Genomic DNA, 113,423 nt, shown 5'->3' on the forward strand with positions numbered 1-113,423 from the left:
GTTATTTTGTAACAACCCTAGGTTCGTTGCATACTAACTAGGGAGGTTGCAACGACCCTAGTTTCGTTACAACGTCCCGGAACGAGCAGTTATTTTGTAACGTCCCTAGGGTCGTTGCAAACAAACTGATCGTTCAGGGAGGTTACAACCACCCTAGGGTCGTTGCAAACTAACTGAAATCGCATACTCCCTGTAACATAGTCATAAATAACCTTCAAACGGTCTATCTGGCTAAGTGCAGACTCTGAAGAATCAGTCTTCAGGGAGAAAGAAAAACAGCGAATCAGACACCACCAGGGCCGTCAGTATCAAAATCCTCGACCTGCCCTCCCTAGACTTCTAGTTTTTGGATCCATCTATGGCAGATATAACCAGAAAACAGTGGAAATATCTGGCAGAGCTGAAAATGGGCAATAGGAGCCTTTTCAGTCCGCCTAATGAGTCAGGGAGTCCATGGTGCTGTTCAACACGTGCTCAGGCGGGCTGATTCGTGCCGGTGAGAGAGGGGGTAACTTCAAGCACAAGTAAAATACACGATGGACGTTCCTTCACATCGTGTCTGCATGAAATCAAAATGTCCCAGAATGCTCGTCATCCTGGTATATAATTTTGCAACATATATTTGCATTTTAACGCCACTAGACCTCATTACTTTTTAACAAGTAAAAAAAATCACCCTGTAGATTCACATGACGTCATCTGAGACAGGCGTGACGTCAGCAATATCAGCTGAGCGAGAGCAGTCGTCTACTAACAGCTGTATAACTCCCACGAAAAGCTTCCTGAAACTCTCGTCATAAGAGAGACATCACAACCAATTTACTCCAACACACCGACATTAACTGAATCAATTGGTGGGGGTGTGAAAATAACAACCACGTTCAAATTGAAGGCAGTTAAGTGAAGAATGATGACCGTGTGTATGTTTGGATCGCCACTGAAGATTGTGTAGTTATTATCGGGGATAATTGCGAAGAAAGTTGGTGATATTAGCCACCGGTGAAACACAAACTCACCAATTAACGTGAGAATCTTCCCGTGAGGTAATCAGAGGTAAGCAGGCAGTCACTGTCCAAATGAAAAAGAAAGGAGTACAGGTGCAAGCTTCTTATCAATAGCTTACTTTGTGGTAAGCGTAGGCACTTCTTATGATTATTTTTATTACAGTTAACAGCCTAACAGTTAACTATAATCTAAGGGCAAAAAAAACATATTTGTTTGGTCCACTTGTACCCTCTGGATACTCTTACCTAGCGCTGCATGTCATACTTATTCGTCCCCATTGACCCGTTTATAGCCAGACCGTTCTAAATATACGACATCTTGCCAAACCTTTATCGTTATTTCTGTTCAATACGCCCACTCATACCAGACCCGACACTCTACAGCCTTTAGCGCGCGTGTAACTGGGCCAGCGAGCAGCCTAACATGCAGATATGATCTGCAGATTTCAATGAATGTCAAGACACGTCCGATTGCACGACATGGCTGTTAGCCTTTTATAGTGACCCCAGTCATGGCCGCCGACTAGTCGATCTTGTTTGGAATCAGACCCCCTAGCCCCCCCCCCCCACACACACACACCAACCCCTTCCACCCCAGGCTCCTGAAACATCGCATGCGAGAACGCGACACATTCGGTATGACTTGAATTACCGTTTAATTCAGCGAATGCCAGTGAAAGCGTAAAATGCAAAACTGCACACGACATCCGGTATATTTACATCGAGCTGGCACGGAGCAGGCGCGGACTTCCATGCCTGAACATTGCATTAGCAGGAGCATGAACTGGCAGTACAAGTTACAACCTCTGACAAAACGTGCTTCCATAATTAATTTCACTACCAGAAAGGGTTGCATAAAACTAAACCAAGGTTTAGCACAATATTGGCTTTCATTCAAACCAAACATCCCACTATAGGGCTTTGATACGGACACTGGAGACTGCGTCTTATCACAGAAGCATAACCAAGAAAGGCACGAAAGGGTTAACCGCAACCGCATAACAATTTGAAACAAAGGCGCCACAATATTGTTCCGCTTCAATCTGGTCATCACTGGGAACCCATCTCAACACCACAACTCCTTTCTCTCTCCTCCTATCCTGACCTATCCCTGATACCACTCGGACAGCCTACTCCCCTCCTCTCCCCCTCCCCTGACCTCCCCACCCCGCCACCCGTCGCCGAACTCACCGAACCAGTCGTTCACAACCAGTTGGACCTACACCGTGTCTGTACCGATTGGGGAGGGGGAGGGCGTGTCACGTGGGAGAAAGCCGGTGACTAGATCTGGAACGGTGGCATCTAGGAGGCGAGGGGGTCGAACTGTTCATCAGCAAGCTGACATGACAGCAAGGTGGTAGAGAGAGGAGGGCTTACCCGTGCTCTTGACTAATTGAGCATATGCTAATTGACAGGATGGAATGCAGGACACTTCAATTAGACCAAAGATCATTATCAGCAAAATGATCAAGTTTAATGGATGATGGTAGCATTTTACATGAAGCAGGAAGTATCTTGTGTCTTGCAATTGAAACAAGTACTTTTTGCAGGGCAAGTCGAAGCAGTCGCTCCCATTTCTACACTTCATTCGAACTCCATTCGTGCACAAAACGGCCCAGCAGACAAGGCTTTTCGTACACGTTTTCTGATAGATTGAGGTCGTCTCAGCAAACTGCATTCCTTGTGCACGCGTCTGCGTGCTTCTGTGCACAGCCTACTCTGGAATTGCACTCTGCTCGTGGCAGCGGTGGCTTTTGAAGTGATAACTCACGTGCGTAGGACTGGTATTCGAATGGTCAAAGACCGGTATTGGTGCTGGAGCAATGAGCAGCGCGAGCGAATTTTTTGTAAAGCCGAGATTATAAGAAGCAGTTAGGAGTTAGTTGTTATAAGTGCCGAACTGGAGAAGCTTCTAATAAAAATGGTGTGCCGTGTGTGTGCTTCATTTATCCCTCTAGAATACCCCTTTACCTTATAATTTGTTCTAGCTCAATCATTCACATCTCACTACCTGGATCCGCTCACATCATCAAAACATCCAATATCCCACCCAATAAGCCACTGCACTGTAAGAGTTACATAAGATAAGAGTTACGCCACATCCAATGAATCTCCCTGTAGTCCCTTTCGTTACCGTCAATCAGCATTCACCGGCGTCCACCGCCGTCCACATTCCACCTATCCAGTGGACAGTCCACCTAATGACGGGATCACTCCACGGCGGCTAATTTGCCGATAACTGTGACGAAACGTCCCACACGACGCACACAATGGGTAGCGAAAGTCGCTGCACCCGGCTCCGTCCATTGTTGGGCGCGGGAGGCAGCTGTGCCGTCGAAACGAGCAGGGTCCATGGGTCGTTTGGGGGTCGGCTACTCACTGATTGAAGCATACAGATGGTCTAACGTAATAATGGTTGAATGAGATCAGATTCAGCCTGAAATGCATTATTAGATAAATTGTTCCGTCATCAGGCATGAAGGTAGTGAATCATAGCATTGTGGAATGCTTTCGGTCGACAAGCAAATAAAGCGTAACAGCATGGATAATTTATGTTTTCTTGGGTGGTTTACTTTTGTTTGATCAACTATTCTTTTAAACTGTCATTCCCCATTTGATACCTGAATAACGAATATTTAGGTGGCGTTTACATGTTTCAGTAGCACTGTCTCAGCTAGTTATACGCTACAAGTAGGTAGACCACCCAGGTAGCTGGTATGCCTGCGGCTGCGTGACATCACAAATCATAACAGCAAGCATCCTTGTCACTATACAGTAGCCACACCATCCCAGCCACTTTCTACATACACACGCGCGCACGTGGAGTCTGAAGAGCAGCGAGCGACAGAGCATCTCTTGACCAAAGGTGGAGCCTAATCTACCCAAGTCACGTAGTAGCCAGGAGCCACGGAGGTTCAGAACGCACGCGCTTCTGCGGTGAACGGAAAGGAAAATCATGGCTAATGTCCCCGCAGTTCACTTGGTGGTCACTCACCAATTTCACTAGATACACGATTTCTTGGCTAAATAAATCCGCAAGTTTTTTATTACCGCATTCGAAAGCGACACGACACGACACTTGATAGAATTGGTTCCCATTGTTCATTATAAAACCACTCAAGATCGTGGCTAGACAAGTCACGTGACTAGGGTTTCTGGGTTGTATTGAGGTCACGTGACTAGCGGTTTTAGTCTGTAGAAAAGTCACGTGCCTTCAACGGGCAGGCATTGTAGAATTTCGGTCACTGATGCAAATAGCGGAGTCATGTTTACAAAAAGGGCAGGGCTGCTCTCTAAGCAGACCGAAGCAGACACAAGTGTGACATATTTGGCCCATTGCTACTCTCGACAGCTTACTTTGCTGATTTAGCCGTTTTAGGATAAATGATAACAATAACAAGTCAAATGTAAATTTAGAATTACTTGTTATTGTTATCATTTATCCTAACTGTCGTGGATAATTTACATTAGCCGTTTTACTTGTTGTGCAACTGAAGCTCCCAGCTCAGCAACTAGAATCCTCGTCAGTTCCAAAGTTGCTGACCTGTCAGTTTGGTCCACCCATACCGTAAGCTGTGGTCTACTGTCGGCACGTCTGGTTGGACCAGATCCAAAGTAGCCGGCCATAAAAGGCGAGAAAACTGCTGGCATTATGAACCAGTCATAATTAATGCTAACTGGCCAGCGACCTTTTCCAGCACAACACCGCGCCGGTTTCAGATGTTATCTAACTCGCTCCCGAATTTCACCACCCAAAGACGGCCCGTGAAGATTCATCTCATCTGACAATGCTCTAGATTCTGGTGACCTCAGCACATCACCAAACATGAGATAGCACTGAGTTCGTGTGACCCAGCTATGCCAAAGCTCCTTCGTTGGATGAATCCAGAATCGGAGACAATAAACCGTGCTCGAAAACACACGAAGAGACACACGGGGAGATACCAAGAGACACGAAGAGAGACACGATGACGGAAGTAAGTCTAACCAGAGCGGAACGGCGCGGGAACGGCCAAAGCACGCCACTCTAACAGGCGTGCTATGCCGTGCCCGAGCAAGGAGAGACGAAAGACCCCAGTTTATGGGTCTCGGATGCTCAGCTTCACGATAGTTCACAAGTTTCACCTATGCATAGATCCAGCTTGGCCCGGTGAGCCAGCACTTTTCGTCGGCGTTTTCCTCATCACGAGGTCTGTGCTTCTGCAGCGCACGTGATCGTTTTATTAGCCCGCAGAAAAATTGTGAAATGTAGCACAAGCTAAATCGTGCTGTTATTGGCACGGTTCTTCAAAGAGGAAAAGTGTGGCGATAATTATTCCCTCCCGATTGCATATAGCTGCTCAGCGTAGAACTGGCCGCGCACCAAGCGAAAATAATTGGCATATCTATTTCTACCAGCTAAGGGAAAGGCCGTGAATAATTACCGATAGTTTACTAAGGTTTGTTGAATAACACGCATGATATGGCAGATGCTGTGCCTGTTGTGTTGCTCAATTCTTTACACATATTAAATTGGTAAATGCACCACGGGTAGCGTTACATAACGATAAATTTGTGCCGCTAGCCAGCATACGAATTTCCTCAACGGAGTACAAAGCTCACTTTCGTGATTCTCCAAGTCCCGTGTTTGCATGTAAGGGTGCATACTACTGCACTTTTAACTGTGTCATAGTAATAAGCGACCCAGGAAGTCTGTTGAACGCGGCGTGCCCTCAGCACATTAGCACACCAGAGCGGAAAATAGAGCGTGCAAAAATCGGAAAGTGAAAACATCCCGGAATACAGGAAACATGACGAATGGGTCATCAGAGTGCGTGGAAAGCAAAGAGGAAAGTGTAATATAGCAATTGTCATTTCATTTGGAAGCGTAAACCTTCATGTCCTCAGGGCATCCACTGAAGGCTATGAGCAGTACCTATAGGCTATATACTTGACATCCGGCGGCTGACCCGTTGTGTTGAAAATGACGATACGTGCAAATATGGAACATGGAATAAGTGGTAATAGCTAATGCCAACTGCCAAGTAGGTAAGCTTTCTCAAGAATTCTTTCAAAATAAACTGACTGGATGCAATGCTAACAAATCAACAATGTTCTCGTACATCAGCTGGCATCTAGTAATGACAATCAAGCATTATCATTGCATGGTCCAAATAGTTGCGTTAGGCGCAACGCTCCTACCCAAACCATAGGTACCCCTCCTCCGGTGTAGGTATGTAGACATGTAACAGCTCTGATTATAATCAATATCCATGTCCCCAGTAGCGCATCCCAATCGCTCATAATTCACGTGATGATACAACCATGGCCTTTCGGACTGCAGCTATTTGGGTCAACTGCTTCTCTGACGAGACAGCCATGTCTTCTATGACATTTATGTCATCTATGTTATGTGTGTCACTGTCATAAGACAGCGGGAATTCAAAAACATTGAATTGGGTAACTATTGCTGTGAATTATCGACGACATTGCACGTCTTTTTTATCAGCAAGTGATACTTATCTTTAATTTCATTATATAAAGCAAGATTCGGTTGGAAGTTGATAATTGGTTTCTTTCACTTTCACCTATATTATTAATTGTTTTCCTAATATTCTGAACAGTGTACGTTTAGCTATAGAGAAAGCGCTTCAGTTAAATCTAGCACCGCTCATATATTTTATCTTCGTATTCTAGTTATAGCTCATCCACTAAGCTCGTTTTCAACCGCATCAAACGATCATTATTCATCGACATTGGTAGATGACAGCACCCGTGGCTTAGCCAACGGACGAGCGCTTGTTATCTCAACATACATGATTTATTATAAACCACATTCGTTCTAGGCGAGCGATAGTTGAAAATTATTGAATCACATTCGTATCGTTAAACTGAAATAAGCCGTTCTCGAAAAGCAAATATCTATGAAAAAGTACCGGTAGGATATCGAATGCTGCACCACTCAACATACGTTTCCCCCTTCTATCACCACATTTTGAGCTCACTAGCTTCGGCCTTCGGTTTACCGCCCCTCTAATCAAGGACGGTACACCTATGCTGGTATTTTCCAACAAAGAAACACTTTTCACACAACTCTCAGTAGCGGCGGAACACCTTCAATTAAGGGGGGATGGCACTGCCGACTTTTGGTCCCATTCTTTCCATGCAACGCTCATAGGGCTAATGTTAAAATGCCGAAATCAAAGGGGGCACGGTGTCCCGGTGCCCCCCCCCCCCCGTTCCGCCGCCTATGACAACTCTACGTCAGCGTCTCTCAACAGGCACTCTTCGCCTCGTGACCTCGATTTTCGTGAGCGTGCGGGCTCGGCGCGTGCACAATGCGTGCACACCTTGCACACTGCACACTATACTCACCCACGGAAGGCCAGAGATGCGTGACGGAATGTCACGAGCGTCACTCACACTCGATGCTCCTTTGAAGGAATGGCTTACCTAGTTATTGTGGAAATAAAAAATGCACCGAAATACTTTGGGAATGTACCTAAAAAGTGAAGCAATTTTATGCAATAGCGATGGTGTGAGCCATAGTTTTGCTTACCTTATCTACAAATAAATGTTGAATATTGGATTTGTTTTCAAACAAAACGACAAAAAGGATGTTTAGTGAGGGTGGTCACTTACTATTTGAACGCTGTAGGAATTTTATGAAGACCCAGAACGTGATGCAGGGGTTCTGATCAAATCCAGACATACGAGCTTCTAAGATCCATTTTTACCTCGTTAAACAGTATAACGTAATGTGGAATCCCGGATTAATTCCATTATGAGGACCTGTTTAATCGTTACGATCTAATTAGTTAATTCACTAAAATCCATCTCGCTGCCAGGATCCAGCACGATAACAACAGAACTATTGAAGGTCATCAGATGCAGTCTTTTTTACGTGCGTACTGATACACACTTCTCAGAAACTATCAATACTAAAACCAATTTGTGTGTAATTCAACAAGCGAAATTCAACTGTCATAAATCACTGAAGCTGGTTTTCACATTGATTCTAGTTCACATGGCCGTGAACTCCCGATATTCAAGATTCTGACGTTTCATGCTACTCGGCCGTGGTAAATCCTGCAGCAGGATCCTGCAGTATAGTGTCCTTCATGGTGACATTCAATGGAATGCGGATTACTTAGAAAAATTCAGCCCTGCGACACATGAACACAGCTTCAGCCAGATAAGGAGCAATACAAATAACTGAAACATTGTTGTTCAATACCCAGCATCCTGAAACTGTCGGCAGCCTTGATAAATCGGGCAGGTGACCTTCTGATTTTGGCCAGATTTCCTGCAGAGGTCCTCTCGGCTAGCACGCAGGCTGTGATAACGCTAAAATAGCCATTGTGATAGCCGTTTGACAAAAGTTCAATAACTTCACCCTCACTTGTCACCGGCACGGCATATTGGGCTTCTGTGATCAGAAATGTCCTCTGACCAAATGAGGCTGAGTTGCAAGGCCCATGGTGTTCGTCAACAATTACATGAGTTGCATGCTGCGTTTCAGTGAGAGAATGCAGAAAATGCTGTGGATAATGGCTTGTTGAACCATGCACTTCAATAGGCTTGTGTAACGCCCAAGAAACAATGGCATACAAAGGACGGATTTAGTCCCTGGTACGAGCAGGACCAAAAATTTTGACGACATTGCGCTACGTCACAAACTCAAGGTAAATGCTTCCCAGCCCCTTGAACAATCGTGAAGAAGTCCTGAACTTTTACCCATCCGCAAATCGTGTAGAAGCTTCTCGTTCACAAAACGCATTAAGACGGTGACACCATGCAGTACCAGCCAACTCATTCAGAATAAAACAATCAAAACATGCAACAAAATGTCCCCAAGAATAGTAAAAACATTGTTTTCAGATACGCATTAATTAAAAGCAAGTATCGTGCTGTTCCTCATTTTCTATTTGCCGGATAATGATACCACGGAAAACGTATGCATGTGCGTTTCCTCATTGCATGAGTGGATGTTTTCATAGTAAGGCTAAGTATTACAACCGTGCGGCGTGCACCGGAAAAGACAAAAGGAAAACGGCCAGGGAAGATCAAATTCATAATCCTCTCGAGTCTCGATGCTAATTCGATCAGATTAATTAATAAGTTGTATGTTACTGAGACTTTGGTAGTGAGCAAAGCTGTCAGCAAGTTCCTCATTCTCATGATTCTAATATAGGTGTGCCTTGTTTAGCCAACATTTTCATATTCAGTGCTTTTGAGCAGGATTCTTCATTGTTACGAGGCCAGGAATCAACTGACGTTAAATGTGGTGACATGCTGATCTGCGTTTATGTGGCATCATTGAATTTAGGATAAAAAATGTACGATCAAAGTGGTTATTTTAATTCCATCGGCAATTTGTACCTGCACTCTGAGAAAATAAATCTGCAAAATAATGTCCATAGACTAAACAGAGCACATCACCTCCCTACTATATCGCGACTCCTCGAGCTGTGCATGGGACTCACCTGTCTTGGGATTGATCCTTACTCCAGTCGTCTCCACTCCAGCTCTGCACTATTATTCTCCGTTCACAGTTCGCACACTCGCGAGTTTGCACTTCCCACTCCACTTGTCGAGTGACACTACCTCAAACTCTGGCCACAGGTACTGGTGACACACACTTCTCAAAGCCCTGACACCATTTACCGACACTCCTTGGCTGTCCTCGCCCTCTTCACACACTCTCCGAGCCCCTTCTGTGAGCACCTCTCACACCGTCTCAGAGCGGAACTCACGCCCCACGAGGTCTCTCACACGCCCTCGTAGGTCTTCTCACGCCTTGCAATCCTTCCGCAGTCACAGCGAGCACGGAACTCCGAGTTACTTCCGCGGTGTGACACGACCAGGTTTTCTCACAGTGACACGTCGCAACCGGAAGATGTCTGCAGATCAATTATGAAACCGTCACAGATGCGAAATTGTTGTTGATGTCTTCTGTGATGTGCTCGTAAGTCTTATAGGACGTGATTTTATTGCTTAATAACTCCGCTTAAGAAGAAGTGGTTAACTTAGTGGTTCAGTTTCCACAATAGCTAAGAACTCAGCTCAGCTCAGCTCAGCTCAGCTCCGGAGCTAATCCTCAGCTCTCCCAGCGGTAGCTAACAGCCGTCCTCACCTGCCCGCCACCAGAGACCGGGTAGTTTCACGTGGAGCCAGCGGCGGATGACCACACCTCACAGGACCTGAGAGGCTGGACCGGGTCCACTCTCAGTTTCACCGAGACGAGCCCCAGGCTGCGGCGGCTGCTTCCGGCACGTGGGAGAGGGCCTTGGAGATGGAGACCTCGAGGGAAGTGCAGGTGGAGATGTCGTAAAACCACACCCAAGTTCACTTCAATGCCGTCTTATCTTTTTTTACGGACAGCACTACAACCATTCAAGACTATACGCACCGTGTGGTTCACTTTATAATCCAGAACCCGCTGGGTTCTTGACTTACTTGGCTATTGGCTCAGCTCCTTAGCTCGCATTAGAATTTAGAACTGACAGATATTTTGGTGTTTTGATCATTCGTCACACGTAGAATATCCGTTGTCACTTGCCAGGTGATTAGCTCACTTTTCACTCGGTGAATGTCACTTCTTTAGCTCACATAATCAATCACGATTCACGAGTGTCACTTCTCTCAGCTCACTTTGTCACCAATCGCCGAGTGACAGACACTGGGTCATCACCGCACCTCACTCCGTAATACGGGCTCCCCGATCCGACCCGTACCGAGGCCGGTACGATAGTGAACACGGGAGCCGGGCGGCTGCCGGCTGGACCGGCTCGTACCGATAGTCAGCCGGCGCGGCCGTCAGCTGACGCGCAGTCGCGGGGGTACTAACTGCGATGGCCAGTCAGATGCTCTAAAATTCGATCGGGTTTGCTCAATGTGGAAGGCTTTTGATGGTAATTCCTCTTTAAAAGGAAGCAGAAGCGGTGGTTCCCTTAGCAAATGTTCTATTTAGTTACACTTCTTACATAAAACAAAAAATGAAGAAAAGGAAACGGGGCTGACACATTCGATACTTTACGAATGGTCCAATTTCAAGGATCTGTCTTTCAGCTAACAAAGCAAATGGATGCATGAGTCATTTGGAGTCATTGATCCCACATATCCAACATAGCCAGCTGAACAATTCAGCTTAATGAGTCACATGTAGGTACTTGCGAGTACAAACCGCACCATTCTAGCAATTCTCCCACCATCAAGCGGCTACCTCGGTAACCCAGACATCCCCACAGCTCCCGTGTTTTGGGTCGGTCAGGCGGCGGAAGTGGCCGACAAGGGTCCAGGTGCGTTGGGGAGGGGAGGGGAGGGGAGGGAGGGGAGGCCTCCCCTGAGCCCCACAGGAAGCGAGTAGCGACCCCCGACCCGTATACCAACGGACAACGGAAAACACCCGGCCCGGGTAGGCCCGGTGGGAAGATGATGAGTCATAGTTCAAATATGTATTGAATGGTCGGTTTTGCCATGATCAAATAATTAAATATGGTGATGAAATTGACCAGTAACATGGCAGTAAGATGTATTTTTAAATAACAAAATGAGGCCGAAAATATAGAACGAGCTTTCGTCTTACGACATCATCGGGTTCTGGCTTAGCCGAGGCAATCACATTTGAAAAATTGGAACAGAACCAAATATTCACACGTGCACATTGGCCCAGATGGCTTTTGGAGGTCATGTAGCGATACGTATTGCGCAAGAGACGTACACTTAAAAAGACCAATGCAAATATCGGATACAAATCGATACAATTAAACAAGAGCAGACCGCAGCACGCTCGCCGTCACATTCAACTGCATCACACACTGTACCAATATTTAACCATACATGTATGTGGTCATGTAGGCTATACAAGTAGTATCCTTACAATAGTTACAGTACCCCAAATCGTATACAAGTGGTCATATAAACTACACAAGTGTGTGTGGGGGGGGGGGGCTGTGTGTTTGTGTTGGGTGCTCGTGCGCTAGAGCCTAGTGTGTTAAAGGCCACGAGCTTTGCATTGTGTTCAGGCTAGGCCGAAGGTTTCTGATGTGGATTGATTCCATTATTTTTACTTCCGCGCAATCTTTACCTGTATCTAGAATTTCTATGCGGAAGGAGTTGTTAATGTCACTATTGGAAAGGTCGTTGTGAGAGTGCAAGATATGCTCGCCTAGTGGTGTGTCTAGCTTTCTTAGACGTGCGTTACTCAGATGTTCGTTGAATCTGTAGCGAACTGGTCTCGTGCATTCTCCTATGTAGGTTTCCGCACGTTCTGCTGTCTCGCATGGCTTACACGTGATTTTGTACACTGCGTTTCTCGTACTGCATTTTTTGTCGAGTCCATTGGTACAGGCATGACAATGTCTGTTGCCGGCGGGACAGGGAGGACGGGTGAGTGCTGATGAGATCAATTTCCTTTGAAGTGAGTTGTTGTTCGTCCATACCGGTTTAATAGGGGCTTTAGCCCCACGAAGGATGCCGTTGACGCGGCGGACTATTGATTTGTATCGATTTGTATCCGATATTTGCATTGGTCTTTTTAAGTGTACGTCTCTTGCGCAATACGTATCGCTACATGACCTCCAAAAGCCATCTGGGCCAATGTGCACGTGTGAATATTTGGTTCTGTTCCAATTTTTCAAATGTGATTGCCTCGGCTAAGCCAGAACCCGATGATGTCGTAAGACGAAAGCTCGTTCTATATTTTCGGCCTCATTTTGTTATTTAAAAATACATCTTACTGCCATGTTACTGGTCAATTTCATCACCATATTTAATAGTTCAAATACGGAGGACGCGGGGGTCGGGAACGGATGGGTGGCACAAAGGTGGGAAAATGGACTGCTCAAGAATGACCCTTCGGTCTAAGGGATGATTCACATTAGAAAGAACTGTGATACATTGCTCCTGAAGGTGTATATTATATTTTTTTTTATTTCACTTCAACCACTGAATTATTTACCTATAAAAAACGTTAAAACGGCGATTAAAATGCCTAGAAATTCAGCTGACATTTCCCTGTTCGGTGGGGTGTGGGGGGGGGGGGAAGGGGATCATACAGGTAACCCGAACTCACTCACATTTCACGATCGCCTAATCAACAATCACCCAAACACGATACTTTCATCACATAATATATCACGAGCACCACACCAATATCCTCATTAGTGTGTAATTACCCGATTACCCGCGTGAACAGCGTCGTTACGCAATTTTGACACCGATTTGTTAGCGACGTGAAAGTTACTCGTGTTAATCATGGTATCATCGCTCGTGAAACATAGTTCTGGTGTTCCCCCAGGCGAGGAATGTGCTTAACCCGCGCCCCGTAGGGCTACCGGCGGACCCTACCACCCGTAGGGGGGGGGGCCGTTTCGGCCCCCCCCCTAAGATCTCGGAAAGTTACCGGCCGATTTTCAAAATTCAAACGGCGTTCGATAGCCCCACCCGGGAACTACCTTGTGACCAAATTTCATTGACCTAGGTCAAACCGATGACGTCACAGGTCAGGTCAAAGGTCAGATTTTCACCGTTCACAGGCAATTCAAGAAATGTGCTGTGAAAGCGAGTAAATTGGTAATTTATTGAAAACCATCGATGGTACATTGTTCGTCAAACACATACTTTGCTATATGAGGTCACTGATACCAGGTCAGGTCACAGCGAGGTCAGGTCACCGGGGGTCACAATATGAATGTGTCGTGTGATACATGTTTTATGGTCCATTTTACATGACAAATGCGATTATGTGGTTTAGGCAGCCTTTGGGACCAGCCTAGGTCACGTTTTTGTGAAGGTCAGGTCAAGGTCAGGTCAAATTAGGTCAAATTTCAAAGTTGATATTTTTGCATAAAATGGGTATCGATTCGATGCAGCTCGTCACGGAGAGTCTAATGGTGGTCTTCGTTTTGCTCTACGAGTTCTAGAATTGCCAAAAATTGAGTTTGAAAATTTGAAGTCATCATTTCTGAACAGTTTTTTCGCTATAACTTGGCCAAAAAACGAGGTATCGATCTGAAATTTGGTATGTAGATAGAAGACGGTAGGCACTATCACATATATTCCGGTTTTTTCGAAACTCAAAAAAAAATTGGATTTTTTGGCGAATATATCCAAAAAAGTGCTTTTTTGATTTTTGGGGGTCAAAACTCCAAAATTTCAAAAATTCGAGATAGCAGTTTTGTAGCCCTGTTAATTCTACACCTTTTATATCTTGATCATTTTTCTGTATCTTCAAAGCTGTAGTCCTGACAGGTCTTCTCACGAAGGTCTTTTTCGGCCGAAAATGACAGAACATGACGTCACTCTGACGTCATTTGTGGCCAACCTATCATAGCCTCTGGAAAAATTTTTGGTCACAATGTGTAAAATTGATGCCCGGAGGGGTCCTGAAAGTTTGGTGGCGATATCTCCAGCCGTTTAGGAGATATCGACCGAAAAGGACAGGGGGGCCGTTTCGGCCCCCCCTACGGGGCGCGGGTTAAAACGGAGCATGTTTGATGGAAAAGGACACGTGTTACATTACAACGCTCGTCGCATTTGGTGTCTGAACTGAGTGTTTCGGTGTGAAGAGAGAGAGAGTGAGAGAGAGAGAGAGAGAGAGAGAGAGAGAGAGAGAGAGAGAGAGAGAGAGAGAGAGAGAGAGAGAGAGAGAGAAAGAAAGAGAGAGACAGAGAGAGAGACAGAGACAGAGACAGAGACAGAGAGAGAGAGAGAGAGAGAGAGAGAGAGAGAGAGAGAGAGAGAGAGAGGGAGAGAGAGAGAGAGAAAGGGAGGGAGAGAGAGAGAGAGAGCGAGAGCGAGAGGGAAAGAGGAAAGACGTGGAAACAAAAGACAAAAGACAAATTACACTGACGCTGCTAGACCCAGACCATGACCGCATGAAACTCCGGACCCATTGTGTTCCATCGTAGCAATTTCAACAGTTGCTCCCTCCTCGTGGCCTGACCTTGTGCGCGTTAATGGGTTAATTACTGGGTTCATTACCGGTCCTCTGACGGGGCATTTTTCGTCAGGAGCTGCCAGCTTTAAGTCACGATCCTACAGCGCGCCCAAGGACGGTTACAAAGCTCGAGGGCTGGGAAAATGGATGTGACATGAACAGGCGCATTGTCGAGCAAAAATGGATGGGAAGGGAACAGTCGGGCTTGTTGTGGTCAAGACTGGCCTACTGCCTAACTGGCCTACTGCCTAAGCTACGAGTTAAAGAACCAATATCGTTTTTATACAAGTTACGAGTGATCTTGTATTTATTTTATCCTTAGTTCACCGAGTATGTCTTTGGCCCTGACACCCTTTCTTTTAGCCCCTGCCTTATTCTAAGCATTTATACAATCATTAGGGTAAGATGCCTCATTAGCGACCCCCTTACTTTGAACCGTCACTGGTCACGCTTTATGGGTGCCACTGTAAAACTCGGAATTGATTTTCGGAGTGATCGTTCATTTTCCCATCAGGATCTATGCATTTTCTGCCCCGATATCCACAAATTTATTTATAGTGAGTATTTTGGCAAACCATTGCAAAAAAAAAAAACGCTTATAGGGAACATGTTCAAATTAGCGACCGGTGAGAGTCGCTAATAGGTCTACGGGTTTCACCATGGGTAGTACAGATGGCAAAAAAATGTTACGCTCGAAAACAGGAAATAAAATACTTAGACATAGCATATACGTCAATGGAACAGGAGCATTTAGCCAGCGTTTGTGGAAGCTGATCACGTAATGCACCAAAGGCGAAAATAAGGCGAAAAACCATTTTTGGATCTAATCCCGCATTGTACCTATTCGAGGACCGCGCTGGATTCGGCTCCTCTGCAGTCAACCATGACATTTGGTATCACCCGCCACACATCGCAAGCTTCAGCAACGCAACCCCTCATTTTCCCTTCTCTTTTCCCATTCACTTCCCTTCTTGAGCTATTTTCGACCAGTGTCGGGCGCAAATAGGAAATATGGGCTGTGACACATTTTTAACAACCATGCAGTGCACAGTCAAGAGTTCACTACGGGAAGGCTGCAATCAATGAAAAAATGATTGTCGATTCAAAGTAAAAAAGGTGCATCATCTACACGTGCATCGCTTTCATCAGACATGGCACAAAAATACACGGTTTGGATAAGAAAATGGGCATTTTTATTTAATTGGGTAGCTAGTAAGCAACCTTACCCTACATATCTTTGTATTTGTATTGTCCACATCAGACCGGTAGATCTCGTTTCCAACAGCAACAGCGACAACGCAGCAATCTGGCAAGTCTTTATTTGTTCTTTGTTGCAGATTCTGTCCTATTGTGTAATGTGTGTTGGGTAGCCTACGTGAATGCGTTTTTATGTTATAAATTTCGAATATGTTTGTAAATGAGTTCACAGTCAAGCACATTTTAGGTAAATGACGCTCTTGGCGAGCAGGTGTTGCAGTCTTAACGTATAGACAATTTCGTTGGTGTTTTTCTACATTGCCATTCCGCCTTTTATTCGCTAGCTTTTAGTTTGTTTTCATTATCTTTTAGCAATTAAGGAAAAAAGTTTATCTTAGTTGGTTCTGACCAAATATAATAAAAGCTACCTTTCGGGGGTGAGTGCAGTACACGAGCTGAAGGGCCAATCCCTCCGACCTTATTTCGATTTCGATTGCCTTCCCTTTTCATCCCAATAGAACAGCAGCAATAAAAAATCGACCTCCAGCTGAAGAATATCACGTTTCGCATATCAAAGCGGCACGCCAGTCAACAGTAAACACACAATATCGAATTATTAGATTGTATTTATACAGCACAAATGACGACCAACAGAGGCCATCGACGACTAAAATTAATGTACTTGAACAGCCTTGTCCGTGACATGTTTATATGAAAAACGGAAAGGAATACCAGATAAGTCACACATCGAAACGAGCGAGTGGTTTACTGAAAATATTACATAGGCATTACACGATTTTCGTAAGATATTTTAGACGGGCGTTGAACATACGAGAACATACTTGTATACTCATGAGAGCCGCTTTTCACCATTCGACATAACAAATAGTCTATCAAGACAGTGGCTTGTATGAGACAAATTGATAATGATGTGTGCATCTCGAATCCGCCGTTCCAACCAACCAGCGAGGCGAAGATTCACAAATGTGACTGCCTAGTGTTAGGAATATTGGATACAAAAGATCCGCAGCGCAGGAAGGAAAGAGTAGTTTAGGCCAAATTATGACGCCACGTTTTTGAGGAGGAACTCTTTTTTCAGAATGATTATTTTCTTATTTATTTATTTTTTTGACAGAAGAATGTCCTACACAGAATAGCACAATAGTTCGAAAGAAGAGACACCACTGCAATATAACCGATCCTTGTCGATACAATCTTCCGATCTTTAGAGTTCACACACCTCGCTCGTTGCGGTTAAAAGATCAAATAGTCGACTCTCATGACACATTAGTACTAAACATAAACATGACATGGCACAGTTATCCACTAAATCTATATCGATATTACCTTGTCGACTACACACTCAGTCGATAGGGTCTGACAAAGGGTTTGGCACAAACCTGGTACCTCCTTACCCCATCCCATTACCCCCTCCCCCCCCCATCTACCACCTCCCCCAGTGTCTCCCAACAGCTGACTACCAGCTAGGGAGTCGCAAAAACGAAGCAGGAGGGTGGTAATACCGGCTTAATTTTGATTTAAAACATTGATCAAACATTAGCGAATACGCTAAGTGGCACACAACGGAACAAATGCGACGGGATTCGACTCGCGAGGGTCGCAATTGAACGCAACACTCGTCACTGCTAAAAATAAAGTCCTAAAGACGGAGCTAATCAGTCCTCTAAAACATCAGCAAAGAAGACAGCGTTCTTATCTCGTCTCATCAGACCAATCTAGAAGACGTGAAGTGACCGTGACACTGCTGACCACGGGCTTACATACATCCTCACGTCCAAATCCATTTCCACCAATAGATAGCAGCGCCATCTGTGCTGCTCCGTGTTCGCTCTTTCCTAGCACCCATCATGGTCTTGTTGGACAATAAGTACACTCACGACGCATCTTGCGTCTCCGATTCTTTCACGTGCGATGGATACAGGACTTTTCGGCGATACCACAAGCGACCGACAGAGGGCAGCTTGGTGTTTACAGAGTCCAGCATTGAGGGTTTCACGCAAAAGAACTTCCAAGCGTCCTCCCGCGTTCCGGAACAGCGTCGCTTTTTTCAAACCAGTGACGTCATCGGAGACTTCAATCACATGGCATCACTAAAACATCAATCCAGTGACGTAATCAAAACACCGAACTTATGATGTCATCGTTGCCAGCTCGGTTCCAACTCAAACCTCAATCAGATTTCCAAGTTATTCCAAAACCTCAGTTGTATACCATCATGACAACAACACATCACATGTCAGAATGCGCATTCCAGCAAATCCCAGCACTACTTCTCCAAGCCAAGTCCTCAGTGTTTCTTGCTGCCCTCCAGATCTGGTCTCTGGTAGGCGTCGATTATCTCGTAGGAAGCCGAGAATCCTTTAGCGTTCATCGTGTCGTCCGTTTTGAAAATCACACGTAACACCTCATCGGTGGACACGATCGGAGGTGGAATCTGGGGAAGAAAGAAAACCGGGGGGCGGTGAGACAAAAAGGAGGTGAGATGGTGAGACAAGCTGCGAAAAGGCGTAACGAATGAAAGATTAGTGAGAGTTCATTGAACGGAGTGCGCTGGATATATTCGAGACATAGTTACCAGTATAACGCCTTTTGGGGCGACTAACGGAGCGAGCGAGAGGGTGGGCCTTGCACGTGCGAAATTTCGAGGGGGTACCTCCAACTGACTTGTGCACGGCACCTTACTAACCGGTCTCTGGCGATGTGCCAAATTTGAGCACAATCGGCCCAGCCGTTCTCGAGATTTGGAAGCGGCACCCTGCACGTGCGCACGTGCAAAATGGGTCCCAACTGACTTGTGCACGGCACCCTACTAACTGGTCCCTAACCGTGTACCAAATTTGAGCGCAATCGGTCCAGCCGTTCTCGAGATCTGGAAACGACCCCTGCACGTGCGCACGTGCAGCAGCACCCCAACTCTGGCACATGGATATGCATTGCCTAGTGGATGCCTACCTACATGCCAACTTTCAGCGCAATCGGCCCAGTAGTTACCGAGATATTGCAACTATTACAAAAGTGACACCTCTTTGTTTTGCACGTGGCGCGTGCATAAGGGGTCACCCACATGCATCGGGAATAGTCCAATACTTGGTAGAAGGAATGAAGCTACCCTACAAAAATTACCGCATGTATGTAAATCGGTCAAGTGGTTGCTGAGATATAAGCGTCGCAGAATCGTGACCACGGCCGGCCGGCCGGCCGGCCGCTCATACTCAGAAATTTCCGTTATTCTACGTAAGACTCCGCTCGCTTCGCTCGCTCCGTAAAAAAAGCTTAAGGATTCCTGCAGTAAAAGTACAAATTATACCTATATTACTAACTTTTCTGAACTTTTAGCCCCCAACAACCCCTTCCTCTATTTACATCCCTCTCCTACCCTCCTCTCCCTCCCACCCTTCTCTCTCCATCCTTGATATCATCCTCTGTCTTTCCTTCCATCCCCTGCAGCTCCCTCCCTCTCCCAGTTTCCTCCCGCCTTCTCCTTCCCCAACTCGCATTACCCTATGACGTCATATTTACCTCGTTACCACAGTACTTGTGCGGCATATGAGCCGTCTCGTCAAAACCGTCCACCACTTTGACGTTATCGTATCCACAATCCTGTTCATGCTCCAGCTCGAACGTCAGGAACCTGTCACAAAACCAAATGTAACGTTAATGTAACGCATGACTATGCAAGCGCTTAAGTAGCGTATGCACACGTTACTTTAACGCATACGTTAAAGTAACGTATGCGACGTTACGTGAAGCCTACAAGGAAGACATGGTAAAAAATGCCAGCTATTGAGAGAAGAAAAAGCATTGGTGAAAAACGGCGAAGGGGCAATCTTCGGCAAGGTATCTGCACTTGATCAACCAGTGCACCCTGTCTATGAGCTGAAACTTCAGAAAAAAACTCCAATGTAAATGCTTAGCTTTTCGGGGAAAACAGTTGAGAAAATCACAAGCAATAAAAAAACAATGATAAAACATTACATAGATGTTCAATATTTATTGACATCCCAATTGTATTCGGTGGCTTGCTGTTAAGTGAGGGTCAGGGAAAGGTCAGGGAAAGCTCAGATCAGGGTCAGGTCATGTCAGGGTAGGGCTATACCAGGATCAGGTCAAGGTAAGATCGATTTAGATCCGGTTCAGGTCAGGCTCCAGTCAGGTCAGGGTCAGGGTCAGGGTCACTGGTCACTGGTCAGGATCAGGTCGGGTCATTGTTATCGTACCTGAGTCGCACATAGTAGCCCACTGGCGCCTCTATGGTCCAGGTACACTCTGCCCGATTGCCGTAGTTTTCATCGCCGTACTTTGCGTGAGAGTAGAGATGTTGTACCTCGTGTTCAGCAAACAGGTACCCGCCGCACACTGCGGTACACGGGGGTACACAGTGGTCAGTAGAAGTACAGGTACCCGGTACACAGGGGTACACAGTGGTCAGTAGAAGTACAGGTACCCGGTACACAGGGGTACACAGTGGTACACAGTGGTCAGTGGAAATACAGGTACCCGGTACACAGGGGTACACAGTGGTCAGTAGAAGTACAGGTACCCGCCGTGGTACACAGGGGTACACAGTGGTCAGTGGAAATACAGGTACCCGGTACACAGGGGTACACAGTGGTCAGTAGAAGTACAGGTACCCGGTACACAGGGGTACACAGTGGTCAGTAAAAATACAGGTACCCGGTACACAGGGGTACACAGTGGTCAGTAAAAATACAGGTACCCGGTACACAGGGGTACTCATTGGTCAGTAGAAATACAGGTACCCGGTACACAGGGGTACACAGTGGTCAGTAGAAGTACAGGTACCCGCCGTGGTATACAGGGGTACACAGGGGTACACAGTGGTCAGTAGAAATACAGGTACCTGCCGCACACTGCGGTACACGGGGGTACTCAGTGGTCAGTAGAAGTACAGGTATCCGCCGCACAAAACCTTATTTCGAGGTTATTTATTCATCGGCCAAAATTATGGCACAATCCGCGCTAGCAGACTTCATAAGCATTGCCTCTACACCATTTTCGATGCATTTTAAGACAAATGAAGTCCAATTTAAAACAGTTGATTTCTGAATTAAAACAATTGACAGGCGGGTTAAAACACGTGACATTCATCTTAAAACAACTGACATGCGATTTAAAATAAATGAAAAGCAAATTAATATAAATGACATGCAATTTAATCATACAAATATAGGTACGTAAAGCTATGCTGAATAATTATGCTTTGCTGCAAATGAAAAAAATGTGTCCGACTACATGATTATTTGTAGGGAGAAAAGTGAAAGACGCCTCTTTTGGACGAAAGCCACTCTAATCACTTTCAAACACCGAATTACAAGTAACGTTGACAGTTGACCCAATGAACATAAAAATACACAGCACCCGTGACCCTTGTTTATGCCCATGAGGTCATGTCAGGTCACGAAGGGTATCTAGCAGGTTTTAGCAAATAACTTTGGATAGAGGTATGTTAGAGCGATGAAAACGCCTTAGAGTTGCTCCACGATACGGATCGGCTGATACGCAGCATGACCCTATCCGGTCAGGTCAAGACCTTGGCCTGAGGTTATTTTTTCAATTTGACCTTTCAAGGTCAAATTATACTTCATTCGATGCGTCTTGACGAGAGGAACACGATGCAGGTAAAGTTTAGCTCGTGTAAGGCTTGAGTCAAAAGTTAGTGCAAAAAAACTGTCCGCAAAAATCGTCCATTTTGGCAGTTTTTGCCACCTGCACTAGAACGTTGACGTTAGATCAAATATGCAGGGAGAAATATTCAAAGAGAGCGTTAAGTGGGCTATCAAATGCGCTTTTTCTCGGCGCTGTAGCTCTCTTGGTTCCCGAGTTATGTGTCGGCTTCTTAAAATTGTTGACATTTGGCCTGAAAATCTGCAACATTTGGCCTTCAATGACCTCTGGTGACCTGACCTTGACCTGAGCAAAAAGTGACTGAAGTAGTTCCGTCATTTTGTTTGTCACTCTTTCGCACACTGCCTGCCGCGTATCGCTGCGTGGCCCAGGAGGAGTTAGAAGGGGAAGGGTGTTCAAACACCCCCCCCCCCCCAGCAGGGCGTGGAAATCCAGGACCCCCAGCGGGATGCGGGTTAAGAAGGAGAAGGACAGTGTAGTGTAGGATTCAATGTCATCATATGGAAGCTCTAACGCCAGTCACTTTGAATTTTTAATCCAATGAAGCAGGCTATGTTAAAGTTCTACGAACTGTCACAATTCCAAATATGTATGTAGTCGAACACATTGTTTATTTTATCTGCACTAAAATGTAATTATTCAGCAGAGCTTCAAGTAACTATAATTTTATGATTAAATTTCATGTCATTTATATTAATTTGCTGGTCATTTATTTTAAATAGCATGTCAGTTGTTTTAAGTTGAATGTCACGTGTTTTAACCCGCCTGTCAATTGTTTTAATTAAGAAATCAACTGTTTTAAATTGGACTTCATTTGTCTTAAAATGCATCGAAAATGGTGTAGAAGGTGACACATTAGGCCAAGGAAGGTGATACGAAGGTTAACGACTAACGTACATAGCGTGTGTTTCCACGGACTAGCAAAAGTAAAGTCAACCATACAAATTTCCCTAGCTACCAAACACATTTTTAAACATATTCATAGGTCATTTGTTGCTAATATTACATAAACAGACACATAACCATGCGCTGCAGAATGCAGTCACCATGCCCTGTCCAGGTCTTCGACCAGTGACCACTACCTGAGCTGCGGATGCCTGTTCTGTCTAACATAACGTTACCTGTACTGTGTGTGCCAATGAATCCCTTCCGCTGCACGCTGGCATCCGATGTGAAGGTCATGTACATCTCATTTCGGGAGGCGATCACTGGGTGGGGCGTCTTGGCGCCGCAGAACCTGGCAATGACACAGAAAGACAGTGAGATAGACCCTGGCAGTGACAGTCAATGGCAATGAGACAAAACCTTACAGACAATCGGTTATAATGAGACAGAAACTGACAGTTGCCGTGGATACATGAACAAGAAAATGCACATTACCCGGTGAGAGCAGATAAAAGAGATAATCTGACAAGACTAGACAAAAAAATGAAGATCGCACACCAAACATATCATAGAATGATACGCGTCAATAACCCTGCCCCTCCTTCACTGAGTGAACGCATACAAACACGGTGCAAAAAGGGCTCGTTCAGCCCTCTTTCTGTATGAGGTGCTCTCTCCCAGCTCAGAGTAGATGTTACTCACGTGCCCAGTACGGTAGAGTTCTCGGAGTCGCCGTCGTAGACTGTCACGTGGTCATAGGTACACTCCTGGTGATGCTCCAGGTCAAACTCGTTGAACACCTGACCGGAAAACAGAAATGACGTCATTCGGTGACAACTTTTTTGAAACAAGTCAGCTTTTAGGCTCCCTTTGAGGCTTTCGAGCTGCGATTCTTTTCCAGTTTTTTTTTCTTCGCATTTTTGGTCGAACTACGAAAAAATAATATTTCCACACTGCACTGGTATGATCCAGTACGTACCAGTCTGATCCGGTGTCCGGGGGTGGTACTGAAATGCCACACGCAGTCCTTCTTGCTCGGATATGTCTCCGGATACTCCGGACTGGATACCTCGCCAGACGGCGTGTCGATTTCGTGCTTACACCTGGCGGCGAAAAGGAGAACTAATAATTACAGATGTCGTCACCTATCCAGAGTCAGGCTTGGGTCAGGCATTGTAGAGCAGATTGGATAATGGATACCACAAAAAACGTCTAGCACATGAAACCAATTGAATAGCGAACCATCTACAACTTCATCACTTCAGGTCATTCGTCATCTTCCTCTTAGCTGTTTCTCAGTTTCATCAGCATATCCTTCAAAAGCCCTTCAAATCAATGCAGCTACAGCCACACAACATAACATACACACCAATAAACAGCCACCGCCGTAAAGCACGGTTCACGCCGACTCACCCGCCCTCCTTGCAGTCCTTGCCGTTCTCGTGCAGCATAAAGCCGTTGTCACATGCGCACATGAACGAGCCGATTGTGTTGATACAGCGGTGCTGGCAGCCTCCGTTGTCGTCCCAGCATTCGTCCTTATCTGTGGAGGGAACAGAGCTTTAGTAAGCTGGGAGACTAAAAGATGTAGTGTGAACGGGCTTTGGTAGAAATGCAAGTAGATGTAATGGGGGATTAATGGGCGACTTTGAAGTGGGAGTGATGCATTGCTAATCGCATTCATGCAAGATTATTCTACATTCACAAGCCTTTGAAGATAACTTTATACAAAAGTAAATCAAGTTCATGTAATCATAATAACTAGTTGTGCAGCTTTTGTTTCTTGAACATTATAAGGCCTTCTACAAAACATTGATAAGAATTTCAAGCAAGAGGGAACATCACTTATTTTTCTCCTCTCTTCCTTCCCTTCCCTTTCCCCTCACTGCCCTCCCGGCTCCCACCCTCTCATACCAGTAATGAAAACTCCGGCGAATCCCGTCTTCTCCACGGAGCTGTCAGTGAGGAAGGTCAGCTGCAGTTTGTTTGTCTCGCTGGAGATGGCTGGGGGAATGTTACTACCGCAGAACGTGCCGTGTGGACGCAGCTTACCGCCAGGGAGGACGCTGGACACCTCCAGACGGTCGTAGTCGCACTCTTGCTATAAACGACAAAGGGGATACATTTAGAGGGTGCTTGGTGCGTACTCTGCGTAGCTTCGTTCGGTTATAACCTAGTTACAGCAATTCAAACATTGATGTCGTCTTTCATAGCAAGTTTCTTGCTTTACATTTCCTACTGAAAACGCATTTATGGGTTACAAAACAGCGATGTTGGGACAAGTTGAGCATCTAAATTGTAATGAACGAAACGGAGATTCCTTTGCTATTCCCGTCAAAAATGCGTACTCGACGACATGCTCATAAACTTACACAAGCAGCAAAAGCTGAAGGGTGGAGATTACTAGAAGTGAAGGGTGAGTGTACAAATGAAGTATGACTGACAAGAGAAGCCTTAGCCAGCAATCTGACATCAAACCTCGCCATGTTTGTTGACATCATGACACCTATTTCATCCCATGTCCAACTAATTCCTACCACGTCGACCAACAACTCACGTGACTGACGTTGCTACCCTCCAGGTCAAAGTGCGTCAGGTTGAGTGTGATCCGGTGGTTGGGGGCGGCAATCAGCTCCCAGATGCAGTACTTGTTCCGTGGGTAGAGGTCAGGGAAGGAGGGCGATGTCACCGTGCCGTTGTCAGCTTCGATCGTACCGCCGCACGCCTCTGTGGGAGGGAGGGTTGAAAAAGGTCTGAGGTTGCAGTGCTCATACACTAAATCTCTGTTCGAAGGAAACGGTGTAGTAGGGTTACATTGTGCACAGACTAAAATAGATGACAGTGTCAAATGCACTACACAGTTTGAATCTGACCTTTGACTTTTCGAAATTGTCATTAAACAGGTGAATTATAAGTTCGTGAGCTACGAATGAACAAGTGGCTACTGTAAGCTTGTGACGTAAGAAATTGAGTTTGCATATAAGTGAGTCAAGAATGTACAAAAAAAAAAATGAAAGCCAGACTTCACTTACAGACTCAATGCGTCCTTATATGTCAAGTAACTTACACAGGGAATCTAGTTGCTTCCTGTGCTGTACAATTGCATTATGTCAAATGACTATCAAGCATCTGACTACCCAGTCTTCTGCACTACATACTCATCAAAGTTTGTCATACCTTCGCAGCGTTTTCCATCCGAGTGGAGCTCGTACCCGATGCGGCACGAGCAGCGGAAACTGCCGCGCGTGTTGACGCAGTTGTGCTCACAGCCGTGGTTCGGGCCCGAACACTCGTCCAGCTCTGTGGAAAATGCGGGAGCGGTGTCAAAGCCCTGTGGTCGGTGGTCGGTATTGCATTGATGAGATGATAGACGGATCCTTTTTCCACTTCTGCAATATGCACGATAATCCTCCAGACCCTTGCAAAAAAGTTTACGAGCGAACTGTCATCCCATACAAACCTGGAGTTTGCATCTGCCTATCCCGTTTTGCCCTTTCCACCCCATTCTGACCCATCATGGCCCTGTTCATGAACCCTGCGGCCGCTGCGGCCGGCCGCAGGCTCTAAGCTCCGCCTATTTTTGAAACGTCATCACCCACTCGACCGCAATCAGCGTTCCATGAACACGTCTGCTGCCGAAATAGTTTCCGATAATTGCGCGCTTGAGACGATTACTAATCAATAGTTTCCACGCGCTTCTTTTATCTGTGTATTCCATTCCTGTGATGAATTGGGCGTTTCTCAAGGCCGTCTGGTGTTTCTGTATTTTTGTAAGTGGGTCACATAAATGATTTGGTATTTTTTCATTAAATCGTAGCACAAATAACTTAAGTCTAAAATTAAATCTCATATTAAAGCATTAATCTAATTTTTAGGTATCATGGCATGCAAAACCGGACGGAATGAATTTGTTTACAACATCGTCTCCATGGCAACACAGCCTTCACTTTGACTTCAGTGCGCCAAGTTCAATGCAATTACTTTCTTGCGGCTCGGCGGTCGCTGGATTGCGGCCGCAGAGATCGCAGCGGCCGCAGCAAGGTGACGTCATACATTCGTCATACTACATGAGCCCCGCCCCTTTTTGTGACGTAACAACCCGGCTGGCCGCAGCGACCGCCGGGGTTCATGAACAGGGCCCATGTCCCACGCCTTCCAGCCCTATCTCGACCCATTTTCACATCCCGGCACGTCTCAATCCATCATATCCCGTTGCCACCCCATCGCCATTCCATCCCATCCCATTGTGTCTCATCCCATCCCACTTCATCCACCCCATCCCATTCCTTACCATCCTACTCATCCCATCTCGTCCTCACCTGTCATAAAGTGCGCCGCGAATCCCGGCTTGGGGACACTGCCATCCGACACAAACCGTACCCACAGGTGGTTACCAGAACTAGTAATCGCCTCGGGTACCTGGTAACTGCGGGGGATAAAACAAATGACGTCACTGGAGGCAAAATGGCGGCACGGCGGAGCGAGACTTGTGTTATCGGGTTACGAATCGTTGGCTTGTTTAAAACGGCGATATTTTTTTGGTATGAAAATTTATTTGCCCTCTTGGTGTTTGTTTCTAGATTTGTGTGCGCATGTTAGCATACACATTACACATGCATAGACCTCTGTATACCGGTATACAGAGGTCTATGACACATGCCATATCGAAATATATGTCTATTAGCGATATTATCAACGCGTGTATATTTAAAGTTTGGAAGCTCTGAACAGCCCAAAATGTTTCAGTAGTCCTTGGTTATCATATTCCTACATCCTCTTGTCTTTCTTATGTTGATCGCAAGCTCGTCACAACCGCATACAAAGGCACAAATAAACAGTAAATGTGTACCAACAGCAGAATGAACCACGAACAAACTTCTAAGTGAACGATGAAATTCTAACAAAGAACGAATAACGATCGACCAAACAGCAGAACCAGAGAGAAGTCGTGGGCATTTAGAGATGCAGTCTTACCCGCAGTATTTGCCCACGAGCGGTGAGTCGCTCGTTGGTCCGTTTCGCACCTCCACATAATCGTACAGGCAGGTGTCATGGTTTTCCACCTGTGTGGGGACAATAGGCGCTGTCAGAGGGTGTAAAGGTTGGTGTTAGGTATGTCAGAGACAGTACACATTCAGTATGTAGAGTTGACATTAAGATTCCATAGTTCGATTTCTTCTAGTGAGTAGTGATAATCTGGTGATAATTTAAGGAGGAATGCAAGTCTTATTCAATGGAAGATTTGATTGAACCACGGCATGGTAACTGACAATATTTATAGTCTTTTTTTTTGCCAATCAACATATCACGAATGCCCTATGAACGGCCTACGAAATCTGAATAAAATCTGCATGCATTCATGAACAATAGCACGGACGAGCTCATAACCATGCAAGCGTCGGAAAAACGTCAGTTCTGACTATAATACAGGACACTCGGTTAAATAATACCACAGACAGAGACTCAAAACATGCATCAAGCAACGCGGTTTTCGGTCATTATGTAGATTGCAGCATCACAGCATGAACCACCAACTCTAATAAGCAAGGCTTACTTGGAATCCACTTCATTGCAAACATCCACGCAAAAACTCATCAGATATTCGCAAAAAGTCAGAGAGATCACTCATTCAGTCTCTGTCACCGTTAACCAAATGACACCCATCCCGCATAAAAACCTATTCATTCCATGCTTTTCTACAAACTCTACGGTTTCCACACTTTCATCAGTTTCCCACCTACCGTTCTGCGAGCATCCACCTCGAAGGCAATGCACTCATCACTAAACAAGCAAACTCCGTGCACTTCTCAACTTTCAACTCCCACACTTTCATCAGTCTTCCACCTACCGTTATGCGGGCACCCACCTCAAAGGCGGTAAACTCGAAGGCCACCTGATGTCCCTCCTCGACTGTGATCAGCCACACGCAGTCCTGGTTTGGCCGGTAGTAGTCCGGATAGTTGGGGGACTCGAGAACGCCCTCACGGAGCTTCAGCTCGCCGCCGCATACGGCTGAAAAAAAAATGACGACATAGGGTCAGATTATCAAAAAAAAAGTTGAACTCCATGACTGGTAGATATTTGTGACGAAACAATTCAATACTATGAAGCAAGGTTGATAAGAGTGTTGCCGTTTTGTTCACAAAGAGTCAATGAGCGGAATCATCAACAGAAAGAACAAACATGGATAAAAGTGTTCCACCACTCACAGACTTAGGGGCTAGAGCCTTGAGCAAATAATTAGATATTCACAACGGTAGAGGCTATTTGATTGCCACGGACACTCAACACCTGCCAGTTGAAAAGAGCCTTAAAAAAAAACGATAAAAGCCAGCAATTACATACAATACAATTAGACACCTACAACCGTAACGCACACAATCACTGTATAGTTTGCAGAGAATCTCTGTCGTTCTGCCCACCTATCTGTGATTAGACAATACCACACAATTTCCACCATACCTGTATAGTTGGCGGTGAACCCCTGTCGCTCTGCCGACCTCTCCGTGACTACATAGGTGACCAGCAGACGGCGGCCGGTAGAGACGACCAGTTCAGGGACGGAGCCCGAGCCGCAGAATCGACCTGAGGGGGTAAGAGTTGGGTGGTCAGGTCAGAGAGGGTCGAATTAGGGAGTGGGGAGGGTCTAACAGGCACATCACTCTGGATGCATGGTGCAGTCCTAAGGATTTAGAAGGGGAGAAGGACTAGCACGAATAAGAACGCATGCAGATGGAAAAGGCGAGCTGCACCATATCTTATAAACAAGAATGCAGAGCATTTAAAGAAATCGAGTAACGTAAATTGAAAATAGAACAGCGGATTAGCAATGACAAAAGCAATCACAGCACAAAATAAATATACGACGACAGTAGCAATAATATCCAACATTGACCCAGCATAGACACTGGACAGCCATTGTGTTACAGCGACCAGCTGACTGACAGCGCTGAAAGCGATGCGCTTTGAATGAACAACTTTGATCCACATGTGCTACACCTGAGGTCATTAACGCTAAATTACTGACGATTGATTCAATTGTACAGGCATGATACCTATACAAGTAACAGCCAGAAGGAAGTACGACGTTGGTACGACGCATATCGTCAAGTTATTCAATCTACTGAAAATTAGAAACATTGAACGGCTATTCTTCGGCAATGGAGTCGTTCGGAAGGTTTATTCTTCTACCGCTAGATGGCAGGACTATTAGCGCCTGCAGGTAGACTGTGCCGCAGAGCTTACAACCTTGCCGCTAGGTGGCAGGCAGTGACGGCGCCTGAAGGTATGCTGTACCGCATTGCCTATAGGCTTATTGCGTATGTTTCTCGACAGCCATCGGCTAGTCAGGGGGATGGCATAATGGCTCATGTTTGGTGTCATGAACAATAGCTCTTAAAATGATGAATTATCAAGCGAAAAACGTAATGAGTGGGCTTCGACACGGTACTGCAAGGAAATAAGAGATAAAAAACAAGCACACATTGTACGAAATAAATAGGTGGAAACGTGCGAATACCTTACCTACTTTTTTAAACAAAACACGCCTTTGCTTCGACATAGTAACTTTATAGAATGAGCGAATGATGAAAAAAGTTGTGTAACTGCTTTCAAAACATCTCGGTCTTTTCTCTCGCTCGTTGTATAACCGCTCTCTGCCGTTGTATAACCCTGCTCCCACTGCCGTCTGCTCGTCCACACAGCTGTTTCTCTTTGACCGGCTGTGTACGGCCTAATGCGCCTCTAATGGTAGTCACAGAGGTGATAAAGGGCCACTCGGACCGAGCCTGGCTGTGTGTCAGTACGGTGAGCGCGGCGGTGGGTGACTCGGGTCGAAGGGAACGGGATGAGGCGTACACGGTGAGAGTATGATGATCAGTCTTTAGGAGGTGGTAGGTAAAGAGATAAGAGAAGCCGTGCTCCAAATGAGTAAGAGAATCGTACGCACTGCGCATTTGTTGGCTATTCTTCAATTGATTACTGGAATATATAATAGTGAAAAAGGATTACGCTTTTCCTGCGCCGTGGATTGTTACAATACAACTGCTAACTTTTTCATTTCCATCACAAAATATAGTCCGCTGACCAAAAAAAAAACTAACTGAAAAGATAGATTTGAAGACAACGTCTAACCTGGAGGTAAAAAGCAGCGTTGTGATAATATCGTATCATCACCATTTAGCTGTCCGTGTCCCACCTCAAAATTTTTACCATACCCCCCCCCCCCCCCAGAATATTCTCACAAACATTTTACATTCCAGCTGTATAAGCCACAGCGGCAGCCCTCGTTTGGAGGACCACCACGGCGCCACCATGGGTCAGTCGGTGTCTCTGACGGACTTCGACTGGCAGCTGGACAGCGACGAACCGCACGCCGTCCGACGCAGAGAGATCCTCAGTGAGTGTCGGAGATTCAGTGAGAGATTTTAAGTTTCTAGACAAATTTAGAGAATAAATTCTAACATATCCAGAAACTAGACTCTCTAGAAGTAGAATCTTCTATAAGCTAGGACGGTGAACACTGGACGGCCAATATGGTTGGCCTGAATGGACTGTTAAAGAACTATCTGCCAAGCAACGTAACACATGATCGCATTTTTCGAGGGCTTGATTTACGTTCCTTGCGCATTCCATTTCCATATCAACGACAATACGACTCTTCGGTAAAAAAGAAAGAAAAAATTATGCAACGGAAAATGACGCGAAAATTTCATCAGATAATATCTATTAGCTTTAACCCGGCAGTTGCTGGGGTATTTCGCCACCCACCGTTTGCTGGGGGGGGGGGGGGGGGGCGTTAAACGCCCCCAGCCGATAACTCGAGAACCAATAGGCGCAGCGAAACGCACGAGGCGGCAAACGAAAGAACGCGACGAGACGCTTCAGATGAGTACTTTAAAGTTGAATTTTGAGGTCACATGTCAGGTCAAGGTCAGGTCAAACACCTGAAATCGGGCTTTCAGTAGCATGGAATTCAGGACTTCGCAATGGGCGCCTCTCGTCATAAACTCTGTCAAAACGGTGCACAATCCATCATATATGGCCTACAAGAGTGTCAGCTCCATATAGGGGTCAGTCAAGCATAGGTCAGGGTCAAGGTCAGGTCAACCGGGCAGGCACATATCCCCGAAAATCAAAACTGATATTCGCAGCCTGTGACATGTGTTTTATAGGTAATTTGGGGCGTAGAACACGATGGTGACATTGATGTTACCATATGTGTACGTGTTTGGCTAAAAAAGTTCAATTTAAGAAATGCATGTATCATGGTCGTGAAGTAGTCACGAGAAATTGCCAAGATTCAGTTCAAGATTTTGGAAAATGCGGAACGATAATCAACAATCGAAGATAGCCATTTGATTGTTCATGGTATTGGCAGTCTAATGGCGTTTACGGCATGTCTGTATGTCTATTCTGTGATTTTATATGATTTTTTGAACATATGCCGTTTTTGGTCGAAAACTCAGAAATCATGACGTCACTAAAACCTCGATATCTAAAAAAAAATTCCGACTGATTTTTTTGAATCTTTGTCACAATAAACTTCAATCAATTCCCTACAGGTACCCAAAATTTGCGCGCCGTTTTTATGCTATGGCCCGGCGAAAAAAGTGGGGGCGTTTAACGCCCCCCCCCCCCCCCCCCCCAGCAACTCGCGGGTTAACCATTGTTACATTGCGCTTAAAAATGTCAGCGCCGTTCAAGCGTAGAAACCCTTTCTGACTCTGCCTCCCCGCAGAGAAACACCCCGAGATCAAGTCACTGATGGCCAAGACGGACTACAAGATGGTGGTGATGACGTACGTGTGCGTCATCGCCCAGCTGGTCACCGCCTACATGGTCAAGGACTCCAGCTGGTTCAACGTGGTGTTGCTCGCCTACACGTTCGGCGGCTGCATGACGCACCTGCTCTGGTCCAGTAAGGAGGAAATGAGAGTTTCGACGGCGATTTAGATGGGCGATTTTATTATGAAAGTAGTCAAATTATGTCTTATGTCCCTATAATAAGACCTAGAATGTGTTTTACTCGGACAGTGTGCTTATTTCGGAATGATAGCAGACTAACTAACTTTCGTGCTAACTCGCTTGAAATGTTACCGACTTCTTAGCTTATCCTTCGTGTCGGTTAAATTTATTGTCCCATTCAAGTTTTTTTCTCATCCACCACCTGTGCGCGAGGCATCCCACTGGACCTTATTTAGTCCCTCATTGACCCATTAGTCTTCCAAAACCTTGTTAGTCCCACAGTGATCATTTTTACTACCTCACTGACCCTTTTCAGTCCCCCACTGACCCTTTTTCTCGCACCCAGTCGTGCACGAGGCGTCTCACCGCACCCTGTTCGGCCGGAGTCGCCCGATGGCCAACACTCTGACCGCCATGGTGGCCAACACCCCCGTGGGATTTCCCATGGCCGTCACCTTCAAACGCTACCACATGCTCCACCATAGGGTGAGTGAGAGAGAACGATGAACGTATGTTGTCCAACAAACAGAGATGGTAGAACATCAGAAGAAAAATGGCAAAGCAACAAATATTTCTGTTAAGTATTTATTACTTATAATTCCATGAGCTTCCACGAGCTTCCGTGAGCTCGAGCTCGTAATGCTTCCATGAGCTCGAAGTTGGTATCATTATTATTATTTTCACCCTTGATAAATTATTTAGACAGAATTTCAAAATAAACCTAAAGGAAGTTGAATGACTTGAATATACACTTCCAAAATGTGTAAGCATTGCTAACCCGCGCCCTGCTGGGGGGGGGGGGTGTTTGAACACCCCCCTTTGTGGGTTTTCGCGAATATCTCAAAAACGGCGGCGCGGAGCGCCGCCGTTTTTGGTACACCTTATCATACATCAATTCTACACAAGTTGTGAAAATTTCAGACCAAGGTCATTCAAGGTCAGGTCACCAGGTCACTTGAAGTGACCTCACCTCATAAAAAGTTTCAATGTCTGTCAAAGCTACACCGAGTGACCGATCGCTTTGAAACTTTCAGCGATTGCTAAGAGCAATAGCATGTACAAAATGTATATCTCAGAATTTTGATATCGATGACCTAAGGTCAGGTCAATTTTGCGACCTCCCCATTATAAGTCAATGGGAGAAAATTGAAATGCGCCTCTTTTTGACGAAGGACATTATAAACACTCCCAAACACTGAATTACAAGTGGTTTAGACACACTGAACATGAAAATGGTGTCCGTGACCCCTGTTTATGCCCTGAGGTCATCTTAGGTCACGAATGGTATCTAACAGTTTTTCGCAAATAACTTTTGATAGAGGCATGCTAGAGCGATGAAAACGCCTTAGATGTGTTCAGCTCGACGATACGGATCGACTGATATGCAACATGACCCTTTCCGGTCAGGTCATGACCTTGACCTGAGGTCAAATTTTCAAGTTGACCTTTCAAGGTCAAGTTATAGTTCATTCGACGCGTCTTGACGAGAGGAACACGATGCCGGTAAAAGTAAGCTCGTACAAGGCTTGGGTCAAAAGATATTGCAGAAAAACTGTTTCCGAAAAAATCGGCTATTTTTGCAGTTTTTGCCCCCTGCAGGCAAAACCGTTGACGTTAGGTCAAATCTGAGGGAATTTCCAGAAAGGGCGTTAATAGGGCTATCGAATGCGCTTTTCCGCGGCGCTGTAGCTCTATTGGTTCCCGAGTTATGCGCTGGCTTCTTGGAAATTGTCGACATTCGACCTGGAAATCGGCGAAATTTTGCCTTCAATGACCTCTGGTGACCTGACCTTTGACCTGACCAAAAAATTGACCGAAGTGATTTCTTCATTATTTTTGACGCTCTTTCGAACGCCGCCTTCGGCGTATCGCTACGTGGCCCAGGAGCCGAGTTAGAAGGGGGGGTGTTTGAACACCCCCCCCCCCCAGCAGGGCGTGGAAATCCAGGACCCCCAGCCGGGCGCGGGTTAAGATGTGTGAGTTATTACCAGTTTCCGCAGCAATGTGTCTCCCTCCAGGCACTCACTAACTTAATCTCCCTAATTCCTCTCTGCAGTACGCGCAAGGTTCATCTACGTAGGCAATAAGCACTACAGTAACCCCATTCACCCAAAGGACAATTACCACAGCTCCACGTAACATGACCTTTCTCTCCCCATTGCTCTATTCAGTACCAGGGCGATGGGCGCTACGACGTCGACCTGCCGACCTACTTCGAGGCCAAGATGTTCTCCACCACTCTGGGGAAGGTGCTGTTCTGCATCCTTCAGCCGGTCTGCTACTACGTCAGACCCCTGTTCATGCTGCCCATGACGCCCACACTGCTGGAAGTCGTCAACGTCCTTCAGATTCTGGCCGTAAACTACGCCGTGGCACACTACTGGGGTAGGGGAAAATTGATAGTTTTGTGGGGGAAATTGAAAGTGGGGGAGGGAAAATGGGTCATGGGGCAGGAAAAAGGATCGTAGGGGTAGCGGATAAGAGGCATGTGGGGAAGGGGAGAAGTGTGGTCGTGTGGTTAGGGGAAACAGACTATAGGGGGGTGACAAAGAAGTACCGAGACAAGGGAAACGAATCGTGCGGTAGATGAAACGGAAAATGGGGCATGGCGATGGACGATGGAGTACGAAGAACGGGTAAAACGGCTATGACAAACTAAGTGGATAATGGGAAAATGATCACTGTTATGAGATTAGACTAAAAGAGACAAATCGAGACATGAACAAGATCGATGATAAGGTACGATGGTTTGCAGCTAAGTCAAGATGACTGGATTTGTTGAATTTGTAGTGTTCCTTCCTTACTCTCTGACCAGAGGAGTCTCAGACCTAGCGACCTCTGACCTACACCCCCAGGTGCCAAGGCGTTCTTCTACCTTCTGGGCGGTTCGCTGATGACTCTCGGTTTCCACCCTCTGGGCGCACATTTTATCGCCGACCACTACCTCTACGAGAAGGGCAGCGAGACGTATTCCTACTACGGATGGCTCAACATGTTCGTCTTCAACGGAGGGTGCGTGGGGTATTACACTACACAATAGGTGCACCACATCGAGATGTGAAGATATTTACTTTGTTTAGGGTAGCATGTTACTCGATATGGTGAGGTGTTTTGTAGTCGAGAAATGGACCATACGATCTTTGATATAATCTAATGACAGCCATTTTAAAATTTGGGAAAATGACAAAATAATTTCGATAGACCATCCTTTAAACTTCAATGATGTTTTTACCTCATGTAGCTTGCTACTGTCTGTCAAGTTTTCAAATACCCGCGGGCTGGCACGGGGCCCCCTGTAACCATTTTTTTTTTTTGCTGGGCTTTTGGTTCATACTCCCATCCGTGAGAATTTTAACCCTAAGAAAGTGTCGAAAATACTTTCTTAAAACCGCCCTTCTGCCTTCTTTCAGCTACCACAACGAGCACCACGACTTTCCATCTGTGCCCGGCTCCTACCTTCCGGAGGTGAAGAAGATGGCGCCCGAGTTCTACACCAACTACATCCACGACAGCTGGTGGACCTCCATGATCAAATTCATCAAGGTCAGAAGAGAAAAAATGGCATGGGGATGTCTGATGATAACGATATTATGTTGAAAAGTTGCAATGCGCATTTGTCGTTTGCCTCGTGTGAGGGCGCAACGTCAATGTAACTTGCAGTAGCATGTCGACCTGCATTGGAAATAATAAAACCATTAACTAATCTAATTAAAACACGAAGATGCTGATTTAAATTGTTGGTATCCGATACATGTGACCAGTGCGTAAATGCCCAATGGCTAATACCCTGTATTCCTCAAATCGCAGTTAAGCTGCTAAATTTTTGGGCGGTTGACATGGTATGATAATACAAGCTCGATAAACGTTCCTAAATTTAGCTGACATTTATCATACTTTTATTTGTTTCAGGACAAGGATATGGGCATGTACTCGCGAAGGGTCCGTGAGATCCCCAGCGCCCTCAAAACCAACAGCAAGGACTCGTAGTGGACCAAGACGCAGTGATGTCGAAATGCAAGAAAACGTGGGAAGAGCAGAGTCATCTTTACCAGCATCAATGCCGCTTTGAAGACACCGTGGTATATGACAATGCATTGCATCCTGACAACAATACTCAGACATGGATCATGATGTAGACTGTTGGAACTGAGCATAGTGTATAGTTGTATATAGGTGATGCTTACATAAGTCTGTGAATGCATGCAAAATAAATGCAACCAAGGCAGCGAACAGATGTAAAGTACTACCAGGTGATTCCTCGGAACAACATTTAAATAAAACGTTTCGATTATATTATTCCGTGTTTCACACACAAAAAAAAAATTAAGATAAATCATTACAGGTGGGAAAAATATGTGAGCTATACCATGCTACGCGGAAATTATCACACGCAAAGACGGCTAAATAATACAGGACGGGCCTCAGGTCGAGCTAGCCTAGCAGAAAGCTATGCTATCTCACCTAGCAGTGACCAGGCCAGTATCCAGAATAACTCACCTAGTGGCGCGCTGTGGTGCCAGTATCACTCACCTCGAGAGTTAGTAACTCACCTAACAGTGCGCAGTGGCGCCAGTTTATCTTACCTCAGGAGTTGGAAGAAACTCACTCAGAAGGGCGCTGTGGTGCCCGTAACTCCTCTCTCGAGTTAGTAACTCACCTAATAGCGCGCTATGGTGCCAGTATAACTCACCTCTGGTGTAGCTCACCTGAAGCTAGTAACTCCTCTCCAGAGTTAGAAACTCCTATCTGTAGAGTTGGTAACTCACCCAGCAGTGCGCTGTGGTGCCAGTAGCCGTCGCGGACCTCCAGGTAGTCGGTCTCACAGCCGTCACTGCTGTGGATGTCCAGGTCACTGATGTTGAGCACGATACGCTCGCCGTGGGTGGCAGTGATACGCCACTCGCAGGAGTGACCTGGGGAGAGGTCAGGTCAGGTCAGTTAGTTGAAATATCCAATACACACGGCCACAGTGTATTCAAGATAAAATACAGTTTCCACGAACTTTATAAATCCTAGTCATTTTTGCTCGAGACCTAATCAAATTCAAGAGTTACACAAAAACACATGTTCACTCTTGTATGTTTTAAATCGAACTCCTGGCACTACAGAAGACTATCCACAAAAATATAGCTCAATTTAAACGATCACCCTACCGCCAATAGTTTACAGTTCCAATGTCACACGTTCCTTGTATTGAGAGTAACTGTATGAAATTCCACGATCAGGTACTCTCAATATAATACTTGACAAGATTATAATTACACAGTCACCCGTCCCCTCTCCTTGCGGCAACTGAGTTATCGCCCTCACCGTGGTTGGGCCTCAGTTGGGGCGGAGGGGCGCTGAAGGTGCCGTTACTCATTTGAAGTGTCTCTCCACAGGCTGAAACGGTAGAGAAGGCCCGTGAAGAGGGCTGGGTGAGCTCTCAGACAGGGCGGGAAGCAGATGGCAACGCGAGATAAGGCGTAAACAATAGTAGATTTGCCGGACAAGAAGTGGTGCATTTTAGCACAAAGTGTACCGACAAATTTTGTATACCCATCAAAACTTAGGGAAGATATTAATACGATTCGCTGTGAAAAAAGTTAGATAAGAAACCAATCAACATTTTAGGCGTGTGAATAAAAGTTATAGGAAGCAACAATCAACTAACGGCTGTCACACTCAGAGAATCTAGAGTTCACAGAGCCAGTCTCTTCAAAGCTTCAGTTCCCTATCCATCCGCCAGGTGGCAGTAACGCAGCCTCACTCACCGGAGCAGTTATACATTCTCATTGTCTGAGCGATATCCCCTTGGCTGAGCCTCAGTCGCTGGCCGATCTGGGGCATATTGGGTCCGTGCCGGACTCTTGGCAGAATTGTGTCCAGGTAGCTATTCTGTGGGAACATCAACAAACGGTAAATTGAAATAAAGGATACATAGGTATCTGTAAAAACCTTCTCAGTTCTCAGTCGTAACCATTGAGATGCGTAAGAAGTTACAATAGCTGATGATTGCGATCGATATTGATGTCGCATTACCATTGCTCAAAGTCTAAGCCATGACTCCAAGCTTGTAGGCCTGGATTCTAGAGACATCTAAACGAAAATTACATGCGAAAATTACGAAAAATAGATAAATGAAGCATGCGATAGCCCGCAGGCTTTAACACAAAGTAAAACATTGGCTGTTATGTACAGAACGGACATGTAGGCAGCCAACGAGGAGGCAAAATGGTAAAAATAGATAAAAACCCATTAAAATTTTATGGCAGCTCACGGTTACAACTCTCACAAATATGTAGCTGAAGTCTCATCAACCAGCACCCATTATCGATTCTCAATAAAATTGCACCTCGACTCTACAAAGAGCCAAGACATCCGACCGCTAGACCCAGCGGATGAACAGACTACAGACCTTGGAGAAGGTGTTCCTCGCGTAGTGCATGATGGACTCGTAGTCGTAAGGAAGGCCGCGGCTGTCCACGTCCTCTCCCGTCATCTTGTTGAAGTTGAAGTCCTGACCTGAGGAAGAAGGTGACGTCTTAGAAGAGGATAGACGACAGATGTGACAAGCAGGACAGATGTGTCAAGCAAAATCGACGCGTCGGAGAAGCGTTCACTGGTCTATCTAGATAAAATTCATGCCGTAATCTTAGGTCCCAATCAGGGGCGGATCCAGGAAAACTCCAAGGGGAGGGTCATGAATCGAAGTGGTGCCCCTACCTATACCCAAAATTAAAAACTCAACGGATTTCGTCCACTTCATTTTGGTGGTGCCCCCATTTTCAGTTTTTTATTTTTATTTTTTATTTTTAGTCAGTATCTTACCTCTTAGCCACAACCACATTTACCAATTGTAAGCAAGTATATATGAATGTGCTATGTGTATATATGTTGTGGACGCTGAGTACCTAATGAGTACTTACCACTACCAGGAACGTTATCAGGTAAGCAAATCGTTGTCAGTCCGACGAACTTGACCCTGGCGTCTAAAGGGTCTGTCCTTGACACTTCAGGCTTGTCAGGGGCACCAAAGTTCTTCCAGGGACACCACAAACCTGTCAGGGGCACCTACGGCCTTGTAGGGGCGCCACAGGCCCGCCAGGGGGCACCACAGGCCTGCCAGGAAGCAGGGGCACCACAGGTCTAGCAAGTATACACGACAGGCCTGTCAGGGGCACAACGGGCCTGTTGGGCCCATGAGCACCCCTAGGGGCAGGGGCACCACAGTCCTTCCAGGGGCACCGCAGGCCTGTGAGGGACACCAGCGGCCTAGCAGGGGCACCAGTCAACACAGGCCTGCCAGGGGCACCACAGACCTGCCAGGGGCACCAGAGGCCTGCCAGGGGCACCAGAGGCCTGCCAGGAGCACCACCGACCTCGCAGGGGTAACTTGGGCCTGTCAGGGCCCAGGGGCACCACGGGCCTGTCGAGAGGCACTTCAGGCTTTTCAGGGGCACCATAGTCCTCTCAGGGCGCAGGGGTAGCAGGGGCACCAGAGGCCTGCCAGGGGCACTACAGGCCTAGCAAGGGCACCACTGGTCTATCAGGGGCACCACGAGCCTGTCATAGCCAGGCATCTCAGGCTTGTCAAGGCCCGGGGGCACCACAGGTCTGTGAGGAGCACCAGCGACCTAGCACGGGCACCAGTCAACACAGGTCTGCCAGGGGCGCCACAGACCTGCCAGGGGCACCACAGACCTGCCAGGAGCACCACAGACCTGCCAGGGGCACCAGAGGCCTGCCAGGGGCACCACCGGCCTCGCAGGGGCACCTTGGGCCTGTCAGGGGCACGACGGGCCTGCCGAGGGGCACTTCAGACTTTTCAGGGGCACCAGTCCTCTCCGGGCGCAGGGGCACCAGAGGCCTGCCAGGGGCACCAGGGGCCCAGGGGCACCACAGTCCTTCCAGGGGCATAACAAGCCTGTCAGGGGCACCAGAGGCCTAGCAAGGGCACCACAGGCCTGCCATGGACACCACAGGCCTGCCAGGGGCACCACCGGCCTTGCAGGGGCGCCTCAGGCCTGTCAGGGGCACCACGTGCCTGCCGGGGACACTTCAGGCTTGTCAGGGGCGTTACAGTCCTGTCAGGGCCCAGGGGCACCAGGCCCGTGGTGTCCCTGCTAGGCCTGTGGTGCCCCTGGCGGTCCTGTGGTGCCCCTGTCAGGACTGTGATACCCCTGATAGGCCGGTGGTGCCCCTGGAAGGTCTTTGGGCCCCCGGGCCTCAAGGGGGGGGGGGCCATGACCCATGTGACCCCCCCCCCCTTGGATCCGCCCCTGGTCCCAATAAAATGTAATTGAAAATATAGTTCGTTAACTGTTTCTTTAGTAAACTGATACATTGACAGGCCTGCAAGCTTTTCGGTTTCCCATTTCGACTTGTTCAAACGGGAACAAATCATGCGACAAAACGCGCCATTGTAAGACTGTATTAATCACGGTAACCAAACATTTCCGTGACCAAGTTTCTGATCGGCTCCGCACCGCTGATTAAAAACCTTCTCCAAGTGCAGCGCAATCCAAACGTTGCCGTTTGAAATTTCCGGGTTTGAAAGAGCTGGGCAGCAGACTGGCTGGCCTGCCACAGATAGAAACAAATAAGAGCTTTCAGCAAGAGATTTGAGGTCAATCGGTTACCCTGAATGGGGGAGTTGTTCCTATGAAGGTAGAACAAACTAGTAGGATTGAATAGATCGAGGAATATAGAGGCATCCAATGTCGTTCAAGGATATGCATAGTTTCTTTGATGTTTGGGGTTCTCTTGCTTAAATGATAAATACAGTAATGTTAGCTTCTTCAAGCTGGATGCTTGTTGCCAAACATTTTATTCGGATATGCCAAGCAGATTATGCTGATTGACTCTCCCTTCAGACCTAGCGCACTTCGCTTATACATCCGAAACACACATCGTTGATCTATCTCTACGAATTTGATTTTTCTTTCATCCCACTCCACTATCAAAGTCACCTGCAAATCATCAAAGCACGCAAAGCAGCTCTGCACGGAAAGACAAAAAAAACTAGCAGGAATGATCATCACCCGATTAACCTCACGCGTTTGAATTCCAGAGAGAAGCGAGTGCGATCTATTGAAGCATGACTCATCACACACATCATCACTGTCCCGATTCGTCAGCGATATTGCCAAATATGGTGTTGATTACACGCGGTTCTCACATCTAGAAGCGACAGTATCACTAATGGAATCAGTTGCGGTCGTTAATCTTGTCATCGCCAAATGCCAGTTCAGTTTCATTTTACAGTGATGAGCTGTTATTAGGTTAGCTTCATTGAAGAGTGTCACTTAGGATTGATGTATGATGGCATGCATCAATCATACTTAGCGAAGAATGCAGTACCTGAAAGATCAGTGATCAGTGGTCACGCGTCAATACGTGTGGCTATAAGACTGGCTTCCTTTGAGTTGGACTAGTGGTTTCAGATAGGCATATTTTAGTAGATGTTGGTTATCAGTAAGCTTAGAGCTCGATTTCATCACATACCCGCAATATTCTTTAACTTTTTTTTCTCTTAAGTATGCGTAATATTGGCGTTGAATAGCTTAAGCATTTTTCATTTTATACTTCTTCAGTGAAATAGTGCATTGGTCTAAGGCTCATGCCCGATCAATGAAGCGTAAGCCGGTAGCCCAGATTCGGCCAACTCAAATAACACAAACAAGAATTGGTTGAGAACCAGCAAACACACGTCCAAACGGCAAACAAACACCCGCTGAAAGCCAACAAACACAGTGGCCAGACACCTCCCACCAATCGACAAACAAACCGGTGAGAAGCCAAGGCCGAGCGCAGATCTTGAGGCCGAGATGGATGAAGGCAATTTTAGGAGCAATAGGACTAGAATGGCTTTAATTTAAACGACAAGAAAATGTCATCTACTTATCTATTTTATTTTACCTACGGACATAATGATTCTTTGTTGTTCCATCCTGATCGGTTACGATAAAAATTAACTCACTCATATAACGGAACTTCAGTAAGGGACCGTTGTATCATCTTCAGGGCCTTTTTGGACGTAACTGTAACGTCTTCAATAGGCGATGATCAATGATCTTTTGCGACAACGTTCATAGCTCAGTATTGCAACACCAACAAATGCGCACTAGTAATCTAGAAAGACTTTTCTTTAGCAGCCTCGAATAGTTACAGTGGATTTCCATGAGAAAGAATTCGATTAACTGGATCGGAATTCTAACCAAATCTTCCACTCTAAATCGCGCCGTAGTAATTTGGTTATCAAGCATTTTGACCGTTCTGGTGTCAGCCAACTTCCGTCCGAGTCTGCTCACCACGGAACAGAGACAGCTTGTCCTGCTGGCTTTCTTTTTAATCTTCACTGGTGTCCAGAACAAATGGACCAAATTAAAGCCGTCACCGCCTCAGCCAAAGGCTGAAAGCGCAGTTGCAGCCAGCTCGCAAGATGCGCCAAGGCCATAGCGCTCGAGCGTATACTCCATCCGGCTGGGAAAATAATAACGGAATAAAGGAATGTCTGCAAGAAACTTATTGACAGACTGACCACAGAGTTGCCCATGACATGCTGGCTGATTGATGCTAATTTCGGTCTTAATAACGCATCTACTTGCCCATGACACCTCAGGAATTCAATTTGAGGAGTTGAGTGGGAGGGAGATGGGTCACATCGTGTTTTGGTCAAAAATCATGCCGGTATTCTGGGAATAATGGCATGATCTTCCCGTTGAAATACCTAATGATTGTGTAGCTATCTTTAGAAACCATTTTTAGCTACCAATGGTTTGAGCTAAAAATAGCATAATGGTTCAGCTGGTTTTCTTCCAAACAATGTTTAAGACGAACACATCATCAATGCCATTCTCCATGAATAGCACGTGTTGTGTTGAATAAACACATTCTTCATGAAAATTAGAGCAAAAGTACGTGCCTCGTCAATCACCCACTCACCTTCCATGATATTTTCGGTGAAGATTTCCACATGGTGGTCACGATCGGGTCTCGTGTGCTCGTGCCAAAAGCCGACCACGTGGCCCAGCTCGTGCACCACGATACCGAACTTGTCGCAGTTCTTCCCGATCGAGATGGCTTGCTCACCGTTGCCACGACGACCGACAAATGAACAGCACCTGTGAGTATGGACAGCGGTTACAGGTCGCAGAGACATACGCACTGCAGAAAAATGACTCGTAAATACGCGATCCACTGCGGAAAAAATGTTTTGTCACGCAAGTTCCGGGCCACGGCGTATTGATGTGTTATTTATGTGATGTCAGCTATTATTGCTGGGAAACCAAAGTGAATTTCTGATATAAAACTGAAAAACATGATAAAAATTGGCAGTGTTTTATCGGTGCTTTGACAAGCGTGTGATTCACTTTTTTACTGGACATTGAGACGCGGTATCGTCTGAAATTAACCCTCATCGGCATATACGGTGCGAATAAATCAGATGGCAATCAAATCACTACAACGGAATCACCGAGCATCTTCCCTAACCTTCCGAGAAATCCAATGACTCTCCTGCTATACGCGTGGGCGTTTATAGCCGCCAATTGCAGAGAATTAACAACCTAACCGAGACCAATTCCCCATCTGGGGCGGATCCTTTGACAGACTCCCCGGGAGCCTCCTCCCCTGACGGGGCCCGGGGCGGGAGCAGTCGGGCAGACCTCCGGTGTGGGGAGGGAGGCCGCCGACGGGAGCGTCCTCCCCGCTCTCCCCAGGAAGTGAGATGACGTCATATCAATGGGAGGCAGCTGACTCATCGGAGGGTTCTCTTCGGGTTCTAAAGATTGGGAGAGGGTGGACAATGAACGGAGTAGAAGAAAGAGAGCGCATGTGAAAATTATTCAATACAATGCGGTTAGCAACTAACTATCTCGTAAAACCACAAATGATTCAACTCTCAATTTATATCTCAAAGTAATATGGAAATAATATAAATGGGTTTACCTACATTACGCATGACATGAAAGAATGTCATGAAATAAGTCTACGTAACCAGATGCAATTTATTATATTCTTAATAGATCCCTCAGAGCGGTTGGCTCTAAGATAAATTAATTTAACAACACAACAATAGGCTTCATTCAATTACACCTTAGTTCATTAGTGAGCTGTTTCATAAGATGGTATTATCTAAATGCAAATGATGAACAAACATACAACTTACATGACTTTAATGTTTCATTACAATTTAAGAACTGTTATCTGTAATAATGCACGACACCGAGGGCGGTGTAAATATAGTTTGGCATAAATTCCAGGTGGGATTTCCGAACAATCTATCTTGACTTGATGAGTGATGAGAGCCAAACATGGAAGAACGAAGAGCACGAACTTAGGAACGCAGGGTTCATCTGAATTCTTGCGTAAAATTGGACTTATGCGACAATCACAAACACGACCGATTTGTGAAACATTTGAAACTATTGAAAAAAATGTTTTTGAACATTTAATGTGTTTAGCCACAGTCACTCAGCAGTGCTAGTTCGAACGTACGCACAAGTCTCAAAATAAATGCGGAAAGAAGTGCACACGATCCAGCGCCATCCATTCTAGTTATACAGTCTACACCCCGTCCCCATACCTCCCTTCCCCCAAGTACTCACCCGCACTCCCGCACCGCAAAGACGATCCAGTCCGGATGCAGCTCCGGCTCCCGCTCTACAAACTTGATGCACGTCGCGTTCTCCCAGTGCTGCATCGCCTGCTTGAACAGCGCCTTGTGTTCTGCGCTAAACTCATCATCAATCTGATAGGGGATCACCCCGTGGGCCCAGATTCGGTCCAGTCGGGCGGTGGCGGCCCTCTTCTGTCGATGGTGAGGAGCGGAGGATGGGAGCTGGACCACGCGGCCGGTGGTTGAGGCTGGTGATGAGCCGATAGAGTTGGTGGTGATTGTGGTGATCGGGTTGCTGCCCCGCTGCCGAGCTCGAGTGGTGTTTCTGTGGAAGACAGAGAGGGTGAAGGTCAGATGGTGGTGTTAGGAGAGTAGCACTTGATCACCAGGTGTGTAATTGACATGGAAAAGGCTCTCGTAAAAGATTTGATTATGGCATATAATGTTTTTACAGCCGCACGAAAAAGATGATTGAAATCACATCAAAATGTTTGCTTCTATTCTCTCTCTTCTTAAGTTAAGAGAATGCATAAAACAGATTGAACAAATAATTCATCTCAATAAGTCGAGAACTAATAATATGAAGCAGAGCAACAGTAGCTGTTAGTGTTTGTGTTGGATTCCAGGGACAGAATCCTGTTGAATCAAGAGCTCACTGGAGTTTTCTTCCTCCAAAGCGTATAACACTCAAGGTCATTCGACTTCTCCGTCGTCTCACTCAGGGCTTTGAACCCGGCCACCAACGTAACGATAAATGACTAATTCCGACACAAAATTCAGCAGATTTAGATGCAGGATACGTAACCATCCTTGTGTCTGATTCCATAGCGTGCTTGAAGCGTATAACTCAACAGAGAAAACCGGACCCAATCATCACATATTCTGTGAGTGGAATTTCCAATAAACACAGGCGCAAGTGAACGACGGGTAAATATGTTAATTTGATGAGCTTCGGCCATGTACTACGAGACAAGCATAACTTTGTAATGGGTAGAATGCACGTGTAGCTGAAGTCTGATGGGCGTACTGGCGGGGAGCGTGAGGCGTGTGTGGACGTATGATTCAGAGGGACATCTCACTGCGTAGGTTGGGATTGGTCTCACAGAATGAGTCATTGGTAATGTCCAACGGAACGCTGCGCTGGTATGATGGCAATGTTTGAAGCTAATCAGCTCACAAGAGGAACTGCGTGGATAATACTGCTTTACAAATTCCGTTTACAATTATTTAGAAGAGATCATGGAATCGTTATCATGGCGTTTTAGAGTTTGCGAGGGCAAACAAAACTCGTAAACGAGCAAAAAGGGTAAAATCAAAATGATAACACTGATGATACGCCCAAAATGATAACACTGACGATAACAGTAAGCAATAGATAGTGTAAAATCAAAATATGAAGCCCCCGTCAGCCACCCCAATCATGCCATTCATCTTTCTTCAGCAAAGGACGATGTCAGCACAACCAAATCTGTAACGCTTCGCACGCTCTATATGTATCAGTCCTCTCACTTCTCCCACCTTCCAACCGGGAGGACGTAATCCGATCACAGCTGAATTAATTAGCAGAAACTCTGCTATCTACGGCAGCCAGGCATGGCGACGAAACTGCTCTGCCAATAACAGTTCCGAGACAGTACTGGTGCTGACCAAGTGGGGAAACACGGCGAGACACGCATTTTTGGGAGAGGAAGTTGTGAGTAAGTTGTGAAAGGGGCAGCGTGTGTAACATGATATTTCATCAGCTGTCGAAGTAGGCAATATATGTGATGCCTTGAACAGATAAGCGTGCAACTAAAAAAATGACAACGTTTAGCAAGCCCAGAGAAACGGCTACATCAAGCACTGCCCAAAGTAGCGGAACAAAACCACTGCCAACACCACAGCTCGGCGGCTCAAAAACAATAACGGAAGCCGCCGGCTGCGACAAAAAGTGGCGCACATTTGTCGCAGTAACGCGCACCGTTTGTCGCCGTCATTGTTGGCCATCACCGACAAACGGTGCGGCCAGACAGGGAGAAAGTGCTGCCATATTCGCAGCCGTGCTTTCAACTCGTTTGAAGTGCCGACAAAGAGAAGGCCGTTCGATTCGAAATATCAGCTTTACCCCGGAAGAAGGGTATGCACTATGCAATTCATACTGCATACGCACACTTCCCAGGCGTATGCATTGCATGCATACGCAATGCATACATTGCCTTCCCACACTTAAAACAAACTAAACGGAAAACGCACAACTACATTTACTATTATTTCTCTTAGCGTCTGGGTTTCGCGGTAAGTATTGTATTTCCAATGTTCACTGTTAAAAGCTCTTGCTTTAGATATGTGCGGTTTAAAGAATATGAGACGAAGAGCATTGGACGTTGTTAAAGAGCAAAAACTCAAGACACGCACTTAATATGTTGCACAATGTACAAAGCTATTTGAAGTAACAAAATTCGCACCCGCCAATCGCCATGCACAAAGTGGGTCATTCGATAATGATTGGCCCCATAGCCCGACTCCTAGCTTACAACTTCGAAGTAAGCGTGTTTTGTCTGCAAGCCAGCACTGTAACAATGCCTAGCGCACCCCCCCCCCCCCACCTCCCCCAGCAGGGCATGACTCGGTCACCGACCAAATAAACACACAGCTAGCAGATGACGTCACAGGCGCACAGCCCCTGCACACACAGCGAACGGCGCAGAAAGAGGCACACAGAAGAGCCAAGGGGTCACCTAAACAGCGGCACGAAAACTTGAAAGCCCTTTGTATGTGGTGACGTCCGGATGTTGTTCAATACAGGACCGGTTTCATTGGAACGACACGTTCCAATTAAATTTTATTCATAAGAAATTTAAGCGGTGGTGCAGGCCCGAAATGAGTAATATGGTTTTTTCAAGGAAGCATTTGTAATTCTACATCAATGGTCAAATAATTTAATAAATTTGGGTAATAAATAAATTAAAGAAAATATTTAATGAACTACATTTAAACAAGAGTAGAATTATGCACCATATTTTCCCACCGTCTTCGAAAAGTGTCACCGTTGCACATCACCCTCTCCAATCCAAATATTCAGTTTCTATCCCCGCAGCACTTCTCCAGTCATCATTCCAACAGGACGAGTTGGGAGCGCCGTGAGGCAGACTGTGCCGCAGGGCATACGTGTACCGCGGTACAGTCTACCCAGCCAGGCTGCCTGGCGGGTAGACTGTACCGCATGACGTGAAATCGAGTATAAGCAAGTGAATCGATGATGCCAGGGCAGCGATAGGACGATCGTGTAGTAGTTTGTGCGGGGATGAGCCTCTAAGAAAGCCGGCAAACGGAAAGCGATGATAAAAAGCTGATGATACGGGGATTAGAAAAGTGATGCGAGACTAAGAGCGCGTCATGATATCAGTCATTGTAATGATCCCATAATCACTCGGAATGGCTTACAATGGAAGGGCAGGTAGAATGTTAAAATGAGTCACTGAAATGTCCGAGTCTGGGGGTGTGGAGATGAAACCAACTCACCTTCGTGCATGTTGATAGGCCCATTTCTTCTGGAGCCTCCTATTTTTCCGACGTCGACCACCCTTCCTCCTTCCCTTTTTCCTCCACTTTCCCCTCCTCCGGCTTTTATGCCGATTCCTCTTTCGACTTCTCCTTTTATGTGCGCACTTTTTCCGATGCCTCCTGCTACCCCAGCAGTCCGGATCACAGCGCACACATTTGCCCCTCGCGGAAAGGGGCGTCGCTGTTAGCCCCCTATCACCTCCCGAGGGCTCGATGGCGGCTTCCAAGTCCCCCGGCCCCTCTCGGGCCGCCTCGGGAGCCAATGACGTCACGGCGGCATCAGCCAATCGCAGCTCGTCGTCGAGCCGCTGCTGCGCCAGCTCTCTCTCATATTCGTCGTTTGGGATGACGATGTCACCGTCGATTTTGTCTGCGAAAGAAAATGTCGTCTGTTAGATTCATAAAATAGGTAGTGGTATCTTATGTCGTTCTCAGTGTATTTTTCCCACAATCACGCAGGGGTGAAGTAAGCGTCAGAAGTTTATATTATGATGCAACCAAGCCAGTCACATAGGTAGTTGCAATTCGCAGTGATAGAAAGCCGGTAATGCGACACGTCAAAATTGAATAACCATATAACAACACTGAAGACCAGGCCCCTAAAGGCTGAAACAGACTCTTTCCGCGTTCAGGAAATCGCATGCGAGAGCCTATTCAAATACATTGTAATTCTTCTCGCATCAATCGCTTGCGGGAGGTACGTGCGATTGATGCGAGCGTGCTTCCATGTATTTGAATAGGCTCTCGCATGCGCATGAGAACGAGAAGAATTACAATGTATTTGAATAGGCTCTCGCATGCGATTTCCTGACTGCGGAAAGAGTCTGTTTCAGGCTTAAAAGTGAACCTCAGGCTAGGGTTATCTAGCCAACCCTAGCCTGAGGTTCACTTTTAAGCCTGAAACAGACTCTTTTCGCAGTCAGGAAATCGCATGCGAGAGCCTATTCAAATACATTGTAATTCTTCTCGCATCAATCGCTTGCGGGAGGTGCGTGCGATTGATGCGAGCGTGCTTCCATGTATTTGTATTACAGGGAAACATTGTAACAAAATCACGCACCAGAGCTTCTTCTCATTCCACACATGCAGTCATTGACCTTTGTGTAGCGGTGCTGCCGCAAAGAAGAACCCTGAGCCCTCTCCCGGCTGTACCCTGGTTAAGAGGTCACGCGTGTGTCATCACCTTTATAAGCTACGACGGCACAAAACGTCCGGTTTCATAAACGGACGACTGCGCCAGATGCCACCCGTTTTAGACATGCAGCATATTCAGCCGTTCCAAGAAAGCATTCAGTTGGAAATGAGTCTCAGCTGAGAGATGGAATATGATCCAGACAGTCCGGGGCAGGGAGGACAGTGTTCCAGCCAGCAAATATATGAAAATTGACAGGATGCGCCTGCAGGTAAATATTGGATTCGTCTGCAATTGAAGGAGCGGCATTTATATCTTATGAACAGGTACGGCACAGTGGCGCCCCGTGGAAACGTGTGGCAGCTATCTAGCATAAGACAAAAAAAAACAGGGCGTGCCAGGGCCAAAAGGAAAGAGGAATCTAGAGTTCGGATGGTAGAAAATGCACTGTAAAAAGATGAAGTTGTGCTGCTAAGGTGATGATTGAGGGACGCTTTGTGTGCCTACCTGTCTGCATCTGCATATCTATATCTAATTTGCCGGGCCAGCACGAGGGAACAACTTCTGTGGGTGTTTACTGGTTACGCTTGCTTCAACTGGTCAAAACAGACTACATATTCAAGCATCTTGAATCTGATTTCGTCAGGCATAAATGCATTACTGAGATCACAACAGAGCCTCAGCATCGCAGCCTTGTGTGGCTTAGCGCATTGCTTGATACTTCACGGTCACCATTTTTCAAAGGACGTAGCAGTCGCCACATTTGAAAATTGAAAGATATAGATCAACCTGCGTCATTTTCTTTCTCCTCTGTGAAAGGTTGTGCCCATCAAATGATAAATTCCACCAGTCACCACGGTTACAAAGTGTTCACCTTTCGCATCTAGCGCCCCGCCCAAACTATGTAAGTCCTTCCAAGGACCAAATCATTAAGCTCTTACAATGCAAGGTCGGTATGCTGTAAATGCGTCTGTTCAGAGCTCAGTATAGACTGTCAAGTTTAACCCTCGCCCGTATAGGGGGGGGGGTCTAACGGACCCACCCCCCTCGGTTTTTCGCGGATAACTCGCGTAAAAAGCGGCCAATCGCGACGAAACTTACTATGTATGTTTGGCCGGAATCGCGATTCGGCGTATGTCGGCTCGCATTAGCAGCGCGTTTGCAAGTCTTTTCGTGGTTTTAAGCGTTCAAACATGGGATATGATGTTGCTCCCATGCATGAGGGTGGGTGTCAAGGTCACCGGAAGGTCAAGTCAGGTCATTGACCTTTGATGACCTCGGTTCACTTTTTCAAGTTTTACATGTTTTTAGGCCAGTTTTTGGAGCTGAATTCGAATTTAGCAACCATATAAACATTTACGAAGTAGTTTTGGTGTCCTCGTAACATGTTACGAAGCTGTCAGAGGCGGTTGCCACCTACTACGAATACCGTAAAGTGGGGCTATTTGAGACAGTGGGGTTATTTGAGACAGCATTTGAAATCGCTATAAAACGAAGAGCGTTTGATTTTTATGTGATATTTTTGCTCAGGAAGGTGTGGAATCGAGCAGTAAATCGCCTGAGCAAAAATTAAGCATACATTTCAAACGGTTTTTATTTTATAACAATTTTTAATACTGTCTCAAATAGCCCCACCGTCTCAAATAGCCCCACCTTACGGTACCCTTACTGGTTGACCTGACCTGCAGACCTGACCCGACCTGGCCTAAATGCATGAAGACATAATCTGTGATACAAACTAACATGATATTCGTGATCAGCACCAAAAAAAAAACCCTTAGCAGCCACGCTTAACGACTTTCTAACAAGTCCCGATTTTCCCGACTTTTGGGTCATTGACCTGACCTGGAAGGTCAACCGATGACCTAAGAACTTAAAATTGGGTATCATTAGCTTCCTCTCGTCACGGGCAACACGCTCGTTTTTTTCGCGAAGCTCTAGCTCGATCAGGGGCGAAACAGCAAGGGGGGTCCAACGGACCCCCCCCCCCTATACGTTCGCGGCTGGAAAAAACACCAATACGGGCGAGGGTTAAGCATCATATGCCCAGAAAATTTGGTCACCAGTCAATAGTTGTAAGGGCACACAATGTTTCAAAAGCACCTGAACTGAGCGCTGACGGATGGGGCTGCGTAGATTTATCAATAATATGATCGAAGCAAGGGGCTGCTTACCAAAATGAAATTATATTCACATTAAGCAACCACAGGTTGAAAGGTCTCTGCTATAAGTCATTACATAAAAGCAGAGGAAGGGCGACGCGCAAAACAATCCCTGTCATCTGGCCTGATGTCATATAAGATTCACATGACTCATGGCAGCTGCTATCGCAATTAAAAACACCCTCCACATACCATATTCAAAGCATCTCCACACCGCTTTCCACCATGGATAATGACAATAAACATGCGCATAATGTCAGTCAACCACGAGACTAATGCTACAAACATTGCAATGAGGTCATCGCTGATTCCTTGGAGTCGAGTATCGGTTTACGTGACGATTTCAACTGCTCAAGAAGAATGCTGTTGAAGGCGTTTGTAAAATAAATATAAATGTGAATATAAATGTGTACCAGGCGTTAGCTGGTCCGAAAACATACCAGCAGCTCTTGGAGCCCTGGGCTTGTGGGTTGATCAAGGTAAAAAAAAAAAACAGGTCAAGAGAAAGCCTTCGCTGGACAAGATGGCTCCGGACAATCAAGCATCCCTAGCTATCGACGTGATTTCATAACTAAAATATTTTTTAGCTTAAATGCTAGGTATATGCATCGAATGGTTGTCTTACCTTCAAAATATCTTATATAAAAACGTCAAAATATCAATAGTATATAAAATATTAAATAAAACGAAGCTATATGAAAGCATCATAAAGATTCAACGGCCAATTATTCCGAGGAGGACTCCACTGATGATTCACCTCAAAGATAGTACGCCAAGACACCGCGACATACGCACTACTTGGGAGCGATTCGAGACGACTGTGCTCTCTGGAACACGTAATGACGCAAACCCTGCAAACATTGTCAATGTGTGAGATCATCTCAACAGAGAAAAGTTCAGCTGCGTCTTGAGTCACAGGGGGTAGCCATCCGGCAGTGAGATAGGTTCGACATGGTTAGCATGAGATAAGACGGGGGTCAATAATTGCGAAGGAATTGATAAAGCAGTGATAAAGTGGATTGGCCATGGTGTACATACAGAACTTCTTTGATTAGTCATGGTATAGTTATACGGAACTTTTTTTCAAATCACAAGATTCCTCAAGCACAACTTTCTTGAGAACGACTTTATCTTTGGCAGCGTGTAATGGAGAAGGTAGTTGGATGAAAGCCGAAAGGTATTTGCGAAAGAAAAGAACACACCCTGCAGTGTGTACCTAAAACGAAACAATTTAACGCAAGATACCAATGCGACACAATCCCACCTCATACATAATTCCAATAGAACACTGCACTCAGTTATCAGAGATGAGGGTTTCAGCGTGCCACTGAAATAAACGCTAAGCCCACTGAATGAGAAAAGGTTCTCCCCGTTTTGTAATTGTGTTGCATTTCTGCAACTTAAATATGCTGAAATATGGCACCTCATTTCCACTAGCATTATTCTGCTGAGTTGTGGCGCCGATGCAAATGAAGATGAGTCGCCAGGCGTTTTAGAAAGAGTAATAATGTGGCCACGTGTGATATAAGAAACAGCCAACTGGATGTGGCGCAAAGAAGGCGACACTAAATAGAACAAGGTGGCAGATTTTAATTTTAGCTCAAGACAGAAAACTAAGGAAAAGCATAAACACTGCTAAGCTCATTTTATTATATAAGTGAACGTGGTATGAACAATGCAGTTTCAATTCTTCCATCCTCTCACTCAGTTTCGTTGACTATGCTCAGTAGCCATAATCTCATTTCCATGTTTACGGCAGACACGTTTAAACTCGCGTTTATATCCTATATAGCTGTCCCGCTTATCCCGTGACTAGCTAAGCCCGGAAATCCGTTAGCTCTATGAAAGAATGGGCCGGAGGCAGCGGGAAGGAATTCTCCCTTCCTCTTTCTTCCTCTCGGCCTCTGTTCATGTGTGAGAATGTGCAGACGGTGTCGGTTCTAACACGTGCCCTCAGGGGCGTGGTATCTCCACCCCACAGAGCCCGGCGAGGATTAAACCGTCTGCAGTCCTGTTATTCAATCGCTATTAAATTTAGCTTAATTATACACCTCAGCTTGCCGTTACCACTAACTACCAGACAGACGAATTTGCGGAACGTGTAAGGTGGCGACGAACAAGTAAGAGAGCGCTTGTGGCGACCACAATCTTCTTCTGAGTCTATCAGAGTCCACTTGACACATTACGAGATCTGCTCGAGGCTTATCGGGTTCCGTGAACACCTGTTGATGCTCTCTTTGTATGTTTGTTCCGGAGACTATTGAGAATGAACGGTCATCGGAATGCCTGTGAACAATGGAAAAGATTGTCTGCCTCCCTTGTGGTATGTGACAATCAAACAAGACAATGTGCGAAGCGCCACTTCACCTACACTTAAGCCTTTCTCGCACACAAGCACACAAACGAGCCTGAGCACAACACCTCCGATAGACTTACAAAGAGTTTGTTGTTAATTTCTCAAAGTGAAGCCCTCCAACAAATAACTATGATGATACTATGCAGATACCACAGGCTATCAGAACTTGTTATCATTTGATAGTCGGCTCACTTCAATGAGAATGGGAATTCTCATTGGCTATCAGAGGTGTTATGTTCAGGCATGTTTTTGTGTTAGGGTGCGAGAAAGGCCTTAGTGTAGGTGAAGCGGTGCTTCGCACATTGTCTTGTCCCAATGCCACATGAAGACCTAATACTATCAACCATGTTCACTCATTTATCAAGATGAGACGACACATCCGGTACTAAGCTGTATTAACATTTTATACGGCACGTAGACATATGATCATAGCATCCCATCATCATGTCATCAAGCGCAGATCATCAAATCTATGAAATAATTCCATGGGGTTTCATCTCTGCTACAAAATTTCCGGCCAGAGTACAGAGATGGTGTATCAGTTTATTGTAATCCGATACTCGACTGTATTACATGTTGTAGACATTTGTTCTGTTTTTATCGCCGGAAGGAATCCACATCCGACACGAGTTGAGACTTCACACCTCCACCGGATGTGATTAACCCACCTAGCCTCTAACGGGCTGCGAGACGTTTCAGTCCAGCCTAAAATGATGTAGAGACCGGAGGAAAACTTCATCATCATAAGCTTCGGATGAGACAGATTCCTAGAAATGTAATGACATATTTCGGGGCCTTTTGATATAGGCATATTATTTGTCATTCAAAAACGTTATTTAGCCATGAAATTTATTATCTATCTATTGATTATAGCGAAAAGGATTTAAGCAATCCTATTATATTTGCTTCCTTTTAAGACTAACGTGAAGCTAAAAAAATCAGACGTTAACGAATTAGAGTAACCCACTACAAGACTTTCCATTGCATCCCCTATCCCCATGTTTTCCCGGAGTATTGCCAAGAATGCGTCATTTCTTCGTTCACTCCCGGATCCAGTGCAGTCATATTCTAAGCACAGCCAACGGTATCAGATATGGTTTAATGACGTCATCAAAGGCTATCGCGAAGCCTTTCTCCGGAGCACATCCGTCGCTCCGTTCCATTTAAGAGATCACAGAACACTTTTACTGAACTTCGCTAGAAACGCACCACTTTTGGTGTCGGTATGTCTGGTAATCTTACATGTCCTGCATCTCATCAACACGTTTTCATCACGACACACCAAGACATCATCACGACATCAAGATCGACATCAGAGCCTACAACGTCATTGTCGGCCACATCTTCACCTTGATCGTGCCCGAGACTCGTGAACATGACGTCCGTTATTTAGCGGAAACGTGATATTTCCACAGGACTGTCCCCGATACTACAACGACGGATGTAGTGGAAGAAGACCCCGCAGGTGTTACTCAAGGGATTTTCTCAAGAATTCTTATATCAAATCTTTCGAGTAAAATCAACTTGGTTTTCAGTTCATCAACGTCCTGCGTATTTTTGGAAAACAATCACACTACACGTGCTTAGCTTCTCAGACAATATCCAATGCACGTTTCAAAAGATGGACGCAGATCAACGAAGAGCATTCGGAAGAGCATTCACAGCACTGGTCTCAGTTCCTCTCGCCAGTCCGCTCGCCAACGCTCTTGCTGCAGGGCCAGCAGCCCACGCTAACCTTCGCAGAAGAGGCAATGAATATTCAAAGCCCGATGCGAGCTATCGGGCGCGCGCTGGCGAATGTTCGGTGGCGGTGGAGGTCGGCCCAGCCGGCAGTCGGGCTGAGGGGCGGAAGGGACGAGCGGCTGGGATGCGAGGCCACTCCGGCCGAATACCGATCCCTGACCGGAACTAAAAGTCTGAGGTGCAAGCCACGAGTTACCAGACGCGAGAGGTAAGATGCGAGCTGAGAAACGCGAGACTCGGGCAACACGAGTCGCAAGCTTTGAGCTAAGTGTCGAAAGACGCGAGACGCGACTTGCCAGCTACGAGTCATAAGACACTAGCCACGAGCCACGAGACGCAAGCTACGCGAGTCGAGCTAAACACCACAAAAATTGAACAAAGATCCACAAGCCACGAACCTGACGAGACTCAAGCTACCAGTCGCGGGCCGCCAGCCGCCGCGAGCTATAACCCACGAGCTAAAAGACGTGAGCCAAGAGGCGCGAGCCGACACCACGCCGGCGGCTAGCCCCACGTGCGGTCGAGCCGGCCATTCCAATTAGCATTATGCATAGTGGCAGACAGGCCGACCGACACTGGCCAGACGGTGCAGACTGATGTGGCGGAGAGACGCGCGTGCCCAGCACCCGGGCGTCTGCGGCGTCCAGTGCCGGCGCCCGGGCGTCCGACGCGACGCTCCGGGGTCAGATACCCATTACCCAGCGCCCACAGCCTCTGATGCATCGATATACATGCATATTGATTCGATGTAGCTGAAGATGCATTTCGATTCTCACTTCACGCAGACAGCACGAATAATGAATGTGTAAAGTGTAGGTAGATGGTCACTCACACACAGCAAGTTACACACACATCTCTGTCGTATATCGTGAGCGTTCTGGCCACTCGTGCAAATACCCACAAAACTAGTCAAACTCCGACCACTCTATGCGTATCAATCCAAACTAGTCAAATTCTGACCACTGTGTGCGTGTAACACCCACCTATCTACCCGCATTTGGACGCCGGGGGCGTGCACTCAACGCACACAAAGACGCGGAGCTGCACGCAAGCAGGAAATGCCACGGCTGAGCGGTCAATAAGGCTCAGAGTGAGCGTTCGCAGGTCAGCTTAGGGAGGCTGAGACGGCGCTCAGATGACTGAGAAGGTTTCCAGACTGGATCTTATCTGAGAAATGGGATTGGCAGACACGCAGACACCGTGATAAGGAGAAGGGATAGTCTGATGACTCGTGTTTGAATGAACTGGTAGCTATTCCCTTGCTCCCTGCTTTTTTGCCTGGTTGGTCGGAACTATACAGTGGACAGGGTCTACTGTGCTTGGCGTGAAATAAAAGACAGGTGAGATGACAATAAGACAGAGAGATAGATAGAGAGAGAGAGAGAGAGAGAGAGAGAGAGAGAGAGAGAGAGAGAGAGAGAGAGAGAGAGAGAGAGAACGGAAGAAAGGGAGAGAGGGAGGGAAAGCAACAGGGAGGGAGTGGGGGTGACAGACGTGGATGAATGGCGATAACATGTGCGACTTCACTGACAGCAACAAGAGCACCGTCGAACAATGACGACAAAGAACGATAGTACCCACGTGTCAAAAGGTGCTAAGTGGTCTTCTCTCAGAAACGAGATCAACGTTATCCGATTGAGATGGGCTGACGAATTGATCGCGCAAACTGACAACAAAGCACTGCGTGACACTCGAGCAATGTCAAATAGCACGCGTTAATCGAAGATGATAGCAGACTTATGGGTAGTCCTAGCTTATCAACAGATGATATAGGTCGGTTCAGGTGCACCCACTCAAAACAAAGAGATTTCAGATCTTCACACCTGAATTCATTCTGAAGGACTACATGAGGAAAGACCTGAGATCAGTTGCTATACAATGAAGTAAATCCGAGATTTGTCAATGCGAAAAATTCGACACTATTTCGCATTGGCCTGTCGTCTATAACAATACCAGTGTCCAGAAGAGGGTCGCGAAGGACACCATTCTCCCGTCCTCTTCCCTCTGGCATCCCCTCCCCTCCCCTCTCTCCCTCTCCCGCCCTCTCTCCGCCACTGATTGCTTCTGTCACAGGGCCTCCTTTACTGCCGCCTCTGGGGAGGGGAGCGGCTCCCCGCCCCCAAACCACTCGACGGACCGCACACCTGTTACTAGGCTAGCTGGCGCACCTGGGTCGAATATGGCGCACCTGGGTCGAGCGCAGCGCACCTGGGCGAGCGTGGCGCGGCACAGCTGGGTGCCAAAATGGCGCACCTGTTACGGTAGAACCTCTTCAGAAGGTCAGAAGAGTTACTGATTAGAGCGATGAGTTGGCGAAGGACAGGGGAGGGGGACGAGGAGTAAGGGGTAGGCAGGGGAGGGGAGGAGAGGTGAGGGGAGGGGAGGGGAAGGAGAGGAGGGCGATCCCGATCGGAGAGGGTTGCCAGATGGACTAGTCGAACACCATTATCTGGCAACGGAGAATATACGATGGAGACCGAAGCTCGAGTCCTACTTATACGATCAAGAGGCACAAACGGTATAGTTCGACTATCATGGTTACCGGGAATTAGAGCTTGAGTCTAGAGCCTAGACCTTGACGTGAATCGATGCATCTAAAATGGCATCATCGAAAATCAAAAGAGAAAATGATTTATGCATATTTGTTGTCACTTAAAATGTTTCCCTTACAAACAGCTTGCGTCTATAGGTATTATAATAATTGTGTCTGTAAAGCCATAGTAAGCATGCCATGTTAATAGCTCAAGACTTATTGAGACAACGAAACGCTATTGGACCACTACACCCAAACAAAGAACAAAACACTCTCCTGCACTAACACGAAGCCTGGAGGCCACATACGGAAGCCTGTAGTCTCGATTAATTCACAAGACAGAAACATGTCGCAATATCAGCCACCATTCGTATGCCATATCTGACTGACAGGACACGATTCAAAATTATTCAACGCCCTGATTATGCATTCATCACTCATTCAGCTGCTTTCATTGAAGTGAGAACGCTGTAGGGTGGTGTGCGCTGAGGCTGACAGGGTGGGATTTGGTTGGGTAGGTATCAGTGAGGAAAGATAACTGCTCGTTTTTGATTGACAAGTGTTGGATGCGTGACATGACCTGTCGCATCTGTCAGTCAATAGAGCACCATTGAGCGGCTTGACGTACGAGAGCGCTGTGTTCTGGCGAGAGTTGATTGAGAGGATTAGGGTGAAAAACATGCGACATGGCCGGTCACGAAAAGAGCCACGGGTGAATTTGCACATGCTGGTGTTCAAAATAGTGATTAGATTGCGGAAGCCTACAAATATACGGCAGCTGTCTTAAAAAAGTTACCCGGCATCAGACATGTGCATGGATCCGAGAGCTGGATCTATGATCTCAGTGGATCTCTCGACAAAATAGAGGGGTTGGATCTATGATCCGAGTGGATCTCTTGACAAAATTCAGGGGTTGGATCTATGATCCGAATGGATCTCTCGACAAAATTTAGGGGTCGGATCTATGATCTCTGTGGATCCAGCGGGCAAAAGTTTGTGGAGGACCTATGATCTGTATGGATCTCACGACAACATGTAGCCAATGAAACCCTTATCCTACATAATTGTACACCTTACAGTGCAATACAATTGAGAATTATCACTTGTGGTCATGGTTATTGGTTAAGACCACTTGTAATCATTAGGTATCATCATTAAATTTGAATTTAAATAAACAACATTTGTACTACATTTAAAATAAACCAAGAACATGCATATTGCTACTTTTTGTGACCAATTGTAACTTTTTCATGACAGCACTGATGACAATCTTATCAACAAGCTACAGCCACTTTAATTCAATGAACAAACAGTACAGACAGATGCAGTGGCAGCAGGGCACTGCAGATTTTCATTTTGGTCCCATTCTTTCCATGCAACGCCAGTACGGCTAATGTTAAAATGCCAAAATCTATGGGGGGCACTGTACCCTGGTGCCCCCCCCCCCCCCCCTGTTCTGCCGCCTATGGACAGATGTTAGGAAATCAAACCTGGAAGCCAAATAGGTCAGTTTTGTTAAAAATAATCCAGCAATCCACTTCTGCCAGGTATGAAATCCCAATCCAGAATGTTCGTATGAGCTATTAGTATGTGCAACACAATTTCGATTTAGTAAGAATAGCAACCAACCTCTAATACTTTCCTAATAAAATTACAAGTTCAAAAATGGCATCAACTTCTTCAGATTACCTACTTTTGGCACCGTGCCAGGGCCGTCGTGTCACGTGTGGTGCCATGCTGTGCTTTCGTTATGAGAGAGCCTCCCAAAAAGAAGACAAACGAAATTCATAGCTCACGTTTTGGTAATATGGTTTTATTACGTCATTATCGTTTGACCAATGAAAAATCTTAATTTGACCAAAACCGCAATGATTTCAAAAGATTCCCCGTAATAGGCCCTTTAAACTGATGACGTAAGATATTGTTATTCTTTTGAAAAGTGAATAAAATAAAGATGCAAGGCGCACACCGCTCAGGGCCATGTTATACCGTTTCAGCTTACGTTTACGTCATTAAATTCAACGCTACAAAGATGATATTCACAAAAAATCGTATCGTAAAATTATGTGAGGCAGAAAAAATGAACAGTATTTAAAAAAACTCCAGACTTTTGAATTTCCAGTTTGATTTTTTATTTATTTATTTTCATTATACTCGAAGGTAGAACGCCTAGCTCATTTGTTATTTGAAATGACGTCACGAGTTCTATTTAGATACTGAATAATCATTTTACGGTAAATATCCAAGGCCATTACAATTGATATTTCGCTTCCCATCGCTTCCGCAGCAAGGCCCCGCAGGCTGTTGAATATTTTTATACTTTTGTTTATATCTCAGTTTATTTTATCAAATATTTCTTTCAATAGATTGAAATACCTTTACCTAACCAAGCCACATGTGTCAGTATCATCTTTTATTGTTTATCAATCAATTGTGTTAGCTGGAAACTGGAAAGCCTCATGGTTGTCTAATGCAAGATTGTCTTATCAATATCATTATGTAGATTCTAACATGAATTGTGATGTGGTAGGTACCTAGTTATGTATTGTTCATTAGTCATTACTTTGACTTACCTCTATGTTAATTGTTAATGCAAACTTTTCTGTTGGTTTGTGAACTGTGAACAATCTTCATGTCACTCAATTCTCTCAAGTTGTGACCGTCATGAGCCTCCTTTATTTTGTATTATGTATAATGTAACTGGATGCCTTTACTAATATGGCCTTTGTATAAGATTGTTTGTTTCTAACCATACTTTGGTATTCATAACTTCTTATAAAAGAAAGTTGTTAACATTTTGAGCACCTATGAGCTATGATCCCAATGGATCTCACGACAAAATTGGGGAGCCAGATCTATGATCCGAGTGGATCTAGCGACAAAATTGAAGGGTCAGATCTATGATCCTAGTAGATCTCTCGACAAAATTGAGGGGTTGGATCTATGATCTGGATGGATCTCGGATCGGGATCCATGGGATCGGATCTCAGATCCATTTTTCCGGATCCAAGCACATGTCTGCCCGGCATTGATAAACACTAAAAGCCATAGCTGATCATTAACTGATACTTCGCAGCTAAGAAATCATTGGCCAACCAGATTCAGAATACCAAGCTTCTTTTCTTGCCAACCCCCATAACTTCCCGCCAGAGTCAGACCCCAGGCGGCGTCTACCGCTCTCCCACTGACCACTGACCATCGCCTCCCTCTCTCTCTCTCTCTCTCTCCCTCCTCTCTTCCCTCTCTCCGTCTGCCGGCCCCCTTCTGGCTATCTGTCGACGCCATAAGTCACTGGCCGAGCGTCGGCTGCGGTTCAGGACCAATTAGACCTCTGCTGGGCGCAATAAGACGCGGCCACACCAGTTTATGGACAGATCCAGCGTGGGGCGTCGCGGATAGGACTGCTGGCAGCTCTGCGGCAGCTGTAGACAGTTGCGGTCGGCAGCTGCAGCAGCTAGGGACAGTTGCGGTTGGAGGTTGAGACAGCTTGGAGGTCAGACGCTGAGACGAGGGACGGGAGAGACGCAGGAGACGGCAAGACGTGAACAGCCAGATACAGACACGGGCACAAATGGACAGTGGATGCAAACACTGACACAGTGACAGACACACAGAGAGACACACAGGCACAGACACGGTACAGATACAGAGACAGAGACAGACGCACAGACACAGACACACATACAGATACAGATACAGATACACACACAGGCACATACAGATATAGATACAGATACACACACAGGCACACCAGTTACCAGCTTGGGAAAAATGGTCTGTAAAGACCTCCACAGCTGGCAAAGATCATCAACAAGGACGGCTGAAAATTGCACCATTATCGTGCTGAAAAACTGTCGCCTCGATTACCACTGCTCACCTGAAAGAATATAAAACGCAAACCGTTTCAGACTTCCCTTTAGTTTTTCTCTCTGATGCCATTTTGCGGAGAGAAAAGTGTTTCGTTTCCAGGTGTGCATTCTCACGCGTCAACCGAGCAGGGGAGTGAGCCTGGAACATTGTTTATCTCGAGTTTTCTTCCTATTTCATCATACAGAATTCCATCTCCAAACCAGATTACTTCTTGGATAAGATACTTCATCAGAATGCCATCTGAGGTTTAACCCTCGCCCGTAAACGGCGATCTGCCACCTTCGCCCATGCAGGGGGGGGGGTTGGTGCGACCCCCCCCTTGGCGTTTGAAAACGGAGCGTCGTAGAGCTTAGCGGAAAAGACCAACGGATTGCTCTCGCCGAGATCTCGCGATTGGTGGTATATTTTTTGGTCCTAGGTCAACATTTGACCTACTTTTGACCGGTCAAAGGTCAAATTTTCGGAAAAATAGACTTTTTCAACTTTCGGCGGCGATTGCGGCAAAACGGTGGGAGATATCGACTTGAAACCTTCACTATCGTGTTCCTTGATCAATTCGCTATCGTTTGGTATGTATTTCGTTTCCCTAGCTCTAAAAATGGCGCGTTGGGAGCGCCGGAAGTCGGCAAGGTCACAGTCGGCGGCAGAAATTCGAAAAATCAAAATTTAAGTTTTTGAAATCTGATTGTATTTTTGGATTTGGGAGGTCCATTTGCTCCCTATAGAAGCTAATATTGCTGCATATTCCTATTGAGGTGACAAGAATTAGCAAAATAGTGGTTCGGGCGCTTTTCAAAAATAGTACCGGACGCTGTTCCTCTTGTGACGTCATAGCTCCGTGACCTGACCTGACCCGGTCAAGTTTCTTATACCATATGATAGCCAATACTTGCCCCAACATGCATGGGAAGTTTCATCACGATCCATCAACCGATGTCCGTACCACCGGCAGGAAACCTCGGGCGTTGGCACTCAGTTTGTGAAAATCCGGCCGGAGGCTGTTCCCTTTGTGACGTCATAACTCCGTGACCTGACATGACCCGGTCAAATTTTTTTTATCAAAAGATGCGCAAGGTTTGCCCCATAAGGTACCCAAAATTTGGCGGCGCTGCGCGCCGCCGTTTTTGCACTATTTCCGAAAAACCTCAGGGGGGGGGGGTTGCACCAACCCCCCCCCCTACATGGGCGAGGGTTAAAACTGCTCCGGCTCTTGTTACTATGAAAAATAACTGATAAAAGGAAGAGATTGATCTCATAGTGACTCATACTTGAATAAATTATACTTTATTCACGCCTTCCCGTGAGTAAAGGATATTTGATGCACGAGTGGGATCATTTAAACACGAGTGTGTAAATTTCACGAGTGAAACGAGTGAAATTTACACACGAGTGTTTAAATGATCCCATGAGTGCATCAAATATCCTTTACTCACGGGAAGGCGTGAATAAAATCTATTTTAGTATGATTCCCCGTGTCGCTCAAGTTCTTAGCATTGAGTAGTTCAGCGCTCCGGTCAGGATTGTTGAAGGGTTTTTTTTTGGGGGGGGGAGAGTTAAAGAAAAAAGGGGCTTGGCTTTTTGGGGGAGCAAAAATTGATTCACGCGTCAATTAAACGCATGATTTAGCGTATATATTGGTCACCATTCCATCCAACTTCTTATGGCACCGATGTAAAAAAACTCATGCATTTGAGTTCATCAATCCAGTCTTCGAATTTTTTCAACGCCCATTTTGTTGGTCGGGGGGCTGTTCCTTTCTGTTCAGCTTGTCGAACCATGTTTTCCAGCTCTTCTTCTCCCATCTCCGAGCTGCTCCCATCATCATTTTCAATATCCATACAGCTAGCTGATCAGAAAAATAATATAAAGAAATTCACAAATATGTAGAGCAAAACCAGATAACAATCACTGGCTTTTAGAAGAGCAGCTTGAATGCGCTCAAGGCCATATATTAGTAATGCGCTCGTCAACAAGAAGCAAAATCTGTCGAGAGTAAAACGAAAAAATTAACGCGTGATTTATTTTATTGACGCATGCAGTCTTTTCTGCACTGGATCTTTTACTTTGATTGCGGTAAAAAAGCCGAGAACGCACGGGGAATCATATTAAAATAGCATTCCGAAAGGCGAAAGGGAGCGAAGAATAAAGTGACGTTACAAAAGCAAATGATTAATATCTAGAACGCAGTCGAGGCAATTTAAGCAAAGTATAGGCGTAACAATAACTGTGCAGTGTTTATGTATAGGGAGAATAAAAGTGTAATAAAAAGTCTTTCCATCACGATGCATAACTATCAACTATCAAGTCCCAAGACAATATATTGGCTGGCGCTGGACATCGTTTCTTAGGAGGGGTAAATTAGCTGCTTCAGACATTTGAGGGGGGGGGGGGAGACAACACTTCATGCCCTGTCGCATCTTGCTATTCCTCTGGAAAGGCCCTGAATTCCCCCACCCGGATCCACCAGTGCCGATGGGCAGCATTCGGTCCTGCACCGGGGCCCACTCCCAGCATAGTTCGATTACCTTTTACGACCGTGGACGGCGCATCAAAGAGTGACATCCCGCCCCAACAATGGCCGATTTGGCACGCATCCTGCTCTTCGACAAGCCGCTGGCTGGGTGAGGGATAGGAATCGCCAGACAGTCAGGCAGCGCAGCAGCTTGACGTCCAGGCAATCAGACAGGACAGTGATAGATAATGCCAGACAATGTCCAGGCAGCGCTCTTCCTAGTGAGTAATGGTTTGAGCGAGCGTAAATCAGTAAACAGTCACCGGATTTTGATCGGCTGCTGAAATCTAGCGAAAGGCTGTAACCACATGAATAATGAGCACGAATCATTTGAAACAATATCTACGAATCTATATGAATAATATGATGAATTCATTTGAATATCAATGTGTCTCGTGCATACATCCTCAAACAAGTGGATCCTTTCAGGATTTCATCATCGTTCTGCTCCCTCCCTTCCCATCCGCTCACTCTCTAGCCCGCACAAGCGCAGCATTGTGTGTTAGCCAGTGTTTGGTTTATTTCTCTCCTGAGGCTCCAGCTGTTGAGAGCAGCCGCAGAGGTCAGAGATCAGAGGTCACAGGTCAAATGTAACTGAACTTGGGGCGCGCCGTCGACACAACTGTACCACAATACGTCATACGGGTCAGTTCGCATTAACCACGAGCAGATTCACGTTAAACAACACTGACATTTTTGACTGCGTTGTCCTTGTTTCAACATGCCCACCTAAAGCACGCAATATGAAAACACTGAGTCAGTTCAGATACTCTCAACAGACGTCCAGATGTTCGCACTTATACAAGTCACGGATGTTCCCGATTATTGCCCTGATTTACTTTATCCATGTTTTACCTGACAAGCTGTCGACTCAAGAAGGATTCAAGTTAGTTATACCTAATCATAAGATTTATACTAGGATTTAAAGTGTATGATGAAAATGAAAATATTTTGAATTAAAAAATGAGTTAAGGGTAAGCTTTTTGTTGGCAGCAGAGGGGGAGACGAGATGAAACTATAGACGAAACTAAACGGGACTAGATGAGACAGGCCGAGACGAGACGAGGGAGACAAGACGAGACAACTAAAGACGAGAGACAAGACGAACGAGACGAGGGAGACAAGACGTACGAGACGATAAGAGACGGGGACGGAACGCTTGGGTTGGGACAAATGAGTTCCTCCCCCTACGAGACAGACGATCACCGCTATTGGTTCCACTGATTAACTCGTTATTTAATCAAGGCACCACCATTGGGGAGACGCCAGGCCACCGACCGGTCTGGGTGAAAAAACGCGGATTGCAAGGAGCAAAGGCGTACTATTTAGCTGTGATTAGTATATCGCTCGGGACAATCACTTGAGGTTAAGTAAGATACACAATACGAAAACGTGCCAGCTGAGAATTGCAAATGAACTCGATCAAGAGGTAACGAATTTTCCAGGTGTTCAATGCTGTCCCATCGTTATACTCCAAGCAGCAAATGAGTAGCACCTTACATGGTTTGGTGGGTACACCCTTCCATTCCACGGGGAAATCTGACGGGGGATCGGGCGGCCACGATACTTACACTCTGCTGAATCTACCCACGGACTGGAAGGTAAAGGCCCTCCACCCATTGAGTGCAGCTAGACGGACACAGACGGACGGACGAACAGATGGCCAGACGGACATAAGAGAAAGAGACAGACAGACGGACAGACGGACAGACGGACAGACGGACGGACGGACGGACAGACGGACAGACGTGACAAATGAACAGACGGACAGACGGACAAACGGATGGACGGACGGGCGGACAGAAAAAAAGACGGACAGACGGACGGTAGGACAGACGGTTGACGAAAAAAAATGCTAGGGACTGTTAGAGAGAGATCTAGGACAGGAAAACCATAGCTCCTCGGGCGGTGTGTAAAGCATGATTGCGTCACATAGCAGTCGAGCCGCAACAAGCAGCCCCGGGGCATGTTGCGTATCGCGTATGTCTTTTTAATACGTAATGCATTATTTGTAATTGAGTCTGCCTTCGATTAAAATTCCTCCCTCCCTCCTCCTCCCTCCCTCCCTCTCTCTCTCTCTCTCTCTCTCTCTCTCCCTCTCCCTCTCCCTCTCCCTCTCTCTCCCTCTCCCTCTCTCTCTCTCTCTCTCTCTCTCTCTCTCTCCCTCCCTCCCTCTCTCTCCCTCTCTCTCTCTCTCTCCCTCTCTCTCTCTCTCTCTCTCTCTCTCTCTCTCTCTCTCTCTCTCTCTCTCTCTCTCTCTCTCCCCTCGCTGCATACCGCCAAGTGTCCGGTTTCCCAGCCCAGCGCGCCGCGGTTGAAATGGAAAGTGCCGTGCACCAGCAACATAATCGGCGCGTTAATGGGCGTATAATTGACCTGAATTCGGCGACGAGTCTGTCGTATCAGCTGGTGAGTTGAAGGCGAGTGGGTGGGTGGCGGTGAGTGGATGTGGGACGTGGGCGGTGGGGTGGTGGACGGTGGACGGTAGATGGGCGGCGGACGGTGAGAAGTGGTGGTGGTGGTGGTGGTGGACGGTGGTGGTGGTGGTGGTAGTGGTGGGTGTTGAGTGGTGGTGGTGGTGGTGGTGGTGGTGGTGGTAGTGGTGGGTGGTGAGTGGTGGATGCACCGTCTGTGGTGCGATCATTCCAGGCAGAGTTTTTTTGCTGTGGTAACTCTGCGCCGTGGCGACGGGGGACAGCAGGTGGTTATAGCGGCTGACCGGCCCGTGGGCCAATGGGTCTGGACAGTGGTTCAATAAATTATACATTTTCCTGGTTATGCGATGCGACGGTGGATCTGAGCGGTAGACGACGTAGAGCGATGGATATTGGACGGAAACGTTAGTAAAAGAGAGGTTTCGGGTGGTGTACGTCAAACAGTGAGCGGTTTCTGCGTGTTGTGTGATAGGCATTGAGCTAGTGAGACGTGAGTGGCAAGATCGGTAACATGTAATCAGTGGGCAGCAGCCGTCATCGTCGGCGTTTTGCTGCAGTAGTTAGATCTAAGCGTTATGCGGGAGCGGTTAGCAGCTTCACCACCCATCGCGACCGACCACCGCTCGACCTGGAGACGTCTGACACCGTCCCACTGTGCGTGGGAGTCAACCAGTAGGTCAGCAGGTGCACAGACGGCAAGGAGCGACCGCCACCACCGCTCCAAGTGACGATGGTGCAAGCGTTCCAAGGGACTAACCTGAAGTCAATTAATGCAAATGAATGTGGAACACACTTCTTTCCCCAATCTGTCACGCAGATATGCATCTGCCTGTAAATTACGGCATACGCCCTCCAAAGCACCTCCAAGCATCAGCTGAATCCAGTCGGGTCTGGGTAGGAACGAAGCGTGCGTGCAAACCTCAAAACCCCATCTGGGAAACATCTGGTCCCCAGATTCCGTTCCAGTCATTTTCCGCCCACCCTTCGGCGCCCACCCTTCGGCTTCCAACAGATATAATCCAGACTTCTCTGGCTAACACCTGGACTGCCTCCTCCCTCCCCCTCGACCCCTGACCCCTCCTCAAAACCACATAGCTGGGATCACCCAGCACCCAGCTGCGCCCAGCGCCAGAGGACATCACCCAGCACGATACCCAGCACCGCCCAGCACCAGCCAGCACCGCCCAGCGCCGCCCAGCACCGACCAGCGCCGCCCAGCACCAGCCAGCACCGCCCAGCACCAGCCAGCGCCGCCCAGCACCAGCCAGCACCAGCGTTCCTCCCAGCACATTGCCGGCCCAGCGAGGCCAGCAGTGTGATGAATCGCTGGCTCGCGCCGCGCCACCACCGCCGCCGCTGCGTCTGGATCGTCCCAGCCGCGTCCAGATCGCCACACCGATAATCACTGCGCCAGATAATGGCGCATTCCTGGTGTCAGTTTTTGCCGCCGAGCTCACGCCTTGCCGCCGCTGGAGGCGCCCGGAGAGAGAGAGAGAGAGAGAGAGAGAGAGAGAGAGAGAGAGAGAGGAGAGAGAGAGAGAGAGAGAGAGAGAGAGAGAGAGAGAGAGAGAGAGAGAAGAGAAAGAGAGAGAGAGAGAGAGAGAGAGAGAGAGAGAGAGAGAGAGAGAAGGAAGGGAAAAGGAGAAAAGGAAACGGAAAAAGAAGAGAAAAAAGAGCGGAGAGATCAGTAGAGGAAGGTGAGAAAATTATTAAGAGGACAGAAAAGAGAGAAGGGTACGAAGATAGCTGAGAAGGGAAGTGAGGAAGGACTGAGGGATGGCAGCCGGTAAATTGGGATGGGAAGAGGATAACGGGACCATAAGAACAGCTCACACCAGTTCGAGGCTCAGGGAACGGTACTGTAATAATGATAGTGTGAGCCGACTGGTATTTCAGGAGCCGGGGTCAGGGCCAGGCCACGAACTATGTGGGACACACCCTGATTTCAGCCTCAGTTCCATAGGATAAATGATAACAATAACACGTCAAATGTATATTTAAACACACACAAAGCTTTCGGTATGAAAATACCTTGATCACTGTGTTAACAGAAATGAGGACAGAAATTGCTGTCCTCATTTTTCTGTCCTCATTCTTGCTGTCCTTCAATTTCTGTCCTCATTTCTGTTAACACAGTGATCAAGGTATTTTCATACCGAAAGCTTTGTGTGTGTTTAAATATACATTTGACGTGTTATTGTTAGCATTTATCCTAACTGTCTTGGATATTCTACTCAGTTCCATAATTGCACCTTTCGGATGGGTTGGTATGGGTGTTTTAAACATTTGTGAACACCTACGGGACAGAAAGAAGAGAGAATAACCGCGTGGATATAAGAGAGTTATAGGAAAGGTAAAACTTGAGAACGTTTGGGAACAGTACGAGGAAAGGAAGCAGAAAATATGTTTGGAGAGGTCAAAGAAGGCATAAGGACTGATGAGGTCTGGAGAGAGTCCTGAAGTTTTTTTTTAATTTGGAAAACCCGAGGATAGATTCTGTAAAATTTGTGAGAAAGCTTAGAGGCCTTAGAGGGTCCGGTAAGGTCCAGATACCACCGGCGACCCTCCGCTATCAGAGGACGCCTCAGAGCCTCATCGCTCCCACGGGAATCTCTGACAATGAGCCGGAGGCCACGCTCTACATGGATATTAGGCGGCAAAAAGCACCCTCAGACATCGCCGTCATCATGGCGGAACATCAGAGGGCGATGGTGTGTAACAGCTCCACCGCGCCGGAGATAAGCGAAACCGGGTCGGGGAGGATCAGAGGAGCATCATGCAGCGGACGGAAAAATGGTAGAGTTTTGGGTTCAGCTTGATGTCTGGTTCGATGAGTGTTGAAGTGAGTTAGTCATAAGATATGCCTCATGAGGTTGAGCCAAGGGCTGAATCGACGGTTGAATCCACGGTTGAATCAGTGTTCGTGGTCGAGAAGTGATTATGTTTTAGTCCTTCAATACCCACTGAGTCCCAATGAACTAGTCCAACATCTCATTGCCTTGCCTCACGTTTCTCGGCTAAATGTGTACTGTTGCCAGCCACAGCCTCCTAGACCAAAGGATCAACTTTTCTCGCTGCTGCACCGCCCAAATCACCTGTATCTGGGTCATCAGGTCAAAGGTCAGCCAAGATATCTCTGATGGAGTGCACCGTTCAAAAGATACCTTAGCTACAGAAGAGGCACAGTTCAAGAGAATGGGACTATATATTACTGACCGGGCCGACGAAATTATTTGGAAACGAGGTTTGCAAAATTGACGTATGGCCCGAGTGCGAAGCACGAGGGCCGGAGTCAAATTTTGCAAACCGAGTTTCCAAATAATTTCGTACGGCTGAGGTCAGTACAAGGCCCTATATAGAAGGTATGCTCATTAGGCCGAAGCAGCGATTTCCGTGACGTCACAGGTACGAAGGGTCGGACGGCTGTAATGCAATCATATGGAAAATGACCCAACTTTAGGGCTCTCCCACATAGCTGCCAGACTCGATACTCGGGTAAAAATTATATCACATGAAAGCTCGAATCAAGACGAACAAGAAACCTATGTGACGTTTTTACGTATTACTAACGGCTTAGACTCTATTCAAGTATATTCAGAGCTCTGCATTAGCTCACTTTTTCTGCCGTCAATGCCTCTACAAATGCACAGTCGGCGCACGTGCGCTTTTCGAGCGGGGATCACCAGTCGGACGATTCGGAGCTGCCGCCCAATCAGAACGCCACAATGCCGTGACGTCATTGGTCGCACACGACACGTTACGGAGATAGGGATGAGACAGCCCTGAGGTCAGTAAGATTTTTCCTACATGCCGCATAACTGCTAAATAGTTTCGACAGGTTTTGGTGATACTTTTATGCAATTGTTTTGTCCATAATTTCCTAACAGTGATTGCGCTACTGCTGTGGATAAAGCTTTAAAGGAAATTTATAGAAGAAAATGCATCAACACACCTTACCTACTTCAAAAAGAATCGCGTCTGAAAATATCAACTCAGAATGGCACAACAACTGGACATCCAAGGAATATAATACATGAATAATTTGCCACGACATAAGAACAAGAAGAAGGTATAATATTCCTAGTGATTAAACGTGAATTTTCCAGTGCTCTTGCAAAAATCTTTTCTTTATTTATGTAATCGTGCTTTGTTGATGCCCTATGGCTAAACTTTCGTGAAATACATTATATTTTCCATATTTTACATGTTTGTTTCGAGGAAAGGACTACAACTGTCAAATGATAACGCAATAACTTAGGCCTAAGGTAGGTATCAGTGGACATATCAAACGAAGATAAGACAACAAGCGATAACGGATTTCGATTAATAGGCGCATATCTTATAACATAATTTCGGCTTGATAACCAATACAAAATATTTCAAAACCCTTGATAAGCAGAGCAGGTATTTTTTACCAAAAAATGTTAGTTTTCTAATTTTACGCGGCAAATATCATGCAATAATGATGTCAGTTATACATTTCCTGTCAATTATACCTCTGGGCTAATGCGATAAACTGTAGTTTGGAGGTCATTGCCCTGGGCAGTAAACCCGGGCAGTAAACTTTTGTTTCCTGCCCGGCCTATCAAATAACATGGCATTTTGACACCGACAGTTTCTTGGTCATAGTTTTACTGCCCGGCTCGTGCTGTGCTTAAGACATACCCCGGCATGTAGGAAAGGATATTTATGACTCGGAGCAAGACGGAACGATTCAGGTAAGGGTTTAGGATGAAATGCATGGCTTGATGTTGCAGCACAAAAGATAGGACGCACAGCACGGGGCTAGGAGTGTCATGTCACATCATGGCTCTGGTTTTATCTAAAAAATTGAAATAATTAACTAAGAATAAATGGCAATAAGTTTGAAAACTTGCTAGGATCGAGCCGGTATCTGTAACCAGCGTCATAAATACGCAATTCCTAATAATTCTGCCGGTAAAAATAAGACTGGTTACTCAAAGTGGTAATTTGACACCATTCACCAGATCAAGAAATAGTGGCTGGTTACCTATAAGCTCAACAATGACAAAGGTATTGTTGAAATTTGCCTACATGCACTGAGTGTTTTAAGTGCATTACCTCACGTTTGACATTGGAGACTCTCACGTGGATAGGCTATGGGGCACAAGTGCGAGAAGAAATAGGATCGCCTGTCAGGGTTTCACGTTGGTTAACAGCGACTGGTGTTACATGGTACAATTATGAGCTGTCCAGTGGTGATTGGTGAAATCACCATTCACCTTAAATGAGCTTATTCGCCAGGCACGTTTAAACGACACCCAAGATGCAATAAAGGATCGAATGTAAGCACCAAGTAATAGGCGTGCATTGGAACTATTCATCAATGACGTCATACACTGACGTCACGCATTCCACAGCGTCAAATCAGCGTTACAAAGACGCTCAAGGCGCACGAAGGGTGCCGCAGAAGTTTTCCCAACTTTCCCCTAACTCGCAAATTGCGGAATTTCACGGCTCCCCGGGTCGGGGCTCACGTGCAGTTTCCAGGTCATGAGCACAGCATAGCGGAAGACCCTACTACGCTGCCACGAAATGCCACGGCGCAAATATTTGATGATGCCTCAGCGCATTGCAGGAGGAGAGAGAAGTTTCTGATAAGTTGGGTTATTGGACAGTGGCTCTGATGCGTCCCAGGGCGACCCGTTGTCACCCAACTCCGGGGCAAGAGCAGCCCTCAGCGGCAGAAGTTGCACAATTTCAATCTACCTGATGAGACGCTTTCCATGAAATGGCATTGCTGGGGGCAGTCGGGGGAGGGGAGAAGGTTAATTGGTTTTAGTTGCCGACAAATATAAGAAGTTGCCAAAGGCAGCGAGACATGTGATACCTAATTGCAATGAAGAGTTATAGGATGGCGCGGCATGTTATGACCGTTACTTAAATAAAAGCTTATCGACTGCGTATCTTATCTTCAAGAGCCCCACTTAAACGCAAAGAATAAGAAAAATCTCAAAGATGACTTCATTGGTAGCAGGTTAGGTCTCAACACTCAGTTATATTATCAAACACTTCAAGCATTTCCATTGAGTATAACTGGCCAGCTTTCCGTCCTGATTCACCCCTTGTGTGCCAGCTCCAACACGTGTCTCTGTGGTTTCTGTTTACGTAAGCGCGACGCCTGGTTGTCGGCTAGAAAGGAACAGATACTAATGACGTCATATATGCAGACGACGCCACGGAACTGGATAGCGCGTGCCGTCGTCCAGCGGAGGCTAGTTGTGTCCACTTTTAATTATCCTCTTGTTATACCGTGGAAACTACTAATGACGCGTGGCTGACTTTAACAATTAATTAGTATATGCACAACAAAATCAACAGTAAGTTCCCTTCTCCCTACAAGATTGTGGTTACTGGTTATTCCTGTCGGTTTAACCAGCCTTCCCCTTCAATTACTTATACCGTCATTTGATATCAATATGCTACCAGCCCAAAGTTGATTGAGAGAGACACCGTTCTCTGTTTCCTCCTGTATTCGATGTTGTAAGTTGGTTATGAAGAGAACAGGGAGATCAGGGGAGGAAAAGAGGGAAAGGCGGGGGCGGTTGGTCACCGGAGATGGACCGGAAGTGACCGCGACGGTCCCGGTACCCGGTCCGGTCCCGGAGAAGGGAGACGGTCCCCTTCGCAGAGTTGGGGATCAAATGTCACCTCCGGACGCCACTCGCCTTCGGTGCAGATACAGCTGTGCAGTGTGCAGTGTGTGTGTTCAGTGTTTGTTCTTTGTGATTGTATGAGTACTGAGCAAGCAGTGTTTGTACGAGGTTTGTTCAACTTCTGCGTGACCAGAGGGTATGTACGTGGTCTGCGCTGTACATACATATTACGTACTGTAATGTGTTTGTCCGATTAGTGTCTGATGTTTGTATCACGTGTGTTCGGTGTTTGTGTGAGGTGTGCGTTTGCGGGTAATACAAACATGTCCATCTTGTTTGTGTCCGGTGTGACTGATTGTTTTTTGCACATATCCTCAACAATTGAATGCTTTAGAGGCGAACTTACGGTATGCATAAAATCTATAGTCAAAGCACAAAGACTACGAATGCACTGTGCAGTGTGTACTGTAGTGTGTATGTAATGTGCATGTATGCGGTGTATCTGCTGGTGCGAGAAAGCACAAGGACAATGGCTTGTGAAATGTGAATCTACATTTTATGTGGTGTGCTTGCGAGTTGCGTTCTGCGTGTGCGTATGTCAAACAAGCACCCTAGATACCCAAAGTGGGCCGTCTTCCAGCAATCATATAGGCCGCCAAATGCCACGGAGTGCGTTACTGCGGCGGAGTGCTGTATGTTTGTGGTTTGGACCGTGACTCAGAGCAAAGCGCAGGCCGACCGGCCAACGCGACGGGCGAGCGGGAGAACGGGAGAGGGGGCGAGTGGGCGAGCGGAGGGAGAGCGTTTAGGTTTGTGTACACCAGCCACACGTGGCTCTGGCTTTGTGGACTAGGGGGAGTCGGGGGGGGGGTCGCACGTGCCGGCAGCGAGGGTGGTGGCTGTGGTGGCAGTGGTGTGGAAAGAGAGGCGATGCAGAGGATTTATAGTTATGAAATGGCAGAAATGAAGTACTCGTAGTTTTGATGAGCACGGCGGGATAATAACGAAAAGATTGGTTAGTAATTGAGAAAAGTGTCAGGCGAGGTCTTAACCCAACAGTTTTGTTTCAAGCTGAACCATTTGCTGAAAAGCAGCAAGGTTACCTACCATGTCAGGTCAGGTCAGGTCAAATCAGTTCAGAAATCTCGAGATCTCTGACAAGGTCTTGTTGGCCCATCTCAGGCCGGGACAGGTCATGTCGAGCTCAGGGACAAGGCTGATCACTCAGATCAGTGATCACTGAGACCACCTGCCGCCATCAAACACCCCAGTCTCCAGTCTGCACAGCGACGGGGACAGGGTTGGGGCGCCATCGCTCCTCACCGTTTGCACGGGTGTATACGCTCGGTAGACATCCTTACAGCCTCTCGTTCCTCGCAGAGATAGCGTTTACGACCGAGGCGGCGGCAGCGGGGGAGGGGTAAAGGGGTTAGAGCCACCATGCAGCAGCAGCGGCAGAAGCAGCAGCAGCAGTAGTAGCAGCAGCAGCAGTAGTAGCAGTAGCAGCAGCAGCAGCGGCAGAAGCAGCGAGGGCAAAGCCATGGAGGTGATGATGGCGCCGGCGCTACTCGCCTTCATGTTCCACCCGCAAAATAACTAATATGTAAAATAGGACGCAACCCGTCTTGTCATATCTCCAAGTTCATGTCCCCTCCGTCAAATCCATTCCCGACTCTTCTGAAACGTCCGAGGTCATCAGAAGGGGAGAATGACCTTGCCACTCTCCTGTATAGTAACCTTGGTACTTACAGGGGGTCAATGAAGGCACCCGAGATGCACAAGAATAGAGCGCGGTCCTTTGTTAACACGACAGCCTATTGAAGTGAACCTGGACGGGTTAACGACCATGTTGTTTACATGCTCCCACATACCGCTGTGATCTCAGAGGGTCATACGTTGAGACGGTTTCAGCTCGGGTTGAAATTCAGTCCGCTGTTTTCTGGCGCGATCGAGACGGTTTAAACCGACTGAGATCAGCTAATTGCTGTATCAAACACATTGTTGGGTTATACCTGATGCAATAAACAATTAGGTGAAGCTGTAATCTAGGCGTCAATCGAAACTCGAAGTTCTGGAATGTCACTCAAACATCTTCCATGTAACGTTCGATATTTGGTCGATAAAGGCTGTTCGAGTTGAGCAGCTTAGAAACACACATTTGTTTATGGTGTTTGAAAATATTAGCGTTGACAGAACGTAGTTAGGTAATGGTGCAATGCGAAAGAACACATAAGTATTGGGTTTTATCACTTGTAAACAGCTGAGCAGGGAAGAGCTTCAGGACGGCATCGTTCTGAGCTTCATTTTTGTTGTTTTCGGCTTCATCAATCAATGGTTCGACAACTAATTAATGACTTGCACAATTTCGGAAGACGATGCACTGTGCCAAAATGCACTCTGCAAAACTCAACTCACAACTCATTGGTGCAACTCGTCTCACCAACGCCATCACTGATAACCACCTGCAGGCTCCACTGACCGTAACAAAACACACTGCGTCCAACCAGCTCACCACTGCAATGATCCATATCATACATCGAATGTTTAATGTATACGTGTCAGCAGACAGCGCTGCGAAAGACGCACGTCGAACCCCGTTGGGTACATATCATAGGACAGCCCAGGACAGACTGCCACATGGGGTACGTTTTATGCACAATTTATGAGATAAGTTGACATGAGGTAGGCTTACGGTAATAAACGTCTCGATATTTTTAGCTCAAAGGCTTCACAAATCATCATCAGCGTCGGTTTATATTTCGTCCCGGTCCTAAAACTCGTCCTTGCGGCAAGCTCGGGTCATCCGCCGCCCCCTCAGGGGGACAAACAGGTCGCATCCGGCGACCCCGTCGTACCAGACCCACTTAGTAACAACCTCAGTCACAAGTACGCAGATTTCTGGAGCCGGACAAGCCAAACAAAGCCGGCTGGATGAGGCCAGACGGAGCCAAGTAAGCGGCGCGGGACAGCTGGGAAAATGCAGGGGCGGACCCCGAGCAGACTTCGGGAGGGAAGCGGGGCCGCTATTTTGGGAGTGGGGGCGTTACAGTGCGTGGGAGAAGTGAGGGACATCCAAAGACATGGCCCATGGGGCTTGTCATGGAGGGAAGATACGAAGGAAAGTGTAAAGGAGACTGGTCTATGGACCCTAACATCAAATGACCCCATAATCACACAGCCCCCTGGTCCCTGTATGATGAATTACCTATACCTATCTCAGTACCGAAAGTCAACTATTAAAGCTGACCGTCACAGACCTCATGCGATATCTGATATTGTCAGGATACCTATTTATGGTATTCGTTTCGTGGACTGATGTGAATGAACTAGAATACCTTTACACCAATAACCTTTTAGCTGGAGCTGTCAGGCTGTTTCTAGTAATCAGATACCTCTTTCCGTTCTCGACTAACACCGATCGTCAAAACATCGGCTGTCCGAACTCTGATCCCCAGAACTAGACCATAGCGTGTCGGTGTCAGACTCGTAGGTCTTACATCTCTCGATGACGAAATATCCCCCACGGGCTAGTGACACGATCAAAATGCAGCCGGCGCAAAACGCACAGGGCCGTCGGCCGGTCGTCACGTTTTGACACGGCGCAAAATCTGCGTACTTTCGCGGAACGTCGAGTGTAATGCCTACGTGAGGTGGGAGAGAGGCATGAAGAGGACAGATGAGGAGATGGGGAGGGGAAATAGGGAGAGAGAGAGAGAGAGAGAGAGAGAGAGAGAGAGAGAGGGGGGGGTGAGAGGTGAGAGAAGCATGAAAGAAAAAACAAAAAAGTGAATAGAGAAACGAGGAGGAAGGGGCGGATGGAGTTGTGATGTCAGTGTGACCTTCGCTGCCTCCCTCTCTCACACACAACACGGGCGTAATTCAATCAAATCTCGGATGATTTAGTGCTATGTCAAGGCTAATTGCCAGCCGGCGGCAGACGGCGGCAGGGAGGAGGTGCAGGGTGGGGCAAGTGCTAGAACCCGATCCCGAAGGCACTCACTTCCTTTGCAGGGATCCGCGTTGATATCTCCGGAGATACGGCGCGGGAACTTTGTGTGCAGCAGCTCCTCAATGCTAAACTTGGACGGAGCTGCCCGATGCAGGGCAGAAGTCGCCGCGCATACGCACAAAAACGCAACACGCACGGACCAGGCCATCGCTGACGCTCGGTGCAGATCAGTCAGTGGCACATCTTCACGTCTAGCCGCCGGCCCGCCTCGGCGCACTCTCTCGGACCCCTGACCGGTCTCGACTGGCGACCCCGTCAGGGCATCGTCGAAAACACCACCCCCCGCGGCGAGCTCATTAACGGCCCTGGCGGACGGAACGTGAACTAGCGCTGATGGTTTCTGACGCTAGAGGACAGGAAATGTGCTGGGCCTATGACGTCATAGATAGCTTCAGGGTGATGAGATCTCAGATTGCTAAATTGCAAGAAGTTGGTGATTGAAACACTTGCGCCACATTTGCATCATTTGTTGACTTGCTTCCAAGGCTATATAAACCAGGTAGAACGCTCCGGGAAAAAAGTTGGGAACAATAAATTAGTTGCGGCATTCCCTGATGACGCGAATGTGGGTCAGCGGCCGGCGGCCGGCCGCCGCTAACACTGTATGAGGAGGGATGCGCGGAACTTTTGCTTGTTGGTGATTGCGCTAGGCAGTTAAATGGTAATGTTAGGATATGTTTCGAAAGTAAATTGAACGACGCTTCGAACGCCGTCAATGAATTTGCGATACGACGACTATTTGTTTAGTTAGAGCCGGCGAACTTTTACCTTCCGACCGCGCGCGGAGGCGATATGGTGCCACACTGGGGGTTTTTACGATAGCTCAAAATTCTTTTGAGATAAAGAGATGAAATTTGACATGTCCTATCTTTTGATCAAGCTGGATCTTATGGTACACGTCGCATATTTAAGGTAGGTCAGGTTGTTGACCTATGTTGTCGCTCGTGAGCCTCTGCACAGTCCAAAAACAACGCAATTTCTGAACACTCAGTGCCAAGAAATCCTTCACAGAAAGATGACACTTGGCAGAAAGAAGAGTTGTCGGTTTCTTACCGTTCGTATGTGTTGTGTTTTCACAAGAGTTTAGTAAGGTCAGGTCCGTCACGTGACCTCCCCTCATAACTCAATAGGTTTACTATCATAGAAGCGTTTATCAATCGCCGGAAATCTTAGCCAATCCCACTGGACACTGGATCCATACCCACATGGGGCCCTCCTGACTGGCCACTCCCTCTGAAATCCACAATAACATTGGGCTGCGGCCACGGTTATGTATTAATGCTTTTCACTAACAGAAATACAACTTCAACCAGCACAGTGCACGCCGCCACAACAGTCCGACCCACGTCCCTGATATCGACTAGCTCCCGGCCGGGTGCACATACGCGGAGCCAATCAGTCCGAATGAGACCTGCAGCTTACAATTGCTGTGTCGCATGGCGCATGGCACAGGACGATTCCTAGCAGCTGTCGGCTGGAGTGGAGAAACAGCACGTTGCGACACACCGCGCCGGCGACAGAGCTCAGCAGGGCTTGTTGGAGGCTGGAGCCGGAGGTAAGGGCGGACACAGGCACAGACATTGCAGGACAAATAACAGGATGTCAGTTAGGGATATAATTCAAGACGAATGATTCAAGACGGACTGAAATAATACACATTTTGCTCACTTGGATACCAATTTCAAACTTGACGTTTATGTATAGCACCATGGAAACAATGGGCACACAGGAAAGAAACAAAAGATGAGGGTTTTTCAACTCAAGGAAGTAAAACAGCCCGAAGTGCAGACAAGCACATGCTTTTGGTAATAGCTATCAGCTGTCCTACTCCTCTTCTCCCTTCATCAACTACTGGACACATTTGAAGCATCACATATAGCACCAATGTCCATAACCAAAGCTTGCAAGTAGTTTTAACTTCTATGAAGCCAAGAGAAATGTGCCTACATCATGCATGTAAACTCAAAATTACACATGCATGACAAAGGAAGCTTATGTAAAGAGAATAGTTGACAAAAGCATCTCATGGTCAAAATTATTCAAAACTGCACACAGGGCAAACATAAAAAGCAGCAAGTGTACTGTTCTGTTATGCTAAGAAATAGTCCAAAACAAGATACAATCTTTTCATGTTTGAACTGGTTGTTCTTCTATGCCCCTTAATCCATATCTTGATTACAGATGGGCTGTTACTGTAGGCTGATAAAGTGACACTTGATTGCCTTTGTGCGAGTTTCAGTTGCAGCCTCCTTGGTACTGCACTGGAAAGCAGATTGAATTGAATGCCTCTGAAAGATAGGAATACAGGCAAAGTTAGCTGTAATAGTGTCAATGATAATAGACATGACATTTTTGTCCTTTGACATACATTTGTTGAAGTACAAAAAGGTACAAAATAAATTGGTTTGTTTCAAGACACGCACACTGCACAAAGCCGCACAGACATTACACAGGGATATGAAATTGGTACACATAAGAATTGATGATTAAAAAGGTCAAAACTTGCAATAATAATTGAAGTAAAAGTTACAATCACAATCATTTGATTTAAAATGACTTGACATAAGTCACAAGACGCAATGCTCCTATTCTTTTATGCTTTCATTATCCTCCACATATCAACCAGCTTGATACCAGGCTGTGCAATAGTGTGTACATATTACATAACCCCATGTTGCCATTTTATTAGAGCAAGTGGGGTTACAACAACAATGCTAATGTCAAACCCACATCTGCAACCCGTACTGCAGTTTCAATCACCTTACAAGCACACCTTCTGGCAGTTTGATAGGCAGAATGGTCATTACTACTTTCCCCTGATATTCAACACATATTCCCTTTATACAGATACAGTTTAGACCTGGTTATGGCAAGCACTTTCGAGAAAAGATATCATTAAAGTCCAAGACAAAGGTCGAGAGAAACAACACCAACATAAAACACCGACTAAGTAGCACTAATACTGTCAAATTCATAAAAATATATACATGAGTCGATCAGAAATTCACTGTAGATTTCGAAAATGGTGTCAAATGCCACTCAAATACCCCCATTCGCATGTACCAAGCAATAAAACACTGACCTTAAATTCCGCGTGCCATTCTCCATAGGCCACTGTGTATTAAATAACGCGTTCACTGATAGCAAAAAATGAGACCCACATATGACGCGTTTGCTACCAGCCAATCAGCGCTCGAGTTACCGAGCGCTGATTGGTGGAGAGGGCCGTCGTCAGCAGCTAATTACACGTTGTTTTCCTTGAACATGTGCGTGAGCGCTGATGCTGCTCACGGGCTGTTGCCATTTTTCGTAATGCTGAAGGCACGGGAGCGAACCCCCCTGCTTGCTTCCGCGGCATTGCGCGTTTGATGTGAATCGATTACCTATTGAATACTGTGTTGTGATTTTTGTCCTTTGTCTTGAACAATAATCACCCAAGGCCTGGCATTGATTTAAAACGGGTCTATCAGTTGAAAGCATTTGCAACAGAAGTAAAGCATTCTTTTAAGGTAGCTACACTAGTCTCAAACTAAAACCAAGGTCAACTAGAACTGCTTACTCAATTGTTGTCTGTTTTCAATAGGACCAAGATTAGGATGTGTTTTAGAGTTTAAAGTCTGATAAATTCTATAAATTCTCGCTGAAATTGTTGTTCCCCTTAACATAAACACATTGACATTAAATGAGGAAGTGGCAGGGGCGCGGGAACTACTTTCCGACTGGGGGGGCACACCATAATAGAGATTAACCTAGGGTACCCCCAAATCTAGTTTTCTCACCGGTTTTAGGCCACTTATTTTTCACCCCTCGGCTTTTTCAACAAAAAAAGAAAACATTTGCAAAAAAGTGTGGTATTCCGTCTCAAAGCTGTGGCCCCCACGGCCCCAGAGTTGGGGGGGCAAGCTGCCCCCACTGCCCCCCCGGCTCCCGCGCCTATGGGAAGTGGAAGTGCTTGGTGGAAAGAAGAATTGTGTAAATCAGCCTTTGTCCATTTTTTAGAATTATACAGCATGCATGTCATAAAACAAACATCACAGACTGTCAATGACCTGCTGCGCCTCGCCCACAGCTTCACCATGGACATCTACATGATGATCCGTCGTCAGAAGACCACCATCTTCACCGACGCCAAAGAGAATACGTCCGTGATGGAGCTGAAGCGGATCTTGGAGGGGATCCTGAAGGTGTCTCCAGAGAACCAGAAACTCTTCAAGGATGAAACAGAGATGGAGGACACCAAAACTCTTCAGGTGGGTGGGGTATTGTTCAGGCAGAGAATGGAGATATAGGTAACTTTGAAGTATGATGTCAAAGTCTGAGGGGATAGTAATGAATCTTCATGAATAACTTGTCTTTAGTGTTGTGAACCATGCGTCATCACCATCATGATGTCAATGGGGGAGAAAAAGACTTCTTGTGTGATGCCCCATGTTTGTTGGCTGAAAGGTACTGGTAACTGGTAAGGGTCTTTTCTTGGCTCTCTCAAAGCTTCCTGGCTTAAATAGGAAACATTGTCATCCAGTTATCATATTCAAATCAAGGCTTACAATGTGTATAGCTGCATTTTAGTTTGCCAGTATATTATGACTTTTGAGAAATAATTTTCGGTAATCTTATGTTCTTTCCTTGCATTGATCCATGGTTATTTAGGTACTTACCTGGGCTTATCCTGACCTCTAGGTAAGCCTGACATGCTATATATGAACTAAACCCTGACTTCAGACCCACGAGATGGCAGGAGTGTCCCCACAATAACGAGTTCCGGCCCTAGGCTGAGAGATCGGCGAATGCCTGGGGCGAAGCTATGGGGTGTTCGGGTCTGAGCCCAAGACCTGCTGTCGGCCTGAGGCCGGTCAAAACAACCCTGATGCCCACGCATGTTCACACGCATAGGAAGGTCGGAGCGAACTGCCCGTTTGTTGGTTCTGGGCCGGGCCGGATTCGGCCAGTACTGTCATCTGTTGCCTGTCGCCCAAACCCAATACAATTCATTTTCGATGAATTGCTAATAAATTGGGCATTGTTGCCAGGGTCTGGCATAACTGAATTGTTCCTTTACATTGCATAACAAATCCGGCCTCAACCCTCACATTGTTTGGTCCAGTTTAGCGTAGAACTGACTAAATGCGTCTAAGAGCCTGTTTCTATCCCGCAGGACTGTGGTCTAACGTCATCCACTGCGCAGGCGCACAAGCCCGCCACTCTGGTGCTCTGCTTCCGTCAGGAGGACGGTAAGATGTCGATACCGATGGCTGTATTCAGTGGTGGCCGGTGTAGATAAGATATTGATCATTGATGCCGATGGAAGATTCAACAGTGTGGGTGAAATGTGGACGCCTAAAGCCAGGCTCATGAGTACCAATTATACTGAGCCGCCCTTTGCACCCAATGAATGTAGACTTACTGCAACTAGCTCCTCCATGTTACATTGAATTTTAAGATTGGAAACGTAAGACTCTGGTATTAGCATAACATTTGCTGTGCCCACAAAGTCCATACCAAATGCAAGTTTTAACTTTGACATGAGACACTTGCGCACTGAGAAGAATGGTGCATCTCAACGACATACCTACTGTAGCTTCCAGGTGGATTATTGTGTAGGTGCTGATGCTGCTGCTCACCCGTCACTGACCTCACCCTTGTCGCGTCCGCCAGGCGAGTTTGAGGCGCCGGAGGTAGTGCCCTACTCGACCCCACCGGAGCTGCCCGATGTGATGAGGCCGCAACAGGAGACCGCCCCTGCCGAGCAGATCGCCTCCTGAACTCCCCAAACGGTGCCGAAACCCCCTGTACAGTCCTATAACGGTGAGTGGCGAGAGGTCTGTCGCCTCCTGAACTCCCCCAAACGGTGCCGAAACCCCCTGTACAGTCCTATAACGGTGAGTGGCGAGAGGTCTGTCGCCTCCTGAACTCCCCCAACCGGTGCCGACCGAACCCCTGTACAGTCCTATAACGGTGAGTGGCGAGAGGTCTGTCGCCTCCTGAACTCCCCCAAACGGTGCCGAAACCCTGTACAGTCCTATAACGGTGAGTGGCGAGAGGTCTGTCGCCTCCTGAACTCCCCCAACCGGTGACGAAACCCCTGTACAGTCCTATAACGGTGAGTGGCGAGAGGTCTGTCGCCTCCTGAACTCCCCCAAACGGTGCCGAAACCCCTGTACAGTCCTATAACGGTGAGTGGCGAGAGGTCTGTCGCCTCCTGAACTCCCCCAAACGGTGCCGAACCCCCTGTACAGTCCTATAACGGTGAGTGGCGAGAGGTCTGTCGCCTCCTGAACTCCCCCAAACGGTGCCGACCGAACCCCTGTACAGTCCTATATTGGTGAGTGACCTAACCTAGCCTAACCGAGAATTCTGATGGCCCTTTGATTTAACCCCGTCGCCGAACCCCTGCACAGTCCTTATAACGGTGAGTAACGGAGGTCTTATTGCCTCCTGAACTACCCTACCCATTGCCGAACCCGGCCTGTACATTGTAGAGTGACTGTGAGTAACGAGAGGTCAGAGTCCTGAAAGGTTCGAATGTCACCAAGCCCTGTACAGCTGCTCATAACGGTAAGTGACCCGAGGAGTGACCTCCACCCAGCCTCGATGGTCGTCAAGTCCAGTACATTGACTCACCCTGCCCTAGACCACGGGGAGTCGCATTTCGAGTCTTTCCCCCATCGTACCTATGTTCTCCTGATGTTACCAGGCGGTATAAGTGAAGACCGGTCTGACAGACCAAACCTGACACTGCCGCGTACTGAATAGGCTTCCAGAATAGACCAGCCAGTGACCTCTAAAAGAGATGCAGACGAGCCAATTTTGTACATTCAATAGCGTCCTCGGGGAGGTCGTTAACCCATTCAGGCCCAGACGGTGCAACCCTTTTGCTAGCGAGAAATGCAGGTGCTTTTGGTTCCTTTCAGCTGATGTGAGTGTGCGTGACAGTATGCCACTAGCTGTTGCTTCTTTATTCGGATGTACTTTCACAGAGACTGAAATTCCTCAGAAAAGGTTGAGCTCAACTCGTTTTTATGTTGAAAAGATGCTGGTGGGTGGCAGCGGAGCTTACGCTTAGTAACGCCGGTGTAGGGGGCAGCACGGGAGTCAAGTCAGCCCGGGAAAAGCCATTTGACATTGACGGCCATAGAGAGAAGAGCAGATTCTCACGCCTGTCCGTTAGGATAGTGGAAAAACTGCTTGATGTTAATTGCTTAGAGGCTGACTTTCATTGCAAAAATTGCATCAAAAGTAAAGTACCATCGACCGTACCCATTTCTTCACATGGCATAAGGGTGCCGGCTATACCCGAACTAGCACGCCAATGTTGTTGTATCACTTGTAGTGCGCGCTCCATGAGGGTGCATATAACCATCATAGGCATTGCCCTCCATGAAAATTTTACCAATCCCTTCCACTGGCTGATACTTCGTAAAAGCTGCCGTTGTTCTTCTGTCTCGATTAGCGCCTTCAATGCCGTGATTGGCATTTATACGCCACGCTTTGAGTGGTTAAAATAGCTTACACGAGAAAAGCCAGGTTGAGTTGTTTCTCAGAAAGGCACCCCATCGTTGTTAGGATTTGGCGGCACTACTGCGCACACCGTCCTGCAGCTTTCTGTCTGGTGATTGGTCTTCGGTTATAAGTATTGTCGGGCTTCCAATATGGCATTCCACACACATTGACGGACGAATGAACGTGCTCTCGAATGTTCAGTCGCGTTGTGATACCGTCGTTTATTGCAATGCTAATTTATTCGTCTTTGTCAATTAATTGACGCCAACCTCGTCGATATGTTTTCCTAAGACGCTATCAGACGTTGGGGATGGACTTTTATTGATTAATAATACAAATTACGCTGAATAGGTGAAGGATAGATATCATTACGGCCCGCCCACGGGTTCCGTTTCAGCGTTACCCACCGAACCATACTTTACCACAGTGTAAAATGTTTACTTCACCGTTACCTGTGCAGATGAAAAAAAGTTTTGTTTTTTACCAGGCAGTGATGAAAAAAATTGACCGATCTTAACATGCAATGATGATTTTTACACTAACGGGTGCTATGATGAAAAGAATGACAACCTGTTCTAGATAAAACATTGTTTTAGATGGGCACACGTTGAAAATATAAGCAAATGGGCTAAAATTTCATCGTATCAGTATGGACCTATGGTCATTATTCACAAGTTATGGGCAACAATCAGCACCATCTTCTCTGATCAGAGAGGATAGTGCTCGAGTTGAAGGTGAAAAACTTCTTCACAATGTAAAATTAACATAATTCTGAAAATAAAAATACCTACCAGGTTTCAGAGAGCTACCCAGCGACGCATTATCATTACGTTGCTTATATCATAGATAACAGTAGAACTGGATTTGACACGAACACTGCCTATCTGCAGTAGGGGACCCAAAAATGTCAATGATATCGATCAGCCTCGGAACGCAACCGCATGTCTCAGAGGCATGCGGTTTTCTGCTATGAGTAGCCCCATTGGCCCCGCTTCATTCACTACTATTGGCTATTCATGTGTAAGGTGCCCACAAGTCGGAATCACGTGCCTCGTGGGTGGTGTCCACAGGGGCCTTTTCGCCTCTCCTCTGAAATGAACGGTCCAATCCCAAGTAAAATATACGTGTATATATCGCAGTTTTCATTAATATATATTTGCGAAATTTATTTCCCGAATATATAGCACTAACTGCGCCACTTCATGCAATCAGATTCAGGCCTGTGTATTGGAAGTTATATTTTTCCGACATATATTAAATAACCAGCATGTTTAGATAAACAACCAAAAATAATTATACAGCCAGCATGTCCAGTATGCTCAGCTCATCTCTGTTTGGGCCTTACCAGCCTGCATGCGGCTCTTAGAATCACGTCGTAGGGCACCTGTGATCCGTGTGCCTTGGTGACACAGGGAGGCCAACCTTGCGGGGCTAACAGTGTATCAATTGTTCAGTTGACTTGCCTTTTTCAGCCAGTCTGCCCTTTTCCATACTTCAAAGCGTGCTGACGGTCGCTCATGGCCTCCTGCTTGAGGCAGCCAGCTGAATAGTCTTAGAGGCGCGTGGGGGCATCTGACGGCCCTCGCCACCGTCACTAAACCGTGCTGCCTCACGTCACTGATTGGAGGGAAGATGAGACCAAAGATGCGGCAGCGCACCATCACCAGCGTCGGGGATCGCATCAAAACGTGATTCAGACAACCGGTCTCTTGCAGGCACTTCAATGCGCCATTGCAGTTCATGTTGTATTCGTAGTCGTAACATTCGATGAATTCCGGTGACGGATGAACAGATGCTATGCAAAGCCGGGTCAGTGTCCTCGGTCACTCTTGGGTGGTTCCCACTGCGTCCGCCCTTTTCTAGCAGCGCGCGAGGCGGTGGAAGACGCTCCTCATCATTGTGAGGTACCAGCCAGCTAACGAACAGGGCAGTGGCGCAGGCACGTGGGTCTCCTATCGCTGTTCAGCATATATTATGACAATGTGGTCAGATACATCCTCTTGGATGAGAGCTGCTTTGAAGCTGCAGAAACGTCTGTGGAAAGCTGCTCCAGGCGCTCATTCCCCGGTAACCGCTTTGGGGTGGTATCCACAGGGCAGAATCGGCGTGCAATCACTCGCTTCAACTCCAACAGACAAGTTGAAATCAAGATTACATGATGCGTTCTCTGTGCCGTGAGCCCCCCATCTGCAGCTTTCAGATGACCAACTACACGTCGGTGCAGTGCTGACCAGCACCAGGAACGATCAGCCCCGTTCCGTACCCTGAGCAGAGAGAGCCAGCGTCGCCTCACAGCTCGCGTGATTTGTCTCCCAGCAGCACCAGTAAGGCTTCCGTACCTTCGTTGGTGATTTTCTGTTCTGAGTCCACTGTAAGTACCAACTGGATAAGTCCAGATCGTACATACATCCCGCCACAGCCTATTTGCTGGTGAGGGATGAGCTTTTGAACCACGGTCAGTGGTCACGTAGATCAGGCTAGTGAAGACGACGCGCTCCACTAACTCAGATTATAGGCGTTGGTAGGCGCGGTCGATCAGTATGAGTAAGAAAGACTTTACTTGTCTTACTTCGGAAAGCTTTTTGGTCACAATTCACAGTAGCAAGTAGCGTCTCCTCAGTTACAAGGTGGCCCACAAAGGGGATAGGTTGACTCAATTCACTGATACTCGGCTCTTCGCAACTTCTTCCAGACGTTTGCTGAGCTCGCCTGCAGCTAGGTTCATGGTACCCTGAGAACTTCACTCTCAAGCCATTGTTGTGCTAAACAAAGGCAAAACTTGGTAAAATTATGAAATAAATGTAAAACTGAAGCTATCAACAAAATCATAGCAAAACGTTTAAAACCGAAATGTCGCAAATTTTTGGTGAATTTTGTGGCCGTTTCCAATGAGATTCACTGGTAAATAGGCATAATGCACGTGCTTTTTCAGTTTTCAACTGCTGCCAAAAGATACATCATATTTTGGGGTCCCCTATTGCAGTTCATCGAACTTCGTGTCAAATCCAGTTCTACTGTTATCTATGCTTATATATATCCTGATCATTACCCTCTCTGAAAACGGAAGGCACGCGACGCGTTGTTTGCGCCGTAGTTTGTCACGCTGGCGCCAGCAAATGCGGCTACTAAATAATTGCGTTGCATTAAACCGAACCCGGCCCCCGACACCGTAAGAGGTGCAATTTCCCTCGAGACATTACCCAGCCTGCATGGCATCAAATCGGAAGAAACTTGCACCACACAGTTCAAAAATGATCGAGGTTGTCACATATGTATAGTATTTGCCATATCTTTCATCAAATCATGAGATAGCTTGCGTCCATGTTGCAGCCTGGACACCAGTCCGAGGATGAAATTTTTGTTCATTTTCGAAAGGCAATATTTTTATATCAACAGCAATCTAAGAGTTTGTATGTATCTTATAACGAAGTCCAGTGTCTTATCTTCTAAAAAATGCATTACAGTCATAAAAATATTGACTAGACTCCCTACAAGCATTCTCGACTGGTGACTAAAAATCGAAGAATTTTTCATCCTCGGACACTCTGTAAGAAAACAGCTATAATTTCCCTAATATTCAATATTTTTCGATTATATCTTCAGCAAACATGGAGAACGATCCATTTAACATGCTAATCCAAACAGCAGATGATTTGGAAACTTCATGAAGGCGTGAGAGATCCCCGCGGTTACCTGGAAAATTTCATCCTCAGCCTGGCCTTTTTAATGCTTTTTCATCCTAATTTCATCATTCAGTTGTAGAACTAGTTTAATGCAATTCTTCAGGGAATGTTTATACAAAAGCAATAATTTAATTTAATTTTAATTTTTAGACATTATTTGATTGATAATATTGTATTATCGAGTGTATTTATCTGCACTTACCTACACCTTTTTATTGTTCTGTTTCTTTTTTTAATCGAGGCAATCACGAAGCGCATGATACATACACTGTGCTGAGATATTTCCATGTGTCATTACCATCATTGCTGATTGGAAAGGAAGGTGCGTATAATTTATCATATTTTTTGTGGTTTTCATGATAGGTGCAGTTTTTAACCTTCTAACATTATTTTGGGACATTTTAACCGATTTGAATAGGGATTTGGTGCATTTGTGTTGAAAGATGAAAATTATGAGCCAGGATGAAAAATTAGCAGATTTCATTAACTGTGATTTTCCAGGCTAATACCGGAAAATTTTTACACTGCTTTACCAGGTACTGTTTCTGCGTTGGTCGAGCACACAAACAGCCCCACGGAATGGGCGGAAAGCCGACTGCCCTAGGCCCTGACAGTAGGCCGGGCTAAATGAAGGTCCCATTCTGCGCCGCCGCTCTCGTTCTAATTAACCCCGTCATTACTGCGTCGATGCTAGGACGGTAGCTATTCCCAAACGAAGCGGCCGGAGCTCAGCCATCGAGTACTGAGAAAAGTCAGCGTGGCACGGGTGTTCATTTCGTGTTGCGATTAATTCCGAAATCCACACCGGGTCGGTGGGCAAATGAAGGCGCGTGTGTGGTAACAATGAGGTAAATTAATAGTGAGATGTTGAACGCCTTGTTATAATTATTCTACTGGTGAGACTACACGCAGCTAATCGTACTACACAAAGTAGTCAAAAATGCGTTTAGGTAGCACCCTGTCCTATCATAGCTCATAGCATAATTGGAATTGGAATGAGTCAACAATATCGATAAAAGGCGTCGCAGTGTTGACATTATATTGTAGCAAGACCAACGCAGAGGCGCAAATCTCTCTCTACAGTTGGTCACCCCTACTATGATTAGCGATTGCAGATAAGAAAATCGGATAACACAGTTTTTCTTCCACAGAATTATTCCACTGTCATTTTGCTGGCTATACCCAGGTAGCAATGATGATCAGTTTCGGGTCATACCTCGGTATTATTACAGGCTAATATTGCCTTTCCTTAGTTCTTAACAACAGCGACTAATCCCAGAACGCTCCTCGCATCACCACTCCATTCCACTGCTCGTGTCCTTCCGGCGCCTTGGCTTCAGCCTGGCTGCATCTGGGTAAACAGAATATACTCCTCCTACCTGACTGCACGAGACAGCGGACGCCACTTTAACAAACCGGTTGTTGGTTAGCCTGTAGCCAGCATCCGCCTTACTTGGGAAATGCTGCAGAGTGGCTGCTCTGTAGACGCTGGCTACGTCGTATTCGGTGTGAAGCTTGTGTAGGGTGAATTGTGTAACGGACGGAAGGCGAACCAAGTGGAACGGACAGCAACAGCACTTGAGATATAGAAAACACGCCATTGTGGGGACGGCTAAAAGGCTGTCCTTATATTTTAGTATTTATTTGTTGCTGTTTCTTTGTGAGAGAATCTTTTTTCCGCTGTTTTACTCCTTTGTCTTGTTCCGTGATGTGACAATACGCTAGGGTTGGATGACTACACTAATGCTGTGTCTACTCCCGATCGTCACACTCAGTTTCTTTTGTCCTGTGGTCTTTTATGCGCAATACGCGATGTGACTCGACCTCTGTTTTCGTTTTAGCGCGTGTCACATGACTTCACTCCGGTGGGATGGATCGACAACCTCTTCAGACCGTTTAGCCGTCCGTGCCGCCGTGGGGTCTGCCGTCATGGCCAGTTTCTGCAGCGGTACTCCCCCACGAAAAGCACCTGCCTCCGAGAATTTACTGACGTCCACGGGGCTTGTGCAAACGGAATTCAGCGGACGAAATTACATCTGCAACTGAATTTGACTGATGCTGTTTCATACGGATGAACTGGTATCAAGTGAGGAGGCCGAACAGCGCTGCGTTGTCGTCCGAAACTTTGCAATGGTCTGTCGCTGTGTGTCGTTGGTTTGTCAGACTATAAGTTTGTCATTGTGTCAAGATATGTCAAACTTCGATATCCTGGCAGGCTGATAGTGCTCCTGATTGCCAAACAATATATCGAAAATTGTCGGGCTGTGTCACTTTCAATTAGGCATACCAGACCAGTCTACCGGCTCTGCCAGGTCGGTCAGTCTGATGTGATTTTCAGAACCTGTCAGTTCCCTAGAGTCTTATATTCTGTCAGAAGTCCGTCAACGTTATCAGTTTTCGTTGCACTTTGGATCAGTTCGCCGCCCGCGTCCACTACGCCCGTCCATCCTACTCTGTTTGCGGGAAGGGAGGTGGTGTCTCCCCTTCCTTCTGTCTTCGGGGAAGGGCTCGGTGCCTCTTTCTTCCCCCTGTCAGAGAGGAAGGGAAGCTGATGTCTCTCCTTTTCGCCTGGGGGAAGGGGTCGTCGTCTCTTCTTCCCCTGCGGGAGGGGGCCCGTTGTCTACCCCCTGCGGGAAGGGACCCGGTTATCTCTCCCTCCCCTAACTTGCTGTGCCGTTCGTTCGTCTGGTGGGATATCACGTCAGCCGATTGTGAGCAGCTGCTGTAAACGAAGCGACGTCTCGTGACGTTGAAACGTCGGGCAAACTTTGAGCGGACAACGTGCGGACTTTGAGCGGAAGGCGTGCAGACTTTGGGTGGACGACGTGTGGACTTATAACGGACGTCGTGCGGACTTAAGGTGGACGACGTGCGGACTTTGGGCGGACGTGACGTCTCGCAGACGTTAATCAAGTGCGGCGGTGTGATCGCGGACGTCGGCGGAACTTAACGAACGTTCGTGGAAGAAAAGTGTTCCGCACCGCTCATAATTATAGGAGGATTTGTCCCAGCGCTTCGTCTGCGCTCCACGCTTGGTATGGAAAATACATACGAGACGTATATTGTGATGGAAATGTGTTTGTTCCAGGTTGGGAAAATGGGGATCAGGGAGGGCTTTAAAAGGTCGTCACGCGTAAAAGACGGCCAACACAGGGAAAATGAGGCCATTGGGTTGAAATGTCAAATGTTAGTTTGCAGGGTAGCAACTCACATTCTGTGCTAACAATCTTCTATTTGGCATGATGATTCCCAATCATTTAACCCGCGAGTTGCTGGGGGGGGGGGGGGGCGTTAAACGCCCCCACTTTTTTCGCCGGGCCATAGCCGTGCGGCGCGCCAAATTTTGGGTACCTGTAGGGAATTGATTGAAGTTTATTGTGACAAAGTTTCAAAAAAAAAATCGGTCGGAAAACTATTGAGATATCGAGGTTTTAGTGACGTCATGATTTATGAGTTTTCGACCAAAAACGGCATATGTTCAAAAAATCATACAAAATCACAGAATAGACATACAGACATGCCGTAAACGCCATTAAACTGCCAATGCCATGAACAATCAAATGGCTATCTTCGATTATTGATTATCGCTCCGCATTTTCCAAAATCTTGAACTGAATCTTGGCAATTTCTCGTCACTACCTCACGACCATGATACATGCATTTCTTAAATTTAACTTTTTGAGCCAAACGCGTACACATATGATAAAATGAATGTCACCATCGTGTTCTACGCCCCAAATTACCCATAAATCATGCGTCACAGGCTGCGAATATCAGTTTTGATTTTCGGGGATATGTGCCTACCCGGTTGACCTGACCTTGACCCTGACCTATGCTTGACTGACCCCTACATGGAGCTGACACTCTTGTAGGCCTTATATGATGGATTGTGCACCGTTTTGACAGAGTTTATGACGAGAGGCGCCCATTGCGAAGTCCTGAAGTCCATGCTACTGAAAGCCCGATTTCAGGTGTTTGACCTGACCTTGACCCGACCTGTGACCTCAAAATTCAACTTTAAAGTACTCATCTGAAGCGTCTCGTCGCGTTCTTTCGTTTGCCGCCTCGTGCGTTTCGCTGCGCTTATTGGTTCTCAAGTTATCGGTCGGCTGGGGGTGTTTAACGCCCCCCCCCCCCCCCCCAGCAAACGGTGGGTGGCCAAATCCAGCAACTGCCGGGTTAATTTGGTTACACGAAGACGGCTGGGACGCATCACTTCTGTAATAGAGCGTAAAATGTTAACGCCATGTCATTGACCATGCAAGACATACGGCGTGCCCACCTTGGACCTGCCGGAAGCCAGTCGCGATTCCGGGTTCTAAAATATTCCTGACCTTCAGAAGACCTTTAGCGGCAAATGGGTTCAATATATGCCATCAAATGGCATGCACGCCCACACAAAGTGAACAGTGCAACTGTTGCAACTCGGGTGGAAGCTCTGCTTGACTTGTGCTGGAATTTCCCACATAAGGTGTGGTCTTCTTGAAATTCAACAAGTCTCGAGGTGGTTATGGATAAATTCGCGATGGTTCTGTGGCAAAATGAACATAACTATGAACTAGAGGGGGAGAGAGAGAGAGAGAGAGAGAGAGAGAGAGAGAGAGAGAGAGAGAGAGAGAGAGAGAGAGAGAGAGAGAGAGAGAGAGAGAGAGAGAGAGAGAGAGAGAGAGAGAGAGAGAGAGAGTACCTAAGCAAGAGAAAGAGAGCTGGTACCCCTCGAGTGAAGGCTGCCTCCAAAATAGCTGTAGTCATTTCATGATTGTGTCTTGCTGATGTTTGCGACAGGTGACTCGTCACATGTTTTGTCCATTTCCACGAAATGCATGCGAGTCAACCATCTTGTTTTGTGTTTGCCACAGATTTGTTATAGCTTTTGATTTTGATTTGACAAATCTCTCAACTAGCACGTTCCCGGGAGTGAATAAGTTCGGACCCTTGGATTCTGAAAAGTTACCGACGCCGTTATTTCAGGCCGTTGTTGGTTTGGGGAGACTGAGGCCAAGACTGAATGAATGAATGAGTCGGACTGAAGACAGTCGGCCATAATAAGCTTATTGGTCGACTCGTAAGCTTTAACCATCGTGTCGTTATTTTACATCCCCGGTAACAATTCGTTCGCGTGTCTAAGATAAATTTCAAAGAATAAGTTCTTACAGCTTTTCGAATTTTCAATGTTGATCTAAATTTTAGCTTTTCTCCCATGAAAATAAAATTAGACAATTCAAATGGAAGCAAAATCCAGAGCTTACGCCCTCCCCTCCCCTTCTCACTCGTCTTGTGGGAGGATGCGTTCAGGCCCGCGCTAAGTTTTAGTTCAGGATACCTACGTGCTAAGTAACTGGTACGGGTACATCATTAAAGGTGACATTTCCCCGATTCCGACGTTCAGTTCGACATAGCTCCTCAGGGTGTTTCACTAAAATTGTCAAAAAGTAAATGTCTATTAAAGATATATAGAATATGCAAATCACGTGGCTGCGCACGTGGCTTTGTTGCAAATTTTTGGACATTTATTATTTATCCATTTAAGATATATTTTACACTCATACGGAGCGAGGGCAGGAGGCCAAAGTTACTAGTCATTTTTTCCTTATGCAGAACAAGAACAGGTTATTTACACCGCAACAGGAGGGATGAATTACACTTATGTACATTTGGTGCCATCAGAAACATTGAAACCGTATGCCGACTTTTCAGGAAACTTTTTACTCTTTCACCTCGCTACGTTCCAGATTATAAAAGTTTCAAAGGGCTTGTTGAGAGGTTTAAAAGGGTTCCTTCGATGCCGGTTCCAGTCCAAAAAAAAGGCGGGGTTGCCCCCACCTCTCGGCGGAAACCGTTGAAAAGGTCAGGGTCTTTTTGAGGGCCTTTGAAGATAACAAGAAGCTAGTTCCATCATCAGAAATAGCCAGGGCCTTACAAGTTATTAAAATCAACCACTATAACGGCTGTAGCCACCAGGAACTGACTGGACCAGAAGCTCCTGGGCCGAATAATCAGCTGCCTCGCCGCCCGCCCCTGGCCAGCGCGAAGCCCCGATCTGTCACCGCTAAGCATCTGGTTTGGTCAGTGACTCAGTAGCTCTCGCAGAGCTGAGGAAGACTCAAGTCGCATCACTTCGGGAGCTGAAGAGCACAATTCAAGGCTTTGCCGACAGTCTGGACGCTGAAGATGAAAACGGGCTGTGAGGCACCTCCGGACACGTGCCGAAACGGTGCATCAAAAGAAGGGGCAGATGTGTGGAATAGGTTTGAGTGACGGTGATATCGTTTTTATATATTCAAATGTCCAACAATTGCGGATGAAATGATATGCAAATTTCCTTAGAAAACATTGTTATTATGTGCATTATGACCTTTTACTTTTTGACACTTTTAGTGAAACACCCTGTAGCTCAACTGGCTTAGGTATAGCTCGTGAACCAATAGAGCTAGGACATCGCAGAACTCTCTCAATCACAGAAGCCAGTAATAAAATATGCTACATATATGTATTTTATACCGCGGCATGGCAATTACCACAGCCTGCGCCCAGCTAGTGCAATAAATTTATTTGATATACGGAGCTGTCGCCGACACGGACTGCGTCGTCTTGTTGAACACATCAAACCCACCACAGATATTTCAGTCCTGCGATGTCAAATAAATGAAGAACATACCATGGAGCTCATCACTTATATAAACCTCAATAACGCACCGGGGTATTGAATTACCCTTATAAATACCATTCTTATATCTCATATATTGAAAATTTATGCGAGTTATTGATTGGCTAGCTATATAGGGCTGGATGTGAACCTAGCTGTAGCTTGCGGCGTAGCGCGATTGATCACCGAGGTGCTGTGCCCGCGTCAGGTTCGCGGGAAAGATTGTGAATACGACACATATATAGGGTTGTTCACTGCTGCCCGTGGCAATGGCAACAGGTGCCGCCAGCCACCAGTTGACTGGATGGAACAATACCTACTGTCCAAACAGTAAGCATTCTCTCAGCCTCGCACCCGCCGCCACTGAGCAATAGACTGGACATCATGCTCCTAATCTGAACCACAGGCTCATTTTCTATATATAGAGGGAAGTCTAGTTTAGGCATTCAAACTTATGTAACTGTATACCTGGACTGGAAATAAAGAACGTCTGAATCTACGAGAATGACATGCTACGACTTTATCTGACAGCGCAAGTGCGTGATTCGACAGATAAGTTGACCTTATTTCACAGCGCCGCCGAGACTCTTCTTCTGTTTCCACTTTCGCAGAAAGCACCATGAAACATCATCAAGACAGTCCATGTCTTGACGACATCCATGAAACAAGCTCTCACTTGTCAGCACCACGACAAAGTCATCTCCGCTACCAGGAGGGTCGCGGGGGTCCGACCCCAGTCCCAATAATTTTATGATATATAAATAGACGAAATTTAAAAGCAAGAAGAGGGTAGAAAGAGAGAGAGAGAGAGAGAGAGAGAGAGAGAGAGAGAGAGAGAGAGAGAGAGAGAGAGAGAGAGAGAGAGAGAGAGAGAGAGAGAGAGAGAGAGAGAGACAGACAGACAGAGACAGAGAGAGACAGAGACAGAGACAGAGACAGAGACAGAGAGAGGTCAACGCACGATATCTATTGCCGAGATCTCCGTCGCGGTCGACGCGTTGCCGACGCGTCGGCCGATGGTCGGCTGTCGTCGGGCCGTCGAAGTCGGCAGACTCAGTCGCGGCCGGGGACTGGCCGTGATCAGACGCCACTGGCGTGCTGAGGTTAGTCGGTCTTGGCTGCCGCGCTCAGACTGCTGGCTGCGGTAAGAAAGTCTCGGCTGGCTGCTGTGGTCAGACAGTCTTACCTGAAGCTGAGGACAGGTTTTGGCCGGCCACGGTTAGACAGTTTTGATTGTCAGCGGTTAGACGGCCTTGGCAGAGGTTAGAAGGTCTAGCTGCAGCTGAAGACAGACCGTTGACTGGAACGACGCATCTCACAGCTCATTGGCTATATCCGGCACGGCTGCGGACGGCGAAAAGAATTGTGACAGGTAGGTTCAACGGGCAATTAAACAAACATGTGTAGTAAGTAGATAGAAATCGACGTGCAGGAGTAAATGACATATGTGCTTATTTTGGCGATTCGCTTCTCAGAAAATAGGCACCCGAGTGTTTGTGCTCAACAGGTGAGATCCAATTCAATCAAAGTTTGTTTTCGTTTGGAGAGCAAGTTCAAATGGCTCTAACGTAGAAGGTATAGGGTGGGAATAACGTCAGGCAATGAACTCACTCGCTGATTGGTGCCTCTGTACTACATAATTTCCACAAGCGAGTTCTTTCGGAACATCCCTGTGAGAGAGATTAATTTAGGATACTTATTCGCGCCTTCTGTCAAGTCAAATGTCGAAGAAAAATGTAAATAAAAAATAATTCATTATCATGCAGATCATGCAGAAAACTGTTAAAAGATGTAATATATCACCCTTAAGTCAACTTCCCACGATTATGAGCTTTAAAGTTAACCCGGCGCGGCAATTGCTTGGGTATTTCGCCACCCACCGTTTGCTGGGGGGGGGGGGGCGTTAAACGCCCCCAGCCGATAACTCGAAAACCAATAGGCGCAGCGAAACGCACGAGGCGGCAAACGAAAGAACGCAACGAGACGCTTCAGATGATTACTTTAAAGTTGAATTTTGAGGTCACAGGTCGGGTCAAGGTCAGGTCAAACACCTGAAATCGGGCTTTCAGTAGCATGGACTTCAGGACTTCGCAATGGGCGCCTCTCGTCATAAACTCTGTCAAAACGGTGCATAGTCCATCATATAAGGCATACAAGAGTGTCAGCTCCATGTAGGGGTCAGTCAAGCATAGGTCAGGGTCAAGGTCAGGTCAACCGGGTAGGCACATATCCCCGAAAATCAAAACTGATATTCGCAGTTTGTGACACATGTTTCATGGGTAATTTGGGGCGTAGAGCACGATGGTGACATTCATTTTATCATATGTGCACCTGTTTGGCTAAAAAAGTTCAATTTAAGAAATGCATGTATCATGGTCGTGAAGAAGTCACGAGAAATTGCCAAAATTCAGTTCAAGATTTTGGAAAATGCGGAACGATAATCAATAATCGAAGATAGCCATTTCATTGTTCATGGTATTGGCAGGCGTTTACGGCATGTCTGTATGTTTAGTCTGTGATTTTATATGATTTTTTTAACATATGCCGTTTTTGGTCGAAAACTCAGAAATCATGACGTCACTAAAACCTCGATACCTCAAAAATTTTCCGACCGATTTTTTTGAAACTTTGTCACAATAAACTTCAATCAATTTCCTACAGTTACCCAAAATTTGGCGCGCTTGCGGCGCGCCGTTTTTATGCTATGGTCCGGCGAAAAATGTGGGGGCGTTTAACGCCCCCCCCCCCCAGCAACTCGCGGGTTAACCCGCGCGGGGCTGGGGGCTGGGGGTAAATTTTACCCCCCCTCGCGAATTTTTGCGATATCTCAAAAACGGCGGCGCGCAGCGCCGCCAAACTTTCAGTACCTTTTCTTACATCAATTTGACACGTTCCCTGAAAATTTGAGCGAAATCCGTCGGAAATTTTTTGAGAAATTGACGTTTTAGTGACGTCACGTTCGTCATTTTCGCCTCAAAAACGGCAAAAGTTCAAACGCCGCTAACATCTTCATTTTTAAAGGAATCAAGACGTAACAAAAAAGGTTATACGTAATTTTACTTTGTCTATCAAATGGCTATCTCAGTTTTTTGAAAATTTTGGATTTTGGCCTAAATTTTGTCAAAAAACTGACTTTTTTGGGAAAATCATTATAAAATCCAAAATTTTGAGTCTATCGAAAAAACCGGAATATATGTCAGAGAAGTGGTCTATGTGCACCTACATACCAAATTTTAGAAGAATCGGTTCAAAAATGTGGGAGTTATTCAAAATTTTATGACGTCACGACACACAATTTTTTTGAAAAATGACTTTTTTGGAAGTTCTAGACCTCGTACGGAAACAAAAATAGCACCATTCGATTCGCCGTGAAAAACTGCATCAGATAGACACCTTTTTAGGCCTCAACAACCAACTTCAAAATTTGACCTCACTTGACCTGACCTTGACCTGACCTCGACCTGAAATTCATCCAGAGGTGGTCCATATCACTTATTGAGTGTGCCTATTGAATTCTATGAGCAAAATGACCCATAAAACATGTGTCGCACATGCCCATTTCTATATTTTGTTTTTTGGTGACCTGACCTGACCTGACCTGACCTTGACCTTGACCTCTGAATGATATTGTATGCAACGAATATTGTCTTGGTAGCCTAAGAACACGTTTTGGGCGATCAGTCTCAGTCCATGACTCTATTCTTCGGCAACTACGGTGCAAGGCCGATACTGTAGAAACTTGCAATTTGTACCCTTGACCTGACCTTGACCTTGACCTCAAACTTAAAATTAAGTACATGTTTTTAGTAGTTCGTGATGAGAGCTTTCGATTGGCGTTTGAATTTTCCAAATCGGACCGTTAGTTCGGGAGATAACAGGGGGGGGGGTAAAATTTACCCCCCCCCCCCAGCCCCACGCGTTCGGCTGGAGACCCCAGCCCCGCGCGGGTTAACGTTGCCAAAAGCTAACGCTCCTTTTTGAAAATCGTTTTGTCCTACAGGATATCGCTTATTTTTAGTTTTTAAGTTCATTCGCAGTTTTTTAATGTTTCAAAAATTGTTCAATGTTCAAATGTTCATGGCATGTTCCATTTTACGAGCCATTTTAATCTCAAAATCATAGAAGTTGCCAAAAACATCACAGTTGTTTTCTCTAAGTTATCGAGTGAAGTTCACAAAATGAAAATGTTTTACACGCGTTTTTGTTCAAATCCGCATGTTTTTACTTCTGTTCTGTTTAAATCTATCCGCTGACTGGCGGTTTTGTAAAGGTGAATGAAATATAACCCTCACTTCACAAAGATGCTTACTTAGGCTCTTCAGAGACAAAGAGCTGAGCAACATTATTAATTACATAATATCACGCACTCTTGAACACCCCCGATCTCATTTAACATTTAGACATTCACAAATAACTACCCATTACCTACAGTGGCAGCGCTGGAATGAGATTAGATGGAATGACGGCCTTTGACTTTTGAAAGAAATTTAATCGCAGAAGCAAATACAGAAGCAAAATGTAGTTCCATCATTTTGTGCTGTATTCCTTTATCTTCCTGGGTAAATTCACAAGTCGTTTGCACTTTTCTGTTTCTGGAAAGACGGGAAGGACAAGGACATCCAATAAGTGCTTGTGCCACTTGGTGACGGTGTGAAGGCTTTGTGTCGGAGCTGTGTCAGCACTTCAGTTTCGTATTACGACCTCCGACGAAACAACCGAAGGAAGTAGGCCTGCTCACATTGTGGTGAATTATACCTGCAAAATTGCTAGACTACTGCCAACCCTTGTTTACAAGCGATTTATCAAAATGTGTTAGGGGTGGAAAACTAAGTAAGTATTTGCGCGAACTGATCTAAAATCAAACTATATTGACCGGTAGGTGCCAGACAGAGGCTTCCATATTTCCTTCTTCAACGGCAGCAGATCATGATAACCGTAAAATGCAATTTCACAACAGCAGCTGCCTACCCGCCTCCAAAGCACACTTCCACAGAAACTGGAGGATTTGCGGCACCTCTCAAATTCTGCACTCTTTACATGGCTCTCTGCTCTGTCCTGAATAAATGATCAGCTTTTGAGTATGGCAACGACGGCCTCTTGAGAAATTATGCACGGTATTCCCTCGTTATTAGAAATGGATCCTTGTGCTCATTGATACTCAACGATGCTGATCTCTTACGTTTTACTTTTGTTAATCGGCAATAACCTAGTGACCACGGCGCGATACTAACTGCGACACGATATATTTTAACCCGCGCCCCACTGGGGTCTGTGTATAACACGCCCTACTGGGGGGGGGGGGGGCTATTCATAGCCCCCCCCTCCTAACTCCGAAACTACTGGGCCGATCGTCAAAATTCAAACGGCGTCTGATAGCCCCGGAAAAACTGTCGAACGAAACCTAATTTCATTGACCTCGAGGTCACCGATGACGTCACAGGTCAGGTCAAAGTAAAAATCATTTTGGTTTGTTCACATTTTGGGCTCTGGCCGCCGTCTTACTAGTCAGATCAGGCTCATTTTTGGTACACACACTCTTGAACAGATGCTCTAGATACCCTGAGGGTACCAAACTTGTACTTTGATTTTCAGGTCAAGGTCAGGTCATCACAGGTCACGAAAATATGTTATCATGCGTCGGTCACGTGACACATGTTTTATGGTCCATTTAGGCCATATATTTCGAATTTGATGTCGTCTGTGTCATTCGAGGTCATTTTGAGTCGAATTTAGCTTAGGTCAGGTCACTTTCAGGTCAAAAAAGGTCAAATTTTGAAGTTGAAATTTTTCAACAAAAAAGGTGTCTATTGGATGCAGTTTGAGCTCAGAAACACGATGGTGCCATTTATATTGGTGTACGATGTCAAATACGTACTGAAAAATTGATTTGAAAAATTAATAATTGTGAATTTTTTGCAATAATGCGTATAACTTGGCCATTTTTGAAGATATTTAGCTAAAACTTGCTAGAGTTAGTCATAATCATGCGTTCTGTCACATATATTCCGGTTTTTTTCGAAAAAACAAAAAAAAATTTGAAAAAATATAAAAATATAAATTTTGAATATTATTATATAAAGTATTCGAATTTTCAAAATTTTGAAAATTCGAGATAGCAGTTTGATAGCGCGGTCAATTCTGAGTGCTTTCATGCACAGAAATTGGATCTAGCTCAAAAACTGAGCTCTTGGGAGCGATTGCCGTGGTTCAATGTTTTGCGTCGAAATCGGGCGAACATGACGTCACTCTGACGTCATTTCCGGCCAACCTATGGTAGCTACGAAGTTAAAATTTTGACACAAGGTGTCAAATTGATGCAGCCGAAGGTACTGAAAGTTTGGCGTCGATCCGTCAAGCGGTTTGGAAGTTATTGCAGAAAAACGGGAGGGGGGGCTATAAATAGCCCCCCCCCCCCAGTGGGGCGCGGGTTAATTTGAAATTTATTGAAGGAAAGGCATAGTATTTATTTGGTTTCATTATTTTCTATCGCGAAGTTATCAATAACGGGAATATAAGAAGAGCTAACTTTGGGTAGCCTCCCTTCTATTTGTGCATAGTTGGCGAAACGCTACGGGGTATAGTGCTGTATCATGAGACAGGGAATATTGGACCTGAAAAACTACTGATACGCCGATATGCTTTAGAAGTTGTATGAAACGTGAAAAATGCTCATGAATTGCAATGTAATTATTGATATGTAAGAACATCGATATATTATTGTGATCCTTTGGCGCAATCTTGCTTTCCACCTAATGAGTTAAAATGTATTTCAGACATCACACTTGTTCTTATGTCCGTCTTTACTACGTGTTGCATTCTGTCAGCGATGAGCAGGGTCAGCCAGCCAGCCGAATCTAACCTAATCTGACCTAGTTTTAGCATCTGCGGTCGAGTCAGACCAGAAATCTCAAGTTTTCAGCTAATTAGAAACAATTTCCGGATTTAAATTACGAATGTGACGTTTATAGCTCTGGATGATTTAATATGACAAAGCCCAGTCCAACTGCCCCAGTTGTGATATCTTCCAATCCCGAGTACAGACATTTTCAAGGCATAAGTTCAGAATACGTTCAATTCATGTCCCGCCTCAGTTTCCTTGCAGCTCACGGGATAGCTTTCTTTGTGAAGACTGGTTCACCCTTTCAGACACATATCAGACCATCATGGGTGTATAGGGCCTTGCCATCATGGATGTTCAAAGCCCATATGATGTAATGATATGAATCTCAAAGGTCTCCGGATGTAATAACAGCAGTTCCGGAAGAACTCGATGTTAAAATTTCCAGCTCATGGTGCCAAAATGTGGTAACTTCCAGTTTCAAATGTCAGCCATCTCACTGAATCTGACCGCTTCAGCCAGCGCCGATAACGTCTCGGAAGGAGCACATTTCCGCAGATTTAAACCTCCGATGACGTCATTTACGGCGGATCGGACAGCGTTTTACGGTTCCGTCTTCACGGATAAATTCGGCGGCTGGCTGTCGTGTTCGGCTACAATCGATGTCAGTCGCAGTGGGCCGGAGGATTTCAGGTCGTCCACCACGGCGGAATATCGACGACGAAGTCATTTGTGCCCACCCGAACCGTGCGAAATTTGGGTGTTCGGTTCGTTTGAGCTTATTGTATTGCATCACTGGTTATCGCTGTAGCGTATTATATCTTAGTAAGGAACTAGAAAATCGGCAGCATTTGACGGTTTAGAAAGGGATGACTTTCGAATTTATCGGACGCCATTACACGATATGCAGGACCAGACTGACTCAGTCTGAACTCAAAGCAGTTCCGAGACGACATCAACAGACACTTTAAACGTTTGAGATTGGCTAAGCGTCACACATACCTACGGCTTGATGAGTCAGGAATATTGGGGAAAAGATTTTTCATGAAAGTTATTGCGCAAAGAGGTCATAACGTTTTGTTCAACAAGGCTTCTGAGTCTTCGCAGCTACCTATAGGCCGGGTAAGCGTTCAATAATCACATAGTCCTTTGTTCATGTCTAAAACAAATGCATCCCTCTCCGTTGGAAGATAACGGAATGACTAGTACAAAAAGGCTATGAAAAAAATCGTGCTCAATTAACCGTTCCTAATTACTGACCAGCAAGCAGTATCGAAGACGTGCCTGACCTGAGTCAGCTGATGAGCAGCTGACAATCAGCTTGAGCTGACTATCAGCTGACTCAGACCGCTGAGCTGAGCTGCTGCGACAGCTGTAAGACTGTCAGCAGCTCTTGGCTGCTCCACTCGACCGTTAATCAAGTAACAAATGTTCTTATTGTTCACCCCTGAATGTGCTCACTTGCTGCAAGGATGCCGGATCAGCGCATGGCTAGATTCGCTGTCTGCCTTCCCATCAAGTTGGTCTTAGTTTGCAACCGCTAATATCCCGTCTGCTATAATTGTTGGCAGTCTCTGAGCCGCTAGCTTCGGTATTTATGTCTTTGTTTTGTGGGTAGTGGATCCTATGGATGACTGTCGCAAACGAATGCAATATGGATTAATCACCATATCCAATGAGCCAAGAGCTATCATGTTGTTCCAAGCGGCCAGGGATCAAATTACCGTCACGTTCACATAGCTATAGCCTATATCTACTGACTAGAGGATTATCTGGATAGATATATGTTACGTTAACGAGTTTCATACCATGGTTAGTGGTTATTCTTTGGATGACTGTGACGTCGACGGATTTCTATTCACGCTCATCAGTCCGCCATTTGTGCGTCCGTCTCGCCTACGCAGCACCAGATGACCGTATCTGTTCCCATCACATGTCTGCGTGCTCATCCCATAGTTTGCGTCCACACTCCACATATTCGTCCACATTCGATACTTCTTATATCAACATCCGATGAGGCAATCGTACGCCTTTCTGGATATTATCCTGTCAGGATTGTTCTGCCAAACTGGCGTCCTTCGGAACGGATCATCGCGGAACTATATTTGTCGCGTTTCGAGCATCCAACGGACAGCCCAGTGCTCGGCTCAGTTGACAAAAAAAAGCTGACGCGCTAAAATCCAGAATCGACAGAAAATCTTGTAGGAGATAGAATAAGAAATTGACGGAGTTTTTTTTAGACGGTTAATGGCTTTATTTATATAGAGTTGGGTCCTGAGAATGTAGGGATATTTGCATACTCAGTATGGTGTGGTCCGTGAATTTGAGCTAATCTTTCACGTAAACATATTGTACAGCATCGTTACACAATGGAACCCTCTACCCTCTGGAACGTCATTCCTTTGCTGAAAGACATTTGCGACTGACTATTGGCCAACGACCATGTCCAGTGGGCCAGTGGTACAGTCTGACAAACAAAAGGACGGATATAAAGTGGAACATTTGCTGGTGCAAGTGTCTGAATACATTATTTCCTATACGGGCGAGAGCATTTCGTTCAAAACTTAAACACAAGTAGGCAATCTGCACTGAGTTAGTCACGTGTTTATTGTTCCCAAGATGCTCTAGCGCCGCCCTTGTTTGACTTTGTCAGACTATAGTCACCCCATCTCCATTCTGATTGCGGCCCTCAGGCCTCAGCTGCTGTCTGCTGAGCCATCCGTGAAATATTGCAGGCTTGTTACTATGCATCTGGCTTTAACTTCAAAACATGTAGTCGAGTGGTGACACGCCGCGCGAGAAGGGGTCGTCGACTGCTTTGGTATGCTTATTGCTTATTATTTTTCTGCATTGTATTGTACTGTATCGCATTTCCATGGTAACGTATTGCTATTCTGCCGGTCCTCGAGTGGGCTTTTGCGAGAGTCGACCTAGCCATCGCCTCGTTCATCATCCACATAAATGCTGTAACTATTTACAACCTCGCGGCATTGTTAGCCAGAGTGTGATGAACGCCTGTGAATCCGTCTGACAGACATTTACAGCGTCGTTTTGAGAGAGACGATTATATGAAGCTAGATGAAAGCGACCATTACCTTTCAGCAGAAAATATGCCCTCTGGAGAGCGCTGTGTCAGTTTCACTGACCTCATCTCTAAGCGAGAGACAGACGTAATGAATTATGGAGAATCATAAAACAATGGTTCATCAGTGTTTCGTCCATTCAAAAGTTGTTTGTCGTCTAAATTTCAAATAAATCTGAACTTTGGAGCCACTTACCTCAACATTTCGCGTAGAAACGCGCCAATTAATACAGAAATCCATGCAATGCTGCTAGGCAGTAGAAGAGACTTATAACAATTATCAAGTGCACTGTAGTAAGAAACTTTGATATAAGTGGTTATGAGAAAAGGTGAAAACGTAGGTGAAATTATAAGTACCTTGTAAAGGAAAGCAAACCGTGCTTGGTTTTTTTTTAGAACGGCTGGCAGCGGTATTGTTTTTATAATATTTTACTGATCGAGCATTCTACACTGCACATACATACCTTTACTTCATTAAATATTTTCAGCAAAAACAAGCAAAATATTGCAAATTTTCGAACTTGACCTCTCCCAAGGCAGGACCACTGATTGCAAAAAAGTAGAAAATTATTTAAGTTGCCGTTAAAGGTCTAGAACGGTTGCCATAATTTCGTTTGTTCGTAATTACGGACGCCTTTCGAATGTTCCAGTTCGACACAAATCTAACACCTTGCTCAAAATAACGTTAGAGCGTTGATTTACACTTGAGCTCATTACGTTGAAATCCACCTAAATGTCAAGATCACTGTTAAGTGTTTGCCTTCCCGACGGCGGCAACGTATGGCACAAAACAGCCAGTGGGTGGCTGCGTCACCTTTGAGCTGCTTCTGCGCAGACTTGTGCCGGGCTCCACTGAGCTCCTTATCTAGCGACAATCTGCTTACGAGTAGTTGGACGGGGAACACACCGCGGCACTCGGCTGCGCTGCAAACAATGAGCTATCCGCCGGAAAAGCCATCAAGAGTGTTCGCTCTTGCAGCGGTGTGAACCCCGTAAGCTCACGTGTAGCCCTAACATAATCTGCTCTGTGCTCCTTTTTTCCGATAGTGTGTTCCTTTTCAAGATACATATAAGCGCGATTCCTAATACCTGCACACGTGCGATTAGAAGTCAGTTGAGAGTTTGTGTGGATGCAGAAAGTTTAATGTAGGTTTAGTTGTTTTATTCAAATGTTGTGAGGACCTATAATCGAAATAATGTTATTGATTTATCTGTTCCACATTACATTTTTCTTTTGTGAGGAAAGTGGAGCACAAATGAAAATTGTCACAGGTCACAAATAAGTCATCAGTAATCTAACGACAGACTATCGTCAGCATAATGGCAAATTTCATTTGGGCACATATACTCGCCATATCAACAAAAATATATACACAGATCAAGGCATCCAATCTAAAACATAGGCATCGTACCGTGTTACCCAGATTTCTCAATTACAGAGGTGACAACGGATTCAGAATCAGACCAATGGGAGCAGTGCACTGGACCATCACGTTGGCAGGTTATTGCAATTGCTCCAATGTCTGTACCAGATTCCCGCTAGTGACACACGTGTCTTGGATTATATTATTTGCAGGGCGTAAACTGATATTGGAATAGATGTCCGTGATTTGTTCAAAGACAATTCAATGAGATTTCCAACTTCGGTACGAACGCTTCTGAGCTATATTGCAATTGCTTGAAACACGTTCCATAACGTCTACGGGAAATTGAAGCGTAAAATAGGTACCTACTCGTATATACGTATCTGTTCTAAATATCTAATAAAAACGCACGAACTGCTTGCAAACGTGTGTTCTGTGCTGAGGAAGACAATGTGTCTGTTCGTTCAATGAACATTATTGCAGTGATATTTGGCGTACATACAGAGTACGTAGTGTATGTATATGAGATCTGCAGCCGGCAACGACACTTACATAGGTATCAAATATAAAATAAGAATTAACGGCTCATGCAAGGTATGTAGAAGCATCGCAAACAAAGATATCAACTAGGTAAAGATAAAGAATGAATGATAAACATCATGGTAACTTATCTTCTTTCACTCATAGAAACGTTACAACACAGTGTTTTTCTCATCACTGCATCTCATCACGCCAAGATCCGATGGCGTAATCAGAGACAGGTGTACACTATAAATAGACACGGATATGCAGTCGTTCTCTGTGCCCCAGAACTGGTTTAGTCCGGTTTGACAGAGAACGGCTTACTATCGCTAAGTGACGTTGATATTTCCCTCGCAAACAAGGTATCGCTTTTCTACATGGTTGGTTAGTTCAGGTTAAACAAATAATTACCGATCCAGTGAGCCAACTAGCTAACCGGAACTCTCACGCTATTTAAAGCAGTCAGCGAAGGCCTCGTGTCTGGCCCGGGAATCGCACCCGGATAACTGCGCCCAGAGGCATGAAACTTACACCCCGATCAGACGGCTTCCCGTCCGGCATCGCAATAGATTGGGAGTGATGGAAGTGGTGGGCGGTTTCGGGAGGCGGGCGGTGGCGGCGGCGGTGATTTTAGAAGGCGGGCGGTGCCGCGATGTTGTGATGGCGGTGGCAGTGGGTAGAAAGCTGGTAATATAGCACTAGGATATGGTTACTTGGTAATCCCAGCTTTTACTAAACGTAGGTCGGTGACGGTGAAGGCTCAACTGTTTTGAGTTCTTTTGACCTCGCTGCGACGGCGGAGGTAAAGGCCGCCCCACACTGGAACTCGCATGCGGGTTGCGAGTTTGCGGGTTTTGAGTTTGCGGGCATACTACTAATTCATAGAGTGATTAGACCGGTCCCTTATGGTAACTTCATAAATGCAGTGAAGCCGGTACACCTTCAGAAACTTACATATAGTCGCAATACCAGCGCAACGAGCCAAAATTCGACTCCAACGAAAAACCCGCAAACCTCGCAGAACTCGCAGACCTCGCAGCGAAGAAAATCAAAAGTTGACTCAAAATCAACTTTTGGAATGTGATGCAAGGTCGCTAGCAAGTTAAAAACATGCAGACTCGCTTGTTAGATGATAGTGTGGGTCACTCAGCTTAGATTGTATTATTTGATTTTAAAGAAACCCGAAAACCCAAAAACCCACAACCCGCATGCGAGGTCCAGTGTGGGGCGGCCTTAACTAAACGAGGCGACGACGACACCCTCTCTGTCGGCCAGCTTTGAGTAGTCGCGACTACGACCTGCCGACTACGACCGGCCGACTACGCCTGCCAGATCCGGTATAATGAGCTGATCACCGCCGCGGGTCGGCTGCTCATTACCGATTGGTAATTACCAGCGGGTCAGGGTAGGGAGGGGAGAGGGAGGACCGCGTCGGTGGGTCATCAGCCGTAGCAGCTGTCGGTCGTCAGTGCACGAGGATATCTCGGGCCTCATCGGTTCGTCGCAACTACCGCACGCTGTTTGGTCATCGGGTGATTGATTCCCCTTTACCGTGAAAACAGATGCCGCGCCAGAAAGCCGATGCATGGTATAAAAAACTTTTTTTTTGCAAAGAAAAACAGCTGGTTTTATCATAACGCTATCAGACCATTGTTAACAGACTAAATACAGTTCCCCTAGTAAAAAGTCCCTCCATTTCTGAAGAACGCCTAGCTCAGATGCTGCGAGACAATAATTAACCATATTATATTTTCTTTTGTAACTGGTCTGAGCTGATAAGATCAAGGATGTTGTCATCTCCATATGTCAGCTACTCAATGTTGTTTAGTAATTGGCAGTTATGAGCAAACACATATGCTTGCTAGCTAGCTAGCTCTGGCTAGCTAACCAGAGCTAAACAGACCACAAGTTTACTTCAGCACATTGCGGTCCAAGACTTGTGTATTGAGTCCCGATTAGGTTTATTTCCAGATATAACGTCTTGCTACGTTTTCAGAGATTAGAAGCGATTGATAACATAAGACCCAGCTGACGCCTTTCAAACAACGGCTCAGCCCAGGATAAGCCAATTATTATCATTATTATTACTTCGTTTATTTCCACTAACCACCAGATGGTGGGCATTACAGGGAAATGTAAATAACACACAAACACACACACACACACACACACACACACACACACACACACACACACACACACACACACACACACACACACACACACACACACACACACACACACACACACACACACACACACACACACACACACACACACACACACACACACACACACACACACACACACACACACACACACACACACACACACTCATACGTATTCGGTGATTAGTACAGTAGCTCCAACATAGGCGAAAATCTCAGTACAGTGATGTTAGGTACACACAAGATCAGGTCAATTCAAAATAGACATACAGCTACAGGAGCACGCAGACCCGCAAGAAATATCACGTAAGGTAGCGCTGGTATCAGCGAGGCATAATCAAAAACTCGGGTTCAGTGTTGTTCCAAATAGAGCCATGGCAAAATGTGGACCCAAAGACCCGGTTCCTGGAAATTTTCTGACGGGTCCAACCGGGTCATACCATAAACCAGACATCTTGCACACTACACATGATTGCAAAATATGAAGTGAACGGAAAAAAACATTTACTCATGTATGAATTTCTTTGCACACTGTAGCTCATGAGAATTCCCAGTGGGAAAAAGCTGTTTTACATGATGCAACTGATGGTTAGGTATACCTACAAATATTTTGAATTAATTGACTTTTGGGGAACGGGTCCAACTGTTTCCGATTCCAACTTAGACCGGGTCCGACTGGTTCCAGAAATGTCCAGTCGGGTCTGGTTCGAGTCTGGTTCCCAAAATTTGCACCTTTTGCCACCTCTAGTTCCAAATTCGGACCAAGTGCGAAATTGATCTCAGCTGGGCAAGGGGTTTTCGGGCTAATGCACGGATCAGTGCTAGATTTTCGAACATAAATCATCCTCGTGAATCGCCACGTGCCAACATGAGAATAGCGCACTTCTATCAGGATGTTAGAGGCATGCATCTCCTATGTACGTACAGCATTGTCTGTACATGTTAGCCAATAGGCGGCATAGACCATTGTGAGCATGAAGTGAAGTTGCAACCCGTTCAGGACAACGATCTCACTGAATGAGTTGAAGATAGGTGTCTAAGATCTCTCGACAAAGTCGCTGACATACACGTGCATTCTAAAACGAGTCTCAGCTCGACGGATTCTCATTCCATTCCGCCCTCGTGACAATAGCTAGCAGAGCAAAATCGCCAGAAATAATGCATACGTGGTTACATTCGTCTAGACACCTTGTCCTGGTGAGACTTTCACACTGCACGTATAGCACCATTCCTGCGTGGGATTGAAGACATTAAGCCACTCCTCTGGGGTTGCTTCGGCCCTCTCTGCGGCAGGTAGATATCTTGCTTTATTACGTCCCCGGTGAATAATTCACAACGCCATTCATTTTGATTAGGTGGAGGTACGATAAGGATGTAACCGGGCATTGCAGATCAGGATTTAGCTCCCACAGGTGAGTGCTAAAGCTATGCTATGTGGGAATAGCAGAGAGGTGTGCTGACTCCCCAAGGAGTTTGATGAGCGATGTGGGGCTCTATATATGACCGGAAGGTGAATGAATGCCCGAGTCTTTGCTTTGGGAACTGTCTGGAGTAAATCATGCCCCTTGAGCATCGGAATGTATGTAATGCTATTTACAATCTGCATGGAATGGAATGGAATGTATCGGAATGTAATAAATGAATGCCTATTTCTCCCAGAGCAATGCCTAAGGTTTCCAATAAGGGCATCAATTGGAATAAGCCTTCATGCAGCATTTACTGCCTTTTTGCTGTTCCAAGAGGCATTTTAAACCAATAAAAGCTCTCATACTGAATAGCAAAAGATATTGAAGTTATGGATCTTTTTCAGACAGACAGCGCATGACTGTCACCATTAACTCACACTGGTTCAAAAAAGAAAAAGAAAAAAAGAAACGAGAGTATAGTTAAATGTATTCACTGGACAAACCAAGCGCTAATGTAAGGACTACTAATGTCACAACGGTTTGATACGTCTTGAATAAAAGAGGGTTTTACATAACAACGCAAGTGTTTGACTTTACATTGTGCTGCATGCGCAATGGGATAGAAATATTAATTACGAAGAATACACACAGGACTGCTGTATCCCAAACAGTCCACAGAATGCCTTTTCAACGTTCAGCTTCTACATATATAAAACTGAGCTCTGTAGGTATATTGCGCTCAACTTTGTCTTGTTTGACCTTAATTGCGCCATCAGATCTGTAGGAAACGCCAGTACTCATTTATAGCTCGAAAATTGTGACGTGGCAGTTTTTTTTTTAATCAGCCCTACAGTGTTATTTTTCATGGATTGAAACTAACTGGATTAGAATGATAATTGAGTCAAGAGCCACGCTACATAGGTGAGTTCTTGCGTAGTTCTGAACTTCATTGGTACGTAGTACATACCTATCATATCACATGGAAAGGTAAGAATGCAGATTGTAAATAGCAATGCGTGCATAACCTCCAAACTTTGGCCATGTACAGTCCGCAGCAGAAGTAATGTGTGGTTTCAGTCATGGGTATGTTCTGCTTCTGAAGCCTAGGAACGATTAGCCAGACTGCAACGAGACTTTAAATGTAGCTTACATGTACGAGGAGGTACCCAAAAGTAACGGGAATCGTTCTCTGTAGGCCAAGCCAGTTGTAGCTCGGCATTGCCCTGCTAGGGGCAAACCAGTCTGGCCCCTGGGACTTAGTCTGCACCGTGAGGTGACGAAATAAAGAGGCGCGGCCGCGTGGCGCACGTATTTATTGAAGCACTCCCGCCCGATCCGTCGTTTTTTTTATGCATAGCGGAACTGAGCAACAACGCGCATCTGTGAAATTTTGTTTCCTGCTGGGGAAGTCCGCGACTGAAACGGTTCCAATGCTTCAAGTAGCATACAAATATGCTGCCGTGAGCAAGACGCGGGTTTATGAATGATTTTCGCGCTTCAAAAGTGGTTAAATGTTATCCCAAAAGCGCCCCAAAAAAGCTAGCCAAGTGAAGTCAAATGTCAAGACAATGCTGATTTGTTTTTTCGATGCAAAGGGAAGTGTGCAAAAGGAAATTGTTCCTCCCTGGTCAAACTGCCAATCAGACGTTTTACTTGGACGTTCTGCGGCGTGTGTGAAACACGGTGAGACGAAAACTCCCCGACAGGTGGCGAAGCGGGGAGTGGTGATTTCATCGCGACAGTGTGCCAGCGCACACCGCCTTGAGTGTCAGACAATTTTGGGCAAAAAAAGCATGACCCCACGGATCCACCCTCCCTATTCACCGGATTTGGCATCCCGTGACCTTTTCCTGGTCCCCAGAATGAAAAAGACCTCAAGGGAAACCATTTCGACGACTTTGATAAGGTAAAAGCAAACACGACGATGGCTCTGCAAGGCATCACCTTGCAAGAGTTCCAGAGCTGCTTTGAGGGCTGGAAAACGCGTCTGCATAGGTGCATTGTCTCGCAGGGAGAGTACTTTAAGAATGACATAAGTGACGATGTGTAGGGATCAGTGAA

At 46.2% G+C, this 113,423-nt stretch overlaps 3 protein-coding genes across 7 annotated transcripts; 2 read left to right on the forward strand and 1 right to left on the reverse strand.

Moving 5' to 3' along the window:
* Positions 1-16,730: 16,730 nt before the first annotated feature.
* On the reverse strand, positions 16,731-78,454 carry LOC122392634 (tolloid-like protein 2). Its single transcript, XM_043387716.1, has 22 exons — positions 78,145-78,454; positions 48,743-49,154; positions 45,231-45,566; positions 43,567-43,745; positions 39,038-39,144; positions 38,394-38,517; positions 37,951-38,022; positions 37,407-37,553; positions 29,137-29,259; positions 28,541-28,686; positions 27,649-27,737; positions 26,994-27,100; positions 25,852-25,974; positions 25,232-25,401; positions 24,589-24,775; positions 24,088-24,217; positions 23,654-23,777; positions 23,377-23,474; positions 22,911-23,026; positions 20,361-20,499; positions 19,663-19,774; positions 16,731-18,577 (listed from the first exon to the last, which is right to left on the reverse strand). Exons 1-22 carry the CDS (start codon positions 78,299-78,301, stop codon positions 18,431-18,433), a joined length of 3,345 nt encoding a protein of 1,114 aa, XP_043243651.1. The 5' UTR covers positions 78,302-78,454; the 3' UTR covers positions 16,731-18,430.
* Positions 30,941-36,936, forward strand: LOC122392635 (sphingolipid delta(4)-desaturase DES1-like). Its single transcript, XM_043387717.1, has 7 exons — positions 30,941-31,072; positions 32,414-32,593; positions 32,987-33,126; positions 34,812-35,025; positions 35,496-35,652; positions 36,051-36,183; positions 36,550-36,936. Exons 1-7 carry the CDS (start codon positions 30,988-30,990, stop codon positions 36,625-36,627), a joined length of 987 nt encoding a protein of 328 aa, XP_043243652.1. The 5' UTR covers positions 30,941-30,987; the 3' UTR covers positions 36,628-36,936.
* A 3,001-nt stretch (positions 78,455-81,455) lies between the features above and the next one.
* LOC122392636 (elongin-B-like) lies at positions 81,456-92,404 on the forward strand. 5 transcript variants are annotated; one of them, XM_043387721.1, is made up of 6 exons: positions 81,521-81,662; positions 82,223-82,403; positions 83,309-83,384; positions 83,809-83,915; positions 84,284-84,326; positions 91,178-92,404. In XM_043387721.1, exons 2-4 carry the CDS (start codon positions 82,230-82,232, stop codon positions 83,913-83,915), a joined length of 357 nt encoding a protein of 118 aa, XP_043243656.1. In that variant the 5' UTR covers positions 81,521-81,662; positions 82,223-82,229; the 3' UTR covers positions 84,284-84,326; positions 91,178-92,404. The 5 variants fall into 5 exon arrangements, with proteins under 5 accessions (XP_043243653.1, XP_043243654.1, XP_043243655.1 ...); XM_043387722.1 differs by lacking the exon at positions 84,284-84,326 and adding an exon at positions 84,357-84,399; XM_043387718.1 differs by lacking the exon at positions 84,284-84,326 and having other exon boundaries at positions 81,456-81,662; positions 83,809-83,958.
* Positions 92,405-113,423: the final 21,019 nt, after the last annotated feature.

The sequence above is a fragment of the Amphibalanus amphitrite genome, unplaced genomic scaffold (assembly GCF_019059575.1).
Source record: "Amphibalanus amphitrite isolate SeventyFive unplaced genomic scaffold, NRLGWU_Aamphi_draft 000494F_arrow, whole genome shotgun sequence".
Taxonomy (NCBI): Eukaryota; Metazoa; Arthropoda; class Thecostraca; order Balanomorpha; family Balanidae; genus Amphibalanus; species Amphibalanus amphitrite.

What these genes read in the sequence shown, in the direction of transcription:
- LOC122392635 (XM_043387717.1), top strand. Translation starts at nt 30,988, where the DNA reads ATGGGTCAGTCGGTGTCTCTGACGGACTTCGACTGGCAGCTGGACAGC. An exon ending in CCGACGCAGAGAGATCCTCA is followed by an intron (nt 31,073 to 32,413) that starts GTGAGTGTCGGA and finishes GCCTCCCCGCAG; the next exon opens with AGAAACACCCCGAGATCAAG. An exon ending in ACCACATGCTCCACCATAGG is followed by an intron (nt 33,127 to 34,811) that starts GTGAGTGAGAGA and finishes TGCTCTATTCAG; the next exon opens with TACCAGGGCGATGGGCGCTA.
- LOC122392634 (XM_043387716.1), bottom strand. Translation starts at nt 78,301, where the DNA reads ATGGCCTGGTCCGTGCGTGTTGCGTTTTTGTGCGTATGCGCGGCGACT. An exon ending in CTCGTGGGCAAATACTGCGG is followed by an intron (nt 27,101 to 27,648) that starts GTAAGACTGCAT and finishes TATCCCCCGCAG; the next exon opens with TTACCAGGTACCCGAGGCGA. An exon ending in ACAAGTACTGTGGTAACGAG is followed by an intron (nt 18,578 to 19,662) that starts GTAAATATGACG and finishes TTTCTTCCCCAG; the next exon opens with ATTCCACCTCCGATCGTGTC.
- LOC122392636 (XM_043387718.1), top strand. Translation starts at nt 82,230, where the DNA reads ATGGACATCTACATGATGATCCGTCGTCAGAAGACCACCATCTTCACC. An exon ending in AGGACACCAAAACTCTTCAG is followed by an intron (nt 82,404 to 83,308) that starts GTGGGTGGGGTA and finishes TCTATCCCGCAG; the next exon opens with GACTGTGGTCTAACGTCATC. An exon ending in CTGCTTCCGTCAGGAGGACG is followed by an intron (nt 83,385 to 83,808) that starts GTAAGATGTCGA and finishes CGCGTCCGCCAG; the next exon opens with GCGAGTTTGAGGCGCCGGAG.